The sequence below is a fragment of the Botrytis porri genome (assembly GCF_014898465.1).
Source record: "Botrytis porri strain MUCL 3234 chromosome Unknown BPOR_012, whole genome shotgun sequence".
In the NCBI taxonomy this organism is placed as follows: domain Eukaryota; kingdom Fungi; phylum Ascomycota; class Leotiomycetes; order Helotiales; family Sclerotiniaceae; genus Botrytis; species Botrytis porri.
The window spans coordinates 1,501,955-1,624,337 of NW_024066086.1; the positions used below are offsets into that span (position 1 = coordinate 1,501,955).

At 41.2% G+C, this 122,383-nt stretch overlaps 30 protein-coding genes across 30 annotated transcripts; 16 read left to right on the top strand and 14 right to left on the bottom strand.

The window, feature by feature from the left end:
- Positions 1–503: 503 nt before the first annotated feature.
- On the top strand, positions 504–3,096 carry EAF01_008960 (uncharacterized protein; the record flags this gene model as incomplete). The annotated part of the gene is made up of 10 exons (XM_038917216.1): positions 504–555; positions 628–769; positions 821–901; positions 1,018–1,099; positions 1,151–1,324; positions 1,379–1,897; positions 1,948–2,208; positions 2,277–2,475; positions 2,647–2,798; positions 2,902–3,096. 10 exons carry the CDS (start codon positions 504–506, stop codon positions 3,094–3,096), a joined length of 1,857 nt encoding a protein of 618 aa, XP_038767610.1.
- A 520-nt stretch (positions 3,097–3,616) lies between these two features.
- Positions 3,617–5,135, top strand: EAF01_008961 (uncharacterized protein). Its single transcript, XM_038917217.1, has 2 exons — positions 3,617–4,689; positions 4,744–5,135. The coding sequence occupies exons 1-2, from the start codon at positions 3,712–3,714 to the stop codon at positions 4,882–4,884; spliced, it is 1,119 nt and encodes a 372-aa protein (XP_038767611.1). The 5' UTR covers positions 3,617–3,711; the 3' UTR covers positions 4,885–5,135.
- A 345-nt stretch (positions 5,136–5,480) lies between these two features.
- On the bottom strand, positions 5,481–7,971 carry EAF01_008962 (uncharacterized protein; the record flags this gene model as incomplete). The annotated part of the gene is made up of 14 exons (XM_038917218.1): positions 5,481–5,842; positions 5,942–6,527; positions 6,577–6,619; positions 6,674–6,806; positions 6,870–7,008; positions 7,069–7,141; positions 7,191–7,261; positions 7,313–7,389; positions 7,437–7,492; positions 7,542–7,587; positions 7,643–7,672; positions 7,742–7,785; positions 7,842–7,847; positions 7,910–7,971. The coding sequence occupies 14 exons, from the start codon at positions 7,969–7,971 to the stop codon at positions 5,481–5,483; spliced, it is 1,728 nt and encodes a 575-aa protein (XP_038767612.1).
- An 894-nt stretch (positions 7,972–8,865) lies between these two features.
- On the bottom strand, positions 8,866–10,904 carry EAF01_008963 (uncharacterized protein; the record flags this gene model as incomplete). The annotated part of the gene is made up of 2 exons (XM_038917219.1): positions 8,866–10,378; positions 10,429–10,904. 2 exons carry the CDS (start codon positions 10,902–10,904, stop codon positions 8,866–8,868), a joined length of 1,989 nt encoding a protein of 662 aa, XP_038767613.1.
- Positions 10,905–11,388: 484 nt separating this feature from the next.
- Positions 11,389–13,041, bottom strand: EAF01_008964 (uncharacterized protein; the record flags this gene model as incomplete). The annotated part of the gene is made up of 3 exons (XM_038917220.1): positions 11,389–11,961; positions 12,016–12,248; positions 12,450–13,041. 3 exons carry the CDS (start codon positions 13,039–13,041, stop codon positions 11,389–11,391), a joined length of 1,398 nt encoding a protein of 465 aa, XP_038767614.1.
- A 504-nt stretch (positions 13,042–13,545) lies between these two features.
- On the bottom strand, positions 13,546–15,350 carry EAF01_008965 (uncharacterized protein; the record flags this gene model as incomplete). The annotated part of the gene is made up of 4 exons (XM_038917221.1): positions 13,546–14,370; positions 14,423–14,700; positions 14,753–15,040; positions 15,089–15,350. The coding sequence occupies 4 exons, from the start codon at positions 15,348–15,350 to the stop codon at positions 13,546–13,548; spliced, it is 1,653 nt and encodes a 550-aa protein (XP_038767615.1).
- Positions 15,351–16,162: 812 nt separating this feature from the next.
- On the bottom strand, positions 16,163–17,926 carry EAF01_008966 (uncharacterized protein; the record flags this gene model as incomplete). The annotated part of the gene is made up of 5 exons (XM_038917222.1): positions 16,163–16,594; positions 16,651–16,919; positions 16,975–17,129; positions 17,180–17,480; positions 17,536–17,926. 5 exons carry the CDS (start codon positions 17,924–17,926, stop codon positions 16,163–16,165), a joined length of 1,548 nt encoding a protein of 515 aa, XP_038767616.1.
- Positions 17,927–20,967: 3,041 nt separating this feature from the next.
- EAF01_008967 (uncharacterized protein) lies at positions 20,968–26,332 on the bottom strand (the record flags this gene model as incomplete). The annotated part of the gene is made up of 2 exons (XM_038917223.1): positions 20,968–22,643; positions 22,693–26,332. The coding sequence occupies 2 exons, from the start codon at positions 26,330–26,332 to the stop codon at positions 20,968–20,970; spliced, it is 5,316 nt and encodes a 1,771-aa protein (XP_038767617.1).
- A 2,081-nt stretch (positions 26,333–28,413) lies between these two features.
- EAF01_008968 (uncharacterized protein) lies at positions 28,414–29,077 on the top strand (the record flags this gene model as incomplete). Its single annotated transcript, XM_038917224.1, has 2 exons — positions 28,414–28,569; positions 28,643–29,077. The coding sequence occupies 2 exons, from the start codon at positions 28,414–28,416 to the stop codon at positions 29,075–29,077; spliced, it is 591 nt and encodes a 196-aa protein (XP_038767618.1).
- A 204-nt stretch (positions 29,078–29,281) lies between these two features.
- EAF01_008969 (uncharacterized protein) lies at positions 29,282–29,863 on the bottom strand (the record flags this gene model as incomplete). The annotated part of the gene is made up of 1 exon (XM_038917225.1): positions 29,282–29,863. The coding sequence occupies one exon, from the start codon at positions 29,861–29,863 to the stop codon at positions 29,282–29,284; it is 582 nt and encodes a 193-aa protein (XP_038767619.1).
- A 7,676-nt stretch (positions 29,864–37,539) lies between these two features.
- Positions 37,540–39,638, top strand: EAF01_008970 (uncharacterized protein; the record flags this gene model as incomplete). Its single annotated transcript, XM_038917226.1, has 3 exons — positions 37,540–37,638; positions 37,692–37,772; positions 37,821–39,638. 3 exons carry the CDS (start codon positions 37,540–37,542, stop codon positions 39,636–39,638), a joined length of 1,998 nt encoding a protein of 665 aa, XP_038767620.1.
- A 512-nt stretch (positions 39,639–40,150) lies between these two features.
- On the top strand, positions 40,151–41,387 carry EAF01_008971 (uncharacterized protein; the record flags this gene model as incomplete). Its single annotated transcript, XM_038917227.1, has 5 exons — positions 40,151–40,193; positions 40,250–40,355; positions 40,406–41,184; positions 41,233–41,312; positions 41,361–41,387. 5 exons carry the CDS (start codon positions 40,151–40,153, stop codon positions 41,385–41,387), a joined length of 1,035 nt encoding a protein of 344 aa, XP_038767621.1.
- A 2,827-nt stretch (positions 41,388–44,214) lies between these two features.
- Positions 44,215–48,489, top strand: EAF01_008972 (uncharacterized protein; the record flags this gene model as incomplete). The annotated part of the gene is made up of 2 exons (XM_038917228.1): positions 44,215–48,206; positions 48,306–48,489. The coding sequence occupies 2 exons, from the start codon at positions 44,215–44,217 to the stop codon at positions 48,487–48,489; spliced, it is 4,176 nt and encodes a 1,391-aa protein (XP_038767622.1).
- A 1,800-nt stretch (positions 48,490–50,289) lies between these two features.
- EAF01_008973 (uncharacterized protein) lies at positions 50,290–50,532 on the top strand (the record flags this gene model as incomplete). Its single annotated transcript, XM_038917229.1, has 1 exon — positions 50,290–50,532. One exon carries the CDS (start codon positions 50,290–50,292, stop codon positions 50,530–50,532), a length of 243 nt encoding a protein of 80 aa, XP_038767623.1.
- A 301-nt stretch (positions 50,533–50,833) lies between these two features.
- Positions 50,834–51,369, top strand: EAF01_008974 (uncharacterized protein; the record flags this gene model as incomplete). Its single annotated transcript, XM_038917230.1, has 2 exons — positions 50,834–50,941; positions 51,019–51,369. The coding sequence occupies 2 exons, from the start codon at positions 50,834–50,836 to the stop codon at positions 51,367–51,369; spliced, it is 459 nt and encodes a 152-aa protein (XP_038767624.1).
- A 5,839-nt stretch (positions 51,370–57,208) lies between these two features.
- On the top strand, positions 57,209–61,246 carry EAF01_008975 (uncharacterized protein). Its single transcript, XM_038917231.1, has 3 exons — positions 57,209–58,398; positions 58,479–58,652; positions 58,847–61,246. Exons 1-3 carry the CDS (start codon positions 58,327–58,329, stop codon positions 60,581–60,583), a joined length of 1,983 nt encoding a protein of 660 aa, XP_038767625.1. The 5' UTR covers positions 57,209–58,326; the 3' UTR covers positions 60,584–61,246.
- Positions 61,247–67,201: 5,955 nt separating this feature from the next.
- On the top strand, positions 67,202–67,843 carry EAF01_008976 (uncharacterized protein; the record flags this gene model as incomplete). Its single annotated transcript, XM_038917232.1, has 1 exon — positions 67,202–67,843. One exon carries the CDS (start codon positions 67,202–67,204, stop codon positions 67,841–67,843), a length of 642 nt encoding a protein of 213 aa, XP_038767626.1.
- A 1,830-nt stretch (positions 67,844–69,673) lies between these two features.
- On the bottom strand, positions 69,674–69,892 carry EAF01_008977 (uncharacterized protein; the record flags this gene model as incomplete). The annotated part of the gene is made up of 1 exon (XM_038917233.1): positions 69,674–69,892. One exon carries the CDS (start codon positions 69,890–69,892, stop codon positions 69,674–69,676), a length of 219 nt encoding a protein of 72 aa, XP_038767627.1.
- Positions 69,893–78,218: 8,326 nt separating this feature from the next.
- On the bottom strand, positions 78,219–79,397 carry EAF01_008978 (uncharacterized protein; the record flags this gene model as incomplete). The annotated part of the gene is made up of 1 exon (XM_038917234.1): positions 78,219–79,397. The coding sequence occupies one exon, from the start codon at positions 79,395–79,397 to the stop codon at positions 78,219–78,221; it is 1,179 nt and encodes a 392-aa protein (XP_038767628.1).
- A 2,482-nt stretch (positions 79,398–81,879) lies between these two features.
- Positions 81,880–82,137, bottom strand: EAF01_008979 (uncharacterized protein; the record flags this gene model as incomplete). Its single annotated transcript, XM_038917235.1, has 1 exon — positions 81,880–82,137. The coding sequence occupies one exon, from the start codon at positions 82,135–82,137 to the stop codon at positions 81,880–81,882; it is 258 nt and encodes an 85-aa protein (XP_038767629.1).
- A 769-nt stretch (positions 82,138–82,906) lies between these two features.
- On the top strand, positions 82,907–83,623 carry EAF01_008980 (uncharacterized protein; the record flags this gene model as incomplete). The annotated part of the gene is made up of 1 exon (XM_038917236.1): positions 82,907–83,623. One exon carries the CDS (start codon positions 82,907–82,909, stop codon positions 83,621–83,623), a length of 717 nt encoding a protein of 238 aa, XP_038767630.1.
- A 599-nt stretch (positions 83,624–84,222) lies between these two features.
- Positions 84,223–85,915, bottom strand: EAF01_008981 (uncharacterized protein; the record flags this gene model as incomplete). Its single annotated transcript, XM_038917237.1, has 4 exons — positions 84,223–84,382; positions 84,438–84,622; positions 84,676–85,788; positions 85,841–85,915. The coding sequence occupies 4 exons, from the start codon at positions 85,913–85,915 to the stop codon at positions 84,223–84,225; spliced, it is 1,533 nt and encodes a 510-aa protein (XP_038767631.1).
- A 1,026-nt stretch (positions 85,916–86,941) lies between these two features.
- Positions 86,942–88,451, top strand: EAF01_008982 (uncharacterized protein; the record flags this gene model as incomplete). The annotated part of the gene is made up of 3 exons (XM_038917238.1): positions 86,942–87,149; positions 87,206–87,369; positions 87,409–88,451. Exons 1-3 carry the CDS (start codon positions 87,064–87,066, stop codon positions 88,449–88,451), a joined length of 1,293 nt encoding a protein of 430 aa, XP_038767632.1. The 5' UTR covers positions 86,942–87,063.
- A 2,260-nt stretch (positions 88,452–90,711) lies between these two features.
- EAF01_008983 (uncharacterized protein) lies at positions 90,712–98,676 on the top strand (the record flags this gene model as incomplete). Its single annotated transcript, XM_038917239.1, has 5 exons — positions 90,712–91,329; positions 91,411–97,627; positions 97,686–98,051; positions 98,100–98,182; positions 98,236–98,676. The coding sequence occupies 5 exons, from the start codon at positions 90,712–90,714 to the stop codon at positions 98,674–98,676; spliced, it is 7,725 nt and encodes a 2,574-aa protein (XP_038767633.1).
- A 246-nt stretch (positions 98,677–98,922) lies between these two features.
- EAF01_008984 (uncharacterized protein) lies at positions 98,923–101,225 on the top strand. The gene is made up of 4 exons (XM_038917240.1): positions 98,923–99,623; positions 99,771–99,987; positions 100,035–100,423; positions 100,481–101,225. Exons 1-4 carry the CDS (start codon positions 99,372–99,374, stop codon positions 101,153–101,155), a joined length of 1,533 nt encoding a protein of 510 aa, XP_038767634.1. The 5' UTR covers positions 98,923–99,371; the 3' UTR covers positions 101,156–101,225.
- A 1,275-nt stretch (positions 101,226–102,500) lies between these two features.
- EAF01_008985 (uncharacterized protein) lies at positions 102,501–102,821 on the top strand (the record flags this gene model as incomplete). Its single annotated transcript, XM_038917241.1, has 1 exon — positions 102,501–102,821. The coding sequence occupies one exon, from the start codon at positions 102,501–102,503 to the stop codon at positions 102,819–102,821; it is 321 nt and encodes a 106-aa protein (XP_038767635.1).
- An 800-nt stretch (positions 102,822–103,621) lies between these two features.
- EAF01_008986 (uncharacterized protein) lies at positions 103,622–105,395 on the bottom strand (the record flags this gene model as incomplete). The annotated part of the gene is made up of 3 exons (XM_038917242.1): positions 103,622–105,094; positions 105,154–105,292; positions 105,352–105,395. 3 exons carry the CDS (start codon positions 105,393–105,395, stop codon positions 103,622–103,624), a joined length of 1,656 nt encoding a protein of 551 aa, XP_038767636.1.
- A 1,565-nt stretch (positions 105,396–106,960) lies between these two features.
- On the bottom strand, positions 106,961–107,185 carry EAF01_008987 (uncharacterized protein; the record flags this gene model as incomplete). Its single annotated transcript, XM_038917243.1, has 1 exon — positions 106,961–107,185. One exon carries the CDS (start codon positions 107,183–107,185, stop codon positions 106,961–106,963), a length of 225 nt encoding a protein of 74 aa, XP_038767637.1.
- Positions 107,186–108,813: 1,628 nt separating this feature from the next.
- Positions 108,814–113,515, bottom strand: EAF01_008988 (uncharacterized protein). The gene is made up of 2 exons (XM_038917244.1): positions 109,296–113,515; positions 108,814–109,169 (listed from the first exon to the last, which is right to left on the bottom strand). Exons 1-2 carry the CDS (start codon positions 113,213–113,215, stop codon positions 109,052–109,054), a joined length of 4,038 nt encoding a protein of 1,345 aa, XP_038767638.1. The 5' UTR covers positions 113,216–113,515; the 3' UTR covers positions 108,814–109,051.
- A 932-nt stretch (positions 113,516–114,447) lies between these two features.
- Positions 114,448–120,449, top strand: EAF01_008989 (uncharacterized protein; the record flags this gene model as incomplete). The annotated part of the gene is made up of 2 exons (XM_038917245.1): positions 114,448–119,743; positions 119,794–120,449. 2 exons carry the CDS (start codon positions 114,448–114,450, stop codon positions 120,447–120,449), a joined length of 5,952 nt encoding a protein of 1,983 aa, XP_038767639.1.
- Between the last annotated feature and the right edge of the window lie 1,934 nt (positions 120,450–122,383).

Sequence of the window (122,383 nt, forward strand, 5' to 3'; positions counted from 1 at the left end):
TCCCTACAATTTTGAAGGTATTCTTTTAAATATCTATTTATAAAAAGTTTTCTAATTTTTTTTTTATCTTTTAAAGTAAATATATTATAAACTTATAATAAAACTTTTTAGTTTATTTTTAATAATTTTTAATAAAAATTTATTAAAGATTTTATAAAAGTTTTAAATTTATATATAATTCCCATACAAATTAAAAAATCGATATTTTAAAGCTCTAAATCTCAATACAAAAAAATCCTAAAAATCTAAAAATTTCAGATTAGATTTAAAACAATCTGACTTATATATATATAAGTTTTTAATAAATTTTATCTATAAATAAGAAAGTTAAAAATTTCATTTTTGGTATAAAAAGTGACTCAAAAGGGGGATGGCCTGAAAGTAGGGTACCCGACTTACTCAATAATCGATGGGAAATTGAGGTCGAAAGTTTTTATGAATTTGGGACCACTAGTACTAGGTATGTGCTATATCCTCAATATGCAACTACTGATCTAAAACGAATGGAAGATGATTTCCTCAAGCCTGGAGCCAATGAAACTTGTCGCTACCGCCGTATGCTGTAAGGACTCTGCATTAGTATATGCAAGTACAAGGGAGCTGGCGATATTGTATTGACCAAGGAAGAATTTGACCCAAAGCTCAAAGAACATGCGTTGAAGTTAGAGAGCTATGCTAGAACTGATGGCAAAGGTTCTTTAGATGCTCCGAAAAGGACTCTTGTCCATCGTAACGTATACCAAAAACACAACATTACACACAAGTTGAGGTGAGTTTTCATTTGAGTCAGTGGTGATGTATATACTAAATACCCTCTCAGATTAGTAGATGGAATGGCAGTCCCAAACGAAGACATTGAAAAATACCTGACCCCTCCAACAAATATTAAAAAGCTTTTCAGGTACAGTGATACACAGAATTTCTATTCCTTATGGCGTGGTGAGAGTAAGTGACGCAGATCCATGAACTAAAAATTTTGACCGACGAAACCAGAGTTTTTTGATACCACGGCTATAGCCAGGCCCCTATTGCTCTAATTCGACAACCTTGGGATTCTTTGACGCCCAGAGAACGAGAGAAAGCATATGGAGAGCTTTCGGTGAGCTTTTTCTCAATTTCATGTCTAAGTGATGTACTAAACTTTTACCAGAAATATGATTTCCAACAAATTTGGTCCCATCATCTTAAAGAACTTGGTCCGAAGCCTACCCAAGTAGCTACCGATGCACTGAAAAATCAACTTCGTGAAAACCTACCAGATTACTGGCGCTCGTGGCATAAGTCGTACTCGTATGAACTTCCGAGAGCATTTAAAATGTTGCAGGTATGTTGCAACAATAAATAACATGTGCACGGCCTCAAACTTACCTGATAATAGGAGAGGCGTCGATTTCTTGATAGGGGAGAAATTCCAGAACATGTAGACAGTATTAGCAAGTCTGAGGAAGCTCCCATAAAATTGAAGAATGCACCAAAAAAACTGGAGAAGCCTTCTGAGAAGATACACATTCCATCTTTCACACACCTTCGTTGGTCTGCATCTTTAGAATCAGTAGCATCCTCGCCTAAACTAGCAATAGCCCCGATGTATGAATCAGAGATCCCTGCTCAATCGAAACCTGCTCAAACTGTGGCAGGCATGAGTTCAGTAGTGAAAAGGTCTACAAAGACTGAATCATCAGGAGCCTCAATTTTAGGTCGTGTCTCTGCCTCAATTACCGGTGTACTCGGGTATGACAACGAAAAAGTCCTCTATCTAGAATGTGGAAAGGATTTCGTTAACCATCAAGCGTTTCTTGACCATTTTAAACACGCTCACAGCCGTAATTTCGGAGATCTCAATCAAGCTATGATGGATGAAATGAGTCCTAATACGGTTTCAGATAGCCTTCCCCTTGTATTGGCAAATACAAGAGGCACGGAGCCAATGAACACAACAAGTAGTAGGCTGACACTACCACGCTCTCTCCTGAGGTACCTGCTCCAAATAGTCTTAATACCTCTTCATCCACAAGCTCCCATGTCGAGCATGAGGCTAACAATTATCTCACCAAACCCGCAACCAACACATCTTCCAATTCCAAGTCAAGCTCGACAAGATGTTCGATTCCTCAATCATTCACCAAGCCTATCCTCAAGGCACCAAAACGGCCAGCCGGAGTTGCGGATATGTCTGGATCGAAGCGACCATCTTCGAAAATGAGACGGGTCATGGGATATATGAAGGGCGAAGGGACGATGCATTATAGTCTACTTGCCATTGAACAGGCAATAAGTTGAGCCCAGTATGTGTCAAATCTTCTGTTTCTGAAAGAGACAACTTGACGGATCCCATGGATCTTGATAATCCCCGGATGATTGTAGTAGCCGATCCAGCAGAGTCTGGTGCCGGATCAACCAGCTTCCTCACCACTGTTGTTTCTTCTTCACTTCAAACTGCTTCACTCTCAGTTTCGTCGAGTGAAAAAGCTCGAGGTACCTCAGATTGCATCATCCTCTACCTCTGAGGCACTTCCAGTGCTTCCTCCTCCTTCAATCCCTGAACCATCATCCGTAAATACCTCAAGCACCAACTTATCAATGATTAATTGTTCCGATTCACATATCATTCCTGCTTTGGATACAATGAATATCGAAAATTGTCAGATAAAATTAGCCCGACTGTCCAGGAGGTGGATACTTCTGCCGAGCTGCCAGCTGCTGTTAAACTAGACATTGAAACTCCATCTGACATCGAGCCTTCCACTAGACTAGGCGCCAGTATGCCCACAATCATCACTGAGACGACCGCCTCCTCAGTAATTCCAGTCATCGACCTTGACACACACATGGGTTTCTTCCCCCGCTTCCACTAAAGCCTACTCATCTATCCCCTCCTATGTCTCAACAATTAAATCCGAGACCGACACGGATAAGAAGCCACAATTGAAAGTTGAAGAAGATCTAAAAATTTCAGAGGCAGAAATAAAGAGTAGTGAAGAGGAAGTAAGGAGACGGGAGACAGAACATGAGGATGCGATAAGAATTGCTGAGGCGAGAATGGAATTGCATAAAGTTAGGAGAAAGATTGAAACATTGAGGTCGGGAAATTTGTGAATTGTGGGGAAACAAGTAGTTTCTATGGGTTAGAATCTCGAGACTGAACGGAGGGGTATGCTTGAGGGGCACTATTACCAGATTTGGGAGCTAGTACTCCTTGTCTTGTCATGATAACTTTGTTTGTATTCTTCGACCTATTGTTGGTACATGATTTTTCTCAAATTCCCGATAGGCATTTTCTGAAATTATTTGATCATAGGGTTCCAGATATTTTAGGGGCAGTCACTTGACATGAATTAATAGGATTGAAAAAGTGATTTGGTTCAGATAATCATAGTTCAGGAAACACAATTTCCATGATGAGATCGTTGAGCTCATGAATTTGACGAACCATTGTTCGGTTGGTAAAGGGGAGGCAATTCCCCATCCAAATGCCGATACAGCCCGGGTGACGTATCGTAGTTCCGAAATAACGTCAATACGCTAAATTCAACCAATCACGTGATGGAGCGAATTATCAATGGAAACATCACCTGAAGCAACATGAATGTCCAACGGCATGGTACGGCGAGGATGTGATTACCGTACTCGTCAAGCATAAATAGTATTTTAGAATTTCTCTCGATGCAATAACAGACACCACATCATTCACTCCTAATCTACATCTTAATAATGCTGCGAAAAATTGGGCTTTTCAAGCCTTCAGGGATTCTTTCACGAATTAACGTTACACCAATTCGACGTCCGTTGAATGCAAGAAGTTTTCGATCTAGAGTTCTTACAAACTACAATCATGATGCTTCACAAGAGATTAATATTGAGCCGCCTCCGCCTCCCCAACCAAACCCTCCAGTTAAATCCAATGTGGCTGCAATGACTATATTTACCGTAGTCGCCGTCACTACCATATACACCACCTCGGCCATCTACGAGAATCTGAATCTCCAAAAAGAGACTCCCAGAATCATGGATATGTTTACCCGCAACGAAGAAAACACATACGACGTAAGACGCAAAATGCACGAGATGAATTACCCTCCTGGGATACTATATGCACCGACCCCATGGCCACCCATCCGCCAACTCTCCCATCTTCAGGGCCGAGAAAAATTCTGGAATCGATTGATGCCATCGGAAAAATTCACATACACCATCATGGCGACGAATCTAGGAATCCATGCGCTGGGTAGTCTGGCTCCAGGATTATGGTTCAACATCTTCATGCATACACCTAGCATGAATAGAAATTTCACACTGCTCACTTGTGTATTCGGTCATGGGGGACTGGCCCATTTGGGTATGAATATGTATGGATTCCATTCTTTCATGCCGGCTCTGGGACAAGATCCCGCTTTCAAATCGAGTATTCCCCACATGACGGCTTTCTATCTCTCAAGCGGTGTGATGGGTAGCTGGGCACAAGCTCTTAGTGCAGGATTGAGACCGAATGTTGCGCCGGTACCGTTTCTGGGAGCGAGTGGTGCGATATTCGCGTTGATTGGTGCGTTTGCGATGCAACACCCAGAAGCCCAGTTTCAGATTCTGTTTATTCCGTATCCGTTTGCGGCGCAGGAGTTGTTGGGTGCGGCGATGTTGTTTGATTTAATGGGTGTTTGTGGTGCTTATAAAACTCTCAGATTGGGACACGCGGTAAGAATCAGTTGAGAATCTTTATATCACATGTGACTAATTTTGGATTGTTAGGCGCATTTGAGTGGTGCCTTGATGGGTTTGGGATACGTGTATTTTGATTGCGAGAGGAATGTTTGGAGACCACTTTGTAGAGGTGTTTATAAATGGTTTGGAATGAGAAAGTGGGAGAAGAAGATTGAGCGGTATGTTTAGATGAGGACAGAGTAGCCTTATATGGCTCCTGTGACCAGAGGCGATAAAGAAGAATCACGTGTGGAGATGAGAGACTCTCCGCTCAGGACTGGCCATTACTTGCGTCGGCGTTTAGGTATTGATGTTCCCCCATATAGTTAATCAATGGTATATTAGTGGACAAAGCATGGCTCCCAGCATCTGAAAGATTTCCAGAAAGTTGTCGGAAATGAGTTTGCATATGGTAGTGCAGGTAATTCAAATTGAGTAAATAGATTCATTCGATGTACTTAATGAAATTGGTATATAAAGTGCCTTGACATTCGTATCTGTGATAAAGTGTGATCATAATATTACCTCTCCTCGCCAACCCCTCCCCAGTGACAAAATCCCCATTGGCCCACAAAGCTCTTAGTGTCACACTATAACCAGGAAGCCACAGCACAAATCATAACTCTTTAAGAATAATATCACAACTGATCACTCACACTACCAGTCTCAATCTTCTCCTTCTCCTTTCCCTTAAAATGTCTCGTAGATGCCAATGCCCACTGACTCCCCGCACTATCTCGCAGCGCAACTCCCTTCACGCTACTAGCCCCTGTGATTTTTGAACTTTAAATTTGGATATGCGATTTTGGTGCGCCAGCGTGTTCAATATGTGCTTCCTCAGCCGTAGTCTTTGTAACATCTCTCTTCCTCAAATTCTCATTACCAACTTCGACATCAGGAATGGTAGTAGCAGCCTTTTCATTATTGATGTTAATATTAGTACCCGGGGCTCCTCGAATCGATCCAGTATTTGATTCCGCATCTGCTTTATGAGCCATTGCAGTAACTCCAAAAAGGTCGTCCATTTTTTCAAGCGAGAGACCTTTGGTTTCAGGAATCAGAAACCAGACGAAGAAAAACATGCTGAAGCAGAAGGTGCCGAAGATGAAGTAAGTTCCGTAGCCGGCGCGACCGACTGTTACTAACACTATTTCGGTGTCAGTTTGTTTCATGATGGTTTTTAGGGAATTTGGAGATAGCATGGAAGAACACAGAATGAAGGGGTAAGGTGAGAGAAAATACTCACTAGTAGGAACCGCCTTCGCAACCACAAAATTGAACAACCACTGTGTGGCCGCCGCAATCGCTACATTCAACGCTCTCAACCTCGCAGTCGGTATCTCACTAACAATAATCCAACAACAGGGTCCCCAACCGAATTGAAAGAACCCAGCAAACAGATAAATACAAGTCAAGGCAAAATATCCTACGGGGGGAATGACAGCACCCTTAATCGGAGGCTTAAATCGCACATAGAAACCAATAACAAACATAGCACATCCTTGTGCAATACTCGTCCAGAGCAGAGATTTTCTTCGTCCGAGAGAATCAGCAGCTAGGAGGAGAAAGGCAGCACAGGTTGCCATTTTTACAATTCCATAGATACCAGTGGCGAACAATCCGGATGTGGTGGTGTCAATGCCGAGATTCAAAAAGATCTTTGGGGCGTAGTAATTGATGGCGTTTGTGCCAGTCATTTGTTGACAGATCATTAGTCCGATTGATATTAATGCTCGGTTGCGATTTCCTTTTATTGTCCACATTTCTTTCATGAGATCAAGGAAACCAGCGCCGCCGATTAGTTGACGCTCGTTTTCGAGTTGTTCGGCCATCTAAGGTAGAGTTAGTGAGATTTGAATTAGCCGGGTGGTAGTATCGTACTTCTTCTAACTCCATGCGAACGTATGGATGATCCGGTGGAAGACTTGTTCGGGTCAGTAATGCTTCTAAGAGTTCATGAAAATAGCAATTAGCTTACTTAGAAACTAGTGATAAGACAGCAGTAGCCTTTTCCCAATTGTCTTGACGAGCCAACCATCGAGGAGATTCATGACAAAAAAAGATTCCTACGAATAGGAAAATTGCTGGCAACATTTGTAAAGCAAGTGAAACTAAGGAATGAAAAGTTAGTGTTCCGCTAGCCATAATTCTGGCTTGAAGGGGGGTAGCATTACCGATCCATGCTGTATCGCCTTTGAGATGCAATATGGCACCGTAGTTGACCCAAAAACTTAACATAGTCCCAGTAGCAATGAATAGTTGATACATTCCGGTGAGAGCACCTCTGATAGCTCTTGGCGCATTTTCACTGACCTGAAGGTAATCAATCGATTAGTTTGGATTCTCAGAAAGAGGAAGGGGAGTGGAACATACATAAAGTGGTGTAAGCATACTAGCAGCTCCAACACCTAGTCCTCCAACCAATCTACCGACATACAATGCTGAGCTATCAATCTTTAGCCACCGACCGAAATTTGTAAGTTAGTTCCACTCACATATGCCCATCTGATGCACATTGAATAATGACTCCTAGAATTGTTATACCGGCAGCACCGAGTAGCGCAGGCTTTAACTTATTAGTAAATTGATCCTTAGAAATTCCAGTAAAAGTCATTACCTTTCGACCCCATCGATCTGCAACGTAGTAAGAAGCTAATGATCCAAAGAAACAACCTGCTTGCAATGTACTGACAACTATTTATTTTCAGAATCAAATTTCAAACTCATGTTTCAAAACTCACTATTCGATGCAAGATTCGCTTGCGCAACACTACTAAGCGTGTCGATATGATATTTCCTATTTTCGTCAATAATTTACCCAGTGCAGTAAAGGAGTGTCAACATACTTGGTGAAAGCCGGCATAACAATAACACCTCCAATTGTACCAATATCTATGCCAATCAGTATCCTTTGTGTTCAAGCTTTCGAATCCTAATTTGAACGTACCCCAACCGAAGAGCATGCCACCAAAGCAGGCTGTGTAAAAGTCAGTGAATATTCTGCCATTGTATTCCCCTCTCGCATCTACAAATGTTTTACACATACCTGAACATGCCAAGAAGAAAACTCTCCACCCATAGATTTCCGGACTGTTCAGAGATTCTAATTAGTTGAGGGGGTTTTGCGCCGACGAATATATGCTCACGGGTCCCTATCGTGTAGAAGTTAGTACCAATTGTCAATTCTCAACTAGTTCAAGGTCTCTGCACATACGTTCTCATAGATTCATTCCTCACAATCTTCATCAAGAACCTTTGTCCAAGTCCGACCGCCATCTTGACGAGTCTATTCGTGTAATCTAAAATATGATTGAGCTGTTTGAACTAGAACATTTCTCATTGACAACAAAAAAAATCTAGTAAAATCTCGACGTGTCGATTCAATAAAAACGCGTCGGAAGAAAAAATCGAGCTTCTGCAGGAAAGTCGTACCTCTGGAGGTCTGCCATCACAAATGTGGTCGAATACAACCATCTAATATCATCCCATTTACCCCATACCCCATCATCCCAAAGGAGAAACGATTCTCCATTAGCAACCAAGACCGATATCTCCATAACTATCTTCCATCTTGGCCAACAATTGGCCAAGGGAGCCAAGTATATCCCCTCTTAACCTTAGAATCCCCACCCCCAGATTTCTGATACCCTAGTTAAATCGTCTACATTTTTACATGGGATAAATCCCACGTTCTCTTCATCCAACCAATATAATCTCTTATTGTAGGTTCTGCATGACCATATCTGGGGTTAATAACCGGCTGGGCGCATATATAATTCTCGCGTATCCGTGCGTTGTAATCCGTTTGCAGTTTGGTGTGTGGAGCCCCGCATACAAAGGGATGGATGATATTTTTGTGTTGAGCAGGGGGTGTGGCTTATAAGAATCTGGAAGGATATTTATCCAGCAATCCCAAACAAGAAGGAAGTTCGATTATAAGGGATTAGAGCTTGGCTTGGAGCGCCACACATCAAATGCCAAATCAGTCATTATGGGCAGATCGCTTGTAAGATGTGAATGTGGTTCACACGAGTTGAGTTGATAGATAAGGTTGTGCTATGCCACACTATTTTCTGACTGAGTCGAGTAGGCCTAGGCATACATGTCTTGGAAACAAATAAATACCTAGAATACCTCATCGTCTATAGAACCTACCGAATGATAACTCACTCAATCTCTCATCTCATTCATCAGCCACCCGGGAATGACAGGTTTATTTTTCCACCCATCAAGATAGTTCTTTGCTTCCCCAGATGGCTTAGCATATATACCAGTCACAAACCAAGCCACGGTTCCTTCCTTCAATGTGATCTGTAATGTAGGTATCACGGTACGACTCTCAACCAAATTGGAATTTGGATCGGCATTAACCAGCATCGCGGTGCGCCTACTTTCACCATCACTTTCGAGTGCAGCTATTCCAACCGCTCCTTTAGATACAGCGAATGCACCGACCGAGCCTGGAGAACTGCCTTCAGGTGTGTTTAGATCGTAATTCCCAATGATCTTGGGAAGTGTACCTTCATTTTTGACTGAGTCGTAAAGATCAAGGGAGCGACCATCCGATTTTCGTTCGTTATAAATTGCGAATGCGCCATCTGCCGTCATAACTTCTCTTCCAGCTTCTATCTTATGAACCCGAAGATGCCAATTTGGAGTCTCGTCGACGGGAGGTATGAGATAGGTCTTGATGATAACATCTGGGAACGGTTTCCAGATAGACTTTAACACTGATTGTTTATCGTGCGTCTCAATAATTGCTGTCTCGCAAATTCGGCGGGTTTTCCAAACATCACCTCCATCGTCAGACAAACCGAGTTGTGAAGCCAATGCAAATTGTTCCAGCGAAAAGCATCCCGTCGGTACAGAGTAACCATATGCGCTACTGTACGCAAAAGATCCATACTTTGCATGTGTTCCTCTCATAGGATATGAACATGCTTGACCCGACGAAAGTATCATCTTGTGACCTCCAAGGTAACTGATAATATGTCCAGGGTGTTTCAGAGCCTTGATGGCCGGGAGCAAGTTCGTTGGGTATGGTTCTTCTTCAGATGTCCAGAATGGGTGATCCTGAGGAACAGCCAAACAGATGAACGCCAAACATCCCCAATACGGACTTCCTGGTGAATTATAATTTTCCGACATGAACATGTTTGGAAAAGAATATCCCACGGTCAAGGTTCCAGTAGGACTCCAGATCTGATCTTGAGTTTGCCACCATCTGAGATTTCTCAAAAGCAACCCCTTGACAATACCCCATGTCAATGGCTCTGGTAATTCAACATCAGCATATACTAAGGCACCCCAAAATGAAGCCATAGCGAATCGGTATCCGACACTTCTTCCAAATGGTGTTGCTCTTCCTTCTTCATCGAAATAATGAATGAAGTCCAATGCATAATCTTGAGCTCGTTTCTTGAACTCGGCAGCCTTTTCTGGATCCTCATCGCCTGCCAACTTCGCATATAATAGTTGGAGGAACTGTATAGCAAAGCTTCCACTGTAGTAATCCTGTTGCCAGATCCCCTCCGGTCCATCATTTGACCATCCTGCTCCTCGGAAGAAAGAATTCAAATGAACGATATCTTGCTCGATCTTTTCTTGTGAAAATTTCCCTCCGTTCTTCTTCAATCCTAGATTTGCAAAGACTCGAAACCACAACCAATTTGTATTCGGCATGCTAGAACTGGTCAAAACTTTGCCTTGGCTCTCATCTTCATCAAAACTCACTTCTTACTATTGATTGAATTCCCCAACCACGTCTCCACATTCCCTCTCTCTTTCTCACTCAATTTCTCCCAAAATACCGGTGCAACAGCCAATGCAAATCCCAAAGGACACATCTCCACCATTCTTTGATCATTGTCTCTCGTCTCTCCCCAATATTCCTCGTTTTCTGGATCAGTACCTTTCTTCAACCCCTCAATCCACCATTCTGTCCCATCATATTCTCCTCCTCCAGCTAAAAGCGAACTCAATCCCCATAATGGTCGACAAAACCCTTCAATCTCAGCAGCACGCGCATCGAAACGGACGGCAGTGGAACCAGGGACACGGATCAAAGCTTTTTGCGGGGAGAAATGAGGTTTGAGGGGATCAAGAAGGGCTTTGAGGAGATTCTGAACGGACGTCCGATCATTGATGGAAATGAGAGAGAATGGATGTTTGGTGTTGTAGCCTAATGTTAATTGTTTTGGGGATTCCATAATGAAAGGTGTTGACGCGAACCTGCACTTGAGTACGCAGCGAGCCAAACTCAAGATATAAAATTAAAGGAAGAAGACAAGTACCTACATGATAACATTTAGATTATATGATGACATACTTACCTCGTGAGAATGATATGCCGACAGCAAATATCTCTATGGAGTTGTGGTGCATCGCGTTGAGTGGGACACGGTCGTCTGGGGATAAATTGAGGTGGGGGAAGTGCATGCAGGCTAAATTCAATCACTAAACGCACACCCTGTCTATCGACATCGACCTCGCCCCGCCTTAAATTACTTTGTAGAGTTGGATGGAGAGCTACCCAGCTTGTAAAGTTTGATATGTAACACTAGTAGAATTTTACATTGACAATATCTTGATGTAATCAAATCCTACAAGGGCCACGATTTGAACATCCAAGTCACAGCTTCCGAACATCTGTCTCTCCATACCGTCTGCTTGATGGTAGTTATGATGTCTCTCCTATCCTCTAATTCGCACGAATTCATCGGCAGTTTGTCGCAATACTTCTGCCGCCATCTCCCAATAAACTGAGTCCTCGGGGTTCGTACTTGGTGTTGATGGTTCCAGGAGGGCCACAGCATCTATGAGCTCCGTCAAATCATATTTTGTTGTTGCCTCCTTCTTGAGGACTGTAGCCTTCTCGTCGAGAGTATCAAAACCTATTGGTTCTTGTCTGATCTTAGAATTGTCAATTGTATCCGCGCCAATTGGCTTCTGCGTGATCTTTCGTCTCTTCGCCAACGGCTCTTCATAGGGCAGATCTACACAAGCCAAATCAGAATACACCTTATTCATCTTATGCTTCTGGATCGTCTTGGACTTGGAATTTCGTGTGGAAACTTCGTTTGAGGGTTTTATCTCCTTCTTGATCGTGTTCGGTGGACCTTGAGCTACGCGTTTGATTTTTGCCAATTCTTGAGGATGGGCAGATCGCTGGGCAGTGCCATCATAATTTAGAATGATCGATCTGTTAGCAGGAGAAGCAGAGAAGTGCTCTCTGACCACTCCTCTTTCGAATTCCTTCTGTTCATTCTAATTTTCTATATGTTAGCGAAAGCTATCTGTTGATGGTAAAGAATACCATACCTGAAATTTCAAAAACACCGTTTCTCTCTCTGATGGTTGCATATCATTCCAAGAACGCCATTCTTCAGACTCACGATGCTTGAGTGTGAAGTTGGGTGACAACTCTCTACGCGATCTGCAAAGATTCCGTAGTCCTTTCAAGGCGTACCGACGCCCCATGTTAGTAAGAGACTTCCAAGAATTGTGATAGAGGGGAAGCGGATAAGGAACAACGTCTGAACGATTGAGAAAGCCTAAGTAATACGGTCAGTGATGTATAGTCGAGGAATCGCGAGGAAGGTTCACTGAAATTACGATAGATGAAATTAAATTTGAGAAGATTTGAAGTATAGAACTTGTAGGAGGAGACCACAGATTCTTTAGTCGACATTCGATTTTGACCCAACCTTGAGATGTCAGATTAGAAAAGAAGCCTGAAGGAGTTGAGACCTTACCCAATAGAGTTCGTGATCCTTGTTCCTTGAAACTCGACTTGTCCACCTTCTCGGCATTCCACAAGCCTGTGGTGGTATCTCTCGGAAGGTAATTGTTTAGCGTTGAGGCAATTTTTCGACGATTAAGTATGACGAAAAAGCTTCCGAGATCGATAGGATTGGCGCCGACTATGTCAGTCTGACCCAACAGCTTTTCATCTATCTTGAGTTCCTTGAATACAAATGGAGCGCCGATGACATTTTTGCCGCAGTTACTCATGTTTACACAAGCGATTTCCATCCTCAGATCTTGTTTGGTGCATGAATGATCTGGGTTTGGGTCATTGAGAACTGCTAGACTGCAGTAAGTATTCTGCCCCTTGAAGTAAAGGTTTGCCTCAACTGCATCAAAGGGCTTGAACTGAAAACTAGTCTTCAAAGTGATCTGAATCTTGAACATTATTCCAGGATACGCGGTAGTGTAACGCTCAGCTTCCCTGTCGCCATGTATCTTTCGATCTCCTAGCATGACATACTCTTTGAAGGACTGACCTGTCACAGCGTTGACGATCTGAACCTCGTACTCATTACCATACTCTGTTAGGATAGCCATGATGAGGGTTGCGGTTTGTGATCCTTCGCTGTGTTGTTGATTGAAAGAAGGTCGAATACTGTTGTTAAGGATAGCAGAATTAGCTTAGCGTATCTCACTAGTACCCGGTAAAGTGAAAGTTGAAAGATTGAGGGGAATTAATAAAGAGACAGAAGTGAAGGCAAGAAAAAAATACAGTTGGTTTGAGGTTTACATGTTGTGATGTGGAAAGGTAAAAGAACACTTGTGTGATTTCTCTTCCCAAGATCTCATTCTCGTGCTTTGAACTTATGACAACTGCATGGATAAATCTCCACCAGTTTGGCTGTTGGACATTGACTTGCTTTTATTACTACTGCTATGCTATCTGACTTGACAGTCGAGAAATTAAGTTATGATAGGCTGAAAACAGCACAGAATCAACACAATCGTCTCTCATATCAGCAGCTATTTACATCATTACATTCCGAATTCCAGAAATATATTCCCGTTGTTCATAAACAACATACACAAAACAAAAGCCATCTACTCCGTCTTAATCCTCTTGGCCCTCGCCTCAGCCTCCTCTATCATTTTTGTGATTTCATCCATCTTTCGTTTCTTCTCCAACAACTCAATATCTCTCTGAAGATTTTCTTTCTCCTCCCTCAACTTTTGTAACTCTTTCAGTTCCTGCAAATCTTCATCCGCATTGACAGCAACTGGTTTTTTAGCTCGCGCGGGCTCAAAGTGTCTTAAGGTTTTGGGAACCTTGGTCTCGGAAACAAAAATAGCTTCCTCGTCGGAATCAAGTGATATGATATCGATTGGTTCTCTCTTGACGCGTGTGGCGGAAGCTTGAGAAATAGCTACCTGAGAATTCAGTCCATCAATCTGGTTGATCAAGCTATCTCGAATGCTTTCGAGCTTGACTTCGACTCCCGGAATCACTGTCTCCTTTCTGTGTGATGTGGTGATGTAGGAGTGAGTAGACTCTGTAACGGACTCATTTAGAATGACTATTGGTGACTCCATTGCCGGAATTGGTCTCGCAACTGACGGAGCTGCTACTCCCATGCTTTCTACCCTGTCTATCATTGTATACGGTAGCGGGTAAGATCCAATATCAATAGAAGGATCTGCTCTCATACCGTATGGCAGAGCGCTTACTGACTCTAGTCTATTTGCGCCGGATGGTGAGTTCGCGGGTGCTGGTGCTTCTCGTCCGATAGGTATCTGACTGGGCGAAGCTTTCTCTGGTACCGTTACTGATTCAGCAGAGTCATCTTCTCCACAAAATGACATGATATCGCCACCCATAGATATGTACTGAAAGTGTTTTTCGCCTCGTTCACGGGCTTTCCGTCGTTCCTGATCATATTTGTTAGCGCCATCTTGTCTGTATGCAAAGATTTGTAAATACCTGAAGAATTTCGAATGTTTCACGCTGCTCGGCACCATACATTTTATGCCACGCACGCCATTCTCGAGGAAGATTCTTTGTGAGAAGGGTTTTACGTCGGTTGACTTTAGATCCAAAGTTTTGCCCGACTTCGTTTCCCTTGATGGCCTTCCAATGAGCTTTTTCCAAATCTTGAAGTTGCTCAATTGCATTCTTTCTTTCTTCTTTCTTGAGGGCGTTCCAATCACCAAGATGTGGTAATGCTGGGTATTTGGCGATATTATTATCTTCAAAAAAATCTGGGCATTATGTCAGCGACAAAGTATCGATTTCCCCAGAACGCATAATTACCAGGGGATTGTGGAAAGAAATTAAAGCCCTTGATGCAATGAGTACATCGCCAATCTTTCCTAATGCGATCTGGCTTTTTAGGTAACGTAAGGTTTCGAGACGCAGTGGAGTTCTGAGACTCAGAACGAAGCCTAGCGCAATCCCTTTCCCAGCTTGTTATCGCTTCTTGGTACTCATCGTCAGATAATGTGCCTATGAAGCTCTCGAAAAAGATAATGTCAACTTGGAAAGCAGGAATTCTTTGTGGAAGTGTATCCACAGCTCCAGTCTTTTTGGATTGGGATTTATCTGTCAAAGTAAGCTTAGGATGATCATTGCGTTAGATTGTCTATTTACCTGTCTTCATCTCCAGATTCGCAAACACAAATTTTGAGCCTCGCGGTCGTCCATTAATCTCTACATTTGCATACCGAATTGTTTCGACAAGGTCTTTTTCGATTCTTGTATTATCAAGTCCATAGAGAGGTGGCTTAAATTCACCATAAGAAACTTCCTTGTTGTTCATGCACATCTTTGCTTGAATGAGATCGTATTTGCCAAAATCAAAGCCCTCCTTTAAGGTGACCTCAATATAGTACGCAGCTTTAGGCTCTGCCATGATATATCTTTCATTGTGTGAATTGGGAGACCCGCCACTGGGTTCGAGTTTGACATATTCATCATAATATTTGCCTTGGTGCCTTCTAACACGCACCTCGATCTCGCCCTCGATTCCAGCGATGATGGCAATGATGAGAGACACTCTGAGTGTGTAGAGACGTGTTCGTGATGCTTGAGGGGTTTATCGAAGACCGGGAGATATAATACTGGATACAGAAATATGCTGAGATCCCTTTAGTCTGGAAACTCGCAAAGAGCGAGAACTGATTGCAATGTATAAAATTAGCAAGAATATGAAGTGACTCTAAAATAATCCATCAATCAAAATAGGAACATACCCAATACTACCAGGAACAAATTCTATAAGGCAATTGCAAGAATCCCAAACTCATCAGCAAGGCTACGCCAATTGAAATTTGAAAGTGGAAAGAAAAGGTGAAGGTGAAGGTGAAGCGAAAGAGAAGGAGATTGAAGAGTCACGGGACTTGAAGTGAATGATCATGATGAATCCCGTCTAGCTAGGTAGTGTAATCACAATTTATTGTGTATTAGTAAAGAGATATCATATGTTCATTTATATTATACACTTCACTCGCTGGTGAAATAGCAAGACTGGGCCTCTGCAATACCGCTCATTAAGTACTCAGGTATAGAGAGCTGTAAATATCTGGGTATGCTATTAATGAAAAATGTAATGTTAAGTATATTGGAACCCTCCCCTAGAAAATTGCATCAAACCATCAATACTATCCATCTTCGACCCCAGATCAAATCCAATAACATGTTTTCATTGAGAAGTAGACCCATCATTCATTCCCTCCTGGAACGCTTCTTAGATCTCGCCGCATCAATTTTCTCCTGCAAATTATCTCGCTCCCGCTTCATCTGTTGAATCCTATCCTCATGCGCAATATCTTCCTCCAATTTCTTCACTGCAGCTTCTTTCTTACTTAAGTCCTCGTCCGAAAGGCCCGCTGTGATTCCATCAGACTTCGGAGCCGAGTTCAGGATGTAATCGTTGGCTTGAGGAACAGCATTACCCTGCTTATCCAGATCAGATTTCTCGTCTTTGATTACTTTAGCGTCTGGAATGTCATTGATTCGTGATCCATCATTGTCAAGCTCATTCTTCAGCTCATTCTTGTCGCCCCTGTCGTCATTTTCATCTAGAGAAATGATCCTACCCATCATGCTTTTATACTGACGCTGGATGATACCTCGCTGGCGATCCTTTTTATCTGTCTGTCATAGCAAGTCAGTACCCGTGCCTACAAAGCAAAAGACGGAGCGCAAGATACCTGAAGCTTAACAAATGCCTTTTGTTTCTCAGCAGCGTACATCTTGTCCCAATGACGCCATTCCCATGGATCATCCTCTGACTTGATCCTGCTACCAGCCATGGGGAGTATCAAGCCGGTCTCTTTCTCTCGATCTTCATGCCATTGCCTCTTGCTCAGTTCTTGCAACTCGGCTAAAGCGGTCTTTCTTTCGTTGTCATTCAAGATAGCCCATGAATAACAGTGAAGAGGAGGAGGATACTTGATGATGCCCGCCAGTTCTAGAAATTCTTTATGCCATGGCAGTCAGTAAGTCGCCGTACAATTTGAAGGGGATTGGCTAACCTGCAGCCCTGCAATGAAATTCAAATATCCCGGAGCAAGATCCGGTGGTATAACTTGTAATAACGCGTCCTGGTGGTTGAGGCTCTACCATACGTCTATTTTTGCACATAGAACCTCTTGATGAAATGTTCGGCTGCTTTTTTCCTCCAGAAAACCTAGATAAATTAGCTGGGTTTTGTTTTGAGAGCATCGAGAATGTAAATACCCGATAGCCGAGTTGATGCCACGCTTCTTATAACTATCAATGTCAACTTTTTCGGCGTCCCAGAGATTTCGATTGTTGGGCTGAATGACTGCAGGATCAATCACTCCGTCCTGGGGCTCGAGAGCGGACACATTGCGCTCAAATATTGCAAGAGCATGCTGGAACTCCAATACTGCCTTGTTGTGTTCATCATCAGATAGTGTGACAGTGTGTTTCTTGTATAGGTATAGCTTGACTGAAAATGTCACGAGACTATCCGGATGAATGCCCATGACATCTGTCTCGTCGGAAAGTGTTTCATCTATCACAAGAAGTTTTAGAAACTGATCAATCGCAAGAATTGAAACGTTACTGACCCATTTCGATACTTCTAAATGAGAATCTTGCTCCAAGCACCTTCTCTCCATCAACTTCTACATCAGCATACTGGATCTTCCGGACAATACTCTCCTTCAATTTTCTTGAGCCTTTCAGTTGCCAGAAACAGATACTAGAAATCTGTTTACCTGGATCAGAAAAATATAACTTAGCATCAATAGCGTCATATCCACCGAAATCAAAGCCTGGTTTCAATGTGATTTCGATGTAGTATAAGGTGTCCGGTTCTGCAATGATGTACCTCGTACGTATCACATCGGAGACCAGTTCTTTGCGTTCGGCTTTAATATATTCGTCGTAACATGTGTGGTCCGGGTATCTTTTGATTCGGACCTCGACCTCACCTTGGCTTGTATTCAAGATAGCCATTCTGAGCGATACTAGATATCTGCGCGTTTATGTTTTATAAGCCGAGAACTTAAGTATCGAAGAATGAAAGCTTCGCTGTGCCAAATAATGATATTCCGATTATCCAGATGGAGAGTTCAGGATATGCGGAAAGGTGGTTATCATAAGAATCAGTAAGGAGTAGAGAATTTGAATGAACGTCTTGGGATTGAGGAAAGAAAAACAAATAGTGGAGTGACTCTCACCTTCCATGATGTGAAACGTCCAAATATCATGCATACCCCGAGACAGCATCATGTTCCCACCAATTCCCTCTACACCCCCACACGTAAGCACATTTATCTCGAAGCTACGAGTCCGATTCTCTTTGTAAACCTCTCATCTACATGTCATCTCTAGAAGACACAAAAAATTTCGATGAACTACCGAGGCTCATACTTGTAGCAACAAAACTCTAGTTCTTACTATCTGTCTCCAATCTCTGTCTTCGAATCCCTGGACGATGAAATCCTTAGAAAGCAGAAAGATGTCCCAAGTTCTTCGGATCTCGCCCGTCTTCAGTATCGCTCCTACCTATTCTTCAAAGATACAACACTACTGCTGAGCTTATCTTTGATCAATAATGTGATTGACCATTTCCCTTAAAACATAAGACTTATCTTATCTTCCTTCAAACATTTCCACTCTGCAACATCGCTCCTAGGTGCTCCTCAATGATATAACACTGCTCAGCAGCTCAACATACTTTCAAACATCAGTAGAATCAACCATTTCCCTTCCAGTTCTACAAGTCTGAGGCATAATCACTAGATGAAGCCGAAGAGCCCACTATCTCCTCTGGATCGACTCCGATTGGGGGTATGAAGTGATCGATCGTTCCATAACAACTATTTCAAATACATCTCTACACCATCAAGTGGGAAGCGAGGCTAGAATGAGGGCATTCAGAGATTGATTGATCAAGTACACTAGCTATCTGGTAAGCACGAGGGTAAGAGCTCTGCAATACATATCGGAGCTTTCACTAATAGTCGGTTTTCGTTGTGGACAACTAATTCCTAGTTTTCAGTTGGGGAAAGCGATTATACCAGGCAAGAATATGAGTATCCAACTAAAATTGAAATATGAATTAGTCAATTAGCTTTCAAATTAAATGAATAATTCTTATATAACTAGCTCGGGTACTATACATAAATACCACTTCGTAATGTTATAGTTACATATCAACAACAACAGATTCCTGATAGTGAACTACCATTATTCTTAAAAACATACTAGAAAATATCCCCAGGATATTCGCTTTCCTAGAACAATGACTTCTCTGACTAGAAACTAGGTAGCTGACTCCTAATAAGAGCCGACTATTAATACTAATTAATACCAGCCCACGTTCCCCTACCCCAACACCATAAGGACCATACTAGGTATGTCTCAACACCCCTCATTCTTCACAACCAGAACCACACAATCCATTCCACTTCCTCAGCCTCCACCTATACGTACAAAACATTCCAAAATAAGCAGTCAAACATTCCACTATATCCGTTAAACTACTTTCACAAAATATACTCCAAAATTTCATTATGAATACTTATCATGTAACGTTCATATAATAGCAGAACCAAGCATTCCCCTCTCAACTTTACAACTTTACAACTTTGCAGCACCCTCACTCAGTGACGCCAGAAAAAACCCACTATCTCCTCTAGATCAGCTCGTATTGGAGGTGTACAATGACACGACCGTCATATCAAAGTAAGATTACATTATCAGATCATATTTACAACCCTAACCCAAGCGATTTGATTTTGCTTCCATAAACAAGCTTGATCTATATATCACCTCATTTTAGCATCTATGCGCGAAATGCGTAGCAACATATTCGCAGCATACCCGCACTAAATCAACAATCCCATACTCTTTCAATTATCTCCGAGTTCTCCTCAAGTTCTCCTCTAGCTATCCTCAAGTCATCCCTAAGCAATCCCCAAGTAGCCCCCAAGTTTCCCCCAAGTATTCTCCCTCAAAAACCTAACCTCACGATGCCCCAGCATATCTCCCCTCTCTCGCCCTGCAAAAAACAGAAAGCCCCTCCATTCCCCTCGACCCCCCCCCCCCCCCCCCCCCCCCCCCTTTGAGCCTTCAAGCCTCCAAATCCACAGCAAAACCCACAGACAACAATATAAATAAACACAACCCTGAGATAAGAAGATCTCTATTCCATTAAATCAATACACTTCTTCCCACCAATCCAATTACCCGTAATCTCGTCATCGGAAGCGAAGCGAAAGATGTTCTACCGTCCTATCGTCTTCCAACCCCCCTTAACACCTCCAGAATTCGCCAAGAAGAAGAGATTTGCACTTGCATTTCCTCACAGCCTCCCACCCACCACATCTCCTAACCTTCATTTTCACATCCCACACAAAGCAATTCACATAGCAGCAATTAACAAGAAAGAAAGTTATTATTAAGGTCTTCTTCGTCATCTTATTGTTATTAATTAAAACAATATAAGTATGTATACTTCTCCACACTCCACACTCCCACGCACTATCTCCTTCCCCATGATTCCACTTTCCCACTCTCCCACACAACACCACCCATCATTCATCCGTCTGGTCGCCCAGACACCAGATCAACTTTATTGCACAACGCGTATAAAAAGAAATCTCAAATCGGCAATCAAATCAACGAGTACCGATACTATTCACCACGCACGCTATGCAGAAACCAAGTAAGTAATTCTCTTGAACTCCTCCTCCATCCATCCATCCATCCATCCATCCCCCTATTCCTCATTTCCCCCCCTTCTCCCTTCCTTATTTTCCTCCCTCCCTCCCTCCCTCCCTCCATCCATCCATCCCACGCACATGAAGCCATTCCCCCACTACAATGTACTCATCCATACCAGTCAAGAAAATAAGGTACAAGGAATATCTTGACGTGAAAGAATCCTTCTTTGAAGTAGTACTAGACATTAAAAGGCCTTAATTCTCATATCACATCTCATCCCCATCTTAACCCCCATAATCTACATTCCTCCAACATCCACAATCTTATCAATCATCCAATTCAATCGGTTTTTGCGGGGACCCCTCGACTTCTGAATCTGCAGGCGGACTAACAATCATCGTTGGCGTAAGTAGTCTATCACCATCTTCCGACAACGGTGGCCCCGGTACCAATATCGTAGTTTCCTTCAACTTTTCTTCCTCGTTCGTTTCTTCTTCTGTCCCTGGGATAGCAGCTTCGGAAGTACTTGTAGCTTTTTGTCTACGTCTACGTCTTTCGTTTCTTTCCTCCTCTGCGTTATTTCTCCTTCTAGATCTTCTAGCACTATCCCTTCTGGCAGCATCTCCCTCTCCCTCATCAGCCCCATCAGCTCCTCTCATGCCTTGTAACAATTGCGCTGCTCTATCAGCGACGTCATCGGTTTCATTTTCGACTTCTCTTGGGGGTGGCAAGTCAGGGCTCAATAAACCTTCCGTGCTAACTGATTCAGGACTCTTAAGTCCCATTTCAGCTTCTGGTATCTCATCTGGATCAGGAATCTTTTGACCAGATGCAACTCGAACTTGATGACGATTTTGCAATCGTGCCCTTCGTCTTCGATCTCTTTGATCACGAGCTTGTGGTGCTGCAGCTCGCAATTTCTCCAGTAAGGAATCCATAGCACCCGTGGAACTTGGTGAAGGTGGTCCAGCAGATGTTGTGGCACCAACATTGATTTGTGCTCGCTTCCGTTTCATCGATTCCTCGTTTCGCTTTCGTGTGGCTTCCAAGATCATGTTCTTTTCTTTCGACTTCTTCCATTCAGTTACGAAAATTGCAAGCTTAGCGAAGAAATCTCTCCTTGCATTCTCATCAGCAGCATCTTCACCATAGAAGACCATAATATCATCATAAGTTCGAATCATCTCCTCTAAGAATAGTTGCATCTGTTCAGCCTTCCTTCTGGCATCCTTCATCGATCGTTGAACCACTTGACTAACACGATCTTGTGGATGAAATTTCTTTGGATCACTGAGATTACCCGAATCAAGTGACATTTGAACGTTTTTGATGTTGTCAATATATCGTCTGGCATCCTGTTGTAATTGCTCAACATTCAGCTTTTGTGCTGCAACAACCCCGCCGATATCATCAGTAAAACCTTCCCATTCTGAATATTGTGTTCGGACAATACGTTCAACGAGATCAGCGAAGGTCGATTCATTCTTGTCATCCTTAACCATTCCCAATCGTGCCAGGGAACTCAACTTAAAACCACTCGCTTGCTTGTTAGAATCATTCATGTAGTTACCAATGTCAAGAATCAAACCAAGGACATTCATCAATGATACCGAGTCTCGTAATGATTCGGATACTGCAACAACTTGTTTGAGCTTGTCAGAAATTTCGTCATATTCTTGTTCAAATGTACGAGTAAGCGAAAGTGCTCTGATTCTTGACTTCCAGTAGTGACGTAATTCGAAGGCCGTTTGTAGATAAATTTGATCTTCGCGCGTCAATTCGTTCGGGTCCGATTCGCGATTCTCCTTATTTGCATCAGGCCCAGTCCAGTCTTTACTATATGGTGCCATGAGCTTTGCCGTATTTTCTGGAATGTTACACATGTCATCTCTAATCAAAAAGTCCATCACAACAGGGTTATCTAAGACATCCTTGTCGCAATGGATAATCATCTGAACAATTTTTTCCGGGGCAAACGTAGAAAATTTTGCAAGAGAAATTTCTATGTTGTATTAGTTTGGATTAGAATAGATAGAGTAGGTTAAACTTACGGAAGGTCCTCATCAAATCGCTCGAGATGATCTGTTTCTTATCCGACTTGGCCTTGTTGCTCTTTCCAATTTGTTTGATTTCCTTTGCTAAGAACAACTTTTCAACTTCATCAAGGACACCTTTACGGGTAAGTTCGGCATATTTCTCTTCTTTCTCCGCTGCTGTAGGTGCATGAGCAGCCCAATGAGTGGTCATAGGAGTATCAACCTTCTCCCAGTGAATAACCTTGAGCTTCTTCTTTGATCTTGCAACACCCATACCAAGTGTTGGTGCAGCATTGTAGGCTGGTTGTGATAAAAATTGCCCACTCATTTTGCCAGGCATTCCAGGCGGAGGAGGTGGTGGAGGTGGTGGTGGTCCCCCCATACTAGGCATACCAGGCATACCAGGAGGAGGTGGAGGCGGAGGGGGAGGTGGCGGTCCACCGAATCCTGGTGCAGGTGGTGCATTCATACCTGGAGGAGGGGGGGGAGGTGGTGGAGGCGGTGGCCCATTGAATCCAGGAGGACCTTGCCCTGGCATACCTGAGGGGGGTGGTGGAGGAGGTGGAGGTGGACCATTGAAACCAGGAGGACCTTGTCCTGCCACTTGTGGTGGTCCATCGGTCCTTGAAGAATTCGGGCCATGAGGAGTCTTTGGCCCGTCGGATTCAAGACTTGGGTGTGAAGGTCCGGTAGTAATTCCATCATCCTCTTCATCATCGCTAGCATCATAACGCTTGACTTTAGAGCTCATCTCGTCCAAGTAGCCCTTCGATTGCTTTGGTCTTCTCACTTTGACAACACGAGGCTTTTCATAAACCATGCCTTCGTCATCTTCCTCCATATCAGAGACATCCGAGAATTCTTCCACGCCGATCGGCTTTCTAGGAATCTTGGCTGATCTCGTTACGTTTCCAAGAATGCTATGAGTGTAATCTCCCGGAGGAACTCCGAGACCACCATCTGGTCCATAATCTACACCATCCATTTCTTCACGAAGTGCTCTCAAACGATCAGAAGGACCGGCAGCGTCACCCCAGACTCTACCCTCAAGCTTATACTGTGTCTTTTGTCTCTCAATTTGCATCTCAAGACGATCCATAAGTCTTTCACGATCCAATATGCCTTTCATATGTGAAGGATCTGTCTCACCCAGACCGGCTCCACCCTTTGAAGCGTTAGATGCGGCGATATCTTGTGCATCACGAAGCATGAGGTATAATTCTCTAGTTTCGAGCTCATTTCTTTGAGCTTCCTTGGCACGAACTGTTTGAATATTTTCCATCTCACCCTTTAATGCGTCTATTTGCCTTCGCTGAACTTCAATGATTTGTGCTTGCTCGTCCAACTGTTTTTGCAATTTGCCTACAAGTCCATCTGCACCAAGCTCAATTCTAGCCCTCATTTCATCTCTTTCAGCCATAGCCGAATCGGCAATCTGGCGGGCTTCAAGTGCTTCATCTAGTGCTTGCCTAGCTTCAGAATCTGTGTGTAACTTATCCAAAAGACTCTGTACTGTGAAATTGAGACTTTGCTTCAAGTCCATGTCAGGAAGTCTCCTATCCATAGCGACATAACTGAGCATTGAATCCACAAGTTGAAACATTCTCAATCGTTCCTCACTGTCGCTATCCCTGATGAGTAGAAGATGTTGCATTGCAGAAACAAAGTAATCTTGAGTTCTACTGCCTTGAACTTTCTGCATGATAGCATCGACAATTTGAGCAGGGTCAGTAAGATCTTTGATTTCCCCTTCGATACTATCCTTCATACTACTATTCTCACGCTCGAGAAGATCCTCATAATCGATAGCTTCGTTCGTACGGAATCTTTCGATTTGCTTGTCGAGAACATCGTACTGGAAGCCTTCCATCTTCGTGAGAATTCGCTTGATACCGCATGCTGTGAATTGAGCTCTAATGTGAACACGGAGTTGTAAGTCCCTCTCAGGAGCATCAACTACCATGTTAATCAAGAACATAGTAGTCAAAGCATATTCCATGAGCAGATTCTCCATGCCAGCACCACCACTTCTAACTTCCTCACTAGCCCCCACAAGACTTCCCATTTTTCCACGTCCATCAACAGTGACTTCAACAACACGCATCCATGCATCGAACCGTCCATTTTCACCCTGTTGATTTTTCACATAGTCCATAGCCTGAATAACCTTCAAATGACCTTGCCCATCTGCCCAATGACACAAGAATGTTAAGACTTCACTGGCGACCCGCCTCGTTGGAATCCTGGGTGATACCAAGGAGGTAGCCAAAGCCACAATGACTTGTTGATGTTGTAAAGCATCATCGGCACCGAATTTGTTATTCATCAGAGCCTTCAGACATTTGCAAATGTCATATTCCCTATCCAAATCCTTGTCGCTGATCGATCCTTCGGGCCCAGTCGGTCCTTGAGCTTGTCGCCGGTTTATTTTTCCGAGTACATTGGTTAGAGCAACCTGGCCCTGGCATTCCACAAAGGTTTTCACCCAACCAATTGGTTGAGTTCGAAGGCTGACTGCTAGACTTTGTAATTGCTTCGCTGAAATGCTATTGTCCATAACCTTCCTCACGAACCATTCCGGAGTTCCCTCTTCCTCCGCATTCAAAAGCATTTCCATAGCAGAACCATATTGACCTGTTTGCCGAGCATTCGTTCGCCTTTTTTGTTCTCCTTGCCATTCAGTTAAGCGATCTTGATGTACTAAAGTCCACTTTTTCGCTGGAGTATAAGCCATCATCTGTCGGCGCGCTTGATCGGGTAAATTGTGCCATCCTCTTTTCTGCATCAGTGACAAAAATTGTTCTTCGATAACCCTATCGTCGTTGGGTTTGTTGAGTTTAAATCCATCCGGCGATGCGACTGGCGCACTATATCCTGCTGCGCTAAGATGTTGAGGTAGTTTTGTTATTCTTTGATCTCTTCCTGCTCCTGGCTGATATGATGGCGATAACGAACCATTCGAGTAAGAACCTGGCAAAGCCGTTTTCGCAGAACTTCCTGATGAGAGAACGCTAGATCTTTCCGTCATAGAATCTATGCTTTGCTGATCGAAAGAAATACGGCCACCATAATTCGAGGATTGATTAGTAGAATAAGAATCGTACCTTGAATTGTGACTTCCATTTACCGTGCTCGCGATACTCGTTCGATTAGGTCCCCAATGCTGTAATTGAGTTGTGCGATTGCCGGTCGATGACATGGTTACATTACTTCCCACCGGTGGAGGTCGAGGGCCCGTAGGATGTGAACTGCCATTGATAGATGCTGTATCTGAAGCGGGGTATTGATGAAAATCCATTCCATTCATATTCAGATGATGTGGGAGTGGTTCTCTCCTCAAAGGTACTTGATCGCTCCTAGGTAAATAATCCACTGGTATTGGCGACCGGCCATCTGCCATAACACTGTCATATGGAATCGAAGTAATCACACCAGCCATTGTATTGATTCCTGTCAAATCCGTAACAGGCGATCCGGGAGCATCTTCCGAGGCAACAGAAGACATTCTTGCATGCCTTGAAGATTGCGATCCTCTACCACTTGCTGCATCATTGTTTCCTGCACCCGCAGACGAGAGTTGTCGTCCTTCATCGCTGTTGTTCCTCTTCTCCTTCTTATTCCTCGAGAAGAATGAGGATTTGCCCGATGATGACATGATTGGTTGTCGTTATATCGCACTGTCTTCACACTTTCTTCTTGTCCCACTACTCCAAAGTCTTTTGTTGTAATCATCAATGTCTCTAGGGATTGTAAGCATTCACATCATGCTCTTTGCTAATTGTTCGAGGGTTGGTTAATCCAGGTTGAGAGTCGTTCCAATATTAGTATTATCCTGGCAGATCGCAAAGTCGCACTACCAGACCAATATAGTTAGCATGAATTTGTACTAAACTCTGCGACACTGACAGGATTATTTGCCTAATGTACAAGCTAACATCGCCCTGTTCATGAGGAAGCATGGGAGAAGGGAAAAGATTGGATGGATGTACTTGCCAGTTGAGATATGGAATTCTTTCCACGCACCACTTTTGAGATGGGGGGAAAAAAGTATGTGAATGCGTGAATCCTTTTGCGAGATCCTGAAAGAATCTGGAGAACCCAACAACTGCCCACACTTCTATCGCCAAAGTCTATCTTTCCCCCTGGTCAATTCTTCAGATTCGTATGGAAAGGCTGAAACTGACTTCCTTCCCTCGGTGTTGCTGTGAGCACATCAAACACTTTGCCCTTGACCCACAGACTACGGACGTTATGTATGGATGCCGATAGAAGCCCAATAAAATTTTCAAGGAAACGAATCCTGTGCGATTTAGCTGTGGAAGATGTCCTTTGTGTGTATTCTGTCTGTGCTGGACTGATTATTGGGATTTGAGTTGGGGTATCGACAACCACGACGACAATCCGAGTAATGGTCGCAAAGAAAGAAAGGAAGAAAGAAAGAAAGAAGGGAGAAAGAGCGAAAGAGAGAAGGATCGAAGAATTGACGAATCGAAGAGAAAGATATTGTATGTAGATACGTCAAAGGGAATGAAGGGAAAGGCAGCAAGCAAGCCAAATGAATGTTGTGTGAATGTTGTTGTGTTGTGTTGTGTTGTATTGTATTGTATTGTATGTATGATGTATGGATAGTAAACAAAACCCCCTTATTAAAGCAAAAGAGGTTTATTAGGAGGTTTAATTGTAAGATTATAATTGATGAGATTATGAGATTATGAGATTATGAGATACCTAGGTAGGTTGGACGGATTGCAGAGAAATGTTTAATCACATACCTAGAGATTAATATTCTGACCTATTACTCTGTACTCTTCACCTGTACCTAGTCCTGTCCTCTAGAGAACTATTGATTTCTTGTAGTATGACTATGAGACTACTAGGGACCGGTAGCTAAGGAACTGCGTGTGTGCTTGTGTCTTTTTGGGCGGTGGTGGGCTGGCCCGGACCGGAATATCGGACTGGAAGAAGATTGTTGGAAGGACGCGATAACGATAAGGAACCTCGGGAGGCTTTTACTAATAAAGATAAGATGGTAATTAGTGTCCGGTCCCGTTGAGATATAAGATATAACTGGATGGATATGAATGAATAGTTGAACCTTTAGATTCATTCTATTGTCTCTCGACTCTCTCTGATCTGGACTATTTATTTCATATTTTATATTCTGTAGTATGTAGTATGTAGTCTGCAGTCTGTACTCTTACTATTCATGGGGGCAAGCCCCCAAACCCCATAGCTCGCTGCCGCTCGAATATCCACCCAGTTTCTCTCTATGCATCTTTATCGATCTCCCTGAATCCTAGCGAATGGCGAATGAATATTGAGAATAAGCTGAACTCAATATCACCCCTATGGTTTGATGACAATTTAACAGCCTAACAAATATACCATTCGTTATTCATCAATCAATTCAATCACACACACTTCCAACCAAAGAAGCTGATTTGTTACTGTCATAGTGTAAACGGTATATAACCGCTACCTGCCATCTGAAAGAAAAGAAAGGAGAACCAACGGAATTCCTACTTGTCCGTTCGTTTACCCTCCGGTCCCCTTCTCGTGTTAGAACATTACGACAATTTCCATAGGGTTTAGTCCCTCTCTTTTTACGGATTGCCAAGTGCCAGCAACTTCTAACCTCTCAAGTTTCATTTCCGAATCGACTTCTCAAGTACTCAAGTACTCAAGCACCCAACCACCCAACCACCCCAAGTCAACTCACATCCATTGATCCGTCGTATGACGAACGCGTGGCAACCTCGCGCAGCCTTAAACGGGGGAACATCAGTGCCAGTTCCATATATACCCCATCCTGCACCTAATGCTGCTGGAAACGAAGATACTCCAACTACAAGTTCATCGTCCAATATGGGTTCCACTTGGTCGTTACTAAAGGTTATTAAATGAAAACTACCACGGGATTCTCTCCAATCCCAACTAACGTAAGCTAACATTGTTGTCGTCGCAGACTTTGATAGTGCCAGCAATCATTTCTCTCATTCTTTATCTTCTAATATCATTCGTCATTGTTCCGTTATGGAAAAGATACCGAGCGAGAGCTGGTCAATATCTACCATTAGATACCATCTCATCCCGAACAACAAGTTTACGACAACGAGTACAAGCCGCAGTGATTAGAACAATATTTCCCAGTTCATGGAGAGCGGATTTCAATCGCAATCGAATAAGTGCACAGGATAGTATTGATTTTGATGATGAAGATGGAGAGGAACTATTTGACGTGGATGATAATCGACGAGAAGCATTATCGCTAGATGCACGACGAGGCAGAGATGAAGATGGCAGAAGATTAAGTCGAGATTTGGAAGAAGGCTTCAAGGACGATAGCAGTGATGAAGAGGATGGAACGGATAGACGACTGAGTCGAGCAAATTCACGATGATAAATTTCCGGAAGATGGTTTGATGAGTTTCTATTACTCTACAATTATTGTTTATTCTATTGCTCGAGCAGATTCTCGCATTGCATATAACAACCAACTACCTTTCAACCAAGGAACATCCGCGACTGATGTAAAAAATAGAAAACCGATCCGGGGTATATATAACATCTGCCGCATATCTCTCTCATTCTCCGAATGAATCATTTACCATTGCTCCCTCTTCCCGCTCTCCTCATATTTCCGACAAAGTTCCTCAATATCCCTTCTCAACAATTCCCTCGACTCTTCCACCCTTTTCCCCACAGTCCGCACGGTCTCTCTACACATTTCCCCCCAAACCCCCGGGAAATGTATCTTCATCGCAGTCAACGCCCTTTGCTCCACCTCAGCCCGTTTCAACAACATCTCCACCTCACTCTTCAATTCTCCCTCCAACCCTCTACATCCCAAACACCTCTTCGGCATATCCGCCTCTCTCACACTCTTCGGCGCACTGCTGACTTCGCACGGTCGTATCAAATGTCCACACTCCGTATACACCATTTTCCGTCGACATTGTGGACAATTCTGATGAGGAGAATCGGTTTCCAACCAGCGCAATATGCAAGTAGACCCAAACACATGCGAACAGGGAAGTATATATGCGACTTCGATTTCTCTATCGCAATGAGAAGTGCCGATGTCTTCATTACATATTGAACAGCGTTGAGGAGGTGAGATTTCAGCAGCATCAGGATATGAGGCGAGGGATGACAAGTCACTAGATGCGGACTGTGGAGAAAACATCTTGGTGAATGAAATACCCATAAACATGAAGATGCTCGAGGGCGATAGAGTGGGAAAATGAGCAGTGGAAATCATAGAGAAGTTCTGCTGGATGTGTGCATGCCCATGCGTATACTAAGCTCTCAACTGAGATTAAGAAATGTGAAGACATGGAGGGGAAAGATCACATACGTTGCATAAAGAAGTAGAGAAATAGAATAGATCATCCGTCACATATAGGTAGTGAAAGATAATATTCTTGGAGGGTCAGAAGTCAGAAGTCAGATAGTCAGGTAATGATACAGTCATACTGGAGGCGCAGCGAGTGCACTTTTCCTGACTTGACTTGACTTGACATGACTTGATATGAGGAACAAAGAAAATTATAGCATGAATGAATGTATGGGTGAATGTACTAGGTAGGTAAGGTAGTCTTAGAATAACTCAACGAATATACAAGAAGAAAGATGGTTGGGTTGACATGTCCGGATGATCGGTTTGTGTGAATCATAATTCTGCTGATATGTTATATATATATATGTATATATGTAGATGGGTAGGGAAGAGGAAAAAGTGGTAGGGAAGGCTGGTAGGGGAAAGTGGTATGGTAGGGCTGATGGGGAGATGGGGAAAAGATGGAAAGTGGAGGAAAGTTTGCAATGAAACATTGTTGTTTGTATGATTGTATGTATGATTTATGTATGAGATATGAAATGAATAAGGTTAAGAGATGTGTGGATATGAGACGAATAGGAGATGGGATATAGATAGAAATAAGATGGATATGTGGGATATGGGATAGACCAGAATACTCCAAGAATCTCCTAATATAGGGCGAAAGAAGTATAGTTATAGTTATTTCTGGCAGGTGTTTGGTTCGTTGGTTAATTAGTTAATTAGTCACTTAGCTACCGGTAGTAATTTTTCAGTATTTCAATACACGTAACCTTAAGGTTGTATTTAGCTGCTGAATTTAAGGGATTTGAGAAGGGTGATGGAATTTAGATTGACTACCCAGTACCCAGCACTTATTAGTCGACGCAGCCGTGTGAGCGTTTAGGGGGGTTAGTGAGTACATAGTACATAGTACATACTTGGTCTCAAGAATAAATAAATGTACTCCTAATTATTTCACACCAAAATTAAATTTAATACTACTTTATCATTTTAATTAATATTTTGTATATTATTCATTTACTTCAACAATAACTTTACAATATACTAATATACTTTCAACTAATTCTCGAATTTGTTCTTCTATAATTATATTTTAAGCTTTTAATATTATATCTTTCAATTTATAATAAAAAGAATAAATTTGAGAATACTATTCTATAATATAATCCTTAATAATATCCTATAAAGCTTCAATTGGATTTAAATCCAAGCTTTTAATTAACTAATAAATCGGTTTAATATCTATTTTCTTAAACTTTGTAATTGTTGATTTTACATTATTATAACTTGAGGTATTATCTTATATATAAATAAGATCTCTTTGTAAATAATAATTCTGAACTGTAAGTACAATCCTTTGTATATATGATTTAGAGATAATCTTATCCTAGTTTTTCTTCCAGAATACATAAGATCCTTTCTCATATAATTCAGAAATACAATTCTATAGCATTCATTCGATTTTATATTAGTATTTTGATTCAATACAATCCTTATGTAATACTTTTTTTATACATCTTATAATCTTTACTTTCTTATATTTTCCTGGCTATATTTACAACTCATCACTCCATAATATATATGCTCAATCTTCAAATAATTAATTGATATACTCTAAAGCTTAAGCTAAATATACTATAGTATATTGAGGTGTAAAATCTAGCTTCTTTAAAGCTATATAATACTTAAATCCTTCAAGCTTAAATATAATTTCGATAGTATAAATATAACAATCCTATTCGAAAATAGCTGGGATCTTATATCAAGATATTCATCGATTCTTTTTGAATATATAAATTCATTTAATTAATTATTAATATTCAACAGGGCTTAAAAATGATTAACAACCAGAACACTTCTTTTGAAATATGAATAAATAGTATAAAGTATATTTAATCTAACAAATCAAAAGATTCAATTATAAAACAATTTCATCTTTTATAAAGCCAGCATACCAATATAATATCTATATCCAAAATCAATCATTACATAAACAATAATATTGTATTTTAAATGTAAATATTGAAGTTATAAAATCCATATAAATTCAATTGAAATTAATAAAATGAAAATATAAAAGCAGTTATTTTTGTAAGTATTTTCATTAATTATTTTCTTAAATCTACTAAAATATTGAATAACTAGGGGTACACTTATTTATCCTCAAGACCAAGTAGTAGGGTGGGGTGATGCTGTCACGTGGGAAGGTCATGAGATCATTTTCGGAGGGGGAGGGGAAGGGGAGTAGGAAGGGGATAGTCATGGGGTATGAGAGGAGGAGGGGTGTATGTGGGTGGGTGTGAGGAAAGGTTTATGGTGTGTTTGATATGATTTTGATTTTGATTTTCGAGGATAATGCTGGGTGGAAGGGGGAATGTAAATGTAAATGTAAATGTAGGTATAAATAATAAGCAATATAGCTCCGATTTTCATCATCTACAAACTCGACCGCTCGAAAACTTTGTTCAGAATCCTGGTGCAGATCTAGCCTCTAGATTTGACAGAAATGTTCTCTTTTATTCTCATTTGGTATGATATGATATGATATCATTTGGAGAGAACTCTCGTATATTAGTAACCTTAGGTGCGTATTTTAAGATGAGGCGTGTAGTCATATGTAAACACTGACTGCGCCTCCTTCACGATTTCGATGAATAGAGAGGGTAGAGATACCTACCTAGGTACTCTCGTGCTCTGCTGACTCGAAACGAAATGTGGTAAGATGATCAAGTCATTGTTCATGTTGCATAGTACATACGTGAAAAAAGAATTTAGATCTAGGTTGAACCTTGTTCTTTGTTCTTTTGTTGTTCTTTTCGCGTACTTTGTGGATTTTTTTGTGCGTTATGCGTTGTGCTTTGCGGGTTATTGTTGTTTATTGTTCTTTATGAGGGTTTTCTCCTTGTTCTCCTGTTATTTGAATCGTTGGATTTCTGGGGAAAAAAATGTGGTCGATTCTGGATTTCGTGATTCATGTTTGGAAAGGACCATTTGGATGTACTGGAGATAGCGAGACTTGTTAGAAGCAAAGCCTTAAGAATTAGTGTTCTTCGATGTGTACTCACTCGAATCATCTTCATATTCAGTGGTGTGAAAGTAGACGTTGAGGGGTGTGATTAATGTGTTATGGCTGTCTGAAAGACTTAGTATCGGGAAGGCAGAAAGTTCCAGAAGAATGGATGCAGTGGAGATGTCCTCAGTCACTATCACGATTCGTCTTGCCGTGGTACACCGTTCCTCCTTGCTTGAATACATGTTCAAATTGCTAAACTCAGTGAGATCGAACTGTTGGGAATATTTCCGTGAAGCTTACGGTTGTTTCGCAATAAAAAGTTCCATAGCCAGTAAATCACGCTATTTTATTGAGGTTTTGGTCGATGTTGTAAGTTGTCTTCCACTTCCACTGCACTTCTCCAAATTTGACTTCAATATCGTGGAAAAAATATCATGCCACACCATGTATTGCATACTTGGAAGCTAGCCACTGGTTGTGAACTTATGGTGCTCCAAACGCGAAGTTGCCCCTGATTTCTCGCTTGCGTTCTGCAGATAACTATTTGTCAATTGTGCATTTTTCTCAACCCCAACTGTTCACCAATTTTTATGGCTTTTGGAAAGGTCAAAGCACAATGAATTGAGATTAATAATTGAGTTACCATTTCCTCCACCAAATTCTAGGGTGTTATTCTTGACCTCACAACGAAAACAATAAATTGTTTCTCATCTCATCTCAAAACAATGCCCAGTTCTCATCTAACAATTCTGAACAGCAACAATCCATTATTTTCTCAACCAGAAACCATGCCTAACCCCCACTATAAATGCCTACAACCCCCAATCCCTCCTTCCATCCTTTCCTCCCCAGGAACAAACACCACACCCAATCCAGAACTCCACCACTCAATAAGCTCAAGATGCCTTTAATACGCTATGTCTCACGCTCTTTCTCCGACGCAGACGCAGACTTCGGTCCTCGTTGCTTTGCTCCAGGTCTTGGAAGCCGTCAAGAACTCGGACACGCTACGCGTGCAAGACTCAAGCGAGAATGCAAGATTTTGCAAGAAATGATTGTGAATGATGGTGGTGACTGGAAGCGAGTGATGCGAAGGGGAAACTATGTTGTGATAACGGATCGGCTGGATGTTAGCCCTGCTTGATCTTTTCTCTTTCCTCGTGTTTAGTCGTCGGTTAGTCTAGTTTGACATTTTGCATTCTCCTACATTGTGCCATAATACCTTGCTTCAGACGTTTTTTTTCCCTTCTATTTTCATAAAACCTTAGCAAACTTTTCGAAAAAATAAAAAAATAAAAAAATAATCATATTCACCATCAAAAATAAAATCCAAGCATTCTCTCCATATTTACACCAACTGACCATTTCTCTCAGCTTAACTACTTATCGTACAATGATTCAAAAATCCATTTCTCTCCTATAATCACTCGAAAATTTTACACTCATCATCATCCCACTGTCTTCAATATACTACCAAGTTGTAGAGGAGGCGTAATTCTACGCAAAGTTTGATCGCCAATCGAAATAATACACAAGTCAGCTTGTTAAATGCTAAAAGGATAATGAATGAACCGGGCACTTGCGAATATTGGAAATTTCTTCATGTGAAAATATTGATTGTAGTGTTGTATTCCCCGATGAATGCTGGGGCACGTCAACGCAAAGGTTTCGTAGACCCGTATCGTATCTACAATCTCTCCATCTCTCGCACATTCTATCTCTTCCCCTTTTAAATCCCTTATTTGTCTCTGTCATCTCTCTTTAATAGGGCAAATGAATCGACTTCACGGTCTAATGGAAGTGAAGGCGTAATGCTTGGACGAATGAGCATGCATGCTTTCCAACTACCTCGCTTGAATGTCTCCACCTCTTGGCGCTCATGATCTTCAGTTGCTTGTGTTTGCTTGAGAGCTATAGCACTGCTCATCACTTCCACTAAAACTCAGATATTTATAATTGTTCTCACCCAGTTACAGATTAAACTTGCTTGTTCATGATATTCTTGAATTCAGAAAATCAACATTAGCAACCCAGCGTAGAATCTCACAACCTGATAGACCTGCTTTGAAATCGCCCGAGAATGTTGTGTCGGTTTGGATTCTGTATGGACCTAGGACTATCGTTTCACATTCCAAAATCCAGGTTTCCAGTGTATTCATCCTCCAGTCTCGCGTTCGGGGACCCCCCTCTGTGATTTTGCTGTCGTTGTCACTTGTCCACTTATTATCTTCGAACGTGCATCGAATTTCCTTTGTGATAAGTATAGAGTATTCACCAGCAGCTTCGCCCCAACTTCCACAGTGAACCATTTTCACTTGGAATATTGATTCTAACCGTCTGATTCCTATCTTGTAGAGCTCCACATTCTCCCTATTCAATGGAAACACTATAATCATGAATTAGCACCCTCATTTTTACTGTCCCTAGGTGAATTCATTAACAGTCAAAGCCTGTACCACGCCAAGCACAGATCTACTCGATATCCCTCTCCTCCGACCTCGCATATCTCTCTCTCCTCATGTAAGGATATTAAAAGAACCACTTCGCTCCCTCTCCTTCCTACTACCTACACACAGTCCAAGAATTTGTACCAGCAGCGGAGATTGTCTCATGCCCTTCTGCGCTTCATACATAGGCATGCGCGAGCTTATAGTATGCATTTGAATGTATGCAATAACGGGTCGCGCGCTCTGAATTAATAGACCTACTAATCTGTCATCCATTCCCATCCCCATCTGCGGACTCAGGAGCTGGAACATCTCAATTTGTTCCTTTCCGACGCCATGAGAATGTCCCAAGTCAGCCTCAGAAGCCACGAACGCAGTATCATTGTCACACGACCGATAACTCCATCTGCGGACCAAGGATACCTCCAAAATTGCGACTTCCTTCGAGGTTGTTGATCATAGAGTCGGATAAGCGAGGCTACTTCCCCTCAGCGAGGTGAACACGCGTTGAATTTTTGTTGCTGTCGCCATGAAAACCTTATTCTGAAGTCGATTATAGACTTGCGCCAACTAGCTGCTAGAAAACTGTAAGCTTGACAGATCAAAATCCCTCAGGAATTACTCACTTCGAGAGCTGTTTTGTTGTGGTGTTTTGTCAATTGTAAGTCTTTCATCCACTTGTAATACTCATCCTCACTTCAGCCAAGTTCTCTTTCATACCTCCATCCCAAATTCACAAGCAGCCTTGTCTCTAATTCTCCAGCCCTCTCGAGTAACCAATCGTTTAATGTAGGGCTTGTGAATTTACCACTGGCAGAATTCGAGAATAAAAACAGCTAAACAACTATCTTGACCGCCATAATTCTCGACCTTTCTTTCATCTTCTTTCTCGAAACAACAACAATATTTTCTTGACATAGCAACACGACAACTTTCACTGAGAATTGGCATCTACAGTTTCACAAACCAGTACTTCTGTACTTCTTGTTCTTTCTGGAGAACAGGAGTATTTCTTTCTTCTGTTTCTCAAAATCTGTTTGATCAGCTGAAGTTTGAATCTGCGACATATTTCCGACCTCTAAGGTTGTGGAAGACTTCTTAATACTGCTTCACACTTAACAAGAAAGTGGAATCAAGCTGGGCATTATCTGCTACAAATTTGCAATCGATTTGCTTCTGCATGTAAGTATTGATTTCTATTCTTTTCTAGAAGGCTCCAAAGCTCAAGTCTCTCACTGTCTTGAAGTGTTTCTTCCAGACGACTTCAAGATTACCTTGAATCAAGGTCTTGGCTAACACGTCTTCAAAAGAGAAGATAGTTAGATAGTGCGACTATCTGCTATTTTATCTATTAGACTGCTTTCCAAATATTGCTTCTTGCTTGGCATTATAAGTATTCCTCCCCTTCATCTCACAACCTTTCCTGAAGCCCAAATCTCCCCAAAACTTGAATCTCTCTATCAAGATGCTATCAAGATCATAGCTATATGCCTTGGTTTCATCTTAACAATTACTGACAGTATTTCTCAACAGAAAAGAAACAACTAGCTTGCTTAGTGGTTGTTCCTTCGTTGTTGTTCCTTCGTTTACTCGCTGTAAGTTTGATCCTTTCATCTCCTTCATCACTTCCCAAGAATTCATGATATCAGAAAGTCTTGCAACTGTTCTTACATCTGTTCTTACAGTCGTTATTACAGTTGTCATTGATAATCTGCAAGACTATTCAGTTGAAAACATTCATTATTGAACATTGACTAATAAATCATGGAATTCTCATAGCCGCACACTACCGTACAATCACATTCGAAATTGCTTTCATTTGCTCACTTGCAAGCTAGAAACGATTCTTTCAAGACTCAACACAATCACAGATCTTCAAAGATAACTGTAAGTTCACTCACAGAGTACTCTTATGATTCTGCCGCTAAATAGATTTCGATTAGGTCGCGTGCCAATAAGCATCGCATCCCGCAATCAACACTTGTCTCCTACTTAATCAGTGGAATAATCCTAGAGAACAAGCAGAAATACCACAAGTTTCTTCAAACAACACCGCGGCTATGACTACTGTTAAGCCAATTGTCGAAGAGCGACAACACCATTCGTGGGGTCTGTTGGTCCAAGGAAGACCTGCTACTCCTTCCGAGGGTAGAGCTCAGGTAAGCAAGATGAAAGCAACATGAAACAAGATCATACTCTAACAAGCTTTCAGCAATACACTAGGATTGGCTCGAAGGACACCCAGTCACTTATCACACACAATAATGGAACTTGCTTGGAGTTCGGCCCTTGGGTATGTACAAACCATTTTGATCCCGTACACTAGCTAACAATTTTACAGGACTTGGTCGACGAGTTCGATGCTAGCAAACCTTTTTATCAACAAATCCTTTTAATCGATACTACGATTAGGGATATTCGATCGGTCCGAATCCGCCATAACGACACTGTTGGTGATGATGTCGATGTTTTTAAAGGCTTCCGAACCATTCCCTACACCGGTGAGCGTCACCAACACGTGTACCCAAACGGTGAGACATACGAGCAGGTACCATCCTATTACGCGAGCGTTGCAAATACACCTTCCATGTACTCAACAACAAACAAATCGGACGTTATTGGAGAGGCCCATCCAGGCTTATCTTCTGATACTAGATTTGGCGTTTTGGTACCAAGCCAGGATCGGAACGCAGGGCGTGGTGGTAACTCGCATCGAGGAGGATCTGACCGTGGACGAGGAAACCAGCACCATGGCGAACGTGGTGGTTACGCGCAGCATCTCAATCGCCGCGGAAGACGTGATCAGCAGTTTGGTCGTGGCCAGGGACAGAGACGTGGTGATGGAAGTGGTGATTGGCGCGGTACATTTCGTAATGTTGGACGCGGTGGACGCCACCATGATAATGGCAATCACCACGTATCAATGCAAGATCGAGAGCCAATGAATGATCATGGAAATGAGCAGATTTGGGGAAATGGTCGTGGCGAGAGCACTTTCGGCTATCAGCAAGAAGCTGGCCCTATGTATCCACTCTATAATGAAATTGATCGCACCTATCCTACTTCTAGCGAAGATAATCGTGCTCATCCAACTTACGCCATCTACAACCAAGCTGAAAACCATTACATGGGACAAAACGGAGACGGTTTTGCTCATGCTTCTATGACAAGTGGCCCACAAGGTCCTGTCTACCCGGGATACGAGGCACATTATGCTGTCGCTCCACCTAATGCATTTATGATGGGTCCCAACAGACAGGCAAGCCCCTACTTTGTCCCAGTTGGTAACAATGGAATTCCTTACGCCGCTCCTGTCTTTTACCCATACACTCGCAACGCAGCCGATGCTTATGAGTATACCAATAATCCTCAAATTCTATACTCACCAGAACCAATCGAGAACAACATGGGTGGACATTCTCAACAGTTCATGTCTGGTCAAGACATTGGTATTGCTGTTCCTATGGGGCCTGATCACAGTCGTGCAAATCCACGTCCTCGTGTTGTTCTACCACCGACAACGCCTGGTATTCAAATGCATGCTAGACATTCCGCAGGCTCTGAGGAATTCTTGGGTGCTAACGTACAACCGCCAACCCCGTTTGGTGTAACACCGGGCCGTTCCCCTATGAGAACCACCACGGACGAAGGCTCGCCACTTATGCGTCCTCGACGTCACGCGACTGAACCCACTCTCTCCTTCACACCTTTGGCTCATGGTCGCTCCACTTCAGGATCTGGTACAGATCTACGTCGTTTAGCCACAGGAAATTCCGGATTTGCAATTGCTGAGGCAAGAAGCTCTACAAGCGCTGGTGCCTTTTCGCCAGAATCACCAAACAATAATAACAACCCAAACTCTACAGCTAGAAGCTCCCCTGGCCTTTCCTTCTCTGCTCTTGGTGTAGTCGGTCCTATGGCAAGAACATCGTCTACAAATGAATTGAAGTATGTCGGATACACCATCCAAGGACAATCTGGACTCTCTTCTGGCTCTGGTTCACGTACGTCTACTCCAATCGCCAACCCGGGTCGCCGCTGGTTCGAGGCTAGACAATTTGTCCCAAGTGGCAGTAGATTGTCCTCTCCTGGTGTAGCCAGCCCGGGAGTTACCAACAGACTCTGGGCAGAGTCAAGGTCTGAGAATGGACAAATTTAAACGGGGCAGATATTGAAGGAGCTGGTGGATCGATGTGTGGGAAACGTGGGGTAATAGAAGATACTATGGTATTAGGAAAGGTTCATGGTTATGAAATTGGCGAACTGGGAAGCTATACTCGAATAGTAGTTGACAAGTCTTTATGGTTGGGGTCTCCCCGACTTTTACTTTTTCATCTATCTAAACGGTATAACGTCGAAGGGCAATATGGCATCCGAAGACTTAGGTAGATAGCGAAAATCTTGTGAATTCGAAGTCAACATCGACTGTTTACTCAGCCGGCCTGGTTGCAAGTAGTTTCACAAGATAAATAAAATTGCTTTTTCAATAAATAGTGGCTCCCCTTTGATCAATATGAGACGAATAAATCTTGTAGGATGGAAGGAAACATCTGCGCAAACGATGAATCTGGTGATGTAGTTGAGATGATTAGTAAGCATATTTCTTATCCGGTCCTTCCTTATCAAACTTCCAAAAATGTTGAAGGCAACAGTGAGCTTCAAATATTCAGAATGCGATTCAAGACTTCTGTTAGGAATATTCAAACGTTTAGCAGTAAGTAAAATGTCTCAAGTTACATTCAGAGAAATTGTTAGCTTACGAAACCATAGAACTCACAGCGTCGTTGTCATCACTTGGTAAAGTAGCTTGGGTGCGTCTTGACGACAATGGAGTACGATTCACAATTATTCCTGAGACAGGAACTCAAGTATGGGCGTATGTATTGCCTCATTTATAGTCTGAGTTGCAATGCTGACCTTGAGAAGGTCCCTCGCGATCGATTCTATCTTTGAAGACTACACAATTCAATCCGCCGCTCCAGATAATACAATCAATATAGAACTACCCCTCCCACCCCTCCATCGCGCTCTTAAATCCGCAATTAACGCGTCTTCTGCTTCGATACGTCTTACAAAACGAGATGACATGCCAGTCTTATCACTCACTGTTATTACGAATACAATGATGCATGGAAAAAGTGCAAACTTTCTTGGTGGCGAAGGTGCACAAGCAGACCCATTTGGAGAAGGTTTCCGGGAAGAGAGTCTTGATGCGAATATGAGAAGGGATAGAGAAGCCATTGTTAGGCAAGATATCCCAATACGTATTTTGACGGCCGACAGTGTCGAGGGAATACATGAACCAAGAGTTAGGGATCCAGATGCGCATATTATGTTACCTTCTTTGATACAATTGAAAGCTATCTCGGAACGTTTTACAAAACTTGCAATGGCCACTGCATCCGGCGGAACTAGGGGAGTAAGCGGGGGAAACATACCTAAGTTGGAATTGAGTGCAAATATGCATGGAAGTCTAAGGTTGAGTATTGCCACCGATGCATTGAATATCTCAAGTGTTTGGACTGGTCTCAATAATCCGGAATTGGACCCAAGACAATTGGAGGATGGTGATGATGAAATTCAAAATCATCCAGCTACAAGACTTAAAGCTGCTGGTCCAGATGCTTGGTCAACTGTTAGAATAGATGGAAGAGATTGGGGAAGGGTACTCAGTGTTGGAAGACTTGGTGGAAGGGTAATTGCATGTGGGTATTGAAGATCTCTAAGCTGGTGATTGATGCTGATGACTCTAGGTTTTGTCAATGACCATGCATTAATTTTATATGTTTACCTCGACAATTACGACGATGGTGGAGATGAATCTGTTTTAACGGTATGACCGATTCCCCTCACCAGCATTGGCATCACTAACTTTTACTAGTACTACATTTCCTCTTTCAGTGCATAAATTTCTAACAAGAGCATGAAAATATTGTTTTGGCGGCGGCGTTTGGGTTGATACCCTACTTTGCATTAAAAATTTGTAGAGCAAGAAAATTGTATGATTGGATTTTCCAGATTCTAGCTTCATGGATATCAGCACAATCTTCAGTCTCAGTATATTCATGTCAATAGACTTCATGTGTAGTTTCGAGATTCATTCCTAAGCTTTTTGTTGAAATTTCCCGTCTTACTTCAGACACCCGGCAGTCTCTCGCATACATCCCGCCGATTTTGTCTCTTACTTATTTATAGCAGTTCACAAAATTCTCGTCACTCGCTTTCCCATGGAGCGCCCTGAGAAAGGCTATATCAGATACAGGCAAGGAGTATCCTCATGTCATCCAAAGATATTCCATACCATAGCCCCGCCAGAGTAAGTGCCTCGGCCAATCATTGGTTATCTGGTTGGTGCTTAATTGTATCTATTGCTTACAGTATGAGGAATCCTGACTGGATTGAAAGCTGAAAGAGATTTGTGCACCTTTGACAGGATCAAGATACATCCTGTATATTTTTGGAATATTCTCCTAGACTCCATTCGAATGCCTGATTGATATTAGCTAGGTGCCAGTGGTCATAAAACATGTCTTGTATGTTTACAGTCTGAAAGTTAAATTACGTTATTTCAATGATTACACCAAAAGCTGGAAAAAATTTGAGGATCATCAAATTATTAGATTTATGCATGCAATGCGTTCTTCCCATCTATTTTTATGTGCCAAGTCCTCTTCGAACCCGATACCTGTGATCTCATCAGCTTTGAAAGCCTAAAGTACTATCAATCCTTGAGCAGCAACGAGGAATGTTTGTTAATATACAATGTCATTTTGTATGAATGACTCGTCTGTTGTTTGCTAGAAGAGCTTGTGTGGCTATCATGCAGATACAACTATCAAACGAAGTCATTTCCCAGACTATTTAAGCCGGACAAACTCTCATTTTAAGTCTTCATCGCACGGTATCATGGATTGGATTTCCTAAATATCTATTATCGCTCTCGTCTCATTTTCTGCGCATTAGATTGTAGGCGACTCGCCTATCTCGCTTAAAGCCTTGGAATTTTAATCGTTCCGAGACGAGCAACCTCATTGACAGTTGCTATCCCGTGAAAACGCAAATTTATGATAAAATGATGTTTTGAATAAAACATTAGGTCCTCTGAATTAGACATACTTAACTTATTATTAATGTGTAGAAGACGCAGTAAAAATGTCGAGACGGCCGTAAAGAATTATGTCAAGTCAAGATCTTGTGGGTATCTAGTATTCTCTTAGACGTGCACGAGCACCAATTATACCAAATCCACATCAAAGAATCATATTCTTGTTTTATATAGATTTTTCAGGATGCGAAATCGTTCTTTTCGCAAAGATGTTGTGGAAAAGGAGTACGGCAGGTATGCGAATGGGCCTTGCGTGCTAGATGGATCTGGAATGAGACGCAATTGAAGAAGCGCCCGGCTCAATCCGCTCGTATCTGATCACTTGAATTTTTTAAGAAAGGAAATCTCGACAAACAATCGTCGAGTAGTATATTACTTTTCTTGCCCTCGTTTTCAGCCAACTTGCCGAGAGTCAAAGACGACGAAACAACCTGTACAACATATAAGCGAAGAATCAATGAAGGTATTGATCCTTGACATCTCTTTTTATAGGCGAGTTAAAGTAACACAAGGAACTACAAGCGTTTCTTTCAAATAATTTAGACAGTTCATTTTGTTACTGTATTGATATGGTCTGTACAAGTATGCGCAGGAATAAGATTTGGTTCTTCTATTGGCGCAAAAGTTATTGTGCACCAATGTAGTGATTTGAGATAACCCTAAATATCCTAGTATCTCTTCCTACAGCCTTTATAAATTCACACAAAGTACCAGAAGCTAGGTTCAATTACATATCATTGTATATATAAACAGGAAAATATTCCGACATACTCGAAAGAAAACTTACACGCGTAGGTGTTCAGAATCAGTGGGTTAGAGAACAGCTAATGCACTCAAATACATAATTTGTCTCCTGTCTACTCTTTGGTGACGATACATGCAAGAAGTTCGAGATGTCAATTCGAACTACCCAAACATTTCATTGTCAGGGCTTTCTCACTCACCATCTCGTTATGTTTGGCGCAATAACTTAAGCATCGCCTCCAAGTTAATGAGGGTTCGATTTCCAAATAAACTCAGTACGGGTCTACCCCGCGTGCATAACCTTATTGATACTGAACGATTCCTGCTAGCCAACAGCGTCTGACATACAGCCCCATTGAACAATGGAAACAATAGCCAGCGCAGCACCGTATCTAAAACTCTACAGTATCCTCACCTACAGATGCCGTCCATAATATGAGCTTATACGGCCATTTCCCTGTGACCGATAAATACCCGCGTAGAACAATGGCCACAATGCTATTGTGAGAACCGTTTCCTAAATGTATACAGTACCATTACCATGGCAATACCTCCTAATGAAGGAGGTTCAATATGAAGCCGTAGATAATATGTTTCGATTGTGCTAGCGTTATTCCTGTAAACTTCCATCCATTCTTAAGGATTTGTTGAGACCCAGCTTTTCGAAAAAACATTAGAAAGTTCTTTACAGTATTCTAATAACCTTTATAAGAAGTGTGGCATAACTTACCAGCATACCATCAACAACTTCCACTAGTACATTTAATAATCTTTCAAACTACAAAACATCTCCACGAGTATCCAAGAGTCTTCTTTACTCTTCAACCTTCAACCTTATTCCAATTGACTTGCTCAATCATAGCAAGTTTCTACAACAAAGATCAAGATGTCTTACCCAAACTATCTTGACGACATGGAACCCCAACTCGCCAGCTACTTAGGCGAAGATTCATCGACATTCTCATCCAATGAGAATCCAACTGCTTCCGCCGCCGTAGATTCCCTAGAAGAGACACCCTACGACGCGAATGGACAGTTCACCTGGGAAGATTTCCTCAGGGAAGAGGGATTGGAAATGAATTCCCCTCATCCCACCACATTGGAATGGAATCCAAGACAGGCAGAGTTCTATGGGGATGAAGATGTTGCGCCTCTAACGGTCGATGAGCCTAGCTCCGAAGAGCCTACGCAGTCGTCAAGACAAAAGGAAGAGGCTCCCATCAATATCGCAAGCGACAGTACCAATGAGCAGCCGATTGCAACACCTTCCGAGCCTATGTCTCAACCGGAAGAGAACACCAACATCCCTGAAGACGTCTCTATTTTTGTCGAAGGCAAAACTGATGAAAACACCGGAGATAATTCGAACGTTCAATCGGTTGCCGCGGACTTCCAGCCTTCAAATTCCCTCGAGCTAGAGCAAGAGGAGAATATCGACAATGATGACAATGATTCTCTTTTCGGCGGCAGCACTTCCAATGACGTCGAGGCACCAAATTTCGATGAAGAACACCAATCCGAGGCTATGGCACAAGAAGCCAACAGCACTCCCGAGTTTGTGGCTGATACACTACATAATGCCGACAGTGCTGCTTCTGCACCTATTACCCCGGATGCGGATCTAAACGGTGTCAACGCGGATAATGACAATGATTCTTTGTTTGGTGACGTTGATAATTCTGGTGTCGGTGACAGCTTCCAGCCCCCAGAGAACCAATCGCTCACAGGTGATAATGCACCTCTTGAAGCACCAACCGATAATGTCGACGACCTCTTTGGCCCCGCATTCGGGGATGACTTCGAGGCGGAACTTGCGGCGGAACTCGAGGTTGAACTTAGGAGAGACAGCACCAATGCTATGGCTCCCGTCGTTCCAACGCACACTAGGCTTCATCTTCCAAAGCCTCCTCGGAAGATGGCCAGATCTCAGGGTCTATATCTTCCAGACCCACCACGTGCGATCGCCAATCCACAGGGATTACACCTCCCTGCACCTCCTCAGATGTTGGTTGCTCCTCAGGGACTGCACCTCCCCGACCCCCCACGTGTAGTGGCTAGTTCCCAAGGGCTAAACCTTCCTGTCCCTCCTCGCATGGTGGCCGGCCCACAGGGGCTCCACCTACCAAGTCTACCCCCTGCAATAGGTTCACAGCAAAGTGAAGTCGCCACATCGGCTCCAGTACAAACTGGTAACCAAGAGGTAGAAGCTCCGAACAGCCGCCGCAGAGTCAGAGCTAGCAGAATCCCAAGATCGGATATGAGCCGACCCAAAGGTAGGGGACAAGCTGGCAAAATCATGACGCAACTCTCTGGGCCAGCTCCTTCCAAGTTGCCAGAGCCTGTGCCAAGCTCATCTTCTAGAGCTGACGATACCGCTGAGAAAGTCACTCGTTTGCCTCGATGGGCTTTTGGCAAATACACTACTTTTAGCAAGCCCGTAGCTGGTGGTAAGTATCGGGAGCCAAATAACTCGGTGCAAAACCCAACACCAGGCGAAGATGAGCCAGAATCGGTTGACAAGACGAATGAAAACAATTCTGGTAACCAAAATATTGTTCAACCAGCTTCGTCAATCCCAGACGCCATTGACCTCACGTCTGATACTCAAGAACCCTTGGCTATGGAGGGTACCGTGCAGGGAAATCCAGCTGTCAATCATAATAGTGGTCAGGGATCTACTCGTCCTCACGAGGACTTCCAGATCCCTGCCTTCGGGAGTGAGATGGCATTGACATATGACAATGACCAGTTTCAGACTTTTCCCGACGAACTGAGCTTTCCCACGTTTATGGATGATGCAGATCCAGCTCCACAATTACAGAGTTATCAGTCTCATAATTCTGCGACCCTGGACATTGTAGCACCTGTTGCCCCTCAGTGTGAGGTTCTTTCTCCTCCTATAATGGAGAATTTCTCGCCATATGGACAAGCTCCATTGGCTGACAGCTACAATAGCCACCCAGTAAAAGTGGCTAATGTACATGGTACAGACCCATTTTTGGATCCGTCTCCATATGCCATGGAACAGATCGCCGCACAAAGTTACCAGCCCGCTATGCAGCCAATGCAGACTGGAAACTTTGAACAAGGAAGCGGGTATGCTATAGGTAATGACATAGCTCAAAACACCTCTGGGAATGTTGGGGGCAACAATTCTTCGGCAATGAACAACAGTCGCCCTAAGAAGCGTCTCAGTCACGAACGTGCTGAGTATGGCGACCCTCGAGTATTAATGACATACGACGAGTTCAAGCAAGTCTTCCCACAAGAACAGACACGTGGGTGTTTTGAGACCGCTATTCAGAACGAACGAGCAGCGGACGCGACATTAGTCGCTAGAGGAGGAGTTCCTCCACAGAGACCGACCATCCGAAAGTCGATCATTTGCACCTGGAGCCAGGTGCAACATCTGAATCGAATTCGTGCTGCCAATGGCGAAAAGCTTTTCGAACCCAAGCCGAATGCTCACAAGCGACCCGAAGCATTCAAAGAAAGCTTGAGGAGGAAGAGACAAGAGCGTGGTGAGATCTCAGAATCCGAGGAATCTGACATGGAGCCAGAGGCAAAGCGACTGAGACTCGCTCAAGAGCCAATACAAATGGAACCATCATCTGGTGAACAGAATGGAGAACGTAGCTCAGAGATACGTTCCATTCAGCCTGATAATCCTCAAGTATCGGTTAATGCATCACGTCCTCCCCCGAACCACGGGATTCCTCGGAGCCCTCACACTCAGAATGTGGATCAAGTCTCATCTATGCAGATCCATCAACCAGTGCCACAGTCTTTCAAGAGAAAGATGGGGCCGGAGCAGTTGGAGAGCTTTGAGTCCATGGGGCAGGAAGTGCGACCAACTGCCAAGAGACCGAGAATTGCCGCACCATCGAGCCAAACTAGCCGGCCAATTATCAACCAACCTGTGGCTAAAGATTTCAAAGACTACATCTCAGAGAGACAGTCTGAATACCTGAAGCTACGAGTGCCAGAGCTGAGGCAGCTATGTAAGACTCGCGACGTCAAACATGGCAATATCAATAACTTGTCAAAAGGCGGTCTGGTCGGTGTTTTAGTGGGTCAGGATGTAAGCCGCCATCCTGTTCACAGGCAAGTACACAACCAAGCTCAGGCTGGATTGAGAGCCCAAAGAGGTCATCCAATATCTAATGTCGTCGGAATGGGTAGAATGAACCCACCAAGTGTTGCTGCAAACCGTAGTCAGCAACAACCTAAGGTACCGAATGGCTGGGGAACACGTCAGAATCTACCAGCATCTAATGTTGGTCCAGACTATGGCATGGGATCGAACCATCATCAGCGCGCCTCTTCCCAGTTCCACAATACTGGTAGCAATAGAGCACCTGGCTCGGCACCCATGAGATTTGGCAACAGTGCGCTGCCTGTGACAAATTCGGGGCTTAATAGAGGTCCAAGTCATGGTAGTTCATGGCCAGTCAATGTCGCTCGTGTTCAACAGCTGCACATGAATGGTAATCCTAGTGGACTGGCCAAGAATGGTGGTCAACCACTGACCAGCACCAGGGACCAATCAAACATGAGCCAGGGTTATCAAGGTTCCACGATGCATCCAAGTCCCGCTAATCCGTACGCTCAATCAAGACTGCCAGTCAGCGTCCACCACAATGGTTACAGCAACGGCGGCATCCAACCGAATCTGAATGGAAGTCGCAATAACCATCACAGCGCCAACACTCAGGTCCCAGCTTATGTTATCGATGGTGATTTTGGTGCTGGCATTTATCAGCCGGCAGTTGATGACCGTCGGAGAAAACCGAGAATCGCCGGACAAGATGTGCCTAGCCGCGCTCCTCGAGGCAATAAGAGGAGCCTCCCACAACCTGCGATGAACAACACCGCAAGGTAATACACCAGCACTCAACAGCCTATGGTTGGTAGTGCCAGTGGGAATTATCAAATGGACCATCAAGCAAACAATCTTGTTGGCTCACAAATACCAAGACCTGCGACCCGCGCAAACATTGGTGGTGATCCCCGAAGGTTGATGCAGAATCGTCCTCAAAGTGGCCTCTATCCGGCTCCTAGGCAAGGTCTTTCACAGGGAGCCCGTCAACTGCATGCCGTAGCCCCAGGATTGCCACAATTTCACTTTGGTCGGCGCCCTGCCAATCCATTCAGTGGGTAGCCTCTGGGTCCTGCACTGCCAGATTGAATCAGAGGTGCCTTTGGATCGCTGGGAGCGGAATTATTTTTAGCCATGGATAGTACTGCAAAAAAAAAGTTTTGCAACAGCTCATGAATAATACTCGGACACACGGTTATTGGCACATCGGGGTTTGAATAACGTGGATGGCGAATGTCGGTATAGCTAGTGATGATGTCTTTTGGAGATACCTTCTGGTCAAAAATTTCGATACTCCATGTTTTTACAATCTTAAAGGAGTTGAGGATCTGTGTTGCATTATATACCCCATATTGTCTTTGGTGTTGAGGTCGGAAAAATTCATCGTCGGCAATTTGTACCAAGTAACACATAAATTGTGGCTTGTTGGAACCAATTCAATGATACTAAATGAATGAATATCAATATAACTTTATATCTTCAATCGAAATGTACAAGTGATCCAGTGAATTGGTGCAACAAGAATCGATGATTGTGAATGGTGATATGTATTCGAAATGCTGATGGCTCGGAGTGGTGTGGATCTTGGTGATGCAATCCGAACGTATTGAATCTTCCATGAATTTTAATGACCTGCAGGGGAAAAGTGAATCAGCTTGATGATCTCAATATCCTAGTGGAGATGATCCTGTATATATACATAACTCCTGAAGGCTCGGGATCTTACGCTTTGAGCTGCTCGCGAAAGGTTTCTTGCAGATTCTGTATGTATGAGAGAATTTTGATCGAACGAACTTACCTCTTTGTACCAATCTTCATTCCAGAAGTTTACAGAATCTTCCTTCCAGGTAGCTTCAGATCCATCAATGATAATGCATGATCTAGAAGTGTTAAGGAAGGCTACATTCATTGTTGTCAATGAAGCAATGTGAATGCAATTTGCTTTATAGTTGTGAGCCACAACAGTGAATGAATGAATTTTAGTCTCTAAAGCCGTTGAACAAGTGACCTTTGACATAATTGATGAAAATAAAGAAGCCGATAGAAAACGCCATCTTGATTGATCAACTTGAGGTTCAATAGAAAGAATGTAGAGATCTTTTATATAACTCACGCTTTTAGACTGAAGTCAAGCATGCTGGTTTCTCAACATGGATAATTTCGTGGTTACCTCTTCTTTCTGCTCCTTGATAGCTGCACTTTTCAAAATAGTTGATCTTTCATGATCCTACAAGCTGTTACTTTGATGTTATTTATACAGAAGCTGACTATTTAAGTGTATATGATGCATCGGCTGTATGTATCCAGGTGTATATAATACATCGACTGTATGTATTTCCAAAATCTTACATGGCTGAATACTGCATTTGACTCCACTCCGAATGGCTGTGAAGCGAAATTTTCGCTTCAAAATAGTACGACAACAGTTTCAAATTGGAAGCTAGTCAAATCATAGTCAGACTAGATAAAATGATGGCTGAATGATTGATTCGTATCGAAATCTTAAGCTAGAAGACACAACCACTAGCCTTTGCTTTTGCAGGATGATTGCTCTCAACTCATTAGCCGAATTTTGCAAGCGGAACTGATTCAATGAACTTGTTCTAGGAGCTTCTATCAAATGTCAGCTGATTCACGAAAAGAGGCTATATAAAGTTAGTTCTCTTTCTGATACCTCCCAAACTCACCTGTCCCTATATGACTACATTCCTTGCGGAATCTAGCTTCATCGGACTGATCTTTGAAATGAGTAAAGTCAACGGAACCTCAATTTGCGTACTTCTTCACTTGAGCTTCACACTACAATTAATTCTAATCTACGATCTTTGACAGGTTCTACCCCGTCGAAGAACACGTAGAAGAATGGCAGAAATCGGTCTTGAGTATTCCCTGATAACAGATATACTTCTGCGTATAGCTCATGCTTCAATCCGAAGAAGATTATTGTCGTTATGGCTCTCCGGTAGAGAGGCAACGACAATGGATTTGCATCGAGTTTTGATTTTCAACAGGACTGAAAATCTAGCCGCAAATATCTGGAAAAGGAATCCAAGGCTGATTGATAAAGATATGGTCCTAGGAACGGCTATGGAGTGGAGAATTTAAAAGTAGTGAACGATTGACGATGATAAGAAGATGATATTAGAGTGGTAATGTGTGCCTGATGATTCTGACCTAAGCGTGGTCATTGTCAGCCGCCGATATCAATACGACGTCGGCGAGGAGAAGCTTTGATTCGGTTGTTCTAGTAAAGTAATAACGAACAATAAAAAAGAGTGATCAGATCACAATGATTCATGTCGGCGATATTGATAATGTAAACTGATTCGTGCAACATTGCATGACGTTCAATTTTCTGATCGCGTAGTATAGAGTAGTCTAAAGTACCAATTGTGCTGGAACAAGAATGCAGAATGATGAAAGGGAAATCCATGATAATGATAAGAAAGACAGTGAGTATTTCTTCTCCGCGGGCCTAGTAAACCATTCAGAAAATCCCAAAGCTTGCTCACTCGTAAGTCGTGAAGAGCTAAAATGGTCAGATATTCAATACGATATTTGCGATCATTTCATGTTTCTGATCTTCTAAAGCTCATTAATGAGTCGTTGTTAGAGCCTGAATGGCTACTGAATGATGGAATCAAATCAAGATTAGCTCGTCATTATACCAAGACATCGGTCTTCTCTTCTCCTTCTCATTCATTCACCCGCGCGAATGTAGAGAATGTTGATCAAGACATCAAACAACCTATGCGTAATAAGGTACTAGAAAACGCACCTAGTGACCCCGCGCCGTTTCCACTCAAGCTCTCCAAGGAACTCAGCCATGATACTACTCATTTACCTAAGGCTCAGACCCCAGATTACCCACTTTTTACCAGATGCTCTGAGCGACGTCGTCAAACTGTAGATACCACGGCTCATGCATATCTACTCAGATAAGCAATTTCCTTTCGTTGTTCGGCCTATTCATCACATATAAATAAGCAAACTCCCGATAAACACGGAGATCCCGACCGGCATTATGACTCGTGCGTACATGCAGATAGCTAGTGAGTAGCCGAGCAAGCCACTTAGCCATGTGATATATCACTATAACGCGGGAACAAGGCAGCCAAATAATATCTAGCAAGAAAACTAATTGACATTGCGACGAATGATAAACGAATGAATTATACTGGTGGAGGATACGATGATGAACACTAGTTCAGCGCCGCTAATTACGCCCCAGCGTTTCTCATACCACCCATCGCTTTACCACCCCCATCTTCAACGTTTAATAATATGTCATTTTAAGAATAGATGCTCAATCCTGAAACTAACGAAGGCCACGCCAAAATAGCGGTATCGGAAAGAAGTGACAACGGAAACGGAAAGTAGTGCGATCTGACCAAATATTCTGAAAGATTGGTAAATTAGCTTTAGATTGGATAGAACCCCTTTGAAGGGTAAGCATGGACATAGGCATGTAGTCTGCTATCCACGTGGGTAAAATAATGTGATTGAAACGCATGCGAACATGCGATGCATATTTGGGATGGATGCATTTGATTGGCACATGAGATGCGAGATGCCATGTTATCGGGCAGCCGCAGGGCAGCTCACCTCGCACAAGCCATGGCTATTTCAGCATACTAGTCAGATGGAAATACTGTCTCTGTAGGTACGATATAGTATAGTATAACGTGAAATATGCGTGATTGCGGCACAGTCATAGCGTGGTGAATAAGGTTATGAAGTAAATTGTATGGCTGAAAGGTTACCGACTGCGTGGTTCAGCAGGGTGCGTGCAGAAGGAATGCGTTTTAGATTGGAGATAAAAGCTGAAAAACTAAGGTTGGTGTTTATGCTAAGGAGGAACTTGTTCGTCAACGAATGAATCAATCAATGAACATGTCCATATTTGGCCTGGTTTGATATATGTACTCGGCGAGCACGAACAGATCCAGAACCCAAGGGTTTTAAGTTTCCCGTCCCGCCCCCCTCCTCTCCTCCACCTCCACAGTTACATTTCAAGACTGAACAAAATCATTTCGTACCCAAACAGGTTTTCAATCACCTGATCGCACCTTCATGCACAAAAGCCAAACATTTTCCCCGTAAATTCAGAATCGGAAGTCGGAGCTGAACCTGACTTTGGTAATGTCACACGAAAACTAGGGACATTCCGGGGTGCCAAGAGTCCTGATGTACAAACCCGTGAATCATTGATGTACTTTGCACAAACGAACGGCCCGAAGGACTATCAAGTTGTGATACAAGAGTGACAAGAAGAAAGATATCACATTATGGCGGAGGATTAGTCTGAAGTCTGTACGCGTCTTGACACGGGTGGTCTTGCGGCTTGTGTAACAAGTTCTGTATCATTGGCCTAAGTGTCATCGATGCAAGTGAGTGTGTATCTCTTTTTTCTTACATTTCTTGGAGTGCAGTTTGGAGTGCATACATACATGCCGGTACATAGCTAGACTTTTTCTCTTTTTCCTTTCTACTCTGCACATAATACATATGCGCTGCAGCCGCATCACATCGATTCCAAACGTGGCAGCCCAATATCTAACCAAACTCAAGCCTTGTCCAAGAACGCCTTTTCTAGCAAACAGCTGATTGTGGAACTAAAGGTTCACTGACTCAAAATCGTCTTCCTTCCTTCAATATCCTCGAAGAGTATGAGTCTGGTCATTGACGAATGCTCGAATGGTTTGACTGGTTTGAATGATTAATAACCATTAAAGTTTTTTTTGTAAATTAACTGCATTAGTTTCCTCGGAGAGATTTAGGAGGTTCGTTGTATAGGTGGGGGTGGCTCTGATTATTATGGTGGGAACTTGGAAAGGACGTACTCCGTAGCGGAATGAGAAGTGCCGCTGGGTTCATGGGAGAAGAATCTACATCGTATATACATGGAAGAATTTGTAGCGGAAGAGTCAAGGGAGAAGGATTATCGAGGAGTGAAGTTGGGACGAGGTTACACAAGAATTTTTGATCTTCATGCGATCATGGATGTTTTTGAAGAATTTTGAAGTAATCGTACCCGTGGTGTAGTGGAAATTATGTGTGAAGAGATACCTTGGCAACAAGGTCCTCGATGAAGGGGCTCATTCTCTTCCACACGGAAATCAATCAGCGACCTGGAAATTGACATCAATTCAATCATTCATTCCTCCAAAACTTGGCTCGGCATTCACGACAATCGAACGTTGACACTAATTCTTTTCAGAGTAATGACAATTCTTCTGCATCTCATCACATTCGGCATTCGGTACTCGCTGTAAATCTCGCTTGATACTCCCTTATTCGAGTGTTCGTCGTGAATAAGCCATTATCAATACCTACCAAACAAGAAAACATATCTAGATTGTATTTCCCGGGTCCAAAAAACTTTAATTCATGAAATTTCACTTGTCATACGTAGTCGGAGGGTATATTGAAGATCATTAAAGTGTAGATATCGGGATTCGCTGCTTGCATCACAAGGCGTGCAGTAACCAGGGAAGAACCTTTTCGCGGAATGGCCTTTGGGTCGAGTGGCGTATTCGTGGAATTAGAATCCGCCAGAAGCGAGAGTTAAATTTGTGATCTGATCTTTCGTGATTTTGTTCTGTGGTGGAGATGTGTACGAAAATATGGACACACGAACAAAAAAACAGGCATGATCCTTCAGATGTTCTCGCAAAGCAGCCTTTCTCTGGGTTAAGTGCGCGGGAGATTGCAAGATGAGTAGACAGGTGGACAACTACAGGCCCGGGACGATCAAAGACCTCATACGCGCTCGTGATCTAAAATCCTGAACTGTTGTGTAAACGTACTTGATGTGTAATTCCAATAGGGAAGAGAGTTTCTAGGGAAATGACTAAGTGGAAAGTTGAGCAAGCATGATCCCTCAAGGACTTCACAAGGCAAGATGCTTAGCCAAGCTCGCCGCTTGATGGGAAATGGTTGGAAAACTGGTGGGGGGAGTGGTGAGTTTTAGGTGGAGGTAATGGGAAAAGGCTCGAAGGGGTCGTATCTTTTCCACTCGGGCTTGTGCAATCGAAGTGCGGGCCGTAGATAGGCCGCAATCAATTTGAAGATGGAGAAGTAGAGGATGCAGTAGAGCCGGAGAAGCTTGATCCCTCCCATAATTCGCAAGGTAGGATGTTTTGGAGTAGTCGATGAGCAAGACGGGAGATTCAGCCGAAGAAAGTTGTTCATGAGTCAAGACTGTGCCACATAGCTTAGACTAAGGTTCTAGGGAAGATTTGAGGGGTCGACGAGGGAGATGCAGGCAAGAGTTGGAGTACTAAATTGGAAACCTGTAAGGAATGGTTCCTTTTGGTATGTGAGCGGAAGTATCGACATGCAGATGGAGGTCGTCGAAGATTGGTGAGATTTACAGAGTTGCGGTTTTGAAATCTGAGGGGCAATGGTGGGAAGGTCTTTGCTTTGATATGCGCGCGGAAGCTATCGTCTGAGGTTGAAATCGAGGAAGCTAGTGAATAATCAAAGGATTTGAAGCAGAGTAATGAATGGAAGAGGAAGACGCTCAGTAGCGACAAGCCGGAGGCTTGACATGAACAAGCAGGTACAATCCACATACGGTATCTGTATCTGCATTTCCATCATCTAGCGGTGAACAACCTCCTTTCTCGCCGAGCCTGTTTCTGTTCTCGAATTTCTCGAAGGAATAAGGGGATCCTCAAAACTTCGTATCTGCTGCACTGCTCCTGCATTCGAATTTTCTAGTCAAAGCAAATGTTCCATAGTATGCGCAAAAACAATATATGTTAGATGATCTTTAGACGATACTCCACTCAGCGAAAGGTGCGCGCGTCAAACAGACCCATAATTGTTGGGGACGAGATAAAGTTACCCCTGAAAAGAACCCTGGATTCGAAAGCAAACACCCGATGATCGGACCCGTGGAAGAGCGCTTATGCAGGGTTTGAACTTGCTAGGCTACCCGTTTTTGGTTAATGGTAAGTGGTAAGTGGTGTAAGGCTTGTGTGCCTTCTTGGATAGGGCAGAAGTTGATTCTTTTGTGTGCAGAGTACGGAGACTGATTGGAAAAGGGAGATGTGACGATCATGAAATCATCATTAGCTATCGTTGAATGGATAAATCTCGCTGTCGTATGGCACTCGTCAGAGTATTCAGTATGATACTTTCTCTTACATAGCCGAACCAAAGTTTGACAACTTCTGGATCTCCCGAAGTTTTTCATCGGGATGAGATGTGTTTGGGATTTATGTAGCGAAAAGGAAGCTTCCGAAGATATCTGAGTATGTGAATGGATATGTATCACGTCTAGTGGGGAACAAACCGTTGCTTGGTCCGTGGTATTGGGATTGTTAAGGGGTTTGATTTGCTGTAATACGATTGAGAGAACCGGCCAATTGTCAAAACAACCTCTCCTCTTTTCTCCCGGTGGTTTGGAATGAAACCGGATTCAAAAAGGAAGGGTTTTGATACCCCGTCGAAACTGGCGGTGGAAGATCTGGAAGAAATTTAATTCAAAGTTTCAAAGATTTCTGAATCAGCTCAATCAGATGATTGGGGGGGGGGGGGGCGAATATGTTGTGGTGAAATCCTTGATATAGAAGCGGAGTTAATTTTGAATTATATGGGATGACACCAGAGTCATACAAATGCAATGAAAACTGTAATCAAAACTGCATGATCTTATCCACCATAATGGAGTGTTGCAAAGATCATCCTCTTAAATCCCGTGTATGTTGTCGAACTTGTTCATATATCTGAGACTGTGTAACGAATGTCGTTGACACTTCACAAAACATGGCTTGAGAAGACGTCCAATCTGAAGGCTTCAATATTCCACAATTTCAAGCATCAAGCTTCTATTAGATGTGACCAAATTTTAATGAACTTGTACAACAGATTAAAAGCATTCAAAGCACGAGGACTGAGATGCGGGACGGGATATGGATGGATCTTACCTTTAGCATGACATATATACCCTCTGTAGATTAAACAAATGGGATATATGAAATAAATGCGGGAAGACATGAGGAAAGGGCTGGAGGAAAGACCAATGAGGAAACGACCAGCAGAACGAGGCTTGAGATGTTCTGCATCAAAGACGGGCAACCAATTTCGTGGAGAGCATCTGTGCGATAGAATGATATGAAGGGATTCCGAGGTTAAGGTTAACGAAATCAATATGAACACCTACCTATGTATGTGATGGATCATACAGTAAAAAGTAAGAAGTAAGAAGTAAACTCCAGTATCCAAGCCAAAGTCATCGGTAGAGAAGAGATTATTGAATTGGATTAACCATAATATTCGATGCAATTGCTCGTAGGGTCGTACCTGTGCCTAATTACCTATCTATCCCCAGCTCGTCAACAGCACGCCTAATAAATTAGGGTAGAATAATAATAATAATAATCCTAGAATGATTAGCTTCCGATCCAACCACCCCTTCATCGTTCCCGCTAAAATATATCCGCTCGGTGGGTGAGTAGTAAGTACACCACACCATACACCATGAAACATTTTACGCTTGTTGAATCTTTCCCCCAAATTCCTTTTGATTGATTTATTATTGACAAATGAGAGATTGTGGAGATTCCACGGGAGACCCTACTCTGAGTGGTTTGTAAATACGATGTACCTACTTGTAACTTGGACGGAGATAGGATTTACCTGCAAAAAGTATTGAATCTAACTTTCGTCTCAATTTGACTTCACTTGACCTGACATATTTTACCCGCCAAAAACTATTCTCAAATGGGACTAGAGGGTTCTACTGCCTCTTCTTCTTCTTCTTCTTCTTCTTCTCCTTCTTCTCCTTCTCCTTCTTTCCCCCTTGTCTCAGAAACATTTTTGTTTACAAGTACTTCGTAGAGCATCATCTTCTATGAGTGACTTGAGTGGGTACGGAGTACAGAGAAGTGGAGAGGGAATATTAAAAGGTACTTACTTGGTTGGCAGTGAATCAACCCAGATTTTGGGTGCATGAGAACTTTAGAAAGTCTGTCGAGTCTGGCTACCACAAGATGTACCATGCATGTCCGTACTTTAAAAGTCCACCATGCATACATACCCAGGCTACAACAGGAAAAGGGCGCAATCAAGCAGGGCTCATCGAAAGGCTTCCCTTTCTTAATCTGGATATAATTTGTCCCTTTCCAAATAATATACCCATAATTCTCTACCGGAAAAGGAATGACGGGGGCTCTTTGTACGATTAACTTACTCATACATGACGACCAACTAGAAATTCATCTAAAGATCCCGCTTCGTTTCCATTCACCACTATCATCTCACCTGTCTCCTCCGCACTCTTCTTCCTATACTACTTAATTACTATGCCTACCTACCTACCTACGGACTATTTTGAATGATTCTATTCAACAATCAAAAGGGATTCATTAGAACCAAAGGGAGAGACAGAATTATCGGGACGAGGATTACGGAGCGGAAAAGATTCTAATTCACCCACCCACCTACCTTCCATCTACGATTCGACATAACTACCTGCCCATACTTCATCCTTTGAACTTTCAATATATTCCATTCCAATTCGAAACCTTTCATTCTCCCCTTCGATCACGATACGACGCGGTACAAATACTATCGAGAAGGGATTTCTAAAACTTTACGCGGATCCAATACTACGAAACTCAACATAACATAATCAACACGGGTACTACACAACCACAACCTTACCCTTTCGACCTTCGACTTCGAATTTCATGCACTTTCCTCCACTACAAGGAACAAAACAACTTTGTTTTTGATAATCTTCAACACTCTTTCTTCAATACTATGTTTTAATACGACTTTAATCATAATTTCTCGAAATTCCTTCAACGTTTTACCACGATCAAACATCCATACTCCTTCAAGCCGCCAGTTACATTGACATCTGCGGAGCTGATCATTCCACCAAAGATGATATTAATGGAAGGATTAATGTTAGTACCACCTGAAAGGGGTACAATAATTGGAAGGGCAGTTTGGAAGGTAATTTTTCCCTTCCAGAATATTCATTTGCAATTCTACTCCGAAGATGTTGTCTGACAAAGTTTATTTTAATTTAACAGCCTCGATATGTTGTACTTGGCTCTGGGGCACATCTACACACACAAACCGAAATCCTTGAGAAGTCCAACTCAAAGAAAGGAACGTCAATCAAAAGTACTTCTTCGAAACCAAGTTTGGCAGATTTGGGAAATGCTTCAGGCGACGGATTGTTCATTTCAGTTTACAAGGCAAAGGTACGGTTAGGAATATATCTCTTTTGGAATGGAGTCTCTGTGAGGCAGATCTTAAAACTACTATGATTGCTGTGCCCGAATTGTTGAAGATGAAAACCTGTTTTCTTTCTAAATAAGTCTGCGTCAATGGCAGTCGTTTCTGGAGCAAATTGTGAAAATTAAGGGCATAAGATTCTAACTCGTTGATCAAATAGGGCGATTGGGAATATATTGCGCAACATCCAATCTCTGCTTTCAAATCATGCGAAATTCGGTCCTTATCCCATCGAAAACAAGCTACACCATTGCCTACACTGATGTTAGAATTGAAACCAGATTCAATATCAGAGAAACAACGTAAAAGAAGATCAAGTCGAACAGGGGGATTAACATCAAGCAAGGATGCACAATGGGCGGACACACTCCTTTTCCGATCAGTTCCCGAAGATCGAAACAATATTTATGATTGGCAGATCACCATCAAACCAAGATTACAAACAAACGATTATGAAGAAAGTCCAATGAGTCCTTTGAGTCCAATATTTACATCTTTCACCAATCCCTTTTCCAGAGACCCAAGACCTTCTTCACGAAATGGTAGACAGGATCAGCAAACTCGACCACCTTTTCAATCATCCGGACAATACACCCAAACCTCAAGAGATCGTCCTTCCGCTATGATATCTCCATCTCCAAGTCTGCGTTCCCGGCGCTCAGACCTTTCATCTCAAGCAAGCTCATCTCATCCACCTATGGGTTTTACATCGGCTCATCCACAGTACAATAATACAGTTTTACCCACGGATCTACCTTCGCCAATTTCCGTTTCTGGTTACGATAATTTTATTGAAGGTTGGACTTCGGCTCAAGGAAGATCTTCTGCGTTATCTCATCACACTAGAGGTAGCAATAGTATCGCATCTGCTATTGGACCTCCACTTGCGTCACCGACTACAACATCACCTGGTCCAAGAGAAACAATTCTGGATAGAGCGTTTCAAATGAGATGTATTCCAGGAAGTGAAAGATTGAAGGGTGAAGAAGAGAAAGGTAGTAGTATTGCTCGATTCGAAGCATTGATGAGAGAGCATGATGAAAGGGCATTGCAAAGATCAGCGACTTCAGCTACAGATAGTAAGAGAAGATTCAAGCCTGGTTGGGAACTTGAAGAGGAATCAGAGGAATCAGACAATGAGGATCCTGGTAATGTTTTAGAGCAACTGGATAGTCATGACATTCTTATGCCTACGCCCGCACAAAGAGCGTTAGATTATATTGCTGGAAGACAAACACCTTTACCTCGGGTGTCTAGTTCCAGCTCAAGACCCATTTCATCAAATAGTCCCCCAGTACCATTTTTGAATCGGGATGCTATGAATGCTCTCCACAGTGGTTCAAGCTCTACCAACCAAAGTTTCTCTTCAGTTGGAAATGGTCTTCGCCCACGTACTGGTACAACGTCATCGCACATGCGAAAAAATAGTCGACCAACATCTCTGGCGTTACCTCCAAGATCTATCTCTTCGACTGTGGTAACTTCATCAAAGGATGGTGGAAGTGGTAACTCAGGTACATCTCTCACCAAAGCCGAAATGGAGAAAAGAAGAAGCAGCACGTCTACAAAACGTCTTTCATTCCAAGAATTTGCAAGAAGATTGAGTTCGACAAGCTCCCTTCTTTTGGTTCAAACAAATGCTAGTTCAAACTCTGGCAGAGGGGATAGTCTTAGGGAAAGAGATGACTCTAGAAGAGGTAGTGTAAGTGATTATGGTCTTGAAAGTGCACCGGAACTCGCAGAGGATAATGAGATGGAAGGAAGAAGAGGATTGAGGGGTAATAATGGATTAAGTCTGAGAGGTGGAGAAGTCCAAGTCGCCGATAGGGAAATGAAGAGATGCGGTGGCGGCTTCAGAGGAATCGGTGTCCTCGGTGGTGAAGGAGGCTTCCTCTGATCCTGAGGCAGCAGGAGAGACCGTCAGGTGCTAGAGGAAGGTTGCATATTTGCTTGGGGCGTTTTTATTTTCGCTGTTCATTTCTTGTTTGTTTTTGTTGTTGTTTTGATCAAAGCGATGATACCTTAGATGATCTTTTCTTTTTCGCGCATATTTCAAGGGTTTGGACCGACCTGGTGCTTGGGCAACTCAGATGAGATGAGATGACTGAGATGAAGATCACGGAATGGCGTTCTTTGGCTTATTTAATTTTCGTTCTTTCTCAGTCGGCTGACTGGGACTTCCTTGGTGAAGAGGATTCGATTCAATTGGTTTGATAGATTGAATTGATCTTGTGGTGGATTGAAGATGGAGGTGTACGATGCATTAGATATGCAAATTTCGACGTCGACGAGTTCAATTCCACTGATAATGCTAATGCAGCACTATTAGTATGGCTTTTGATGCAATTATGTATGAATACCCGACAGGTGGTTAGCGTTTTGCCATCGTTGAGGAAATACGGATGGGGATTGTATGGATAGTTATCGAAAAGGGTGGACAGAAAATTGGATGGGAAAATGGATAGGTGAACGAGAGAGGGGGGAAATGTGATAGATAACATAGGAAAAACAATGAATAAATATCAGGGTATTGCTGAATCACATACTCTTTTACTATCATCACATCTTCTTTTCGCTTCATTGCTATTTGAGACAATGTTGAAGACCTAATGTACCCGTGTCCCGGTATAATTAGACACCGTCATCCAGGGATATGGTGAAGTTGAGATACGAAAGGAAACTGAGAATAATAAGAATTTCGTACGCATGTGCAATCCTCGGGACGAAGGCGGGTTGGGAATAAGAGGTGAGTAAATTCCCCAAGACTTCTGGATGAAATCACTAATTAGCTTTTTACTTATGCTGAAAGGACGTTATCGAGACTCGAAAACAATACCCGGGCGTAACTTGGTAGGCTGTCAGGAGCCGTCAGCTCTGGATATTGAATAATATCTCGATCCATGGTCATTTATTCATCTACTTTGGTAAAACCGGGGAGAAATATGAAATAATGAGCTGAGAAGGGGCATGATCATTGTCAGCTGAAAATTTCACGTTCTTTTTGCTGTAAATGTGAGGATTTGCTTTCATCTGGATATGAGATGGGTATGAGTGTGGATTCTGATTGCATTTATGGGAGGAACTTTTGGATTGATAGATCGTATATAGATGGGTAGCCCAGGTTATAATTGGTGGGTGGGTATCTACGAACGAAGTCTGCTGAGGTACTGGTAGATTTTAAGGGATTTATGAGGTTGCCGGATGGTGAAATTGATTGCAGATAGGGGGGTTGTGTTTTTTGCTTTCTTGCTTTGTTGGAAAAGGGATCTCTGAAATAGGTAATGGAGAGAGAGACAAATGATGATAGCTAGAAGACACGGTGATGGAAGAAGATACACGTCAAGTATACGCTTTCGGGTGGTGAGTGATTAGTTAAGAGCTAGTGTTCGCTGTATCCACTGCTGTCATTTCTCTCTATGTATGAAAACCGTGGGCGCGATCATGCATATGCTTCTGTGGTTGAATACTTGAAATACACACAAGATGAAAATATGGTGTTCCGAGATGACCTTGCAAGTGCTTTGCTTCTTTTGCTTCGTGGTTTGGAATTTTTTATACTTTGCCTCAGCTATCTGCGAGTCTTTACTGGTTTTGCATCTACATGTTGTCGTTTGAAAAAGATTATCCTTAACGACTACTTTTGAATCTGAGAATGTCATCTCTTACTTGCTACTTCCCTCTTTATTGACATTGTTAATGCCAGTCTTACGACAGGCAGACTTGAGATGATAGAATTGGCTTGCTATTATTATCGTTCTACACTACAAACTTGACATAGCTTTGTTAAGTTGTACTTTTTGATCAGACCTGTAGTAGCACACGAAATCCCCTGAGGCCCTAGGATTATTGAGAGATAAGATTGAATTAATCCGTCTTTACTCAAACAAGCAGAGTTGTCTATCCTTTTATGCTTGCCTATCGAGAATCACCAGGAGTAAAATGGCTGCTACAGAGTGTCGGATAGGGAAATAAGCCCGTCCAATTTAGCGATCATCGATATATTCCTCCATTTTTATGGGGAGAGTGCTACATACCTTCATATTTTTCCCCAATTCTCCTCCCAGATCCTAACTGTGCTTCGATATCTTCTCATATCGACAACCAGCCAATTTCTGAACAAGTCCAGACTTCATCAAGGTGACGATAAGACTTAAGATCATAGGAGAGGCCTAGCTCTAGTATGATGTGAAGGCCTTGACTTGAAGCATGTGCTTGTCATCTTCTCGAGTAGATCAATACCTTGTAGCCATCGCTGCCGCTGTTGCTGTGTTATAAGTAAATATTCTTCCGAGTTCTTGCTGCCGTACTCCTGATATCTACCCTGGTTATGCAATACTCCAATAATGGAGATTAAAATCTCTACGCCCTTCTTGACGGTTGGCAAGTGATGACTACGGGAGTAGTGAATTTGATAGTCGTCATTTGGATGGATTCGAAATTGAAGCAGAAGTGATACGATCGCTTGAAAGATATGAAAAATAAGTCTGCTATATCTCAAACATTCTTCTCTTGTATGTTCAACATCATAGGGTGGGAAGTAAGACTTTTCTTGCGATTGATCTTGCTAACACTTGAAGTGATCATTCGTTTTCATATCGCGCTGCAATATATGTTTTAAAACTGGCATGTCTGTTGTGACGTTTAACTGAGACTTCACTGGAGAATCCTGATATTAGGCCTCATTTGATCACTCTTACCACACCCAAAAGTCAACCAAAGACAGGAACGGTAGATTTGTTGTGATTTGTTCAATTACTAGCGTAGTTCAATGACCACGTGACCCGCTTCAAGAATCTCGCACACTATTAAAACGAAATCTCGCATCTCACGATCTTCTTTCTGTTTTCCTCAGACCAAGGATGCTTACATGTAAGAACACCCAATATCTCCTATTGTTTTAGCATTGTTTGTGGAGGCGTTTTCTTTCGAGCCAAGCAGTTCAAGTCAGAAATCGAGTGCGCCTTTGTTTTCCTCGATGGATCCCTTGGTTGCAAATAAAGTCGCAATTGAATTGCGAGCTCATCTTGATACGATACCCTCAATCTTCAATTTTTATATAATTGCAAAGAATAACATGAAGACTTTGCTAACTCTTATTCTCTCTACAGTACACAAAATTTATCTTATGATACCTCTTGGTAATGTCGGTCGGTACCTTGGCTCGGAACCAAATACCTTCTCACTGTATCCGGCCCTATCCTTCTCGACAACTCTTTCAAATTTCCTTTCAATGCAGTTTGCCAGTTGATGAAAATCCTCTGGTTTTGCTTAATTGGGATTTTCTCGAGTTTCTTCCCTAGCCGCTCTCTGTTGAGCAAAAAATCGGTCGCCTGATAAGCCCGAATAACAAAGTCACCATGGCATTTGATGCTATTCATACCCTCTATCCTAGAGTATTTTCCCGTCTCTAAGCAAAAATCCAATATTTTGCGATGCGGGCAGCTTCGTATCTCGCAGAGGCTTACCTTTCTACTCTTGAGAAAACCCGCTGGGCAATCAGATTCTTCGAGTGCTTTCATTTCTAGGTAGCGGTAATCGCAGTCAAGTGGATTCAGTTTAAGGATTCTTCTCTTTTATTGTTCTTCAAATCCGGGGTGGTTCGCCAAGAGGTCAAACTTATGTGGTAATAATCGAGTGTCACCAACAACTATCTACCACCCATCCGCTGAGTTCAACATGGGCAAAAAAGGGCAGGGAATTTGAGGAATGAAGCACCAGACTCATGAACGATTACAAATGCCTGGGACTCGTGAATGGAGACAGCTATCGAAAGGTTCAGTAGGCACAAGAGTTTCCAGTGTAAATTATTTGAGTTTCCGGCAAGTTGTAGGAACGGTGGGGAGAACTCTATTGTCCCGGAAATGACGGGGGTTATGCCACTCAGGAGATAGATGTAATTCAAAGAAGGATGTTTCTCCAACATCGCATCAAAGTGCATAAGGTGAGTGCCAAAAGAATGTTCGAGTCAGATTGGACTTGACAGCAAAGTCTGATCATGAGATGGAGTGGTCAAGCTAACATAATGAAGATCTGGAACCAGAGCACAGAAGAAATTGAAATAAGTACAAGTTTTATAATACCCGTTCCTTCGAGATTGACTTGACCTCTTGTAACACACAACCCTCTTTCTCGAAAGTTGCGACTCCATTTCGAGATAGTCCAATATTCCTTCAAACGAACCGCAAACTATAACGCAGACAGTAATATTTATTTCGCGGATGTTTATACATCAAAGCTTCATACTACCAAAAGTCTTATTGTGAGGAATCATCGACTATCAGACGGGAAGACAACATCCACATACTCATAGAACAGACAAATTATGTTTGGATTGTGCATTCGAAGATACAAAAAAGTATCCATTTCGACTGGAGGAATTGCTTTCCGTGGGGGAAAATGAACCGGAGTACACCCGCGGAGCTTCGCAGACAAGTGTTAGGGGAATTCGGAAACTTCTAAGCAAAACTGTGTCTCGTTTGGGTTGAAACCTTGCGAACAAAGAAGCACCATAAATTTGGTTACGCTGGTAACAATAGCCCTGCTGAGCAAATAAATGATTAATTGCCAACCCACTGTTTCGTAATTTCAGAGATTGTGCATAATTTTGTGTGCATAGTCGTCATTTTTGGAACTACTCCCTTAAAGTCGCAAGGTTTGACGGTCGTCAGAGTGAAGAGATGATTTCCGCCCATGTCATGTTATTGTTTGTTATATTATTCCTTTGTCAAACCATGGTTCGGATCTGAAATTATTATCTGTTGCGTTCGTATAGTTTTTGTTGAAGGCGCTGGTATAGATGATTTCTGCAATCACTGTCAGTATTCCACTGTTGCATGATATTAGAGTGTAACTTTCTGCAAGTGTCTTTAGAGCCCCATGTGGTACCGATCAAGCGTTCTCCTTGTGCTACTGCTGTTCGTTGTGTTGGGCAGTCATAAATTATGGCAATAGCCAGAAAGCAGTCCCAATGAGCAAATAAAAGCCACAAACTTAAGGTGGTGTTTTTTTGTAAGTTTTTTCGCGTCAAGTGCATCATTGTTCTCTGCTTGGAGTAGGCTACTATACAAAAAGATCAAAGTGTGAAGAATGGAATCGAGATACGGGCTGCAGGGATGTACCGACCGTTCATAACATGGTAGATGCTATAACTTATGGTAGCGAAGGAAGATATGCGGCATCGACCGATTGCCGAACATTGAGTTGGCAGGTGCTCTTAGGGTCGTAGTTGCACAAGCTTCTTGGTTCATAACTCCTAAGCGTTTGGTATCGATCGATATACCCAAAATCTTGAATCCGTCAAGGAACATGACTGCCATAAGATCTACAGCACCCAACCGCCTATTGTTTCTCCTTGAAACCATTCAAGATACTCACCATCACTTGTAGCGGCCGATCTTCAATTTGTTGTTGCTGTGAATCAATCCTTAGAGCTGTGATGGTGACGTCACTAAACTTTCCTGCGTAAGAACTGACTGCTGATACTAAATTTCCAGTCAATCTTGAAGCAATTGAAGCAGCTGAGAGACCATATTCCTTACCATATCACACGAAACTTCGTTTAGAACTACGAAATTGATTACCCAGCTATCTGTTCCAGACCATGACTTCTTCTTCCGTAAAGTCGGGAAGTGGGGCAAAATTATAACTCGCTTAGGGTTGAAGCTAAAGGGGTCGCGCCTTCCATTGATTGTTAAGGTTCTAAAAGTATAATTTTTAGTCTGACAATGAGGGCTTGTTAATTGCTAGATTAGTCTGGTACTCTGAATTGTTGAAAATGTGTAGATTGTTAAGCAAATTGCATTTTCTAGAATGATCTGAGATACTTAATAAATTTAGTGCTTCATGGCCAAATGATACACTGGCTGCCACTTATACAATTCAAGATCTCAATGTACTTAGGTTTTTTGATTAATTATCTCTAATTCATACCCTGAAAGTATTTGGAGCATTGGGTTGTCTAAGATAATCAAATCACATAGTACCTTAAACTAGTTTGAAACCTTAAGTTTAATTGAATCATCAAAACCAACTCAGCAAACCACAGTCTTGTAAGAACTGTATTCAATCTAAACAATAGATATCTGGCTCCTTCCCCGTTAGGGAATGACAGGTGGAGTGATCCACTATACACTAACATATAGTTTCGATTAACAACAGATCTTCCATTCAATGCTAGTGTATTGAAGGGCTTAGTGGCTCAGTGGTACATCAGATAGTCTGATCTATCATGTCGTAATCGAAAAAATAAGTAGCTTCAGGGTGAGGACTAATTGCGGGGGGAAAGGTTCCACAGCACTGTATATAGGCATACATCCCCCGCCCCCATTTCCTGTTTCCTTTTTTCTCTTCATCGTCAAAACAGATCACAAATTAGAGTATACACACAGAAAGATACAGTTCTTGCTTCTTTAACTTACAAATCATCTCAAATTTGCCTGTTTTAACACTCGGGTATTTCGGTCTACCCACCATTTACAAAATTTCGTCTCAAAAAACACTGAGACAAGGAGAAAAGATGGCTTTCCTTCAACCGGGCTTTTGTCTCTATGGCCCCTGGACCAGAGCTGTGGAGCTCTGCATCCCATCGTTCTGCGTTGCGGATGAAAAAGTCTGGCGTCCGGAGTTCGTCTCCGATTACTTTTCTACCAGGAGATTGGCGGTAACACGCTACATCAACTGGTTGATCAATGACGTGGCGACCCGGGCAAGACTGGAACACGCCGAGGAGGCTTCTCTTTTGGAGGCCCCTACGCAGGTGATCAAGTGGAGTGATCCTGCACCAATCGAGGAGTGGATTCGCGCCACAGCCTCTGTAAGACCGGCTGGGCAGGCAGCCAGCCGGCACTCGGTATCGTCCCATGGGGGAGTATCGGGAATCCTTAGACCGGGATTGAGGCAGGCAGTCTTTTCTAAAAGCTGCCAGCGTGTTGTTCCAGTGGTCTTTGGCTCTTTGGAGGACGCCTCGGTGGCCTCCGTGGAAGGAGAGAGTGGTCGTTGCAGCGGCGAACCACCATTTTCGAATGCACCGGATCCAAAATCTTTGGTCCGCCGCGGACTCCTCTTCTTTCCAGAGCTGGACGTCCGCTATATGTGGGGTGACGAGTATAAACGCGCGAAGGCGCGATTCCTATTGGAAGTTTATGGAATCGACCTTTAGTGAGTTTAATGTGGGGAGTTGACTTTGTGGACGTTGGTATTGTGGGTTTGATTTTTTTGCGGGCGACGGCTTGTGGGCTTTGGCTTTATGTGGGCGTTGGTTTTGTGTGGGAGTTGGCTTCGTGGGCGCTGGCTTCATGGGTTTGTTCTTCTTCTTTTGCGGGCGTTGGCTTTTTGTGGGCTTTTGGCTTCTTCGCCATCTAAAGACGGCTTCAGCGGTTTGCGGGCGTTGACTTTGTGGGAGTTGGCTTTTGGCTTTTTCTGTCATCTCACGATGACTTCAGCGTTTGAAAAAAAAAAAAAAAAAAAAAAAAAAAGGTTCATTTGGGTTTCTAGGATGTTATCCTACAGCGGGAGTTGGCTTGCTTGAGATACCTCTATTTAGAGATCCTCCTCGGAATTCCGTGGAGCTCACGGGAGAAGCACATCAAGTGATGTTTAAAGCCCTACAAAAATATGAAGGCCAGTACTTTCATCGTTCTCCCTTTTCAAAAATCTTTTTAACAGACGCTGTAGCAGATCAATCCGCATCACTTGGTGGTATTTAAGGTCATCCGTACTTTCAGCGTACCACTTTACACGATGGCTTGACACTACCTTTACTTATGTTCGTGCCACACTGCAGATCAAGGTCATGTATTCCACCCCCTTGTCGTTCCGATATCTGCTAATCGAGTAAGTCGTGAACAGACCCCTTTGCTATGTTCTCAGATCATAGTTTTGGGGAAAGGGTAGTAAAGCTCGGAGATACGTCTCACCTCTATCAGACTTGTTCTGAGAAGTATGGTCGTCACATATTCTTGATCCAAAGTCTATGGTATATAAAGAGAGACGAAAAGTATGCTTCTGTTAACTATGTACAAAAATGAAATGAAATTCTCTCATATGCTCATCTCATCTCATCTTATTAGATACCTGGACATTTGACAGCGTGTTAATCTTGTCTCATTGATAGCTCGTACTTCCGAGTTGACTCAAGCAATTATAAATGAAGAACATCATGGAGCAACTGATATTGAGCACCCTGACATCATGATCATAAGGATAAGACTATGAGCGACCGAGAGTTGATTATCAATTGCGGGAACTCGGGAGACCAGTGGCTAATACTACCAAAACATAATCTAAGCAAGCTCGAACATCATTCCAAGGATTAGTAAAGGATTCCTATCAAGGTAGCCGGAGAGTTCAAATGTTGGCCCACATTCTACAATTTTCCTAGAAGTCCCGTCTTGTAATCAATTACCATAGGCAACACAATCAGATATTTGTTCACCGGGATTCACGACGTGAATAAAAGTGCTTGCCAAAATCTGTACCGAGATGCAGGGGCTAATCACAATTCGCCTAGATGAAAATCCATACGGTTGGATTTCTGCTTGTATTATAAATCAGGTGTCAACCTTTTTGGCATAGCCAATGATATAATCGAAAAATGTCAGAATCTTCCGGGCTATCCATGAATGGCTGTCATCGTTCCGGCTGCGGTAGCAATAATTAGTAGCCGCAGTAGCGAATTTAACTTTGGCATTTACTAACGACATAAGCTTTCTCAGTGCCAGACTATTGAAGAATAAATTGAATGAGGTCATCGATTATATCCCATAACAAGTCACACTGCAAGAAATTGAGGCTAATCAATTTTAGTTCATGGGTAGATCTTCTGCACTAGCTATAGAATTTCATTTAAATAATCTCATCCAGCACCATTCTCTCTTCCTTTCTATTTTCTCTTCATCACCACATCATTCCAAAGCTAAGTATTCCAATCCCATCCTTTCACTTCCTTATCACATCACTCACTTTCTTCTGAGTCAACTGCTAAAATTATTCAGGACACAGTGGGGACATTCGCTATCTTCAGCTCTGATGCTGCTTGTACCTTGATTGCTCTCATGACCCATTGCTCTTCGAAAGTGTTCGCCCTGGAGGCAGCACAGGCATGAGAAATATTTTGTTCTTTTGGCCAGATGAGACCGATGGTCTTGTCTGAGAACATGTGGGTACATTGACTTTTGGTATTTGATATATGGTGTTTGGCTTGTGGCATTTTGGCTCTTCTTGCATGGAAAATGTGGTTTGGATGATTGTGAGGCAACTTGCATCGTCTTGTGTTTTTTCCCTTCAGGGTTTTTTTGCACATCGCACGTTAAATACTCTGTGGTTTAGAGGCTTGTGAGGCAACTCGCATCTTCTTGTGGCTCACTCGATTTATTTGTGGCTTAGAGGCTTGCGGGGCAACTCGCATCTTCTTGTGGTTCATTCTCTTGAATGGTATGGAGATTTGAAAGGTAACTTTCATTCTCTTTGACTTAACTTCCATTCACATGGTTAATCGGATATATAAAGGCTTGAGAGGAAACTTTCATCTTTTGGTGGATCGGCACAAGAGTATTCTGTGGTTTGGAAGTTTGAGGGGCAACCTTCATCTTCAATTTACATTTCTTTAAGCGATCTGTGAGATAGAGGCTTGTGAGGTGACTTGCATCCTCTTGTGGCTTATTCCTTTCGGGACTGCTACACATTCGCATTGAGCTTTTTGACCTGTAGATATTTGGAAAATGATGGGCGGCGAACCATCAATGTGTTGGCTTTACGTGGGTTCTGGGGGTCATCGGGATTGGGGTTTTTTACTCTAACTCGAAGGCCTGTTAATCAGAAATCTTGATCCATTGGTATGAAGAAAGACTCCATGATTTCTTTCATTCGTGGTAAGTGGTTATTTCGGAACGGCCGATGTCCAGAGAAATCCTGCTTATCTAGCATGCCTCTCATTTTCCGCTCGCATATTCTGCTCGGATGCGGAGAGCAACACAATTCATCGCCCAGTAGTCTAGGAGACTCAATTCTAATGATTCAGGAAAGAGTGAATCTTAGTTCCAAGTACTTTTGATAGACGGTAAATTTTCTAAGTCGGAAAGACTAGGGGTAGATTACATCCTAATGTCAGCTTTGAGAGATGATACTCATGACTGATAGATTTATGCGTGCAGAATTTCGTTAAAAAAAAATAGCATTCGCAATGGACTGTCAAGGTACCTGAGCAATATTGACAACGAGGTTGTCCAAAAGCCCTATCTAGGTATGTTTAATTCTCAATTTTGAAGCATTCACTAACGGAAATCAATTGTGAAGTTTGCAAACAATTCAAGCTTAGACATAGTAGTAGTAGTAAATTCATAATCGATTCGATCTATATAGCTATACTAAGACCATACAATACACTTATATCTATATCTAATTAAATGAAATAGATAGAAAAAAGATATAAAAATCTACCTCCTTTTAATGTCCTATTAAATTGTTTATATTGTATACCTATTCTATCCAACACTTATAGTCTATGATACCTGTACTTTCAAAGACAATATTGTTACAATTGCTTTGTTTTCATTTTACAAGTTAATAATATATAGCCTATTTCCACCCAGCATAATAATATAAATTCCCTTTCCCCTTTTTTATAATACAACGATTTTTTTTGTTGTTATTAATATTATTATCGTCACAATAATATAACTCTACAGTTACCTGCCTCTGCCCTATAACAACCATATTTCTTTGTTTGCTTTTTATCTTCCTTACTCTTTTCCTCTTTATTTATTTCACCTAATCTTTTATTTATCTTATCCTTTATAATAGGGTATAAATCCCTTTATCTTCCTTTGAATATTCTATTATGCTTTATTCTATATCTACCCCATCATCCCTTTATCCCCATCAATTCAAACCTTAATCTATCGTTTTCAAAGTAATACTCTTTCAAAATACCTCTCAAAAAAAGAGTAAATGTCTAAAAACTCCCTTTCCGCTTTTATCCTATTGTATACTTATTTTATAATTATTATATCAAATATTTATATCAATTTACTTATAATATTATTATAACCTATATTTATACTCATAAGAAATGCCCCCGTTATTATATTAGGAAGGGTGTATGTCATAATATAGATATCTTATCTTTAGATTTTAGCTTTAAGAATTCCTAGTTGATAAAACATTTGTTAATATAAATTTCTACAAATTATATAAATATTATAATAACTGTTTTATATATCATTACCATTTATAAAGAAAGTATACAAAAGATTACAAATAATTCTAATGTTTATAATAACAATTAAAACCTTAATATCTTTATAGTTACTTATAACCTTTATACTCATAAAAAGTTGCTTATTATTATTAATACTATTAATATTAATTGATTTTTTAAAATTCCTTCTAAGTATTACAATCTCTTTGATATATTTGAGGCTATTATATACATTATAATTGAAAGGTTGTGCTATACTTTCACTGTTGTTAAAGCTATTATACAGATATAATAGATCAAAGCTATAAAATCCATTACATCCTTTTTCATTCAATTTGTTGATATATATTGTATTTTTATAGATTGTTTCTTATATCCTTCTTGTTATTGTTATTGATTAATATAATATAATTTTTAGGGGGAGGATCTTAATAATAATGACAAGGTTAATACGGAAATTATATCTCGATTCTTTAAAAATGAAGTTTAAGGTTTAATAAAATCTTATCAATATTATTATGTTTCTATAATTATCTTTATAATTTCAATCTATATTTTTAGTATTTATATATTAATATTCTTAATGAAAATATATATTAAAAAAGTAGTTCTATTTTAATAAGTTATATAGCTACCCTCTTAAATAATCCTAAATCTTATACGAAGTTATATATCCATTACACCTAGATTTAGAGCCTTCATTGTTATAATATTATATCTATATAATAAAATATAATGTAATTAATAATCTAATTCCTTTATTTATATTATATATACTTCAATATATATCCTAAAATCCTTTGTTTTACAAGGAAGTCTTTCAAATCTATCTTTTTTATTCTAATATTTAATATCATTAAACTAATCCCTTTTTTAAAATCGTTATAGACCTTGAGCTAGCCCCTATTAATTTGATAATTCAGAATTATAGGTATTCTAGGTTTATAATAGTTCTGAAAAGTGTTTCTCCATATAGCCATTCAATCTACTATACTTTGAAATTGAAAATAGATTATTATATCTATTTAGTATAAAATTCGTTTATTATTCTTTCTTATCTTATATTTTTATTTACAATCCCCAATAATTTTATTATACTTCAATTTGAATAAAGCCCACTTGAGCTTTACCCTTCCAAAAATAATATAGATTCTCTCTAATTTCCTTATAGATTTATATCTCCTATACATTTTATTATATTCTTTTTAAATTAGTTTCAATATACCTATCCCTTTTAATCTAAATTTTATTATAACTTGTAGCTTGTTTAAATAAATATCTAGAGGTTTCGTAAAGGCTTTTACATATAATATATAAATGAGTGTTACTCTATAAGCATTAGAGATTATCCGAAGGTAAGCATTTTGTTCTTTTTAAAGATTAGAAATAATAGATTTAGTCATTATTTTAATAATTATTAAAACATATCATATAAGTAATACATATATTATTATAAGTAGTATTATTACTTTATATATTTATTGAGATAAATATAAATTGATTCTTCAAGTCGATATTATAATCCTATATAAAGCGAGTATCTAATTAATCAACTTTCCTTTTATTTACTAAATATATTCTCTTCAAAATAGTTTGAAATCCAAATAAAGGTCTAATACTTTAATACTTAACTTCGATATTATTACAATAAAGTTGAGCTAAAAGGAAGCTTCTATATCATAAAGTTTAGAATATTAAATGAAATAAAGTAATTAGTATTTTATTAAAGTGAATTATATATTATATTATTTTACTTATTATATACATTTCTTATAGATTTTATATAAAATGTATATATTTTCTATTATAGTATTACTTTATACAAGGATATTAATATTATCTATGAAACCTATTATATTAATATATTATTTAATCCTTGTATAAATATCAATAAGTTCATTATTATAAAATAGAAAGAGAATTGAGCTTAGCGGAAAACCTTAGGGAATACTATTTAGGATTTTTATTTAAGGATTAATATAATTATCTATTTGAATATTATTAATTCTATTTTGGAAAAAGTTTATTATAAAATTAATTATTTAAATAAGTATTCCTTTATTCCTTAAAATATAAATCAATTTAGAATATAAAGTATTATTAAAGATTTTAAATATATTTAGATTAAGTATATTTACGATTTTCTTTAATCTAATATTTGTTACAACGGATTAGTAACAGGCTGTAGAATCACCAACGTATAGGCTATAATGGTACTATAAGCCTCGGTGATTCAGCTGCAGTATACCGGGGGACGCTAGGCACCCAGGAGAGCCTCAGGCACGTATATAGTATTAGTCATAGTATACCCTAGAAACATAGGACATAGTTCCCAGGACAATAGGTCCTAGGAAAGACAGAACACAGTAAGCAAGAAGGCTTCACTAGGATTAGTAATGTCCCAGGGGATTAGCCCCAGGACAAAAGAATAAGCTAGGACACCAAGAGTCACGGGATTAGTGTCCCGTGATGGACAGCTCAGGAACGACAGCGCTCCAGGAGCGCCCGGCTGTCCCAGCTGTCCAAGTAGGACGAAGATCTATATAAGGGAATGGGTTTCATTACAATGTAGAGCTTCGTGCTCAAGAACAATCATTAGTTTCATTACTATAGTTACGAGAATTGCAACCAGTTACAACCTTATTGAATTCCTACTTGAAGTCTAGTCTAAACCACCTCGAGAGATCTCTAGACACTTCCACGTGACCCTAGAGGCAGCTCCCGTAACAATATTCTATATTATATAAGTTTATTTAATAAATATCTTTAAAATAATAATAGTATTTTATTCTAATTATACCTTCATTTGAAATTTAAATAAAAGATTATAGATTTTTGTAGTATAAAATAATTATTCAAATATAATTTTTTTTTAAAATTTTCCTAAAGTATTTAGAAAAACAATTAAGTAATATAACTTAATCTATTATTTATTCTTCTTTAACTTATAAAGAAGGATTATATATACTTTTTTTTAAATATCTTTAGATAATATTTATGGGCTATATAGGCCCAGAACAAATAATAATAATAGATATTTATTAATTCAAATTTTAATATAAATTTAATAATAAAATTCGTAATTATTAATAATTCTAGTATTTTATAGGATTTTAATTTCATTATTATTCTAATAAAATATACTTTAATTAATTAAAACTTTATATTTATTATAAAAGGATATCTAAAGGAATCTTCTATATATTAGTTTATATTAAATAGATTTGTCATTAATAGTAATATAAAGAAGTGATTTTTAAATATTATTACTTTATCTTTCCTTGATATTACTACCTCGTTTTCTTAATAGAAATTAAAGAACTAAAATATTATTTTAAACAAATGATTTTTATTCTTAACCCACCTTTCCAAAGTTTATATACTATTTTTCTTTTTTATTACTATCTCAATCCTTTTTGAGAAGTATTTCATTATTTCATTTTGAATTACCTTTTCCTTTAGTTTTTATGTCTTATTGAGAATTTTATAAAAATCAAAAAAGAGATTAATAGTATATTCTCAATAAAGTGATTAAGTTCATTTGACTAATGCCATATAATATTTTATTTAATATAATTTGAAATATAAAGATATAATTGTTATAAGTATACTATCATTTATAGCTATCTGTAAATAATAATATATCTTATTAATATAATTATTAATTTCATACGTTATCTCTAATAGTATAATATTCAACATATTATTTATAATACTATTCCTAAACTTGTTTATATTTATAGCTTTCTATAAAGATTTCAGTAATAATTCAAAGATATATAATCATATTATAATTCTAATAAGAAATAGAATATAATCTGAACTCAAATCTAAATGTTTATAAACAATAATGAAGTAAACTTAATTCAAAATCTCATTTAAGTTTCAGACAAGGTTTATTATAAATTCTTAAATTCTTTTATTCTATATTATAATTTCTTTTAAAATAATAAATATAAAAAGAAATTAGTTGTAAAGATCAATAAGTTTTTTATTATATATTTCCATAAATACTACTTTTATTTTCCCTCAGAATAAATAATAAAGGTTAAAGTCGCCCAAAATTATATATTCTCGATCTAGATTCTTTAGTTGATAGGAGATTATTAATAAAACTAATAATCTAGTAGCTCTATATCTGACCAATAAGATAGGGTTATAGATATTAGTAATCTATATTTGCCATTTAATATTTCCATTCTAAATCTCAAAATAGACAAAGTAAAGGTTGCATATAAGAATGCCGAATATTCATCTATAAATATCCAAAATCTTATTTATATATAATATTACTCTAATTCCGCTTTTCTATTTATAAATAAAATATCATTATTAATTATTATTATAAATAGACTTATTAAATAAATTAATTTAAGGTTTTTGGATTATAATAATATGATATTATACAACCTCCTTATAATATAGAAATATAATTATTATAGATTTCTATTTGTTAATATTGTATTATAGTATAATAATATTCTAATATAATATCATAAGGATTCTAAAGGTTGGTTCTAATTATTAAATGAATTGCTACTTAAAATAAACTCTTGCTTCGTTTTCATAATACTAAAACTTTAACCCCAATTCAGGGATGATATTCTGAATCGTTTATGTTGTATCATTTTTTATCATTAAAATAATATTGACTAATATAAGCTAGTAAATATAAATTGATTATTTAAGGTAGCACCAAATCCTTGGCTTTTCTACACTAAAATGCCAAATTGATTATATTCATTCTCTATTATAAAGTAGTTTAAAATAAAAGATACTATTTGCTTTATATATTCGAATTTCTTTACTAACTTATAATAGCTATACCTATCCTATATTCTATAGTTTTTCTTATAACTGATACATTTCCATTTTCCTTTATTCTCGATTTCTTTATTCTTATATTAATTTGAATGATAGGTTTTTACATAATTACTATATATTATTTGTCTAATATATATAAGTAATTTATAGTTTTCAAATTCTTAATAGTTGTAATATTAATTTAATAAATATATTATATTATAGAGATTAATCTTTAGTTATATTTCATTATAGAATAGATTATTGAATAAAGCCTAATTCGCTGTTTTTAAAGAGGGTATAGTAATAATAATAAATAATATTTCCTTCTTCCCAATAATTTTCTTATATAGTCAGAACAAATGGTTTATATTTAGATCAATCTTGAAATTGTTTATTATAAGGACGGCCTCGAATCCTTTTTATATTAAACCTTTTTTCAGGCCGATTTATTCTATTTTTATATTATATATAATAACTTAATTTATAAATCGTTTTATTTTTACATTTGAAAAAATAATATTAACTTAAATGAAATCCTTTATAAGCTTATCATATCCCTTTCGAATTTTGATTATAATAATAAATTTAATATCTAATATCCTATTGATTCCTATCGTATTAGTTCCTTCTACTTTCTTATTAATATTCTCTAATATATCTTTATTAAATATACCCTTATATCTCTCTATATCTATAACATTAAAACTAATCCGAACATTTTGAAAAATATATATGATAATAGGTTTCCTAATTAGATTATTTATATCGGTATATCGTATAAATATCGATCCAGCTTTTAATATATTTATATATAATTGTATTTGTTGTTCTTTTAGTACTTCTTATATCCCTTTCCCTATATCCTCTTTTAAAGCTTTCAACACTCCCTGAAACTATCCTGGTACCTTTTCATTAGTGTTATAATAAGTAGCTCAAATATTATAAAGTTTTCCTATCTTTATCTTCAATGCTTTTATCAAATTATACTGATATATTATTAATTTGATAATCGTTTTCAAGAGTTCAAATATTGTTATATTAATTATTTCTTAATATTTTACTTCAAAAGTCTTTATTTTCTTTATTTTAAATATTATTATAACCTTAAAAAATTCCTATAAAAGTATTTACTAAATTTCTAATAATAATGATATATTTATTTAGATTTGTTTCGATTAAAGAAACCTTATAAAAGTATTATAAACCTTTGTTTACAATTCTATAATAATTCTACAGTTTTATTTCAAATTTTCAGAATGCTCACTTTTCCGTGTTTTTAACTTAGATATATAAAGATAATATTCTAGTATTATTACTCGGTACATATAAATGCATTACATTATCCCGCCGACTTCCACCCCTCGAAAATCACAAAAGAAAAACAAATCTTCTCCAAATAGTCCGTGGACTATTCATACAAAGCGGATTATTTCTGAACCCTAACAAATAACAAATAACCAACAGCCTATGTAGGACATCTGAAGCAATCCACAACTCGAACTGCTTGTGGGTATTTGAGAAGTACAAGCATCTAGTGTGCAGCCCGGCGAGAAACAGTAGAGTTGCTAGCAATGCTTGAGCTTGAGCTAGCTGCAATCTTGCAATTTGCTGCGTAGTTTGGATTGGTAGAGTTGGACAAGGTATAAGAAGAGTCGATAGTGTAAACATCGGTTCCGCTAGTATATCCAGTGTTAACAGCATAACTGATGTCCCATGTGTCCGTATACATGGCACAAGCTTGGCCTTGAGCAACACCGTTCAAGTAAAGAATATAGGTATTGATGAATTGACAAGTTTGTACACCAGTTGCAGATGGATGAGCAACATTGAATGCAGTGGTGGCATCACAGGCTGCTGTGCAAAGGCTGACATCGAAGGGGGTATCAGTGAAGAAACGAGATCCGAGGTAAGTATCAGCCTTTTTGCAATCCAATGGAGCATTGATAGAAGCGCCTGCAAGGGATGTAGGTGGATTATATCCACCTGGTGTTGGGAAAGAATTGAGGTTGTAACCGTTTGATCCTGCAATGACAACACGGAATGTGCTGCGCCATTGACCATCGTTGACTGCAGTTTTGGCATCAAGTGCACCACCCCAGAAGACACATTTGACGTTGGTCATGGAAGATGGGTTTGTGCAAGAAGCACCTGGATCGACAGATGGGTCGCGTTCAAAGTAGATGTTGAAGGCATTGCATCCAGTGATATCGGAACACTTGCTAGCACAAACTTTGGTATCGTATGTAGGCAATTGTGTGAATCCCATGTATTTCAAAGCATTGTTGGATGCTTTAAGGTTAACGAAAGATCTGGTAAAGCCAGATGGAGTTGCAGCGCTATTGGCTGTATCAGCAAATGGCTGATAAGCCAAAAAAGATTCTGGATCATCTGCTGGGTTAGTTCCAGTATAGATGGTTGCTGGTTGAGTTGAGCAATCACTATCTCTGGCCTCAAGTTGACCAGTTTTTCTTTTTGTGGCCAACGTGGTTTCTATTGCCTTGACAGCTGAACTTGTGGTAACAGCAGCGGCGGCTGAGGAGGTAGCAGCAGTAGGATTATATGTGACAACCTCGGCAGTAATACCGACTGGTACACTTTGAACAGATTGTACAACAGGGTTGAGGGACTTAAAGTCAATCTTTTGAGGATGAGGAGCGGCGTTGGCACCTGCAGCAGTCAATGCCACCAAAGCGAAATCGGCAAAACGCATTTTTAAAAAGAGGAATATATTAAGACTTGATAAATAAGTTTGAATATGAACTCAAGGAGAGGGTTTGAAGATTGTTCGGAAATGAATGGAAAGTTTGGAGAATAAAGGACTGAGCTGTAGATACTCTGGTAGATGATGTGAAAAGAAATCATATTGAAGGAAAATGGCATATACTTATACAAAATCAATGGCAAAACCATCAGCCATGTTCTCGCATCTGAATTGAAGTCCTCAAACCTGACTAAAAGTTCACAGATACCGATATCGACTTTTTCAATATTATAATTGGTGTCGGATATCCCGTTGCTTGACTTTTCCCGGAATGTTGTGAGCTGCTTTGATAGAATATGGAAGTTCCAAGTGCCTCAGAATTAGCCATTGCCTTCCCCGAAACTATCGTAATGCTAGTCCAAGTTTTGGCGCCGTCAATAAGCTAGATTGCATGTTTCCGCTGAATGTTGTGAGCGGTAGCAAACCGCCTTGTGAGGTAAGAATAGCCTTATCAAACTAAAAAAAAACTCATTGACGTTCAGCAGAACAGTGGGATGGTGGAGATAAGGACCCCTTCTTCCTCTTTTTAAAATTATGAGGGGACTGAGAGTATGTAATACGAGGAAAAGTGATGTTTTGCACCAGAGTATTGTTCTGAAATTAGTCGATATCAAAGAGCCACAGGGCCGAGCACAACATTTTGAGCCGCCACTTTCTCCACATAACAGATAGCCAAGATAGGAACAATACCGTGGCGTCGATCAGAAGGGCTTCTCCAACTTTGGACAGTAAACAATGCACCGAGATCTTCAGTGCGATTATCTGGATCTGAACAAACCAGTCCCGAAATGTCGATCGCCGTTGGATCAACAGATATCAACAGCGTGAGTTTAATCAATCTTTGACCATGTCGGGAGATGCGATTTTAAGATATTTCTTCTTGTCCAGCATTGACAAATACCAAGTACCGAAAGTATGGCGTAGTATTGCCTTTCTGTTCTTACTCATACGACCAAAAAGTATGCAACCCCGAAGCTAGCTAGAGGCTCATACCACAACAACGTGGTAAACTGCAAGAGAACTAACCCGAATCTCTTAGTGGGGAAGTTTAATATTTCCCGGTAGCACGAGTAACTTACTAATAATCCGATCTTTAATTAGCCCGGAATCTGTTTAGTCAAAGCAGCTGGTCTGATCGAATTTCGGAAACAGGGTCCACATGTCAACAATGCAGGAATCTAAATGTGAGAGCTTGGCATTCTAATTCAAATCTAAGTGATAAATAGAGTGAATGGCTAGGTAGTTGAAGTGTTATGTATTCGCTAAACTTCAAATTCGGCACATATCCGTACGCTAGATGACGATAGTTGATGTACTATTTGTGTGTATGACTCTTTACTATGGTATTTAGGGCGAAAATATTATGAGGAATGAGTTTGATAGAGAGACATGAATGGATATCGGATCTTAATTCGGATACTGCGTATCTTCCTAAACCGTCAGGTTTTGAGAGTTTCAACCCAAGCTGTGGCAACTACGAAAGCTCCAACTCCGATATTTTATTGTCATTTCAGCGAGAAAAAAGATTGCTTTGCACTCAACCTTTCGATAATTTGTGTTTGGAATGTATACACATATATCGAAGATGTAGTGTGTCCTCTGTACGTATCATCTAAGCAAGAGATGACTGCTTCTATGTAAGTAGTCCCACATGACGAGAAATGTTTTTCTCGGCAATACTTGGGAATTTTGGTCTTCCATGTTGCAATGTCTAGAAAAACTACTCCCAGAGCATGTATATTCCATGAAGTCTAGCAGAATTCATGTCATGGCGGTCAGGATGAAGGTACAGAGCGTCGCTATTGATTGATTCTTGATAGCGTGCGTAAGAATTTCCTTTTCCTGGACGCGAGTGACCAATTTGCACGAGGTATCGGGACCTGAGCGCAATTTGACCTGGAATTGTTTGACTCGTATCACATTCACATAAAGTGTATCATTCCTTCCCCCAGTTCTTCTCTTTCCTGATTTTTCTATGGGCTATGTTCTTCTCTATAGGTACTGATAGTTTCCCATTCATCCACACTCATCTTATTAGGTTGAGGAAGATTAAAACGGAGAGCTTAAATAGGTATGTTTGTTTAATTCCATTTCAACGTGTGCAGCTCCAAAAAAAGATATCAACTTGTGGTATTACCACAGGTGATTGTATATGCACCTATATCGGTAACTCCCCCAATGCTAAGTATCTGACATGCTATTCTCTGTTGAAAGTCATTAGTCTTACAAAAGCTTCACATTATGTAAACAATGGATGGTCCGAATCCAAGTTTTAAACCTTGCATAGATTGATCTTCTACCTATATATTGAACCTTTCATCAAAAGATCCGCAGCCAAATGGCGAGTCCCGATACCCATGCAGTAACCAAAAGAGTCCAACATGTTGCTACCCCTAGATTCGTACCGCAGCAACGTTCACTGCTCGGCCAGTCAATACTTGGCCTCCCAAAATGGATTGTAGTTAGCCATATTAGCCCTCAAATTTTCTTGATATCTCCTATGTTGCTCAGCGTCTCTCCTCTCATCTGCACCGGCCCGCGTAAGTTGATATTCGATGTCTTGAGCGCATTTATCGATTATGCTTTGTATAGTACGGGCTCTAGTAGAGCTGAGGGCTATTTGGGGCGACTGGAATAAGGGATAACCATTTAGTTGGACAGAAACTTTCAGATCTAGGTTGGATGCCATCTTTTTGATCGGTATTGGGAGCGTTAATGTAGATGTTAGTTAAATTATGGTCACTTTGAAGTTGCCTGGGGGTTGTTGGACTCAAAATAGGAAGAAGCTCAGCGGAAACAGATTATTATATAAGAGCACAGAGAAAAATTTTGGTCTTCGAATCATTCATCGATATTGAAACATTATCGGTATGTCTACCTGTGGATGGAATGAACTGCAATGATTGTAGTCTGGAAATCACCTCGGATTCACTTCAAGCACCGTTCTTCCCAATTTGAATGGTTACGAACGGAAAAAGCCAAAAAGATGCAACGAACATTCAAGAATTCATTACTGTTGATGACATTTGAGATTTGTCATGGAAAATTTTAGAAAAGGCTACACAATTTGAGGATTGAAGTCGAAAATTATCTGGTCTTCAATTATCTGGTCTTCGATCTAGATTTGTTTCCACATAATACTGGTCGTTGGTGTGTTCATTGCTTTAAGGTATGCCAGGTCATATCGGCTGCAACAAAGAACGTGGAAGCACATAACCATCTCTTTCCCATTTGATGGAGGCAAACATTCTTTGATGCTTTCACTTGAAAGAGACTAAGTATAATTTTACGTCCTGTTGAGCTCAATAATATCGCAGTTGGACATCTCTGGCGAAAATACGCTCAAACCTGCAGAATAATCAAGGCAACCGCAATCTCATCACAATTAGAAAGGCTTTGTAACTATTTGACGATTGAGTATCTGACATGAATCTGACGATTTCATCGAACCCCGAAACATGGCAAAGAGGTTGTCCAAATCCTCGACCTCATCTCAAACAAGACGACGTTCAATAAGAATTCTCACTAAAAGATACATTCCGCAACAGCCGCTCCGCCAACCAGGACCTACAAATTGCAACACGCTTCCACGTGAAGTTCAAATGATCATAGTTGGCAAAGTCGCTAATGAAACTCCTAGACGGCTGGTATTGAATCAAGAACTTACGCAATTGTGGACCATTTTGAGAATCAATAGTACAAGTCGAGCTGTTACTCTCTTGAATTACAGGCTCCTATTCGAAGGAAATTGCCCATTCAGACCCGAAAAGCATTACATGTTTTTCAATCCTGACATTGACACTCTGTGTATATTAGATTGGTCAATTCTCAGGTCTTGTTGGCGTTGGGACATCGATCTTGATCTCTCATCGATCAAGCACGTTGAGTGTGAAACTAAGGATTATACATACGTCTTGATTTTGTTCGATCATTTAGATACAATAAAAGTTCATTGGCCTATCCTATGCACCAATTTTGGAAGAGCGTATCCGGAGCTAGAAGTTAAAATGAGAGATTTGAAAGATGATATTGAACAATGGGTCGAGGAATGGCATCCTGAAAGACGTAAACCTGAAGTTGAAGTAGTCCTTTTTGCGGAAAGAATCGAGTCGTATAAACGAAAAATTCCAGTACTCATGATCCCTTCAAATTCCGAGTATAACCTTATATATTAGACCTTATCGTCGGAGCTCCTTGGAGGCAACATTTGTAACACTGGAACGAACGTAGGTTTTGGGACTTTTTAAAGGCGTAAATGTAGGAGAATTAGTAAGCTTACTTCGATCATATTCAGGATTTCCGTAGAATAGTGTTTATTAATCTGTAATAATACTCCCGAATGTCGCATTTGGTGATCATAAGATGAAATTTGCCGATTATGGCGCTTAGGCGCTAATTTACAGCATATGCGATGCGAGTCGAGCGAGTATGGCTTCTGATAACGATTATATTATGCCAAGGTAACTTCATCGACCACATGGTATTCTAAACCATAACCTTACTTTACTCGCACTCAAAATGACCGAGGTGAATTGTTGCTAATCTTTAATAGATTTGATACTTTTTACTACTCGTTTCTTCGGAAGCGCGACGCGATTGACCACGCACGCGGCGCGTAACAGGTACCCCTCGTCGTTACTTTTGAGCCCTTCGGAGACCACGTTCCGATACGCCATTCACAGTAGATCAAGATTTGTTATGTAACTGGGCATGTATTAACAATTCTTCTCTACACTATTCTCTGCCCGTATGTTGAATACTCTCATTCCCCGCCTCAGACCTCTCTCTCCTTCAACTTGGCATGCAAAGCTCTTGGTTCAAATACAAGGTACGCTCGCTGATCAGTCCAGTTCCAGTCATCCTTATCTAACAACTCCATTTCGAAATTCCATATCATCCTAGCCAGTGTTACTCGGGCTTGTGCCAGGAATGTTCTGGTATGACGTATTAGCATTGGTTGTGAATTTCCAAAAGGCTGCATGAACATACTTTCCTCCCATACAATTTCTTGGTCCAGCTGAAAAAGGCTTGAACGCTTCTTTTTGATCCCTTCCAAATCGAACATCATATAGTGGGTGGCTTTCTGGGAGAAAACGTTCTGGGTGAAATACTTTTGGTTCGAAGAAATTTAAAGGCGATGTCTGAGCTGTCTGCATTGCTATGCCGATTACACTCTATCTTAATGTCAGTCACAATCAAAGTAAAAGTGGTAAATGATCTAGCTTACTCCACCGGGTACCCATTGACCTGCGATAGCTGCACCCTCAGGAGGGACATTTCTAGGTAGATGAATTGGTGTCGGGTGATGAATTCTCAATGTCTCATTTATGACTGCTTCCAAATAAGGTAATTCTGATGTCGATTGAACATTGATATTCTTTTCTTCCGAGTAATATGACCTTACTTCCTCAGCCAACCTCCTCATTGTTCGTGGGTATCTCATCAGGAAATAACAAGAGGTAGCCAACGCAACAGTGGGCAATTGACATCCTGCTATCACGATAGCAAGACCATTGGTATTCAATTCCTTTCTCGTTATGCCTTTTCCACCTTCTGATTCACTGACATTCCCAATAAGAGGACTGACGAAATCAGATCTTTCAGCTCCCAGATCTCCCATTTCCAATCGATTGGTAATTCTATCCGTTGCCAATTTCCAATTTTGTGCTCTTATCTTTGCAGTTAATCGGAGAAACAACCAGCCAAATATCACTTCGAGTGGGTGAAATCTTTGGATACTATTTCTTACGGATCCAAATTTGGCTCCCAAAAAGAATCCCAAAATCCATGAATGCTCATTATCTCCTTCAAGGCCATGGAAAGATTCTCCGAACATGAGATCAGCGTAAATGTCCAGTGATAGGTATCCAAAGAATTTCGCTAGATCGACTTCTCCAATAGGACTTTTCATTGTTTCACGTCTCAATCTCTGAAGTAGCAGCTCTATGTATCCTTCGATAATCTTACTTTGCTCTCGAAGTGCTTTGTCAGAAAAAGCATTGGCAAAATTGCGTCGAATACGAACATGTGTATCACCAGTGGCTGTGAATAATGACTCCGCGCCATTCATAGGAGGTGTCATGCTAAATGGGTCTTTTGTCATTTGTGGTCTTCTGGTATACACATCTTTCCAGGCTTCAGGAGAAATAGTAGTAAGTTCATCCGGAGCCATTCGCACCACTGGTCCATACTTTTCATGAAGTTCATCCAGATATTTGTAAGTGGTTCCAAGAATTACGTATCGTATAAGGGGTAGTCTTGAGATCGCCAGACGTTTTGGACCTGGAAATTTGGCTAATGGTGAAAAGTAAAGATTGTAGATTGCAAAGACTAGATAATACTGGTATATGTTATTTTCATTGGCGTCGATTCAATTGTAGTGGAATACTTACAAAAATAAACAGGAATATTGCAAACACTATTATTTCTTGACGATTCGGGAAGAAGCTGATCGACCACATGATCATGGATGAATCAAAAATTCAGATCATAGACTACAAAAGGAATTTTGGAAGCAATATTTACAAGAAAGAGATAGTAGCTTGCACGACTGTCATCTAGATACAATGTCATCTAGATTTGCTCAAGATCGCCATTCGGACCATGAAGCCTATCCCAAGACAGTGGGGACAAATATTGTCAAGAGCGGAGAATCATGTCTTAACATAATGTGAGACTTTACTTGCCAAGTAAAACCGCAAACCACCAAGAGATGTAACCTCCCACAATGTTCAACCGAATCAGTAAGGCAGGTGGCTCAAGCTGATTTTGTGCTACATGGGACTAATATGGCTACATGCTGTGTTTCTTGTCTTACCAAAAGTGATACTCCTTCTAATTCGGGTTTGGTCTTCAAATCACCGTTATAGAAGTGACTTTGCGAAAAGATTTGTAATAGTCTATGATATGGTGCATCTGAAAGTTGTTGAGTTACCCATAGTTACTCAGTTACACGGTGTCGATTCTCATGCACCACTTGATCGCTGAATTTGAGGATCGAGATCTTGATATGACGCAAACGTGTGAGGAAAGAATCTGCATTCGTATACGAGATCTATGGAAATTGTTTCAACCTTCAAATACTGTCTTGCAAGCTTGGGAATTCTATTCATGGATCTGTCCTCTGTCTTGATGTTCGAGATGAACCCACAATACAATGTGTTAAGCCCAACTTTTCAGTGTCTCGTTGTCGAAATATGAGGTCTAGCGTCCAATTCACAGGGAAAAGTCGAAATAGCAAAAATGAACCACCACCCCCTTAAGCAATTGGCGTTCAAGGTTGAGAATAACTTCAGATTTAACCTCGTATATTTGGTATAGATACGGGATTGATGTGATGTAATTGGGGCTCTTGAAGTTTATTTTCGGTACCAGGGGGTTAGACAATTCAGAGAATAGTGAGGCAAAAGGAAAACAGCCAGGTATCATATATGACAGATCATGGGCTATCCTGATGATATCATTACACAAACTCATCACTATACCTACGTCCAAATCTCTACCTGCTGCGTGAGTTACTTGAGAATGCAAACTAGCATCCACAATCGCCTCAAATCCCAACTGCATTGCTGCCGCGTATGCACCTCAATCTAATAGACTGCCGAGACTGCAATGAATGCATTATGCCAACGTTATCCTTGATCTCAATATGCATCATAATTGTTGCAGTTATTTTTACAATAACATGCATAGTATTCTACAGTATGTCTTTTATCACAATCACTACAGAACTTACTAATCAAAGTTGAAGTCAATAGAGAGGACGTCAGCTCTTTCCTATGTTATCATGGTAATCAATTTCGACTTCGGCATATTACACCACGATCGCAGGTTACTTCTGTTTTGCCAATAACTCAGACAGTAAAAACCATAGAGAAAATAGATACTCATCACCATATGATTCCACCTGTGTATCTTGACCGTATGTACATTCTATTTCACTTTCACTGGTTGTCCCTAGCCTCTCCCACTGAGCATTCCTCGGCATTCATTTGTTATACGATTCTGATGACTTTACCAGATATCAAAGAAAACTTCAAGGAATCTAGTGATTTGATATTTCCAACATGGTCTCCACAAATCTCTCTTGATTTTATGGCCAGAAACTGCATCTCGACCTCCATCCTATCATTTGCTCATACCGCTATCGATGATTCATCCCTCTGCCAAGACATCAATATTTTCGCCCATAATCTATGTCTTCAATATCCCACCAAGTTCGGCTTCTTTGCCACCATTCCAACCATAACTATAGCATCCATACCAGAAGTACTCGCTAGCATCAAGTTTTGTTATGAAAGGCTCAACCCCGACGGTTTCACACTTCTGACTAGTTATGATGGGAAATATCTTGGGCATGAAATATTTCAGCCTGTCTGGGAAGAATTGAATAGAATCAGTGCGGTGGTATTCATACATCCCATTGCCAATTCACTCTCTCCACAACTGCTCGCGCATTCCTCGTTAATTCCTCCTATTGTCGATTTCACACATGAAATGACACGCACAGCTTGTTCTCTCATCTACTCTAATACTTTATCCTCATTTCCAAAACTCAAGATCATTCTCTCGCACGCAGGAGGTGCTCTTCCTTATGTTAGTGCTTCGGTTGCAAAGCTGACTTTTGATGCTTCTCTTAGCGTTAAAACACCGGAGCAATTCATGAGGGAAGCGAGAAGCTTTTATACGGACTTAGCAGCGAGCAGTTATAGCGGGCCTATGGAGTATATTGAAAAATGGTTAGGGCCTAGAAGAACTACTTACGGCAGTGATTTCCCGTTCCCAATAGAAAGTACAATGGTGGAAGAGTCAAATTTCTTGGATGGTTGGATAAACAAGAATGGAGATGAAGGGAAGGCGGTTTTGAGAAAAACTGCGTTGGAATTGTTCCCGAGATTGAAGGCTCAAATTGAGCAGGCTCAGGTTGTTGAAGAGAAATCTAGGATTGAAAATCTCAATGCTAGCAGCGGTGAAAGTGATGTTGCTTTCACTAATGCTGTTTGATGCACAGATAGGGGAACCGAAATTGTGTATCCTAGTCGATTGAGTTGTTGGCTTCATTGGCGCAACTGTTGCTCATTTTGTATTTCTTGACTTTGGAATTTGCTCCTGGATGCTTCAATTTAGATAATCATTTTTGTTGATAGCTACAACTTAGTTCTGAATTATCAAGAATCTTGAGCTTGAAGAGCAAGAGATGTTTTGGAGGCTTGCGCTCATCCAATCACTACAATTTAGTCAGTTGGATCTTTGTTATTGTGAGTACGCACCACTAGCTTCTCGAGAATTGCTACCGTGAAGGCAAATACAATGAAATATAAATCGAAGGTTTTGTCAGAAAAGGTCTCACTATGGAGCTCAAACAGGTTTCGACTGATTCTTATGCGGAAATCGGGAGCTCCGTGATTGGGATGCGGGATAATGTTGAGCATACCCAAGATCCCACTCGAGGCAGGGTCTGGACCATTCTGGGTGAAATCCACGCAGTTAGGCCCTCGCTCAATTCATTCCTCGTGTAACCAAATGTAAAATCGGGTCCTCGTACCAGGTGACATCGTCACATGTTTTAAACATTTTACCAAAACTCACTAAACCCAAGTATCAACCTTAGGTATGAGATTCTGACTCTCTGAACAATTGTATGTGTATTGTACGTGGAACTAACTCTTGAGCAACGTCGTCGCGTAACTCGAACTTTGACTCAAAACATTTGCAATAGAGGTTGAAACATATGCTCTGTGCAACAATTCATCATTTAGATAGAGACAAGTGACAAGTTATCAAGCATTTTAGTTGACCTCGAGTTTGTGTCATGGTGTCGTCGGATATTCATTTTTTGTGACTTCCGGGAGGTCTAAACATATATGTTAAACAAGATTTGCCATAGCTTCCACAGGGCTGCATACAAACACATGAATAGTGAGTATGAAACTTATCTCCGTACATTCGATTACGCAAGTCGATTCTCCGCTGTGAGATCTGCAAGTCGAACATGGCAAATGCTACAATGAGATCCTACGCCACTTGATCAATTGTCAACGTGGTGCGGGAATTTGGCACAGCTATCAATGATAAATTTCCCGGCTCCCGGGATTTCTAGGAGCCGGGAAACATTGAAACAACTGGTAAGCCGGTTGGTAGGGAGAAAATTACCGCAATCATTGATGTTCCACAAAAAGGTTATCTACATTGAAACACAGACGGGAGTTCAAACAATTGCCCAAGACATCAAAATATCTCAAATCTACAACCATGTGAGCCCCAAACATCTCATGCCACTTGGGCTAATCGAAATCTGATCATTGATAGTGTTTGAAAGTATGCCAGGGCGAATTCGAGGTACGGCTTGGTGTATCTTTTACTTCACGGAAAGATGCGGCTCCCACGATCAATTTTGGCGCCAAACTTAAGTTACAACTTATCAGAGCATCTGAGCTCAAGTTTAGTGGACTTTTAGAAGAGCAATCCGAAATGTATACACTGGAGTTGAACAAAATAGTAACAAATACTCTATCAGAGGTTGTTCTAACCTGAAGCAGACGATCAGATCTAGTTTATTAGATCAGGATAACATTTCGATGTGATTCTTAGATGCAAACCAAAAGCGTTGATTGGCACATATTCTCTTTCTGAATCGAGACTTCCTGGCTAATTCAACCTCGAAACATTCCCTTGGTGTATATTACAGGATATAACATATCCGGTGCCTTTGTAGAACATCAAAGGAATCTAATCTCATCACAATACTTGTTCCATACACATATAATGGTCTTGGCAATCCGAAGGTAGCAACAGATAATCCCAAATCCAACGGGAAATCAAAGTCTGGTAGAGATACAAGATATGTTGTGTTCAATGATAGTATAGGTATCATCATCCGAAAGTGAATAGATCAATGGGGAGAACTTAGAATTGAGAGGATTGTGCAAGCTGATAAGAAACGAAAAATGCAGTCTAGGCGTCATAATACACACATCCACATTCCAAGGGTGGAGAAAGAGGTAACCAGTGGACATTGTTCAGTGTTAGATGATCGGAATGGAGACCAGTTTCATTGAATAACGTGGCTGTCAAAATGAAACAATGAGGGAAGGTCTTTCATTAATGGATAAATCAGCTTAGCGAGCAATAATGTCTTCCAAATCTCAAGCTATATGACTGATCGTGTGTGAAGGGGTTAAAGCACACGCAATTCCGGTTCATTGACCACTTCATTTAGCCCTTATTGGAGTTCTCAGTTTCAACACGATATACATTGTACACCATGCGTTCTACAATTGACGAAATGCCATCTGTGGCTATATTCTGCCCTCAAAGCAAAGCTCCACAGAAAACTTACCTCGATCGACTACACTCTTTTCTTTGCCGAAACCCATTCTTGAAACCTTTTGTTAACGATATTCAAGATCTTCCACAGACTTGGCAGACTTTCGCAAATCAAAGGGAAGATATCGCGGCTCTCAAACAAGGACCAAGATATATGAAAAATTTATCTAAATGGATTACAACCGGTGAATCTGAACCTATTGCAAATGCAATGTCCGGCATACTTTCATTACCTCTTTTAGTCATAATTCAAATTGGACAGTACTTTCAATTTCTTGAATTGAATGAAATGAGACATTCTGAATTTGTCACTCAACTTCGAAACGGGGGAGGAGTTCAAGGGTATTGTGGTGGTTTATTACCAGCTATGGTAATCGCGTGTTCGAAAGATGAAAACGAATTGGCGAAATATGCATCTGTAGCTATGCGTATTGCCCTTGGAATAGGGGCGTATGGAGAGCTTGGCGATGATGAAAATATTCCAGGACCAACAACAATTGTTATACGCTTGAAACAAATAGGACAAGGGGAAGAGATTGCTTCAAAATTCCCAGGTGTAAGTTACTCTTGTCTTCATATTTATCCCTCAAACATATAGACAGAAGAACCAAGTTTCTGACCAGATTCCAAAATTTAGTCACACATTTCCGCTGTCACTGACCCCAAAACTATTAGTATGGTAGGGTCAGTGCCAGTACTTGCCAAAGTACAAGCTTATGCTCGCGAGCAAGGTCTACTTGTACAAGAAATGCATCTTCGAGGAAAGGTACATAATCCCGAGAATGCAGAGCTCTCGTTAGAATTGTGTGGTCTTTGTGATAAAACAGATTTCCTACAACTTCCACCAGTATCCGCTCTGCAGGCACCAATGAGATCAAATAAGACCGGAAAACTGCTCGAGAACGAATCTCTCAGCCATGAGGCTGTACATACGATTTTAGCATCAAGGTGTGAATGGTATACTCTTCTCACGAACCTAGCAGATGATCTTGAGAAAAGTGCAAGGAAATCACATGTATTCGCAACCTTTGGTATTGGCGATTGTGTCCCGTTGGCGCCATTCCATAAAAAGCAACTGCGCATAACAAAATTCGATGTCCTCAGCGCGATCAACAAAGCCGTGCCATTGGTACCTAAATCACAGGAAGAAACGCATTATTCATTCCCTAGCGATGCCGTGGCCGTGATTGGGGCTTCATGTCGCCTACCCGGTGCGAATAACCTGGAAGAACTTTGGGATCTCATATCGAAAGGAACCTCAGTTGCGAAAGAAGTTCCTAGCGACCGTTTCGACTTACATCGTAGTTTCAGAGCTTCGCAAGACTGGAAGTTCGCCGGCAAAAGGAAGTTTTTTGGTAATTTTTTGGACAGCGTGGAAGATTTTGATCACGCATTTTTCCGCATAAATCCAAGAGAAGCGGTAAATATAGATCCTCAGCAAAGAATCTTGCTCGAGCTCGCATATGAAGCAATGGAGTCTAGTGGATACCTACGTTCGCATAAACGAGAAAACAATGATCCGATAGGGTGTTTCATAGGCGCTAGCTTTGTGGAATACCTCGATAACACAAACTCGAACGCACCAACTGCTTATACATCGACTGGAACTATCAGGGCATTTCTATGTGGTAAAATCAGTTACTACTTTGGATGGAGTGGTCCATCAGAAGTTATCGATACTGCATGTTCTTCTTCACTAGTAGCGATTCATCGAGCAGTCCGAGCTATACAAAGTGGAGAATGCCCAATGGCTTTGACTGGTGGGATCAACATTATGACTGGCGTCAATAATTATTTAGATCTGGCAAAAGCTGGATTTCTGAGTCCTACAGGGCAATGCAAACCATTTTGTGAGTCAGCTGATGGATATTGCAGAGCTGAGGGAGGCGGTTTGATTGTCTTGAAGTTATTGGAACAGGCGATTACAGATGGAGATCAAATTCTCAGTGTCATTCCAGGAGCGGCGACCAATCAAGGAGGTTTATCATCTTCACTTACTATTCCTTCATCCCCGGCACAAATCCAGTTATATCAAAACATATTGAATAAAGCAAAAATGAAACCGGACCAGGTGTCTTATGTCGAGGCTCATGGTACTGGGACCCAAGCTGGTGACCCACTCGAAGTAGCAAGCATTCGACAAGTATTTGGAGGATCCGAAAGAGCCCATTCTTTATACTTGGGATCTATCAAGGGCAACATTGGACACTGCGAGACCGGAGCTGGAGTTGCTAGTTTGGTGAAACTAATTTTAATGATCAACAAGGGAATCACCCCACCACTCGCGAGTCACAATACTCTTAATCCAAAGATTCCAGCTTTGGAGCCAGATCGAATGGCAATCACCACAAAAGCTATACCGTGGAATGTTCCATTTCGTGCAGCTTGCGTGAATAGTTATGGAGCTGCTGGAAGTAATGCTGCCATGTTGTTATGTGAAGGTCCACGGCAACACGTAGGAGCATCGAAGGGACCAGTTCAGACTAGCGCAAAGTATCCAGTCATTCTAAGCGCGTCGACAAAAGATAGCTTGTTGAAGTATGCAAAAGTCCTAGGAGACTATCTTGCTGTAACATCGCCGAGACCAAATCTCATTGACTTGGCGTTTACATTGAGTGAACGTAGGCAGCATCATAAGTTCCGCTGGATTACAACGGAGTCAGATATCGTTCGAGTGGTACAACTCTTAAGAGCGGATCCTCAGTCGTGTTTTGAGATCCCACAAGCACCAAAGCATACCGTCCTAGTGTTTGGGGGTCAAAGTAAACAGACAGTTGGACTTGACAAGAACTTATACCAATCTCATTCTCAACTCCGAGGGTATGTAGATAACTGTAACGATCTTGTTACGAATCTCGGCTTTTCGGCTATCGTGCCAGCAATATTTCAATCTGAGCCAATCACAGATATTGTTGCACTTCAATGTGGCACTTTTGCGATGCAATATGCATGCGCGAAATGTTGGATTGACGCTGGACTGAGAGTAGATGCAGTAGTTGGTCATAGTTTCGGGGAATTGACTGCTATGACTGTAGCTGGAGTACTATCACTACAAGACGGAATAAAATTGATTGCTACTAGAGCTTCCTTGATGCAAACAAAATGGGATCCGGAAAAGGGAACAATGCTCGCAATCCATGCGAATAAGGAGCGTGTACAAGACATCATAGCATGTATTGACTCAGGAGCTGGGGATCTGGAGATAGCCTGTTTCAATGCCCCTACATCTCAAATTGTTGTCAGCAATTCAGTGTCGATAACCGAAGTCGAGGAGTTGCTAAGAACTGATTCTCGATTCAACGGAATTAAATATCAACGACTTGATGTAAGCCACGGCTTCCACTCCAAATTTACGGAACCACTTCTTAGTGATGTCGATGAGTTGTCAAAGACCTTAACATTCAATCGAGCAAAGATTCCACTCGAGACCTGTACCTTGAATTCCTTGGATGAGATTTTGCCAGGTCGACTTTCAGAGCACACTAGAGATCCTGTCTACTTCCTCGATGCCATTCGAAGAATTGAGAGAAAACTAGGACCATGTGTATTTCTAGAAGCTGGAATGGATTCTCCAGGAATAGCAATGGTTAAGAGAGCTGTCTATGAACCGGATGATCATTATTTTCAAGAGATGAAGCTCAGTAACTCTCAAGATCCAATGAATGTCCTTTCGACTATCGCAACAAACCTTTGGCGTGAAGGCATCCCAGTATCTTTCTGGGCCTTCCTGTCGCCGCCACAAGAAGCAGTATATAAACAAATTTGGCTTCCACCATATCAATTCCAACGTACCCCACACTGGTTGGAAAACATAGATAGAGTGATCGAAGCTCAAAATACAACCTCTTCGACCGTTGTCGGGCCTGTAGAAGGACCCCAAGTTAAAGCTCCGAAACAGCTCGTGATGTCAAAGGACGGGTCGCGAAAAAATTACAAGATCCACATTGATACCGAACGATTCACCAGAATTGTATCGGGTCATGCAGTTAGAAGACAACCATTATGCCCCGCATCAATGTATATGGAGTGTGCAGCGATGGCATTACAAATTGCGGGTGCTGATGTTGAAACAAAGTCAATGTTCTTTGATGGCTTGAATTTTCAAGCTCCGCTTGGTGTTGACATGGACCGAGAAGTGTCCTTGGTATTGGAGGAGTCCTCAGAACCACAAATCTGGACCTTTGTAGTCAAGAGTTCGTTGAAGACCGACTCAAAAGTTAGGTCTACAATACACGCAAAAGGGATGATCGGGTTGACTACTCAACCACAACTATCAACCTATGAGAGACTTATATCAGATCGTATCAACGCATTGGCTAAGCAACCGGATACCGAGAAATTGATGTCCAAACGAGCATATGGTCTTTTCTCAACAGTTGTACACTATTCGGATTTCTTACATGGGATTTCAAATATCACGATGGATGGAAATCAGGCAATTGCAGAGATTGAGTTGCGTCCTTTCCCTGTTGAGATACAAGAGAGCACAATCAATCATATCTGCGACACCATCGCTTTGGATAACTTTATTCAAGTTGTTGGTTTACTTATCAATAGTAGCGCTCAATGCTCCTCTGATGAAGTGTATGTTGCTACTGGTGTTGACAGTACAATAATGTCGGCCGCATTATGCAATTTTACAAATTGCAAGTATTGGACGGTCTATGCCATGTTCACGCCAACTAGCAACACCCAAGCCACTGGTGATATCTATGTTTTCACTCGAGATGGAAAATTAGTAATGACAAGCACTGGAGTCAGTTTTACAAAGTTATTGATAACAAAGCTGGAGAAAACGCTTGCAGCAGCAAATCCGAAAGTATTAAACAATGGACCGCTGAAACGAGGGCTCATGAGAACGTTAACGCCGATGACAACTCCAGGGTCACCAATTGAAAATGATTCGAGAAGTAGCATTGATGATTCTGATGATGAAGGGCCACTCACACCCACGGACTTTGCATCAGGGGCAGACAATCTGAAAAATTTGATTGCATCATATACAGGTCTTTCTGATGCGGAAATCATCGATGATGCGAATATTGGTGACCTTGGAGTGGATTCTTTGGCAGCCGTTGAGCTTGCTGAGGAATTGCAAACAAAATTTGGGCAAGAGATCGCAGCTGAGGATCTTATGACGAGCAGCTATGCAAATTTGCTCCGGATTTTTGTTTCCGCATCACAGCCCAGAAAATCAAAGCCTATAAAAGCCACCACAGCGTCATGTGAGATCATTCAAAAATTATACGAGGCCTCTTCTGAGCATGACACCAATTCACTAAGAAGAGAAAAGGTCTTCCGAATGATTTCTGAAATATGTGGAGCTCCAATTGACGAAATTCGAGATTCGGCGGCTCTGCAAGACCTTGGTGTTGATTCGCTTTCGGCCGTTGAGTTGAAAAGTGAGCTTGAAGGAGCCTTTTCAAGAGAAATCGATGACAATGATCTCAGTCTAGAATCAACAGTCAAAGAAGTATTGAAGTGTCTCGGCATTGAGGCAATCCAACAACAGCAAAAGCCTATCACTGTAGTTCGAAGCGGCAACACGGGCTCATCATACAGTTCTGAAGGAGCCATTGAAAGTTTACCGGTAGTCCTAGCAAATCCCATGGACATGATTGAGAAATGCCAAGCAGCTTTTGAACCTGCTGCAAAGAAGCTCGGATATATCAATTATTGGTCTGAAGTTAGTCCAAAGCAAGACGAATTGTTGATAGCATACATTGCAGAGGCGTTTAGAACGCTTGATGTTGATTTATGGAAACTTGGCAATGGGCAAGAGTTGCCAGATATTACTTATCTTACGAAACATGCGAAGGTCATGGCTCGATATATGGAAATCCTGCAGACCGAAGGGATCATTCAAAAGAAAGGCAGCAAGCTTTTTCGAACCCCAAGAAGACTTTCAAATATGAGTTCGAATGATTTGCTACAAAATTTGCTGCGACAATATCCTGCGTACGCAGCAGAATCGAGACTAATGGAAATAACAGGTCCAAAACTCGCGAGCTGCTTGATTGGAAAAGCTGATCCTGTTGCGCTAATGTTTGGTAATCCGGCAGCACAGAAGATAATGGGAGAGTATTATACTACCTCGCCTATGCTTGGTACTCTTACTGAGCAATTAGTCGATTTCATGAGACAAATCGTGATCGACACTACCGGTCATGGACCAATCAAAATTCTAGAGGTTGGAGCTGGATTTGGTGGAACCACCACACGACTCGCAGAAGTTCTTCATGTAATTGGTCGGCCACTTGAATATACTTTCACAGATATTTCTCCTTCACTTGTGAAAAATGCCAAGGCAAAATTCGCGAAGTATGATTGGATGAAGTTCCAAACTTTCAACCTCGAAAAGGATATTCCAGCAGGAATGAGAGGACAATATGACATCGCCATAGGGACAAACTGTGTCCATGCAACTACTAACAAAACTTCTTCGACTAGTCATTTGAGGGAAACTCTGAGAGATGGCGGTTTTGTGGTTCTCTCTGAAGTGACGAAGCTCATTGATTGGTATGATGTCGTATATGGACTTCTTGATAGTTGGTGGTTAGGAAACGACACCGATTATCCTCTTCAACCACCAGAATTTTGGATGGAGTGCTTTAAAAAGGCGGGATTTGCTTCAGCTTCGTATACGGAAGGACCGACGCCAGATTCCAATACTCAGCGTCTACTTGTCGCTTCAACCAAGCTCTTGAAAACTCCAAGTCGTCAAGACGTTACAAAGAGTGATTCGAGATTGGGTCAAAAAACCGACACAGTGACTTATAAACTTGTTGACGGTGTTGAAGTACTGGCGGATATCTTCCTACCGGAAATGGCGCCGATCAATCCAATGCCTATAGGTAAGGTAATATCAAAGCACCATTTCACGGCTTTCATATGTTAACTATTCAACTCCAGCCTTGATGATCCACGGCGGCGGACATATGACGTTATCGAGAAAAGCCGTTCGTCCAGCTCAAACATCGCTTCTGCTTGCGAATAACATAATTCCAGTCAGCTTAGATTACAGACTATGCCCAGAGATAGATCTTATCAATGGTCCCATAGCAGATATCTGTGATGCATATATCTGGGCTCAAACTAAACTGCCAGTGCTTGTGAGCAATAAAGGAATCAAAGTAGATCCTACAAAGATTGTCATGATTGGTTGGTCAACAGGAGGTCATTTGGCAATGACAACTGCATGGACAACAAAGAATCTTGGTTTAGAACCTCCTTGTGCAATATTAGCATTTTATAGTCCTACTGATTTCGAATCGGGAGGTAAGTGAACAGATGTGAAACCAAAATGATCTAAACTAATGTCAGCAGATTTAGATATCAGTCGTGCGAATCAATACCCAGGGAGGAAGCTATCCTTGGACACGATTAGAAAATCCCTCTCCACGCGTCCGGTGAGAAGTTTCCTCATTTTGAATCGAATGATGATAAACTAATGTGAGATTAGATCACAAATTATGATGCTGAGAGTAGCGATTCAACAGGCCTAGGATGGGTTCGTCCAGGAGATCCGAGATCTGAGCTTGTTTTGTCTCTTTTTAAAGAAGGGAGTGGCCTTAGTATTATGCTGAATGGTATCTCTGATGATGGTTGGTGTAGAAAACCGGATCCAGAACGCGTCGCGTTCATTAGTCCTATGGCTCAACTTCGGTCTGGTAAATACACCACACCAACATTTTTGATTCATGGCGAGGATGATGAGATTGTTCCAATTTATACGGCGAAGAAATTCGTGACCGCTTTGAAAGAGCGTGGAGTACGATCTGGTTTCTTGGAAGTGCCTGGTGCGAAACATATTCATGATTTGAATTTGAGGCCGGGTATGGAACAATGGAGGCAGGGTGTTGAACCAGGATACGATTTTTTATTCGAGATACTATCAAGATGAGGAATGAAGAGACTAGATTGATAGAATGCTTGTTAGTTTGGTAGGCGCACTCGAGATTTAATATACAATGTTCTGTTTACATTTTACACTCAGTTAGCTGAATTGTCCCCTTAAGTTAAGGTTACGTAAGCGATTGAAGTCGTCGGCACGGAAATGTAGCAAAGACCGATGCTCCCCTTTCTGTATCTGACAATTTCTTAGTGTAACAAAACCAACAACCACAACATCTTTTTTCAGTCCATTCATCCTGCAGCAAGATCTTGAGTCTGAACACGCGTGATAATGAGGGTAAAAGTCCCGAGACTTGTATCCTTATTCAAACGTATCGACGTACCATAGAAGGTGGCTCACTCAGGAGCAGATGGTTACGCATGTACCCGACAGACGAGAAAATGGCAGAGATGTTGTGACTTCAGATCAGGAACATATCCCTTGATAACGGCGACTCGCTCACTCACGCTCCGCTTTTGTCAAACTCAGCGAGCGCAAGATAGAATTTTTGGAGAAGTGGTCCAACAGACAATAATGCCGCAATGGTTACAAGTGTACAAAGAATTTAGAAAACGGAGAATCAAAAGAAGAATCGTACAATAGCATGGTTAGACACGGCCTTCTCCCACACCGAGATCTCCGATCAATCTTTAGTTTTTCCTTTCTACCTATTCACAACATCTTCTCTCAGCTCACATCCAATTATGATGTTCAAAATGTACATTCTTACGTTCCTATTTGCTCTCGTTCATCAAACCCTTGCCTTCAATAACTTCAGTGTAGATGCATTGGCAGCTCATTTCAGTGAGATTCTCTCACCTGGGTCTCAAGTCTGGCTTCCCGATAGCGCTAATTACACTTCCGCAATAACTCAAAGATGGACAATCTATCCACCAGCTGAGCCTACATATATTCTTGCTTTGAAGCCAGTACTACCTTCTGACATTCAAGCTATTGTGAGTTGTATTCTTTATATCTAGAGGTTTCTAAGTCTCTATCACTTGTGCTGTTCGTCGATATCAACGTCTTCCCCTAAAATGTGAAATACTTCGACTTGATACACCAAGGCTAACACTTCATCAATTGATGATAACGTTTTTCAGATTGAATTTTCATCAAACCACAACATCCCTTTTATGGCAACAGGAGGAGGACATGGATACTCGACAACACTACACAGTTGTAAAAATGGAATCGATATCGATTTAGGTTTCTTCCACGATATAAGAATTGACAAAGAAGCAAGCACCATCACAATTGGAGGATCCGTTAAATTTGGGGAACTCTTACAACCATTGTTTCATGCTGGAAAAGAAATCCGTAGGTTATGTGTACCCTGATCACTACCAAATTCTGACGCCCTCAAGAAACAGGATTAGCAGAATGCGTCGGTGTTGTTGGAGCAACATTGGGTGCAGGACTCGGACCATATACTGGTCTTCATGGTCTGGTGATTGATGCTTTGCTAGAGGTAAAATACGTAACCGGAACCGGCGAGCTGATCACAGCATCTAAAACAGAGAATCCAGAACTTTTCTGGGGAGCTAGAGGAGCCGGTCATCAATTTGGTGTTGTCTATGAGGCCACATACAAGATACATGATGCTACCAATAATGGAGAGCTGGTAGTAGCGACCATGCGATTTCATTCGAGCGATAATGCATCTTTATGGGAAATAATGAAGGATATTGGAAGCAACCAACCCAGAGAAATGTCATTGGCCTTTCAAGTAAATTGGAATGACGAATTTGGTGGTGTAAGTGATTCGCAGGCTAGGCTTCTCTAAAAAGCTAACATCGCTCCTGCAAAATAGCTCAACATCATAATAAACGCAAAATGGGTCGGACCCATGGAAGAAGCCCTCATTGCATTTTTCCCATTCTTATCCCTCAACCCCATTCAAAAAATAATAAGTCAAATCCCCTGGACCAGCATTTATGGCTCATCTGTTCCCGGCGGCGGGAATTTTAGCTGTGATCGCGGCGCAAAGAGTAGTAATTGGGCCGTAAATCTCTACACCATCTCTATTCCAGCATTCACTCACACGCTTCAAAATTTAGCACACTTTTATTCCAAATTTCCTTCATCAAGAGCGAGCGTTTGGTCAATTGAAAAATTCGCCAATTCAGTAACTCTTTCGACACCAGACGACGAAACAGCATATCCGTGGAGGAATACTACAATCTATACTTTTGTCGCTTTGCAAATAAATGACGATTCACAAGATGATATTATAAATGCTTTTGGTGCTTCTTTTCAAGCAGAGATGGCTGCGTCTTGTGGATATGATGATTTGAGGGTCTACATCAATTATGGTCGGGATGAAGGAGAGGAAGTGTGGTATAGCGAGGGAAAATTACCGAGACTGAAGGCATTGAAAAGGAAGTATGATCCAATGCAGTTATTTAGTCACTACAATCCTGTGAGGATTTTTGAACAGCATGAAAAGGGTGTCGACTATGAACACTTGGGAAGGGGGCTAAGATAAGTCTTATATATAAGACAGACGTATTTCGGATGATTTAAAGATAGCTTAACTTTATCAGCTACAATTTTAACCCTCACAAGATAAATCCAATTTATCTTAATACTCTACCTCTTTTCTTCTCCTCCTCCTCCTTCTGCTCCTCATACTACTACTAGTAATAGTTTACTTCACAGCACGTGATACCAGTTCAAAATCTCAACGTCATCATTTCAATCTAGCTCCAGAAGAATGGATTTTATAAATGGACATAATTACCATTGGACCAGCCATACCTTTTAGGGCTCTGGCGTCGAGTTTATAATACATTATATACCTATTCAGGCTAACACCTTCTTTTACTACCAATACCATAAATAAGCATCTACAAATCTAAACCTTCAAAATCCCTTCTAATTAATTACCTTAAATTACTAAACTATATACAGATTTTGACCAATCAATCTACCCTTCTGGCCCCTAGCTTTTAACTTTTAATAACCCTTTCCACAAGCATCTATTCTAGGTTTGATTTGTTTATATACGGTAACGCAGGCTATAAGGTGATTGGTGCGTCTGATATATCAAAGTATTTTGATGTATAATTGAAGAATTTCATTGGTTGATTGCTTATAATTAAGATCCTTAAGACTTATATAGCTAATTAGGAGTTGTGAACATCCCAATCAGGCTAAATGCTTAACGAATCTCATAAAACCTGAATTAAAATCGAATTTTAATTTTTACTGAAACGAACTAAATACTGATTGAAAAGTGGGTTTAAATTATATCGAGGAGTAAAAACAAAACTTGAAAAATCGAATCAAATTTAATTCATCGAAATTAATTAAAAGGTAGGTTTTAACTATATCGAAAAGTAAGGAAAACTTTGAAAAAGAATTTGAGGTGTAAACATGTCGAATTGATTTACTAAATTTTTTGAAAATCTAAAAGATGTCGAAGTCGAAAACGGGAATTCTTTTCTGTGTAGGTCACCAAAAGAATGGATTTTATAAAGAATGGATATAATTACCATTAAACCAGCCATACCCCTTAAGACTTTGGCGTCGAGTTTATAATATATTATATGTCTATTTAGACTAGCACCTTCTTCTGCTCCCTCTCGGCAACACATAAACCTTTTCTGCCCACACTTTACAAGATCCCCTCTCTCTTCATCTACCCTCTGCCTACAATCACCTCGCTTCTCGAAAATCCCGAAAAATGTACACCCTCCTCTATTTCGTGCTCGGTTTCCTGCTTGGAATCTTCCTCTATTCTGTGTCATTCTATTGGGGTTATCCCGCGCTCGTCCGCTCCGTCATCGCTTGCCAACTTCTTACCGTTCCATCATCATCTCGCAACGGACATGTTGCTAGACCTCTTATACTTCCACGTTCTGAATCCCGCCGTGGCCACTGACGAGTTGATCAACCACATTCACAGGAAACTAGAGGAGAAAGATGCCAGACTGATCACAAAATGTTTCACGTCAATGAATCCTTGCCACACTTGGAAATTGGACTCTGACGAAGGGAAAATTCTTGTACCTCTAGCTGATCTGGAATTGAAATTGAATGATATGCCCGAGAAATATCAAAAAGACAACGAGATATTCGTCAAAACCTTCTACAAACAACTGGAGATCAAGAGACAGGGTGAAGAGCTTGCGAGTAAAAGAAACCTATGAGAAATTGGACTCTCTGAAATTCATTTGGACGAGAGAAGAACGACGACTTCGTTTGAAAGACGACGAAGAGAAAATTCCCGAGGGAGCCTGTGATACGGCTGACAAAATGAAAAAGGGATAAACAGGTCCTGACAAATGAGTTGTGGATCATTTTGAGAAGACATTTTCCGGCACTGTTACAACAGAGAAAAGGTATTTAGGATCAATATATCTCATTTGGCTGTACGCATCACAGCAAAATCTTCCTCTATATTAGACTTCATGAGTGAATATTCCCTGTGATAATGAAACATTCAATGGTGACAGATTTAACAGTTAAGGGGGAAATACTTTAATGACCTCGGGAGTCTTGGTCCTTAACATATCTCGCGGGTATCCTCCCGAAGTCCGGGTCTTGTCATTATTTCTACTAGATTCTTTCCATAGTCTAGAAGTCACTCTATGCCTCACGTGAGGGAAATCAATGCTAAATCGAACACATAAATTATTGAGGATACGCCAATAGCCTGCGCTGAAAGTTCTCGCTTGAGGAGGACAGCTCATACTAGTTATCTTCCATACAGTACTGGATCATTAAATTCTTTGAATCTTCACCCAGTGTTTTCCAAATCCACATCTACTAATCTGTCTAGGCCTCCATCTGATGATCAAAACTCAGAGTGTGCCCTTCCAATCCCTCCAGTCTTTGATACATGCCCTTCGGAAAGTTTGGCAGTCAAAAACGTGGCCTATCTAGAGCCCTACGTGGACAAAAGTCCTTGAAATACGTTGAATCTAAGATCTCATTCGAAATGACAGTCTCAGTGCCTGGATGTTGTTTGCAACTGCTGTATATCCGACCTAGATGTTGTTTTTTGATTTTCGGCCGCTTCGTTCCTCAGGGCTTCATGGTATCGATTATCTGTATGATCCTTCGACGTTTGATGCCTTTTCACTATGCCAGCAACATTTCGATAGTCTTTCAATCCCATTTGAATATTGATATTGGGACAGTATGCGCACTCCAAACGAACGGTATTGCCAGAGTAGCGAAGAGTATATTTTGATTGTGTGTATTCGCGTTTTGCGATATCGAGTTGTCTCTGGATAGCTTGAAGGTCAAGGTGAATTTGTCTCTCTTTGAGAATGGATTCAAGGGAACCGTGATCTTGATCATTTGAAGTAGTCTTTTCTGTTGACTTTTGAGGTTCAGACTTAACACTCTGTTTGAACTGTGGATCTCTATTGATAATATCTTGCCTTTGTCGTTCCCATGAAATCTCGAATCGTTTGAGAATTTCTTTAAACTGCAATTTCCCGAATCTTTGGGAACTTGCCTCCATGTTTTTTCGCTGTTTGGCGACATAGTCGTCGTGTCGTTTTAAATCCAATTTTGTGTTTTCAACGAAGGGTTTTAGCAAGTTGATCGCTGGTGCCTTTTCGTTTTTCAACTTCATGAGATCCAGTTTTATGTCTAACTCCGTTCTCATTTGTTGGATGATCTTCTCGTTAGTAGCTTCTGATTCCAACTCTATCCTCCTACGTTTGATGATTTCGGCCCTATCCTCTTGAGCTAATTCTCTTTTCAACATCTCTCCTTTTGTCGCTTTCCCCAGTTTCCGTTTCTGTCCTGCTTTAATAACATAAGATGCTTTGTTGGTTGATGCGGCTTCTGATCGCTCCTTGGACTTCTCTTCTTTCGTTGCAACTGAGGGTGCCATGCTTGACTTATTCTTTGAAAGCTCTCTGAGAGTTTGCTTTCTCCTTGCTCCTACAGTATTATCTATGATTGATGGGACTGTAGTTTCCCAACTCCAAGGCTTTTCTTCTTTCTTTTCACTCAGAGACGACTTGGTCTTGCGTTTGAACTTAATCGCTCTCATTTCTTCATATGCCGTCAAGGTGGAATCGACCGTCATTTTCAACAAGCTCCTGGATTCCTCTTTCTTCTCAATCGAACAAGGTTTAGCCGATGTAATCTGAAGGAGTTCACTGGAATCAATCAACCCCGTTTCCTCATGTGCCATGGCTGAGAGAACCGTATTCTCCAATAATCTCCCATGTTTCTCTACCTTCATCGACCTCGTCTTTTCATCAATATATGTCGAGGAAACTGTATACTCCCACCATTTCTCAACCTTGACAATCTCCCAGAATGCATATACGGCAAGTCCCAAGCATTTGATATCCTCGATTTTGGTATCGATTGACAAACCGACGTCGCCATCCATGAGAATGGAATTTCGACCGGTTCTCTTAAAGTGCGATGCCAGAATTTTTTCGATAGTCACAGTCTATAAACTATTAATCAGCTTGTCACAAATCTAGAATGAAAAACAGATATAGAATGTACCTTCTTAACCTTGATCCATAAAAAATCTCCATGTTCACATTTCTCCAAAGAGATTCCTGGTTGTAAGATCGCGACATAATATTCCCAAGACTTTCGAGGTACGACGGGTAAATTTGAGGACGCGACTCGATGCAGATGACTTTATTATATAATATTAGCTTTGTGCAATGCGCATTTTTGAATGTGGCTTCTGCTTACGTTTTATGGTCTTCCTTCTCTCTCACCATAGCTGCTCTCATCATAGTTGTGGTTCCAAAGGCGTGGATGGAGTGTCGGATAGAAAATGCTGTACTCTAGTAGAGGTATGGAAGTTATAATAGAGGGAGTATCGAAAAGGAATGGTGAAGAAGATTTGAGAAAAATTAGATAGATTGTCGATAAATATTTCTTTCGATATAAACGAGAAAGGGAGTAGATTTGGAGTAGAGACAGTATAAATATGGACGTGGGGATGGAGACGCATGGATTAATATAGATATCAATAGATTAATCAATCTACTGAATTCAATAAGACTTTAAAATTAAATAGGAAAAAACAGCTCTGCAGCTATAGAAGCATGTCGAAAATTCAATATGTTCGTCCTGGGTATGTATGCAAACGACATTTCATATATTGAATGATACTGTTAGTTAGGATATTCCGACTCAAAGAAAAAAAGGATAAATTACCTCGTTACTTGAGGATATACGGCTTGCTCTACAAGCAAACATCTACTACTACTACTACTAAGTTTGAACTTTTGAGGCTTCAAAATGATTTTCATTGTCACTCAGATCAGTGAAGAAATGGTAGTGAATAAACATTGATCATGCTGCGAATCTATCTCTTCCGCGAACTTTGAGAGTCCATGCCTCTTGACAGTTTATATATTGTCCGATTGGAAGGCACGACAGCCACAGTCAGATCTCTCATTGTCTATTCTAGATCCATCTAATTATCTCTGTTTTACATTATGTATATTCTTTCTTCTCTATATTCTCAGATCTCAATATTTATGGTTACGACTCTACCTACCTCACCACTGCATTTTTCATCCCTGATAGATACATCGGAAACATGATGCATTTGAATATAGAAAAATGCAATGCCTTGTAGGATTAATCCTTCTTTTCCTCATTTTGGGTCCATTGACTTAAATACGCGCATCTAGGCACTCGATTCGACTTTCTTCCTTGTGCAAGAGCATCATTCCCACGTATTACATAGTGTTCGATCAATGAAATTATCAAAACGGTTTCCATCCAACGTAATTCGAGCCACGACATTTTGTCTGCCAGCTCTATTCAACCTCGACATCGATAAAGTCAACTTGTTCGATTCATTGACACTGAGTCTCGGGTAGGAGTGTCATTTTGTCTGTCGCTGAGCAGAAACTGAGTTACTTCAGCCTCCATGCTTACCTTTGGGTGCAATGTTACCCGAACTTGTTGAAAAAGTCATTTGAGAAAAAGAAAGGTCACCTACTAAGCATATTACTGACGACGGTGTCTAGATAATTCTGAGAAGTAAGAATGAGAACAATACCATAAATCATCGGGTCAACAATCGTTCGTCAAATCATAAGAATGAGCCGAATATAACTAGGGAAGACGATACACAGCACATCACTCCATAAGTTGATCAGGCTATCACACAAGTACATTCATTATCACTGTTGAAGACTCAGGGGAGGAAACGCGTGTTGATTTTCTATTTACTGCTTCCAAAGAGCCCAAATAAGATACTACGTTACTATCGACACACGAGTGAATCGAGAGATTAATTTTTGAAAACAAAAATTATTAGGTCTCTTTATTCAACAGCTTACTAGTTGCGCCTCTCTTGGATTCTCGCAACTTGCTCTTCGATGGAACGACCCTCACGAAAATCCCTCAAGAGGCGCTCGTAGCCCGCATCATTGCAACGAATGACGGGTCGCCTAGCGTAACCGATAATGACCCCCTGGTAGATAATTGGTCTTACCTCATCGTTGGCGGCAGTGGAGAGACCAGCTCTGGCCTGGGAGCCACTCGAAGCGTTGGAATTGTCCATCTTTCTTCTAGACAACGAGGGGTTAATTAATGTATAGGATAATAGCAACAAATGAGATATGGTGAATAGATGAGACGATATGAATACATAGAACAATGTGAATGTACTTGACAACGAGGGTATATCTTACGGCAAGAATGTACAAGTAGTCGTGGATAAATATAGTGACGAGAATACAGCAGACAGTGTAAGTGTACAGGAAAGTAGCAAATCGTGAGGTTGCATTAATACATGTTACAAATTAACAACGGCGTTACAATTAACATGTGTAATATGCAAATAACGTTGAAAAGCAACAAGCAATCGCACTACAATCGACAACTATGATATACAAATAGTGTTAAAGAAGCAACATCATTATTGAGAAGGGTATGGGTGAGGATACTAACTAGCTAATAGATGGTTTTGTCGTAGAGAATATGAAGTCTTGAAGTTTGAGAGGGAGTGTCGACGTCGATGTCGATTTGGCGAGTTCTCTGAAGTTTGAGGTGCTTCAGAGAATATTTTCGATGTGTTTGAATGTAAACTTCACAATAGGCAGAGCAAATTTTATATTAAATTGATTCTCCAGTCCATATAGAAATGCACACTAAAAATCTGATAGACAAGACCAAAATATATGCTAGACAGGTTAGGGGGAATTAGCGTTTTCGTCAGGTGATTTAAACGAATGCTTTTTGGGGGTTCGACGGATTGGGAAATGAAAATGCTGCTCAGTGGGATGGTGAATAAGGCAGGTTTCATCATTTTTTGATTGGATTTGATTTGCTGGGGAGTGATGGGTTTTGAGTGTGACTTTTGTTGAGTTGGATTATTTTGGGAAGGTGTTGTAGAGTATTGGGAACTTATAAGCTACTAGAGGATACAGGAAAGAAAAATTCAGCTTGTTAGAAATATAAAAACCACGATGAATAGATAGAGAGATGGAGAAGTGAAGGATTTGACATGAACGAGATGCGTAGTGTACACACTACATGTCAACGGTGTTCACTCATACAAGTGGAAAGAATTTGTCTATCGCTCACGTACTTCATCTCTCATCTCTGCAAATCAACTCATGCCCATTCCCTTCTTGGATACTAAGAATGAACTTTGAAAAATCCTCTAGAAAAGTCCTCAACATATATGCCTATAAAAATAGGTAGCCATCCCTTACTGAGTACCTAGATATGTATCCTCATCCTAACTTTACGATTCATGAATGACGAAAAGATCTGGCGTGAGGGCACACATGCTAGATTTTTATGGGATGGAGATGAATTTCTTTATCAACGGAGATATTTAGTTCTTTGGAAGGACTGCATCTGCTGAAATGAGAAGACTTTTCCATGTAGCTTTATCAGATAGTAGAATCGGGTGGAAGCCGGAAATTCCATATGATATAATACAATACAAGGACTTGGCGTGGTTTGGAAATGAAAGGAGATGTAATAGACTTTGCCACCCCATCCTCATGGAACATCGCAACTGGCGCGTGAACACAATATCCTACCTACAACTGCCATCGGCCGCCGGATATCCTGGAGAATCTGGGCAATGGGTAATACATCCCATCGAATGGGATCGAATTATAAATCTTAAAGCTCTATCAAATTCTGTCAATTTCAAGTATTAAGCTGCCATAGTGCCTGCTAGATTTTACCTATTATATTCACGATGGGACGAACTGCCGGAGTACACGGCAAGTGTTACACTTTGATGGGCTATAACGATAATTTTGAATGCGATCCCACTACCGTACATTCAATTCATTTTTTGTCTTCCTAGCATATTCCAAAACGCCATTGCTATGCATGCATACGATCAGATCATTCATTTCACCATCCTACAAACATCTCCCTTTCTCCAACCTCACCCATCGACTCCTCAAATCCCCTGCACCTTTCTATAACTAGGCGGTTTGATCGTTCTCCTGATCAATTTCCCAGCATACGGTGGAATGAGTGAAATTGCCGAAATGGCCGCGACTCTCCATACAAAACCCCTAGATGATTTATTAGCTTCACTTACATGACTCGATGCCCCAGTGGTTTGACAATTCGTGCCCCGTTCATCCTTAACCCTTCTTTACCACAGAATCTTGGGGATGAGAGGAAGAAAGAAAACTTACCAAGTAACAACGAATGACAAGTCAAAATACCCTCCCAAGAATGGAATGCTTCCCAAATATAGCAAACCTGTCCCAATCAGACTGACTATCATAACTGGATGCCATGTCGTTATTTCAAAAGCCACCATCGTGAGTTCATTCAATACCAATACTGTAAAACTAACTGCCACCATTCTCGGTCCATCGACTTCTGTGAGTATTTGAGAGAGACCCTGAATCATTCCACCTTGGTAGATGGACACGAAGACCCAAACAAAAAATGTTCGGTAGGAAAGTGATGAGCCAGATGTAAGTTCTTTATAGAGTTCAGGGTAAAGATTTGCTAGATCTTCGTCAACATCTTTATCAAGAACTAGAGAGAAGACTGGTGCCATTGTATAAACAGTTGCGTAGCCAACGAGCAACCAATCTTTGTATAGGCCTTCTGGTTCGAATTTGATAGCAATGCTATACATAGTTTGAGCCACACTAATGATGAGACCTCTATGGATCACGAATTGGGCCAGTTTAGCACTCCGTTTGTAACTATTTCGTCCATGCCAAACGAGAAGTTTGGTGAGATGACAGAATTGCTCAATGGAGAAATCCGCAGCAAGAGATGCTTGTCGTCCTTCTTTTCCAACTATACCTACACCCACATCCGCAGCTTGAATCATGGAAACATCATTTCCTCCATCTCCAATACAACAAACGCGCTTTTTGGTATATTCTCGAATGAGTTTTGCGACATCCGCTTTTTGAGTTGGTGAACATCGACATGCAACGACTGCTGGGAGAAGGACTGCTAAAGAAATGAATTCGGTTCGAAAATGCGTTAGAAGTAAAGCTAAACTCTCGCCATCGATTAAAAGACAAGCATCAATTTTGCCACGAAGAAAGTCGAGATGATCCCGAGCATTATCCTTTCGCCTGAGCTTATCAATAGTATGTATGTATTGACCTCTAGCTACCAATTTGGCGCTGACAGCAACGCATCGAGCAGTCTCGACTTTATCACCAGTCAACATCCAAATCTTGATGCCTGCGTTTCGTAATAATTCCAAGGAAGGTTTGACATCCTTTTGAAGCTTATCCTCAACACCAGTGACACCTAAAAGTTCAAGGTCTTTCTCAAGGAAATGTGAAACCACACGAGCCATACCGGTATCCCGATTGCTAATCGAAACTGAAGCCTCTTTATAGCTTTGCGAAAAGTCCTTGTAGTTTTGAACAGACATTTTCTTTCGTCCAACAACCAAAGTGCGAAGACCTTCTCTAGCCATATTTGCAGTTTCCTCATCAAGCCAATCATTTGCAGCGACAATTGAAGTCATAACAGTATCTGCACCTTTTTGATAGAACCAAATCTCTCCAGCTTCAAGATTACTACTCGAAGAGGTTTCAGAACCATCAAGGAACTGAACAATGATTCCCATACGTTTTCCTTCGGATGTAAAAGGGAAAACTTCAAGGATCCGAACACGAACGACGGAACGACCAGTATCGACTGATTGTAAAAGCATTCCTTTCCTATCACGATGAATCAACCGCAACCCAACAGCTTCGGTCCATTTAACAATCGCAATCTCATCAGGTGAAGAAGCTTGATAAGATGTAACATCTTGACCATTTATTTCTTCAATAGTTGGAGTGACGTTATGACAAAGAGCGAGAGCGAGAACTACATCACGTACTCTCGACCCAATCTCTCTTCGGGTTCGAGTGGCGGTAACAGTAGTTGAAGCGACAGATGAAGGTGTGACAAGTATTGAAGATTGATTGGCATCTACAGGAACCGAGAATCCTTGTTTGATATAGGAGGCAACTTCATCCATTGCCTCATTCGCATATGAGACAGTTCCAACATGGATTTTCTTCATTTCCATTTCATTTTGCGTAAGTGTTCCAGTTTTATCGCTAAGTAGATACTCAATTCGACCAAGTTCTTCAGGTATAGTACTTGTACGGACAACAGCTCCTTCAATGCCTGGATCTCGTTGGATGAACCAAGAGTAAACACTTTTCCCCATATCCAGATTGACACGGAGACTGATGGGTACGATTGTAGAAAACAATACCAAGAATCTCATGATTTTCACATACCATTTGACTCCTTCAACATGCTCAAATCCTTCCAATGCAACAAGAACAATAGATAGTGTAAGTGTCAAGACGCAAAGGATTTTAGTAAGGGAGTTGATTTCATTTTCAAGAAGACCGGTCTTTGATCGAGATGGAGATGTAGAGAGAGCTGATCTAGTTTGAGGTCCAGTATAAACGATTACCGCCAGAGTGGTAGCACTTGAGGCAAGAACAGTATTGGCCCAAGCAGTATTGTCAATCGTTAATGGTGCTGAATCTCCGTCTTCCTCGTTGTTATCAGGGTCCGCTCCCCCTTTCGGCAAATGTGGGTCATACTCACTAGCACCTTTGGGAAGGAGACTAACGGTACCGATGAATTCATTAACTTTTTTGTCGGGCTTCCCAGCTACAACACGAAGACGTATAAATTCAGAAGGGTCAAGAGATTGTGTTAAAGGAGAGCCTAATCTCAATTTCCAATCTGTCTCGCCATCCAATTGATCTGTTCGAATGAAGGTTTCACCTGCGCCCGCTGCATCTGCTGAAGGTGTATTTCCGAGTTGGGAAGTTGACCCTCGAGATTCCGACGTAGTGGCTGTAGATTGATCAATTGAAGGATCAGATATTGGATCTACCAGTAAAGACGCGGATGGTTCAACTATATTGGTCACTGCAGGCTCATGTGATACCGCAGCTGAAGATTCATTGGCTGTACTCTTCAGAATAACGACATCGGCAGGAACTCTTTGATCCTTTCCTAATTTCAAGACATCCCCAACTTTCAAATCCCTAGATTTTCGGACCACCTCACGAACACTCGAACTTGGTGCATCTCGTCCTTGACCTTGGGTATTTTCCTCTTCCTCTTGTATGTCTGATAAGCGGTCTGGTTGGATTAAAGATTTTCCCTTCTTTGCTTTTCCCTTGGACTTTAATTTCTTCCTTGCACTGCATTTATCCGTGTCCGCTTTTGACGGTTTATCGAAACATAAAACAGTGTATCCCTCGGAATTCGCTTCGGAATCTCGTCTTCGTCTCCCAATATCATCAAAAGCCTCCTTCCCCAGAGTGATCGCCAAAACAAATACTAAAGGCACGATATATGTTGAGAGGTATCCAATTCGCAGAGGTGGTATTGCTTGAGATAAAGCGACAAGTAAAAAGTACATGTTGAAAAAGAAAGAAAATTCGTTATACAGGGTTCGTGGTAAAAAGCTAATCGGGGTATATTTTGCATTCGAAACGGCATTGGGAGGAAATCGTGAAATTTGCGTGGCACCAACTTGCACTGTTCTTGATGAAGCTGGATCATGTTTGTCGTCTTGTTCTTCGCCTTCTTCTGGTTGTGGCTGCGGTGGATTATTTCCTGATAAGAAGTTTGGAAGACGTATTTGCGACGATATATTCTTTACTTTGTCGAAGCTTGAGCGACGTCCTCTTCGAGATCTTTCACTTCCACTTCCCTCTCCTGATAATAAAGGTGCATCGTCGTCCACGGCATTCTCACTTCCTCCCGACATCCTCCCCATACCATCGCCTCCCAAATCGTCATTTAATAAACCGCGCAGATCCTCACTATCTGTATCGACATCCCTGTTTCTTCCCAAATCACCATAACCTCGATTTCTTGCAAAATTTCGCAGACCACCCATACGCAGATTTCTTAAGGGTATATTCGGACCCCGTCTTTCTTTACTGGAGTTCTGGTGATGGTGCAAAGAAGAAGAATTGGATGACTTTGAAGTAGGAGAAGTTATTGGATCCAGTTCCTGCAAGTCCAGCTCAAGGTCGGAATCCGCGTCATCCGCAGGAGAGTCTGGTGGATTTGACTGATGGTGATATGCAGAGCTCGAAGACATACCTCATTGATGCGGTTGAATAATATGCGATCATGAAATAAGGGGGGAAAAGTAAAAGTAATTGTATCTATTGTGTTATTTTATTTTTTCTTTCTTCCTTTTCTTATTGGAAGTCTCAGCCACGAAATCAACGTCGTCAATAATCAAAGTTATGCTCGTAGGAAGAATAAACTGATAGAGTATTGGGTTGAAGAGTTGCAAGGTACTAGGTAGCCTTGTAATGCAGCACCGAAATACTCGTACTCTGTGTATTATTGATTTCTAGCGTGTTACAGTCTATTAAATGTAATATTTACCCAGGTAGGCAGGCTCGTAGGTATCTTGGCAAGCGATAAGGACAAATGCATAGTACTTGAGTATTTGCTTCTCCTCATCACTCGAAAAAAGCAATCGTTTGATCATGACTATTGCAGGGCGTGTATCTAACCAGTAGAGCATCGAGCGCAGCGAGCTATGAGGGTTTGGGGGATTGCCCCTTCAATGACTATAAGACTATAGTGAGTCTATTCACAGTAAGGTATAATTCGTGAGCTTCATTCTGTTATTTTCAATACATGGTATCTGAGTATTGTATAACGTTCCTTATTATACTTTAAAAATTAATAATATGAATCAATAATTTCCCTCGTAGTTACCTAGTAGGTAGCTAGGGCCATATTCATAGCCATAGTTGAATTCTCCTACATGATTCGTTAATTATCAATATCTGGCTTCAGTCACAACATTGTCACGGAATGGAGAGCTTCAACCCGAACTTCAGCCTTTTCTCAGCCTTCTCTCAGCCTTCTCTCAGCCTTCTCCCCACGGCCTCACAAGCCAGGTCGCCTTTGGAAATTGTCCGAGTCCATTTTACCACCTTTACATTAAAACATCAATCCATTCAAACAGAATCATAAGGGGATTTGATGAATTGTTCTCTCCATTACTTTCTTCACAAAAATTAAAATAAACCCCAAATTTTTGTAGTTATGAATCAACTTTCAATCCAAAATATATCATCTTTTTAATTAGTTTTGTTTTTTTAGCGGAAAGAGATTCCTAAGATCCATTGTATAAGTGAGTATTGATTGATTGATTATTGACGTCGATATCTATTAGCATTTCTGGTCATACAACTCTACGTTTGAGTCATGATGCATGTTACTGCCAAAGAGGATCTAAATATTTACTAATGTTGCCTTTTGTTATAGTATTATTCATTTCTTTTTTCCCAGGATAGTAAGAGAATCGCGATGCCCTCGGAACCAGGGAATCAATCATGGCATCCTGCCTTTATGCCGAATGCTGCAGCAGATATAATTACTTCGGAGACTCCTTCACAACCAATTGCAGATGTGCACCCGCCCGCTGCTGAACTCAAACTCTTAGATCATCTAGTGAATGGAGAATCACCAACGGTTGGAAATGATACAGCATTGGACGGGAGTCTGGATGCGTGGAGAGAGCCGAACGTGGAGGCGGATGTTGTGAGAGAAGACACGGAACATTCCGAACTAACAGATCTGCGAAGTGCGCTCACATCATCGTTGAGAAGTCCCGGAGGTGTAGAAATGAATGAGAGTCCATCGCACGAAGGAGTACCGGAAACAAATGTCACCCAAGAAGTCAAAGCGGATTTTCCAACCACCGGTCCATCGAATGATTGTAAACACGTTAGTACGGATTCATTCGCAAGGACATCGCATGAAGTGAATTGGGGTGAGGATGATGAAGTAGATCCCGAATGGAATTTATCGCGTACAAATACAGATCCGTTCAAAATGATGCCCAAATCCGATCGAACGAACTCCTTTCCTATCGTCCCTCCTTCTCACGAACAAGAAACTTTACACTCGATACCACATTCTCAAGTCGAGGACATTATGAATGAGGTGGAACAGTCACCACATAACGCGTTTTTCGATGAGGCGCATGATGCTGAAGAGGACTTTTTCACACAACAAAGCTCGGGTGATGCTTTTAATGACGTACACGATTCCGAAGAAACGCAACCTGCATTGGGATATTCACAAGATTATGGTCAATCTTGCGGGGGAGATGTTGAACAAGAAGAGGATGAGGAATCTCGCGCACGATTTGAAGAAGGAATCCCACTTGTACAGCCTTCGGATGAAGCGCAAACTACTGTCGCTAGTACAGGTCACACCGTGTTTACGAATACTGACGACACGGCAGAAGAAAGCGGCTTTTTTGATAAAAGTGATATATCGGCTCCTCAACACTTGGATTTAGGTCAACCATCACTTGAAAGAAAATCGACCATGCAAGTAATGGATTCATTGCATTTTGAGCAAGACGATCGAACGCTAAAGGCAACACCGGAACTTTCGGAAACAGAGGTCATTGTCCCAGATCCAGTTATGGATAATGAAAATTTCCCCAAAAATGCCCTTCAAGATGCATTTGACGGGCCTGATTCCGAATTTCCGGTGAATTTAGGAGGAGATGCTGGAGAGACTAGTGGTGAGGATTTGGCCGCCAAGTGGCAAGCCGCCTTGGACGATGAATTTCTTGATGATGATGATGAGCTCTTACCAGATGAGGATGAGGATGCTAACGACAAGGCTGTTGATCCAGCCGCATTTTTTGGGAGTGACGATGAAGGATTTTTGGATGATGCCGAAGACTTGAATGGTCACGTGACCGGATTCGATGCCAATGGAACGAAACCACAAGCTACTAGTAGTCGCTATACACCAGCAGAGGCAGTTCTGGAAACCCAATCGCAATTTAACAATCCTTTCGCACCAACTGCACCATTTTTGACCGACCTTTCGAGGTCCAATACTACTCCAGAGACTTCTTTGCCATTCAACCCTGCTGTCGCTATGGGAAGTTATCCAGTACAACAACGTCCTGAATTACCCAAAGCTCAAAGTTTTGCCGACAAAGCTAAAGGAGGTTATGCATCTCCTTATGATTTGCCAATGGAAGTTGTAAAACCTCGCAAGCGAGTAAGCACAAACCAAATGAATCGTGGATATAACGCATCAGCTCCTCCAGCTCCTCCTAGGGCTGCCAGTCTGAACAATCCACCACAAAGTGCGTATTCTCTTCAGCAACAACAGCAATCTGCGATGAATCCCCCTCCTGCTGGGCACAGTGCTCAAAAACCGAAGTCTGGTGCGGATGGTGGTTTCTTCGAGGATCTTCCTATTCTTTCGAGACCCAAGGCTGCTCCTCGACATCAGACTACACCTGCACCTTCTCAATACACTCCGTCAATCCATGCTGGGCATCCACAAAACAACTCATCCTCTTCTGCTCACTCTCCTTATTCGACTCCAATTCATCAAGAAGCGACCATGCGACAACCACCACCTCTTCAGCCACCCATGCAATCACCTCCAATCGTTCAAGGTGGCTTGATAGCCCCTGAGCGTGTGAGTCCTTATGCTTCTATTGCACCGGCAGGTCAACAATTACAAGCCTCTGTACCTTCTGTAACATCACGATATTCTCCGGCGCCACCCCCTTTACATCATTCAACAAGCGCTCTAGTACCAGTCATACAGGCTAGATATTCTCCTGCTCCACCTCAACCACGGTCACAATACGCGCCATCACCATCAGCAAATCTTCAATCACCGCCTCAAGCGATATTACCACATTTACCTCGAACTTCGAGTCCATTGGCTCACTTTGAGAGAAGCCAAGATGCGCGTGGGCATGGTCCTGGTGGCGAGGTCCCAAATTATGATCGTCGTAGCTCATCAGGATATGAGCCTATTTTGAGGACACATCCACTTCCACCCACTAGAGAGCTCGATGAAAATGATGCTGGAATACCGCAAACGCCAATTCATAGTGAACAGCCAAAGTTTTTTGCTTCACCTCCACAAGGAATGAGTTCGGTTTCTCAAACGCCACCTCCCAATTCAAGCATTGCTGCTCGTATGGCTAGATCACCTCCGAAAAGATCGTCGCCATCGCAATACACCCCACAGCATCCTTCTAATACCCTGAGCCCACCTCCAGCTCATGGCTTCGCCCCACCGCCAAGATCCCAAACACAATCTCCTGGTAGAGCCTTTGGTGGATCTCGACTTGAAATGAGTATTCCTGAACCATATCAAAGGCCAGCTTCTATTGAGGCTCTATCGCCTAGGAATGCATCTTCATTTACCCCTACTCAGCCCACGTTTCACGCCCCTGGGCGTCTCAGAGCGCCATCCTTGGTTAACTATGTCGCCCCCATAGATGGTCGTGAACATGATTCTTTGCAAAGATGGAAAGGCTGTCCTGTTTTTACCTGGGGTGTCGGAGGTACTATGATTACATCCTTCCCCGTAGATGTACCTCGATACAGTATTACTTCAACAACACCTATGGTTGTTAGAAGTCCCGGAGAAGTTAAAGTCCGAAACGTTAAAGACCTTGATCCATTAGAGAGCAGGTTGACAAGCTTCCCTGGCCCATTGAAGGGGAAGGCAAAGAAGAAGGAAGTTATATCTTGGTTGGCATCTGGTATAGAAATTTTGGAACAAAGTGCATCGTACCTAAGATCTCTCCAAGTTTTATCTCATGATGATAAACGTACTGAAGAACGTTTACTCCTCTGGAAGATTCTACAAGTATTCATTGAGAATGACGGTATTTTGGAAGGAAATCCTATTGTTGAAAAAGCTGTTAGAGCTGTCCTCTCCCCGGGTATTGACAATGAGGTTAGTCAAGAATCGCCATTATATGCAACTAGAGCAGATCTCTCCGGCATCTCATCGTCATCCACCAATCTAACAACCGCTGATCCCGTCGACCCTGCTGCTGTAGATCGCATGAGAAAGCATCTGTTGAGAGGAGATCGAGAGAAAGCTGTTTGGGAAGCTGTTGATAAACGACTTTGGGCACATGCAATGCTCATTTCAAACACTGTGTCAAAGGAACTTTACAAACAAGTTGCGCAAGAATTTGTGCAAAAGGAGGTCAAGAACGTCGGTGATAATACCGAGCCTCTTGCTGCCTTGTATGAGATATTCGCTGGCAACTTTGAAGAAAGTATCGACGAGCTCGTCCCACCATCTGCCCGTGCCGGTTTCCAAATGGTCAGCACATCTACATCATTGACTTCTTCGAAGGATGCACTTGAAGGTCTTGATAGATGGCGTGAGACACTTGGTCTTGTTCTCAGTAACCGAAGCACAGATGACAGTAAAGCTTTAGCCGCTTTAGGAAAACTTCTTTCCGGCTATGGCAGAGCTGAAGCTGCACATATTTGTTACCTGTTTGCGAGGACCTCATCTGTATTTGGAGGAATTGATGATCCAAGTACGAACATGGTACTCATTGGTTCCGATCATTTGAGACAACCGTTTGACTTCGACAGGGAAGTGGAACCAGTTCTTCTTAGTGAAGTTTATGAGTATGGGCTATCGCTCTCGAACACTTCTAGTATCGTGACGTTCAGCCCTCATTTGGCTGTTTACAAACTGCATCATGCTGCAGTTTTAGCAGAGTATGGACATCGACAAAAAGCTTTAGAATACTGTGAGAGTATTGCTTTGACTATCACTTCTCAAACAAGAAGATCACCATATCATCATGGCCAATTAGTTTCATCTCTTGATGATCTTAGCAACAGATTAAAATCTTCACCCAAGGACGAAAACGGGTCTTGGATTTCAAAACCTAGCATTGATAAAGTCTCTGGTTCTGTATGGGCAACATTTAATAAATTCGTTGCTGGTGACGAACAAGATACCACCGATACTATGTCGAACGCTGGAAGTCAGGCTGATATTGGTCCATTCGCACGCATTGCTGGTGGTACTCCGACTATAAGCAGATCGCCGTCAGTTGCCGATATATATGGTAGCTCATTCAATGGAAGTGGAGGTTTGGGTATTAATGGAATCATGTCAACAACTCAACCACCACAAACCAAGGCATCTTCAAGATACGCCCCAGGCGCAAGTTCTACTTATACTCCACAAGGATCATATGAGCCGCCAAGCTCCTCACATGGTTCTCAGCCTAGAACTTCATTTGAGGGTGGTAGAACATCAGGCGAATTCCGTCGAAGCATATATGAACCACAAAGACAAATGTCTTCGGAATATCGTCCAACCTCTCAGCAATATAATCAACCCTCTAACTTCACACCTCAATTTAGTGGTTATAGTCCATATACTGGTGGTGATTCTCCTTATACTCCACAGGCTATTCCTTCTGCAATGGAAACTCCATCAACCGATTTCGATTCACCACAACCTATGACTTTTGATGGGCAACCTTCGTATCAACCACATATGGGAGGTGATGAACCATCCTCGACTGGATATGAACCACCGACTGGAAACTCTTATGAGCCACCCTCGTCAAGCACAGGATACGAACCACCATCATATGAGCCTAATTCTATCGAGCAACCCGATTCGCCGATCAGCACAAAGCCAAAGAAAAGATTTATGGATGACGACGATGATGACATTCCTGCATTGAAGGCGTCTGTAGATGCCAGTCGAGAGAAGACTAAAGCGGAGAAAGATAGAGAAGCAGATGAGGCTTTCCGCAAAGCCGCTGAAGCTGATGGTGAGTACATCTTTTATTCAAAGCCTCGAACAATACTGACAATTTTTTAGCTGCAAAGGATAAAAAGCCCGCTCCACAAAAGAAAGGTTGGGGACTTGGTTGGTTCGGAGGTGGTAAAAAGGATGCCGCTTCATCCGATGCCACACCAGAGAAGAAAGCCGTTAGAGCGAAACTTGGAGAAGAAAGTAGTTTTGTGTATGATCCCGATCTCAAAAGATGGATAAATAAAAAAGCAGGCGCAGAAAATACCCCTACTCCATCAGCAACTCCACCTCCACCGAGAGCTACCGGTCCACCTAGATCAGCTAGCGGTGGCGTGATGCCCGTTGCGGCAGGTCATTTAAGCATGCCCCCGCGATCCGTTAGCTCAGCAAGCGCACCACCCCAAAGGGCTTCTAGTGGTTCTAGTGATATTGGTATTTTAGCCGATGGTGGACTGGTAAAGCCTCCTATGGCCCCAGCAATGGCTAGGACGCAGAGTAATGGAAGTGCAATGGGTGGAAACTTGAGTGGATTGACGAGCACTGGTAGTGCCCCACCCACTAGACCAAGTACGGGTATGAACACTGCATCCAGTATTGATGATTTATTGGGGCCTCCTACCGCGGGTGCAAGGAAGGGGACGGTTAGAAAGGGTAAGAAGGGGAGAGGGTACATTGATGTTATGGCGGATAAGGCCGGGGGAAGTAGTGGGAGTCAGGGCTGAGGATTAAAGGGTGAGGTTTTTGAAGGTGTATTATAAGCGTATGCATGAGAAGTGGATTGGCTAAGGTGAAAGAGCAAATGAAGAAAGGGGACAAACGACCTTGTAATTTTGTACGAAGAGCAGCGCTATGATACATGAAAGATGAAGATAGATGGATGAAACAAATGATACCATTCGTTTCTGGTTGCGTATCGGGATTGGTTAGTCGTTTTTTATGAGCTTAAATGAGGAATAGTGGCTCATTTTGTATTTTTGATTTAGCTGGGTCAATTCATATTCAGTGTTTGAGTGATTTAGAGAAAATGTGCCAATAAGCACAATGAACTAGAGGACGGATTACTCAAAATCCATGGTGGCACGCTTGGTGGTGGTAAAAGACGTTTCAATCTTCAAGGTAAGAACACTGCGTCGATTATAAACGAAATGTACGTTTTGAAGCAAACAAATAACAAAGCCTGATCACCACAAGCAAATTCAACAATAGAATACAAAAACTCCGCACATTCCGATATATCCAGCCCAGTCCATTCCTTTTCTATCCTATCCACTTCGATCTTTTGCATTCGACAACGATCACAACAAAAATTGTCGTTGAAACTAAAAGTTCCACGCCATCACTCCCTCCTCCACATCGTCTGGATCCAAATCAACAAACGGCTTCAATCTCTTCGTGTTAATTGGCTTGGCCAGAAAGATATCAATACCGTCCTAATTTCAAATAATTGTATCCAGTACTCCTCATCTTGATAAGCACGATTACGCCTCCCATTCTTTTAGCTGTAATCTGTGATATGGCTAGCCGACGTATCGGGATCACATCCTATCGAGGAATGCAGAGTCACGATAGTCAAAGTATTCTTTCTGCTTGTTTATCGTCTTTTTTGAAGTTTGAAAATTCGATGGGATATCGATATTTGGTCTATCATGGTAAGACTCCGAAAGGGATGTTTATCGAGATAAATAGTGCATGGGAGGTATCTTAGGATTAAAAACGTGAGGAAAGTTGAAGGATCATGTTTAAGTGATTCCACAACTTCATGTTGCGATAAGATCATTCAAATTTGTAAGTCAAATTGTAATTCTGAATTTCAGATCCAATGTATCTTTTTATAGCCAACTTTCGGGGAAATTTTGTCTCCGGAACGAATACGACTTCTCCATTCTTCGCTTCTGCTTGTGCGGGAACTAGGCAGTAAGGGTTCTAAACTCCATTGGATTTTATTCAATGATCAACAAATCCGTTTTAATTGCGTACAAAACGAGAAAATGTTCACAAGCATTTGTTCTCGGTTTTCAAAAAAGAATAAACAAATGATAGAGGCGAAGAAGGGCAACTAGTGGCTTACGGACACTACTTCCAGTCGCTGATGGCGTTCTAGTTGGGCAAGACGTCGAGGCGGCATGTATAGTGAAGTACTATTTGCACTTGGAAGGTAATCCGAAGTAATCACGGATTTTTTTACGAGGAGAGACGCCAAGGAGTGCGGGGCGAGCCGCAAGTAATATAATGTGTTAGTCGACCGGGCCAGAACATTCTGCGAGAGATTCTTCCACGTACACCTCCTCGCCGTCCAAGCCTGCTAAGGTAGGTGGACCATATGTACTGGACTTTTCGAGGTTTCTGCTACCATAATCATCTCTTCTGATTGCTGTCTTCGTCCTCTGGTTTCTAATGCAAGAGTATTGCATTGCCAATCACGGATACTACCGCTTGTCCTGATCTAATCAACAATGATTAAAATGAGGTTTCATTCACACAGATAATCGAAAGTGGATGCTAGAATACTTCCCGCTACAATTAGAGACTTCCACCGATACCAAAATGTATCATGTACCCGCGACTTACAAGATATCATTCACCGATGATCAACTCTTCAAAGACAACATGAATCGAGTTTTCCAATCAAATCCAATCACGATCTAGATTGATCTGC

Bases quoted from the DNA above. Each gene is read 5' to 3' on its own strand.
- EAF01_008961 (XM_038917217.1), top strand. From the start codon at position 3,712: ATGCTGCGAAAAATTGGGCTTTTCAAGCCTTCAGGGATTCTTTCACGA. The intron at 4,690-4,743 runs GTAAGAATCAGT...TTGGATTGTTAG, and splicing joins CTCTCAGATTGGGACACGCG to GCGCATTTGAGTGGTGCCTT.
- EAF01_008988 (XM_038917244.1), bottom strand. From the start codon at position 113,215: ATGTCTTCGAGCTCTGCATATCACCATCAGTCAAATCCACCAGACTCT. The intron at 109,170-109,295 runs GTAAGTTTTCTT...TAAATCATCTAG, and splicing joins TTGTCATTCGTTGTTACTTG to GGGTTTTGTATGGAGAGTCG.
- EAF01_008984 (XM_038917240.1), top strand. From the start codon at position 99,372: ATGATGTTCAAAATGTACATTCTTACGTTCCTATTTGCTCTCGTTCAT. The intron at 99,624-99,770 runs GTGAGTTGTATT...AACGTTTTTCAG, and splicing joins CTTCTGACATTCAAGCTATT to ATTGAATTTTCATCAAACCA. The intron at 100,424-100,480 runs GTAAGTGATTCG...CCTGCAAAATAG, and splicing joins GGAATGACGAATTTGGTGGT to CTCAACATCATAATAAACGC.
- EAF01_008975 (XM_038917231.1), top strand. From the start codon at position 58,327: ATGATATTAATGGAAGGATTAATGTTAGTACCACCTGAAAGGGGTACA. The intron at 58,399-58,478 runs GTAATTTTTCCC...TTAATTTAACAG, and splicing joins TTGGAAGGGCAGTTTGGAAG to CCTCGATATGTTGTACTTGG. The intron at 58,653-58,846 runs GTACGGTTAGGA...TTGATCAAATAG, and splicing joins TTTCAGTTTACAAGGCAAAG to GGCGATTGGGAATATATTGC.